This window comes from Neomonachus schauinslandi, chromosome 7, assembly GCF_002201575.2.
Source record: "Neomonachus schauinslandi chromosome 7, ASM220157v2, whole genome shotgun sequence".
NCBI lineage: Eukaryota > Metazoa > Chordata > Mammalia > Carnivora > Phocidae > Neomonachus > Neomonachus schauinslandi.
Window position 1 is genome coordinate 26,138,211 of NC_058409.1, and position 143,518 is coordinate 26,281,728.

General features: G+C 40.5%; 5 protein-coding genes across 11 annotated transcripts in view; all 5 read left to right on the forward strand.

Annotated features, from left to right (window-relative positions):
• Positions 1-653, forward strand: part of SEC24A (SEC24 homolog A, COPII coat complex component) — a 67,218-nt gene extending 66,565 nt beyond the window's left edge. Inside the window, exon 24 of the mRNA XM_044916759.1 lies at positions 1-653. This exon is cut by the window's left edge and continues 2,318 nt beyond it. The gene's annotated coding sequence lies outside the window, so the exon portion shown is untranslated.
• A 4,932-nt stretch (positions 654-5,585) lies between these two features.
• CAMLG (calcium modulating ligand) lies at positions 5,586-16,656 on the forward strand. Of its 2 annotated transcripts, none has more exons than XM_021701896.2 (4): positions 5,586-5,859; positions 7,735-8,195; positions 10,190-10,255; positions 16,038-16,656. In XM_021701896.2, the coding sequence occupies exons 1-4, from the start codon at positions 5,688-5,690 to the stop codon at positions 16,227-16,229; spliced, it is 891 nt and encodes a 296-aa protein (XP_021557571.1). In that variant the 5' UTR covers positions 5,586-5,687; the 3' UTR covers positions 16,230-16,656. The 2 variants fall into 2 exon arrangements, with proteins under 2 accessions (XP_021557571.1, XP_021557572.1); XM_021701897.2 differs by having other exon boundaries at positions 5,603-5,859; positions 7,738-8,195.
• A 5,073-nt stretch (positions 16,657-21,729) lies between these two features.
• DDX46 (DEAD-box helicase 46) lies at positions 21,730-99,420 on the forward strand. Of its 3 annotated transcripts, XM_044916742.1 has the most exons (24): positions 21,730-21,965; positions 25,555-25,743; positions 27,437-27,580; positions 32,917-33,013; positions 35,895-36,060; positions 39,057-39,208; positions 40,216-40,329; positions 41,416-41,581; positions 42,303-42,423; positions 43,000-43,175; positions 44,106-44,227; positions 45,250-45,328; positions 47,103-47,185; positions 60,294-60,458; positions 60,965-61,127; positions 78,552-78,745; positions 81,233-81,370; positions 81,903-82,052; positions 86,299-86,472; positions 86,533-86,535; positions 88,274-88,492; positions 88,809-88,953; positions 95,730-95,803; positions 97,615-99,420. In XM_044916742.1, the coding sequence occupies exons 1-24, from the start codon at positions 21,949-21,951 to the stop codon at positions 97,660-97,662; spliced, it is 3,099 nt and encodes a 1,032-aa protein (XP_044772677.1). In that variant the 5' UTR covers positions 21,730-21,948; the 3' UTR covers positions 97,663-99,420. The 3 variants fall into 3 exon arrangements, with proteins under 3 accessions (XP_044772677.1, XP_044772676.1, XP_021557458.1); XM_044916741.1 differs by lacking the exon at positions 86,533-86,535; XM_021701783.1 differs by lacking the exon at positions 86,533-86,535 and having other exon boundaries at positions 21,731-21,965; positions 86,299-86,475.
• Positions 99,421-105,494: 6,074 nt separating this feature from the next.
• Positions 105,495-116,040, forward strand: C7H5orf24 (chromosome 7 C5orf24 homolog). 4 transcript variants are annotated; one of them, XM_044916736.1, is made up of 3 exons: positions 105,524-105,764; positions 111,489-111,918; positions 114,512-116,040. In XM_044916736.1, exons 2-3 carry the CDS (start codon positions 111,492-111,494, stop codon positions 114,544-114,546), a joined length of 462 nt encoding a protein of 153 aa, XP_044772671.1. In that variant the 5' UTR covers positions 105,524-105,764; positions 111,489-111,491; the 3' UTR covers positions 114,547-116,040. The 4 variants fall into 4 exon arrangements, 3 of the variants coding, with proteins under 3 accessions (XP_021557474.1, XP_044772671.1, XP_044772672.1); XM_044916737.1 differs by having other exon boundaries at positions 113,610-115,956; XR_002480993.2 differs by having other exon boundaries at positions 111,489-114,832; positions 115,749-115,956.
• Positions 116,041-135,997: 19,957 nt separating this feature from the next.
• TXNDC15 (thioredoxin domain containing 15) overlaps positions 135,998-143,518 on the forward strand; it is a 15,926-nt gene continuing 8,405 nt past the window's right edge. The window contains exon 1 of the mRNA XM_021701764.2: positions 135,998-136,233. Within this exon, the coding sequence (XP_021557439.1) occupies positions 136,167-136,233 (67 nt within the window). The 5' untranslated portion in view covers positions 135,998-136,166. The remainder of the gene's footprint in view (positions 136,234-143,518) is intronic.

The following is a 143,518-nucleotide window of genomic DNA, read 5'->3' on the forward strand; positions in this document are numbered from 1 at the left end:
TTTTTATTGTAGTTGTAAATTATGAACGATCCTTGAATTTTCTACAGATCTACAACTACTAAAGTAACAGACAAGGGCAATCTTGGTATTTAAATCTGAGCATGGCAATTCTACCATAAAAAGTACTCTATTTTTCTAATTTCTAGGATTTTTAAAATAACATTTCTGTACGTCTGACATTAATATTCACTCAAGCTGTGTACCATTTTAGTTTGCATATACTTCATTGTTTTAATTTAATGTAATGTATTGAGTCTAACAGACTTTTACGATAATTAGAACAAAGGATTTATTTCTTCTAATCAAAGATGCATAACAGCTATTATCTAGGGGACCATCAAATGTGATTTCAAGATTTTGTTAACTACTTCAAATATAATCCTTACATAGAAATTTTAATTTTGTAAAGTAGTGTATAATATTGTAACATTAAATTCTTGTTTCAAATTCAAATATGTATTGATCTTCAATGTGCTGTGTTAAATCTTGCTTCTCTTAAATATTAGAGACAAGATTTGTCTTCCTTTTTACAGTTTGTAATTTTCACTGTTTTATTCCTGTAAAAAAAAAGTCATTTGTAACCCATGCAAATAATCGCTTGAACTGTGCTAACTTATCAATTTGGCTATTCAATAAAGTTATTGAAAGAGCTTACATATAGTGACCTGTTATTTAAAGGGGATAACCTGCCAGTCACTGAATTGTGCCATGTTGTACACCCAAGTTAAGTCAATGGAAGGCTTTGGCTGAAAGCACTTTGCATCTAAGCTGGTGTCTGGGAGGTCATAAACCGGATTCTTGATGCTCACTCCTCAAGGATTGCAGGATTTAAAATTCTAGATTGAAAGGTTTTTTTTTTTTTTAATTCTCGACGTGTTTAAGATAGTACTCCATTGTCTTCTGGACCCTTTGGTTATTGATAGGATGCCTACTGTCAATCTGAATGTTACTTTGAAGGTTATCTGTTAGCTTTCAAGATTTTTTTTTTTTTAAAGATTTTATTCATTTATTTGACAAGAGAGAGACACAGAGAGGGAACACAAGGGGAGTGGGAGAGGGAGAAGCAGGCTTCCCGCGGAGCAGGGAGCCCGATGCGGGGCTCGATCCCAGGACCCTGGGATCATGACCTGAGCCGAAGGCAGACGCTTAACGACTGAGCCACCCAGGCGCCTCTCAAGATTTTTTTTTTATCCAGGGCGCCTGGGTGGTTCAGTCGTTAAGCGTCTGCCTTCGGTTCAGGTCCTGATCAGCCCCCATTGGCCTCCCTGCTCAGTGGGGAGCCTGCTTCTCCCTCTCCCACTCCCCCCGCTTGTATTCCCTCTCCTGATGTGTTTCTGTCAAATACATAAAAATCTTAAAAAAAAAAATTTTTTTTTTAAATCCTTAATATGCTATAGTTTGGCTACTTTGAGTTTATAGTTTATCTTGCTTGTTTTTCAGAGCACATTTTAATCTCAAAATCCTCGTGTATCTTGAATTATGGAAAATTCTCAGCCATTTTCTTAAAGATTTTATTTATTTATTTGAGAGAGAGCATGGGGGTGGGGGAGAGGGTCAGAGGGAGAAGCAGACTCCCCTGGCCAAGCAGGGAGCCCGACGGGGGACTCAATACTGGGACTCCAGGACCATGACCTGAGCAGAAGGCAGTCGCCCAACCAACTGAGCCACCCAGGTGCCCGCCATTTATTTTTTTATTTTTATTATTTTTTTTAAGATTTTATTTATTTATTTGACAGAGAGCAAGCACAAGCAGGGGGAGATGCAGGCAGAGTGAGAGGGAGAAGCAAGCTCCCCGCTGAGCAGGGTGCCTGATGCGGGACTCGATTCCAGGACCCTGGGATCATGACCTGAGCTGAAGGCAGACACTTAACCAACTGAGCCACCCAGGCGCCCCTCTATGGGTTTTTAGTTGCATTTTCTAGCCCCTTCCCCAAAACTAGGGCTCATAGTGGTGTTTTAGGGTTCCCGTCCTGCAGTGATTTGGGGATATCACCATTTCAGTCACCAGCAGTGGGAAGACTAGTTTCTGCCTTCTTTTCTGCCTCCCAACTTAAAAGCTGAAGCCCAAGGCTATGTGGGTCAATAGCAAATGATAACTTGAATATTTTTGGAGGGAGGGAAAACCTCAAGCAGTAAGTTTAGCCTCTGTGTCCCTGTGTGTTGTGTGATGCCTTTTAGTGCTTTTTAGCCCATAGAATGTGCTATCATTACCTGCTTCTGGACCTGCAGCCCAATAGGCACCTGACTTTAGCTCTGCAGTGCTGTTTCTGATACTTTCTATCTGCTAAGATGTTTCTCTTGTTTTTGAGTCTTGCTATTTCTTTTCCTCCCTTCATATTTTTAGCTGTTGTTATTTCTGTGTTGAGTAAAGAGGGGTCCAAGCATCAACTTACTGCCTAAATTTAACCCCAGAAATTGAATTCTAGTTTCATCACTTACGGCTCAATCTTTTCAGCTTTGTAGCTACACTTTATCAATAAAGTATTATTACTAGCCTGCCTAAACAATGCTACATAAAAGTTAAAAAAAATAGGGGCACCTGGGTGGCTCAGTTAAGTGTCTGCCTTCGGCTCAGGTCATGATCTCCAGGTTCTGGGGATTGGCCCCACATCAGGCTCCCTGCTCAGCAGAGAGTCTGCTTCTCCCTCTCCCTGTGCCTCCCCCCTTGCTTGTGCGCTCTCTCCCTCTCACTTTGCTTCTCCCTCTCTCAAATGAATAAAATATATTTTTTAAAGATTTTATTTATTTGACAGAGAGAGACAGCGAGAGAGGGAACACAAGCAGGGGGAGTGGGATAAGGAGTAGCAGGCTTCCCGCTGAGCAGGGAGCCCGATGCGGGGCTCGATCCCTGGACCCTGGGATCATGACCTGAGCTGAAGGCAGACGCTTAACAACTGAGCCACCCAGGCGCCTCTAAATAATTTTTTAAAATTATACATGAGAATAATTGAAAATGCCATATTTTGACACCTCCTCTAAAAGAAAAATTTCTTTGGGGTGTCTGGCTCAGGCGGTTAAGCATCTGACTCTTGATTTCAGCTCAGGCCTTGATCTCAGGGTTGTGAGTTCAAGCCCTACCTTGGGTTCCAAGCTGGGTGTGGCGCCTACTTAATAAAACAAAAATTAAAACTAAAAGAGGGGCTCCTGGGTGGCTCAGTTGGTTAAGCGTTTGACTCTTGATTTTGGCTCAGGTCATGATCTCAGGGTCATGGAATCAAGCTCTGCATCTGGCTCTCCACTCAGCACGAGAGTCTGCTTGTCCCTCTCCCTCTGCTCTTCCCCCTGCTCATGATCTCTCTCTCTCTCTCTCTCAAATAAATAAATAAAATCTTTAAAAATATAATAAATAAAAGAAAAATTTCTGCAACTATTCACAAAAGTTTAATCTAGTGCTGTCAGTGCTAGGTTTGGGCAAAGTGGTAAATTTTATTTTATTTTAAAGATTTTTATTTATTCATTTGAGACACAGAGATAGAGAGAGAGAGAGAGAGCATGAGCAGGGAGAGAGGCAGAGGGAGAAGCAGGCTCCCTGCTGAGCCAGGAGCCTGACGTGGGGCTTGATCCCAGGACCCCGGGATCATGACCTGAGCCAAAGGCAGACGTTTAACCATCTGAGCCACCCAGGTGCCCCAAAGTGGTAAATTTTTAAAAAATGAGTGGGTTTGCCCTCGTAAAGTCCATAGTGAGGGAGATAGTAATTAATAATCTTAAGTATGCACATCATTTATCAAAGAATCACTTATTGAGAAGTACTAGGGAGTTTAATCAATAAACTACAGAAACCCACAGGGAAATGGTTCCCCAGAGATAAGTAAGCATATAACATGAAATCTTCACACTTTTAATTCTTACCAAACTAAAGGAGCTATCATGCACCTAAGCAGATAAAATTTAAATTTGGATTCTATAGGCTCTCTTAAATGAAAAAAATATTGTTTATCCTGGAATTGTATTTGGTTTTGGTTCACTGGAACTATACGTCATTAAGTTCTGCACATTTATTATACTTAACAATTATTTCAGTTTTAGAAGTGTTTTTTAAGACACAGCTATGTAGGTCTGTACACATAGGCAGGGCAACCTTTTCTAATGCTTTGTCATTAAGTAGGCATGTCCTTGGGATTTAGCTTTTACCCAATCAAGGGAGAAAATCCGTGTTTATACCTTTGCTCCTCTTGTTACTGAAGCCAAAAGATAAATTGTTTAGATTTTTTTACACTTTTCTCCTCAAATTCTTCTGTCTGTACAGGGTAAGGGGACTAACAGTTAAATACAGTATTTCGTTACCTTCTGTTTAGGCCGGTTTCACTTGCTCCCTGATTTTGAGCATGATTGTGTAGCAGGCTTCATTGGAGGAGACACACTAGATTGCTTCACCCTCTGCAGCCTCAGGTGTCAAGTGGTCACGGAGCCCTCTCACAAAGGGTTGACGGATGATTGAATTCCTTCATTCTTTTATTCATTCACTTCGTCTTTATGACGAATAGTTGCATAGCAAATGCAGGGCTGCCTTATGACTTTCATGTACCCTACGCACTTTGCTTTAGTGGGCCCCTTCCTCCAAAGAGGCTTTGTTTTTTTAAGTATGCTGCAGGCCCAGTGCCAGCCCAACCCCGAATTTGAACTCAGGACCCTGAGATCAAGACCTGAGCTGAGATCAAGGATCAGTGGCTTAACTGAGCCACCCAGGTGCCCCCATAATGGCATTCTTAAATTATATTTTATGACTGTTGGTATAAGGATAACTATAATCCACGCTGGATTCATTATTATGTTAATTATCATTACACGTTTCTTATGACTTTAAAAGAAATTAAAATTAGAACATTTCCTCGGGTCCCTAATACTATCATGGCTCTCAACACCGCCTTTTAAGGTCAGCCCCGCTGAGTGCTCACGCTGTTCCAGGAGTTGCAGTTGCAAACAAAAGACTCTTCCTGGAGCCTACCGTGTAGCTAGGGAGAAACAGACAATAAAATAAGTACATTTAGCTTGCGAGTCGGTTAAGAAAAATAAGACAGATAAGGAGAATATGGAGTCTTGAGAAGAGTGGCGATTTAGGTAGAATGGACAGGGAAATCTTCACTGGGAAAGTCGTGAACAAAGACATGAAGAAGGCCTGGAACATGCCAGGTGTATATTTGGGAGAAAAGCGACTGAGGAGAATGAAGAAATCAGCGTAAAGAACAAATGCTAAACGCAACTCTCCCTAAAGCGTCGCTCCCGAGTTACGTATATCCGGAGTTTACAGGCGAGGTCGCAGAAGGTCACTAGAAACAAGTGCCCGCCGCAGCAACCTCCATTTTGCTTTTGGGCACCTACCCAGGTGGGTTTACGCCTGGCCCACATTCTTTTCCCTCTCGTCAGCATGGAGGCCGGTTTTCTTCCCGTCCGAATGAACATCAGAAAAGCCCGGTGGCGGGGGTAGAGGAGCAGCGAGGGCCAGCCCAGGCAGAAGGAACTGGGGTTGTCCAGTCTGCCCTCATCCAAGATGGCGGCGCAAACCTCGCGCTTTGTCCGGTCGGCGGCGCACGTGCTTAGCCCGCCTCTCGGGCTTGGCGCTCGGGGGCGTGTCTACGGCGGGGCGGGGGGGTGGGCTTGCGCCCTGCGGCCTGGCCTTAAGTCGTCTGCGCCGCGGTTGCCACCTCTAGCGCCACTTTTAGCATTGCTTGGTTTTGGAGGGGAAGATGGAGCCGGTGACCGTCGCGCCTGACAGCGGCGACAGGCCGGGGGCTCCGGCGACCTCAGGCCTGTCGGCTTCCCAGCGTCGGGCCGAGCTGCGGCGGAGGAAGCTGCTTATGAACTCGGAACAGCGCATCAACCGCATCATGGGCTTTCACAGGCCCGGGAGTGGCGCGGGTGAGAGCCTCCCGTCTCCCCTCACTCTCCGGCCCACCGCTTTGAGTCTTCAGGATTATTCTTGCTTTCCCTCTAACGCCCCGCTGGCCTTTTGACAAAGCCCTGCTCTGTGACCTACCCTCTTGTCTCCGCTTCTTAGGTGATGCCACAAGTTCTCACTTATTAACCCCCGGACGTTTCTAGTCCCTCTCCTCAATTTTCCGTGGGCTTCGCTCCGAGATTGTCCCCATCTCTGCCCCAGGCTGCGAAGCCTTGGCTCCTGAGTCCCCACCTACGCCATGGTGCCCTCCACCCGGTTATGCTAGAGAGCCCCTTTTTCGTTCCCCACGCCCTCCCTTCTTGAAGGGCGCACCTTTTATCCCCTGTCACATTGCTCTATTGTACCCCTCAGGAAAATGGCTTTCCTTTATTTCTCTTCCAAATGCTTTCCCTTCCAGTGCCTTTCCTAGCGTCTCTCTTCCTTTTGCCTTTCGCTGTTATTCTGTCGGCCCTCCGGAGCTTGTGTTTACTGAACTGCTCCCTAGTCCTTCCTACGTGGAAATGGGACTCTTATGGTCCTATCCTGGTCTGTGTCAGTGCCCTCAACACTGTCATTTGCAGGCTTTCTACAACAGGAAAATAACACTGGGTGACCATTATTTGTACCCCCAACAAGTGGGACGTGCCCACCTAAAGGTCTTCTCTCCTAGTGTGCTGAGATTGATGTGATTGATGTCAGGAACCGCATTTCATTTTATTTAATTAATTTTTTTTTAAAGATTTTATTTATTTGACAGACACAGCGAGAGAGGGAACACAAGCAGGGGGAGTGGGAGAGGGAGAAGCAGGCTTCCCGCCGAGCAGGGAGCCCGATTTGGGGCTCGATTCCAGGACCCTGGGATCATGACCTGAGCCGAAGGCAGACGCCTAATGACTGAGCCACCCAGGCGCCCCAAGGAACCGCATTTTAAGCCTGAAGAGAGTTCCTCATTTCTCGCCCAGTGCGTGTACAATTCAATGAATATTCATGTGAATATTTATTGAGCACTTAGTAGGTGCTAGTGTTCTCTAAGTTTCCATTGATTGCCTTTAGTAATTGACCTTTATTGAGTGTTTGCAAGCTACTTAAAGCTTTGTGATTTCTGTGGGCTTTAGGTAGACAGCCCTGAACTTTTCAGATAGTTTACAAGTTACCAGGAAAGGTAAGAAGCACTATTTGAATTTCTTCTAAACAATAGTTAGAAGACACATTTCTCCTTTTAATGATTAACAGCAGGATATTTCTTCCAAAGGCATTTATTGTCCTTCTCAAGCTGTATTCTGTATTGTGTTCTTTTGCTTTGAAAATTCTGTCACTAAAGGTTTTGTTTTGCTTTTAAAGCAGAACAGCATCCTCAAACTGCTTAATTACCTACTAATGGCTCCCTCACTACGATAGGGAACAGTAGCTCTTCTGTAGGATATGCCACACCCTATGCTGACAGGACTCTGGATTCAGAAATGTAATATTAAAATACAGATTTTGAAAAGCTTTAATGATTTTATATTTTTAATCAAATAAGCTAGAGCAGGCAATCTAGTCATTCTTCTGGGATATATTATCCATGAAAACCTGGTCTTTATAGCTTGCTCCCTCCATGACCGTCTTTCCCAAGTTGTCTGCTAGTCTTATCTTCCTGCTCCCACAGTTTGGGTTGTATCCTCTGCAAGAATACCGTTTTGGGGTGATACATATTCTGAGGGTGTAGAGGAAGGAACCAGTTTATGTTTTACGCAGAATCAGTTTTTAGATTCAGAGACTGCAGAGTTCCAGCAGTAGCGGCATATTTTTTAATATTAACATGAAAGGTGTTTGCCAGTATGTACTACATAAGGCTTCTAAATTTCTTTTCTCAGAAGAAGAAGGTCAAACAAAATCAAAGCAGCAGGACAGTGACAAACTGAACCCCCTCACCATTCCTTCAGTTTCAAAGCGAGTAGTGCTAGGGGATTCGGTCAGTACAGGAACAACTGACCAGCAAAGCGGTGTGGACGAGGTAAAGGGGACTCAGCTGGGAGACAAACTGGACTCTTTCATTAAACCACCGGAGTGCAATAATGATGTAAACCTTGAGCTCCGGCAGCGGAATAGAGGGGACCTGACAGCAGACACTGTCCAGAGGGGTTCTCGCCATGGCCTTGAACAGTACCTCTCCAGATTTGAAGAAGCAATGAAGCTACGGAAACAGCTGATTAGTGAAAAACCCAATCAAGAAGATGGAAATACAACAGAAGAATTTGACTCTTTTCGAATATTTAGATTGGTGGGATGTGCTCTTCTTGCTTTTGGAGTCAGAGCTTTTGTTTGCAAATACTTGGTAAGAAACATAATGGAAATTGCAAATTGGCTATAGAATGAGTGCTTTAAATCCATGGAATTGATTGCCAGTATTAATATTTACCAGATTCATGTGGCTGCTTGGAGATATAAACTGCTGTTCACCTTAGATATAGATGAAATGTTCTGGTTAAATACAGAGCCCAATAATAATTGCTTAACTCTTTCTGTATTCTAGGTAGCATTCTGATGCTTTACATGTATTAATTTATTGAATCTCATCCTTCTGACTTTGTGTTTTATAGATGAGGGAATGTAGACCCAGAGGTTAAATCATTTGCCCAAGGTCACATAGTTACTAAGTGACAGCTGGGCTTTAACACAGTCAATTTCTTTCCAAAACCAAAGGGTAAAGTATCTACATGTACTATATATTAATTACCACTTTTTAAAAAGATTTATTTATTTACTTGACAGAGAGAGACAGCGAGAGAGGGAACACAAGCGGGGGAGTGGGAGAGGGAGAAGCAGGCTCCCCACTGAGCAGGGGGCCAACACAGGGCTCAATCCCAGGACCCTGGGACCATGACCTGAGCCGAAGGCATACGCTTAAGGACTGAGCCACCCCAGGCGCCCCAATTACCACTTTTCAAGTAATTTGAAACCTTAAAATACAGTTCCTGTGGTCCTGAACATGATGTAATTCTTTTTGTGATTCAGCAAGCACTTCAGCATTTTATAATGTAGTATCATCATAATGGCAGTCCGTCTTCTTTGTGCCTTCACGTGCCAGGAGAAATGAAGAAAAGCATAACTCATAGTTCAGTGTCTTGCTCTTAGAAGTATTTCCATTCACTAGACATTTTAAGAATACCTACCAAGTACCGGGCATATAGCACATTTTTCAGATAATTAAAGTTTATATTATTCAGCAGGAAAGTTTTTTTAAATCTATTTTATGCACATTTTTTTTTTAAAGAGAATCTGTTGTACAGATCTGACATTAACAAACTATAGAAATGATCCCTGAAAGTATAGTCTTCAGATCTGACATTAAATTGTCATAGCTTTTCAGCATTTAGTGAAATGTGTAGCTGCTTTTTTTTTTAAGGGTTCTGTGCTTTTAGGATTTTAAAGTTATGTCCTATTTATGTGTGAGGTTTTTTTGTTTTTTTAGTTTTTTTGCTATCAGATTTTCAGATGTTATTTCTCACTGCTTTCACTATATGTCCATCTGGTAATGTTTGCTCTTTCTCTCCCTTCATAATATTTTTAATTTTAGGAATAAATCTAAATCAATTAATTTTTTTAAAAATTTTATTTACTTATTTGACAGAGAGAGACACAGCGAGAGAGGGAACACAAGCAGGGGGAGTGGGAGAGGGAGAAGCAGGCTTCCCGCCGAGCAGGGAGCCCGATGTGGGGCTCAATCTCAGGACCCTGGGACCACAACCTGAGCCGAAGGCAGAAGCTCAACGACTGAGCCACCCAGGCGCCCCCTAAATCAATTATTGTTTGGGTCTTTTCGATTTTCTTGTGCAAGAAGCAAGACAACCACACCATTTTATCTATAGTAAGAATAGCTTGTCCTTTGGATGCCAGCAGTATAGCTAATGAGATAATTTCTTGTCCCAATGTCTGGGAATGTATGGCATCCAGTAAATACTGGGCCTTTTCTGTGTGCTTGGAAATTGTTGGTTGATTACGTCTAGATGAGAGAGATGTTACTGCATGATGTATTATACATCTATTGCCACTGAATACTCTAAATCATTTAATGAATAAGTTTTTGTGAGAGTAGACATTTTGGGGAACATCGAAAGAATGTGACTTGACTTGAGAAACATGTTTTATGATAAGGAGATCCAGTCCCTTTATTTTTTTCACCCTTGTGCAGAAACAAGACTGCTTTCAGCCACTAAAATTAAACATGTGTATTTTTTTGCTTGGAATTTTATAGCTGCTGTTAGTTTGATTTGTTGTGATTTGAATGATGATGTTGGAAATACATAATTTTATCTTCTATCTTCACAGTCCATATTTGCTCCGTTTCTTACTTTACAACTTGCATACATGGGACTATACAAATATTTTCCCAAGGTAAATTAAAACTTTTTCTAAATTATTGATGATGTATTTAGACTGATTGATGACTAGATAATTTTAAGAACTTAAAAAAAATTAGTCATACTCATGTTCTGAATCAGTGCTACTAGAAGTGTCGTTGGCCCACCATTGCTGATCTTAAAAACTATTTATTTCTGTTTGTAACAAGTTCAGAACGTGAGTGATTAGAATCTTTTTGGCAATTTGACATTGCCATAACATTTTTTTCATATTTTACAAAAATGTTGGTCCATCATGGACTGGGGGGAAAACTTAACCACAGAGTTTTAATAATACTTTTCTGAGAAAATGTTCAGTTTAATTACTTAGTGAATTTATTAATACATTTTATCTGTAATAAAGGAAATTAATTTTAAAATGCATTCATTTATCTTACTATGCTCCTTACTGGATGCCTAATAACAACGCACTGTATCTTTAATGTCCAAGGGCCTGGTATTTCCAAGAATTATTTGGCCCAAGTTGCAGAACAGAATCATGGAGAGTGTCAGTGTTTACCTAGTCTGCTTAACTACAAATGTACACACAGTTTTATGGGACTTGGCTGGCATAAAAAGTAACCTCACTGATATAATTGAGTTTTGTGTGAGGGTTTTGTTGTTTTTTTTTAAAGATTTTACTTAAGTTATTTGAGATAGAGGGAGAGCGAGAGAGCATGATCGGGGGGGAGGGGCAGAGAGAGGAGGAGAAGCAGGGTCTCCACTGAGCAGGGACCCCGATGCGGGGCACAATTCCAGGAACCTGGGATCATGACCTGAGCTGAAGGTGTTAACTGAGCCACCCAGGCACCCCTTGTGAGTTTTTTACTGAAAAACAGCTACTTGGTCATTTGCTTAGTCGTTTATAATGCACTGATAGATCTCATGTGTGTCTTCAATGGGTTTGAAACATATTTATGAAGAGTCAAATAGGTTATATATACAAAGTAAAAGAATACAAAAAGAAATGTAATTTTCTTTTATTTGTAAATTTAATTGAATTTTTTTGGATGATACAGATGTATATTTATTGAAAGATTGATAGTTTTGCAATAGCAAAGTTTTTTGTTTTTGTTTTTTTAAAGATTTTATTTATTTATTTGACAGAGAGGGAGACATTGAGAGAGGGAACATAAGCAGGGGGAGTGGGAGAGGGAGAAGCAGGCTTCCCGCTGAGCAGGGAGCCTGAAGCGGGGCTCGATCCCAGGACTCCAGGATCATAACCTGAGCCGAAGGCAGACGCTTAACCAACTGAGTCACCCAGGCGCCCCGCAATAGCAAAGTTCAGAAACAGCAAAGATGTCTACTAATAAATGACTCATTAAATTATGGCATATCCATTCAGAATGATGAAGCTCTGATATATGGATAATGGTAAGCTTGCCAAGAAATATTAAGAGAAGAAAACAAAATGCAGAGTAGGAGCTATAGTATGCTACTTTTTTCATAAAAAGGAGGAAAATAGGGGTGCCTGGGTGGCACAGTTAAGCATCTGACTCTTGGTTTCAGCTCAGGTCATGACCTCAGGGTCCTAGGATCGAGCCCTCTGTCAGGCTGCACGCTCAGCATGGAGTCGGCTTAAGATTCTCTCTCTCCCTTTCCCCCTCCTGCTCGTGCTGTCTCTCTCTCTCTCTCTCAAATAAATGGATAAAATCTTTAAAAAAAAAAAAAGGAAAATAATACATATTTGATTTTCTTGTATATGTATGAAGAAACTTTGGAAGATTTTTTAAGATTTTTTTTTAATTTATTAGAGAGCACATGTGGAAGTTGGGGGTGGGGGAGAGGGAGAAGCGGACTCCCTGCTGAGCAGGGAGCCTGATACACGGCTCAGTCCCAGTACCCTGAGATCTTACCCTGAGCCAAAGGCAGCTGCTTAACCAACTGAGCCACACAGGCACCCCTCAGCTCAGGTCTTGATCTCATGGTTGTGAGTTTGAGCCCCATGTTGGGCTCCACACTGGGCATGTAGCCTACTTTAAAAAGAAAGAAAGAAAAGAAAAAAAAAAATCTTTACAACCCTGAGATCAAGAGTCGCACACTCCATTGACTGAGCCAGCCAGATGCCCCATACACTCTGGAAGAATATTACATGAAATTATTAACAATGGTTATTTGTGCTAGGAATGTGTATGTGTTACTAGGTAAATGGGGGAGAGAAAAGGAAGGGAGACTACTGCATACTTTTAACAAAACATTTTGTTGTAACTTTTTTTTTTTAAGATTTGCTTAAACTTTATTTATTTTAAAGATTTTATTTATTTATTTGACAGAGAGAGAGCACAAGTAGGCAAAGCGGCAGGCAGAGGGAGAGGGAGAAGCAGGATATCCGCTGAGCAGAGAGCCCAATGTGAGGCTCGATCCCAGGACTCCGGGATCATGATCTGAGCCAAAGGCAGACGCTTAACTGACTGAGCCACCCAGGCACCCCTTATTTTTTATTTTTTAAGATTTATTTTATTTATATCAGAGAGAGCAAGAGTGCATGTAGGGGGTGGGGAGGGAAGGGTAGAGGGAGAGAGAGAATCCCAGGCCAACTTCCCACTGAGCACAGAGCCCATCGTGGGGCTCGATCCCAGGACCATGAGATCACAACCTGATCCGAAATCAAAAGTCAGGTGCTGAAATGACTGAGCCACTCAGGTGCCCCAGGATTTTTTTCTTTTTTTAAGTTATCTCCACATTCAACATGGGGCTCAAACTCAGAACCCTGAGATCAGGGGCGCCTGGGTGGCTCAGTCGTTAAGCGTCTGCCTTTGGCTCAGGTCATGGGATCGAGCCCCGCATCGGGCTCCCTGCTCCGTGGGAAGCCTGCTTCTCCCTGTCCTAATCCTCCCGCTTGTGTTCCCTCTCTCACTGTGTCTCTCTCTGTCAAATAAATAAATAAAATCTTTAAAAAAAAACCTGAGATCAAGAGTTGCATGTTCCACCAATGGAGCCAGCTAGGTCCCCCTTATGACAGTTTTTAAACTCACAGAAATGTTTAAAGAATTGTGCAGTGAACTCCCGTTTATACTTATTACCTAAATCTGTAATTAACATTTTGTTATATTATCATGCATCTATCCAATTTATCCATTTTCAATCCATCTTTTTTTTTTTTTGATGTATTTCAAAATATGTTGTAGATGTAGACATCAGTATATTTTACCCCTACACATTTTGGCCTACGTATCATTAACTACAATTTAATAGTGATCTGTGGTTCTTTTTCCTTTTTTTAAGGTAAAATTCTCATACAGTGAAATGCTCAAGCTGTTAGTGTACCATTTAATGAGTTTTGACAACCTGTAAAACCCAGATCCTTTCAAGGTTTAGAACGTGACTGTCAGGACATTCCACCATGCCCCTTTCCAGTCAGCTTCAGCCCCTACAACCTGAGGATCTGGTTTCCTTCTTCTTTTTTTTTTTAAGATTTTATTTATTCATTTGAGACACAGAGATACAGAGAGAGCACACGTAGGGGGAGAGGCAGAGGGAGAGGGAGAAGCAGGCTTCCTGCAGAGCAGGGAGCCCGATGCGTGGCTCGATCCCAGGACCCTGGGATCATGACCTGAGCTGAAGGCAGACGCTTAAGCATCTGAGCCACCCAGGTGCCCCAGATCTGGCTTCCTTTTTCCCACTGTAGATTAGTTATTGCCTCTTTTAAGATTTTTTTTTTTTTTTTTTATTTGACAGAGAGAGACATAGCGAGAGAGGGAACACAAGCAGGGGGAGTAGGAGAGGGAGAAGCAGGCTTCCCCGCGGTGCAGGGAGCCCGATGTGGGGCTCGATCCCAGGACCCTGGGATCACGACCTGAGCCGAAGGCAGACGCTTAACGACTGAGCCACCCAGGCGCCCCCTTAGTTATTGCCTCTTTTAGTACTTCACTTTTTTTTAAGATTTTAAGTAATCTCTATACCCAACGTGGGGCTTGAACTCACAACCCTGAGATCAAGAGTTGCTCCACTGACTAAAGCAGCTGCCCCCGTTTTAGTATTTCATATATATGGGATCATTCCTATACATACTTTCTTGTACAAGGATTATTTTATTCTGCATAATTTTGAGATTCATCCATGTTGTTGAGTGTATTGGGCCATCCCCCACTTTGTTTTTTCTGAGTAATATTCCATTGTATGAATGTATCCATTTGTTGATCTGATTTCCTTTCCAGAGACATTTTGGTTGTTTCCAGTTTTTAGTTATGTCTAAAGCAGCTGAGAATTTGTATGAATCTTTTTCTGTATATAAGCTTTGATTTCTCTTGGGTAACAGCTTTTTATATTTAAAAAGTTTCTTGGGTGCCAGAGTAGCTCAGTCGGTTAAGTGGCTGCCCTTGGCTTAGGTCATGACCCCAGGGTCCTGGGATTGAGCCCTGTGTTGTGCTCCCTGCTCAGTGGGTAGTCTGCTTCTCCCTCTCCCTCTGCCTCTCCTCCTTGCTCGTACTCTCTCAAAAAATAAGTAAAATTGGGCGCCTGGGTGGCTCAGTTGGTTAAGCGACTGCCTTCGGCTCAGGTCATGATCCTGGAGTCCCTGGATCGAGTCCCGCATCGGGCTCCCTGCTCGGCAGGGAGCCTGCTTCTCCCTCTGACCCTCCCCCCTCTCATGTGCTCTCTCTCTCATTCTCTCTGTCTCAAATAAATAAATAAAATCTTTAAAAAAAAAAAAAATAAGTAAAATTAAAAAAAAATCTTTAAATAGGTTTTTTAATCATGTGACTGGATCTGGTGATACCAGATCAACTAAGTAAATGAAAATTCAGCCTTAAATGCCTTTAAAAATTAGACAAGGGTGCCTGGGTGGCTCAGATGGTTAAGCGTCTGCCTTCGGCTCAGGTCATGATCCCGGGATCCTGGGATCGAGTCCCACATCAGGGAGCCTGTTTCTCCCTCTCCCTCTGACTGCTGCTCCCCACTGCTTGTACACACTCTCTCTCTCTCTGTCAAAAATAAATAAAATCTTAAAAAATAAAAATAAATAAAAAATAAAAATTAGACAAGAAAATTTCATCAGGAAATAGGTGTTCAGTGATACCCTACTGCATGTGTAACAAGTATGAATTCCTTTGCATGACCGCTAGAGCTCTACAGAATGTTCCTATGATTCTGTCACAAATAGCTCTGTATTTTAGTATGGCTATCACTCTTCGGACTTTTGTTGTCTAAGACTTACCTCCAATAAGATTTCTCCTCTCATTTTTGTCCATCTAAATCTTGCTCATTTTTTTTTTTAAAGATTTTATTTATTTCACAGAGAGACACACACAGAGAGAGGGAACACAAGCAGGGGGAGTGGGAGAGGGAGAAGCAGGCTTCCCGCCGAGCAGGGAGCCCGATGTGGGGCTCGATCCCAGGACCCTGGGTTCATGACCTGAGCCGAAGGCAGATGCTTAATGACTGAGCCACCCAGGCACCCCTAATTTCTACCTTCTTTGAGCCACTATGCCATATATTATTCATGTCCTTCATTTAGCAGTTATGTCCCCTGTAGTAATGTTTTTCCTCTTTTTGTCTTGTGCTGTTGTATATATCTTAAATAGTTATTTGTTTTGCCTTTCAAGATAAGACTTTTTTTCACTTTTGATAACATGAATGGTGTCTTTCCCCTAATGCCTAGCAGTTTGCTGCTTTACATATTATATGCTTAGTAAATGTTTGTTGATATATTACTGATTGATGTTTTGAAACTTCATTAACGGCTTTGAATCAGGCAAAAATAGCAGCACTGATAATTGTATAGAGCTTAAGTAGTCTTCTGAAAGCTGTAAGATTTATTGAAGTCTTTCTGTGTACAGGGTGAAAAGAAGATAAAGACAACCGTACTAACAGCTGCCCTTCTATTATCTGGAATTCCTGCTGAAGTGATAAATCGATCAATGGATACCTATAGCAAAATGGGCGAAGTTTTCACAGATCTCTGTGTCTACTTTTTCACGTTTATCTTTTGTCATGAACTCCTTAATTACTGGGGCTCTGAAGTACCATGAAGCTTGCAGCACTCAGCAGGAGAAGCTTACCAAAAAGCACCTTCTCTTCTACAGTGCAGTGTCTCTAAAGGAGGCAAATGGGTTTACACCTTTATGTAATTCTTGTACTTGATAGGGGTTGTAAAATCATTTGATTAGGAATGGAATGGCAGGTTCCCTGATTTAAAAGCGTTGAGTTTGTATTAATACTGATGTGAAGAATAGACTTCCATTGTCATTAATTGACTTTTCTTTGTTTAATTAGAATCCCTAGTCTCCACGTTTCTCTAACTTCTAAGATTTGTAATTCCTCTTTTGGGAGCTGAGCTGCTGCTTTTGGAGAGCAGATGAACATGGTCTCAGCCAGCCCCAAGGGCTGCAACTTGTATTTGTGTTGTTCTGTCCTGAAAAATGGAGCCATCTTAAAAATAAAATGAAAGAAACTGAATGGTCTAATGTTAAGTCTGCACGTGTTAACTTATAAAGACTAAATAAGGTAGCCAATTTTATCTTTTCTTGTCGAGTATTTTAATTTTTACTCCAGTGCAAAAAAGGAGTAATGAAAGAAATTATTAACATTCATACATGTGAAATTAGAAAGCATTTATGAAGGTATTTATTTTAATTTTTATTTATGGAAAATTATTTTTAAATTTTTTAAAGATTTTATTTATTTATTTGACAGAGAGAGCACAGGTAGGCAGAGAAGCAGCAGAGGGAGAGTGAGAAGCAGGCTCCCCGCTGAGCAGGGAGCCCGATGCGGGACTCATTCCCAGGACCCTGGGATCATGACCTGAGCTGAAGGCAGACGCTTAACTGAGCCACCCAGGTGCCCCTATAAAAATTATTTTATTATCAAGCTCATAATTGGGAATTTTCACTTTTGAGTGTTCAGTTTCTAGAAGTAAGATTTTTAATTTATTTTTATTTACTTTTTTTTTTTTAAGATTTTATTTATTTGACAGAGAGAGACACAGCGAGAGAGGGAACAGAAGCAGGGGGAGTGGGAGAGTGAGAAGCAGGCTTCCTGCAGAGCAGGGAGCCCGATGCGGGGCTCGATCCCAGGACCCTGGGACCATGACCTGAGCCGAAGGCAGACACCTAACGACTGAGTCACCCAGGCGCCCCAGGAGTAAGGTTTTTAAGCAAACTAGAATAGTATGATTAGTACGTATAAAAATTGGATTTGAAAATTGACTGGGGTGTGCAACCCAGTATCATAAATACCCTTTTAAATAACTTGGTAACACTATCATATTTGGAAGGTTATAAAACATTAAGCATTATATTGCTTAATATTACATTTCCTTAAAATTTTTGTATGGCCTATTTGATTAATCCTTGTGAAATTATAAATATATGTACCTTTTTCTTTATTATTCCCGAAGTCTTTATTTTTTTTTAAACATTTTATTTATTTGACAGAACACAAGCAGGGGGAGCACCAGAGGGAGAGAGAAGCAGACTCCTTGCCAAGGAGGGACCCCGATGTGGGGCTCCATCCCAGGACCCTGGGATCATGACCTGAGTCGAAGGCAGACGCTTAACCCACTGAGCCACCCAGGTGCCCCCAAAGCCTTTATTTTTGTCGTTTTACTTTGACCCAAAATAATAGAATATAACTATAATTAAGTGTATTCCTCTGACTTAGGATAAGACTACAAACACAGGTTCTTCCTGATTCCCTAATGAATCTAGTATCTAGAGGAGAATTAGAAAGCACCCTTGGATTTGTCATTTCCCCTCCCAGTCCCTGGGAAGACACTAGTGGTCTTCAATTGCACATATTTACTTTTGTTTCTTACTTTATTTTTTTTGTTCTTTTGTTTCTTAAAAAAAAAAAAAAAGGCCTCATTTAGCCAGTTGACAAATGCGAAGCTTTAGTACTTACAGATCATTATCGAATCTTTTCAGAGAGAAGAGCTAGCTATAATATATCTGTCTGTTGGTGCCATTTTTCTTTATTCAGCCAATTGGCATCTTCCTAATAATTTAAGAATGTTTAATAATACTGCACGGAAATGGCAGTTTCTTAGTGTTGGGAATAATTTTTTAGTTAAAAATTTCAAGGACTTGAAATGTCTATAGGTTAAAACTAGATTGAAAAGTGACATCTTCAACCAGTAGCTTTCTAGTCTGATTAGCTGTGTAAATGAATGTATGTGCATCACCATTGGTACTAAAAACAGCAAGAGGGTTATGAGACAGAACTGGGTTAATTAGATCAAAATCTGCTTTGGAAGTCAGGGCATTTTGTTAAAAGTTATGTATTGGAGACATACTGGACTATAATTACTTCTTTTACCCACCCTAATAGTTAAAAACAGCTTTTTCTGGGACATAGAATTGCTGTGAACTTTACATAAACATCTTGTGAATATAAAAAGCCTTTCAGGATTGTCACATGAATGGGTTCTCTTAAAGAGGAGTTATAGGGGCACCTGGGTGGCTCAGTTGGTTAGGTGTCTGGACTCTTGTTTTCTACTCAGGTCCTGATCTCAGGGTTATGAGATCCAGCCCCAGGTAGGGTTCCATGATCAGTGGGGAGTCTGCTTGAGATTTTCTCCCTCTCCCTCTGTTCCTCCCCCTATTTGCACCCTGTCTCTCTCCCTCTGTTTCAAGTAAATCTTTTTTTTTTAAAGAGGGAGTTAGAAATGATGTATCTTGAAAACAGGTCTGGCCTGGGTATCAGATGCGTGGGTTACTGGTTCCAGTTTAGATTCCGAAAAGATTAGTGACCTAGGATTAAGTTTGTTTTTGTTTCCAGAGTCTCAGTTTTCTCAATTAAAATAACGAAATTCAAGTATGTGATTTTAAAAAATCTGTTCCAGCTGTAACATTCAGTTTTGCTTGGCCTCATCCAGTTTTATGGCTTCAAATACTGCATTCTTTTTTTTTTAAGATTTTATTTATTTGCATTCTTAAACTTTTTTTTTTTAAGATTTTATTTATTTATTTGACAGAGAGAGATAGGGAGAGTAGGAATACAAGCAGGGGGTAGTGGGAGAGGGAGAACCAGGCTTCCTGCCGAGCAGGGAGCCTGACATGGGGCTCGATCCCAGGACACTGGGATCATGACCTGAGCCGAAGGCAGATGCTTAATGACTGAGCCACACAGGCGCCCCCCACATTCTTCAACATTCTATAAAATGCTTATGACCCCTGTGTCTCAGATAAGTTCTTTTTTTTTTTTTTAAGATTTTATTTATTTATTTGAGAGAGAGAGAATGAGTTAGGGAAAAAGAACACGAATGGGAAGGAAAGGGAGAAGCAGGCTCCCCACAAACTGGGAGCCTGATGCAGGGCTCGATCCCAGGACCCCAGGATCATGACCTGAGCTGAAGGCAGATGCTCAACTGACCGAGCCACCCAGGCACCCCTCTCAGACAAGTTCTATTTCTCCCTTGGACTCCAGACTCCTGTATCTCCTATGTGGCCATTATCCCCTGGATATCCAGCAGGCAGCTCAAACATCCCATCACTCTACCAGATCCACTGATTTTTCTCTCCATCCCCTGCCAAAGTTGCTGCTTCCATGTCTTTCTCCAAAATATCACCAAAACCCACAGTAGCTCTGTTCAAAGCCCCAGAGTCATCTTTATGCCTCCCTTTCCCTCACAGTTCACATTCAATTTACCAGTTAGTGTTTAGAGAGCTGCCTCTGGAATACATCCAGAATCTGACCACTTCTCAGTGTCACCATGTTTAAGTCACTAGTGGTTTCCTATTTCTCTTAGATTGAAACCCATACTTGTTACCTTTAGCCCACATAGAAGCAATGTAGAGTGGCTCTGATACTTGCTGTCCATTCTGTCAGGTATCAGCCCAAGCCTCTTTTATCCTGGGCACGGATGCTTCTGCTGCCACAGATGGGCAGGAAGGCAGAGAAGAAGAGCAGAAGCTCATCGTGGAGTCTTAACTCCGTTTCTTCTTTTTTTTTAAATCAAATTTATTGAGGTGAAATTTACATGCAGTAAAATGTACCAATTTAAAGTTCACAGTTCATTGAGTTTTCAACCACCACAATCACAATCTAGAACTTTTCTTTCTTAGGTATAAGAATGTAAAATAGTACAGAGGCATGTAAACTATGAGAGCCTCTTTCTTCACTGCGTTACAGCTTTGCGTCAAAACAACTCTTAACATTTCAGTATGTTCTACTAGGTGAGTCGTTCTCAACCTTAAGTGTACTTCAAAATCACCTAAGAAGCTTAAAAATTCCCAGTGCACAGGCAGCACTCCAGACCAAGTAAATCAATATCCATATGGAACACATGCATCCATGTATACATATATTTTTAAGATTTTATTTTTAGGTAATCTCTATACCCAACCTGGGGGTGAGTTCAAGAGCTGCATGTCCTATAGACTGAGCCAACCAGATACTGCATCATGTATTTTTTTTTAAGACTATTTGAGAGAGAGGGGCACCTGGATGGCTCAGTTGTTAAGCGTCTGCCTTCGGCTCGGGTCATGGTCCCAGGGTCCTGGGATCGAGCCCCATGTCGGGCTCCCTGCTCAGCGGGAAACCTGCTTCTCCCTCTGCCACTCCCCCTGCTTGTGTTCCCTCTCTCGCTGTCTCTGTCAAAATAAATAAGTAGGGCGCCTGGGTGGCTCAGTTGGTTAAGTGACTGCCTTCGGCTCAGGTCATGATCCTGGAGTCCCGGGATCGAGTCCCGCATCGGGCTCCCTGCTCGGCAGGGAGTCTGCTTCTCCCTCTGACCGTCCCCCCTCTCGTGCTCTATCTCATTCTCTCTCTCAAATGAATAAATAAAATCTTTAAAAAAAAAAAAAAAAAAAAAAAGACTATTTGAGAGAGAGAGAGTGAGTGAGAGAGCATGAGAGGGGGTAGGGTCAGAGGAAGAAGCGGACTGCCAGTGAGGGGGGAGCCGAAGGGGCTCCATCCCAGGACCGTGGGATCATGACCTGAACCGAAGGCAGACGCTTAACCAACTGAGCCACCCAGGAGCCCCCCATCATGTATTTTTTTAGAGCTTCCAAGCTCAGGCAATGTTGAGAACCATTATAATCTTAGGAATATATATTTGGCTCTTCCTCTTCTCCACCAACTTAACTCTGACTCAGTCTTCACATGTCACCTCAAAGGTGACATCCTCAGGTAACCCTTTCTGAACTCCTCTCCTATGCCGCAATCTCTTTTTTGTATTACGTTTGCTTGTGTTTTTAGTTATGTCTATATCCCCCACTAACTTGTAAGCTCCCTGGATGTTAAGACTTGCCCCACACATAACAATACATATAAATGAATGAATGTATAAATGAGAGTGAATGGAGATGTTGGTAGCACCACTCAGCTCAGGTTAAGGGGGACGGAATGCATATGGCGCCTCGGTGGCCCTTGCAGGAAAGACCTTTTTAGGGCCTGCAAAGCCAAGGCGCCTTTCTCCACCGCACCAAAGGGCACAAACTTTCAAGGCACTGCAGGGAAAACGCCGCCAAAGTCGCGTCTTTCGGCGCGGCCGGCGCTGGGCGGCCTCCAGCCGAGAGGGGGCGCTGTGGCGAGATAGCAGCTTCCGGCCCGCTTTTTCCTTCCCTTTGCCACGGGCACCAGCACGTCCTGTTTTCGTTGGCTGTTTTCGGATGGCCGCCGCCGCTGTAGCAGCTGTTTCCCCGTAGTGCTGCTTCTCGTCCGGCTAGCCGAGGGCTGCGCGGCCTCCTCCTTTGTCCGGTTCTTCTGCGCGTTGTCCCAAAGGGCGCCGCTTTTCCCTCGGCGGGCAGCATGGGCCGGGAATCACGGTGAGGCGGCGCGCCTAGCGGGCGAGCGGGCGGGCGGCTTCCTCGGGCTGGGGGAAAGAGGCGGGAGTTGAGGTGGCAGCGGGACCAGGCCTGAACCGGTGCGGCCCCACGTGCGGCCGGCGCTGCCCGCGGCCACCGGAGAGGCAGGGAGACCTCGGCCGAGGAAGTGACTGTACTTGGGCCGGTGACGCTCACAGGGTTCCCTGCACTGCCGTCGCCTGTTGCAGTCCCTGGAACGGGACCACTCCTCCAGGGGGTCAGTGATTGGGCACCACATCCCGCCTTTTCCACGAAGCCCACCGTGATCCCTCAGTAGTGATCCCAGTTGAATTTCTTACCAGTTCGGGTTTGCCAAGTTTCCTTGGCGCCTGTTGCTGTCTATTTTAGTTCTTTGTGCGTGTGTGGTATTTTCCCAAGTCAGTTGAAAGGAGCTGGAGGCTCAATATTTTTACATCACCTACAACATTGAACAATGATTAGGCTTTTAGTGGGCTACAATAAATACTTGTTGCATGGAGATTTATTTCGCAGATAGGTATATTTCTTTGTTATGTGTTTTCTGTCCTTCTAAAACTGTGGATTAGGAGGTCTTACTAGAATTCTGATACCTCTTGGGGCGCCTGGGTGGCTCAGTCGTTAAACGTATGCCTTCGGCTCAGGTCATGATCCTAGGGTACTGGGATAGAGCCCCGCATCGGGCTCTCCGCTCAGCGGGAGGCCTGCTTCTCCCTCCCCCACTCCTACTTGTGTTCCCTCTCTCTCTGTGTCTCTCTCTGTCAAATGAATAAATAAAATCTTAAAAAAAAAAATTCTGATATCTCTTCAAAACCCTAGATTGTTATGTGGTTTGGGACCTTGAGGTTTTTATCTTAAAGATGAGTATTTGCTTTATATTTAGCAGTGAATGAAAGATCTTTTTTATCTGGGTTATAAATAATAAGTAATAGTTTATTGAGATACAATTAATGTTCAGGGAAATGGATAAAACTTAAGGGTAGAGCTAGATGAAATTTAGCAAATCCATAAACTGAGTAACCATCACCTGGATAAAGATAAAGAGTAGTTGAATATTTACAGAGGATTCCTGTGCAGGTCTTTTAAATCTCCTTGAAGGCATTGCTATTCCCGGCTACTCAGACCAGAAACTTGGAAGCGATAGTTTATTTGATTAATTTTTCTCTCAAACTGTCTAAACCCAGTAAGATTCTACACCCTGTCTCCATTTCTGCTCTCCCTGACTTAATCCAGGACCTAATCATTTAGTGCTCAGACTGCTGCACTTGCCTCAAGTTGATTATCTTCCTGTGATCTTGCTCTCCTAATAGATTCCTCACACTGCAGCTAGAGTAACATTTCTGAAATAAAGATTATGTCATTCCTTTCTTTTCATCCCTGTTGGTTCTTACTGCTTCCAAGATAAAGTCAGACTCTTAAGCACAGCCTTCAGGGCCCTTCACAAGGAAGCCTCTTCCAGCTCTTTAGCCTTCTCCCCTGTCTGCATGGTTTGTGCTCTAGGTTAGTTCAGGAACTTATGAAAGGCTCAGAGATGAGATGGAGCAAGGTGTTCCAGAAATAAGAGCCCAGTTTGCGTACGTATGTAGGTGTCATGAAGGGTTGAAGAAAAGTGGTAGGAGGTAGATTCTAAAAGGAAGTTGGGTCCAGAATGTGGGTGGATTGTAGATTTAGTTTTTTTTATTTATTTTTTTTATTTTTTAAAAGATTTTATTTATTTAACAGAGAGAGAGAGACAGTGAGAGAGGGAACACAAGGAGGGGGAGAGGGAGAAGCAGGCTTCCCGCTGAGCAAGGAGCCCGACTCGGGGCTCGATCCCAGGACCCTGGGATCGAACCGCATATCGGGCTCCCTGCTCAGTGGAGAGCCTGCTTTTCCCTCTTCCTCTGCTGCTCCCCCTGCTTCTACTTTTTCTCTCTTTCTCTGTCAAATAAAATCTTGAAGGTAAGAATTTGAGAGGCTTTGAAGATTTTGAGAAGAAATGTGTGGGTATGTTTATATAATGTGGTCAGCACTCTGCTTTATGAAGATTACCATTGCAGCAATGAGTAAAACAGATTTCAGGGAAAAGGGAATAGAAGCGAGAAGACCAGGGGTCTTCTAAAATACCGTAACTACATAGTTCTGATGTGGAGTAGTGACAGTGGGAACTCTGAGGAGGTGATATAACGTGAAGAGAATTACAGAGGTGCAATTGGTGATACTTGGTGTTTTACTGATTGTGTAGAATGAGAAAAATATTGAAGATAACATATTTTGAGACTACTGACTGGTAGTTGGGTTGATAAATGGTTTGGGGAGGCAAAGGTAGTAAGTTTGGGTTTCTACACATCGAATTTCAGGTGCTTGAGGGATAATGAGGTGCATTCATTCCCAAGCCATCTTATCCATATTTATTGCTTTAAGTAGCCTTTGTACACTGATGACTCCCTTCGTGAACTCTAGACTCATATTTCAACTATCTACTGTACATCTCCATGTGAGTGCCTACTATCATGATCCCCCCCCCCGCCAATATGTGATCCTTCCTCAGGCTTCCCATCTTAGTAAATAGCAACTTCATCTTTCTACTTGGTCCAGCCAAGTATGTCAGAGACACCCACAACTTCTCCCTTGCTGTCACACTTGGCATTGAATTAATACTTAAATCAGTCAGTTCTAGTTTCAAAATATCTAGATTTTGACACTTCCTAGAAACTCTACTCCTGACATTCTCATCCAACCCACCACTCTCTTACTTGGATGGTTGCTGTAGCTTCCCACCTCTTTTCCCTGCTTCTGCACTTGGCCTTCCTTCAGTTTGTTCTCCCCCAGCAGCCAGACTAATGCTTTAAAAATATTAGTGCGGTAACATTACTCCTCTACTTAGAATCTTCCAATAACTTCTCAACTTACTCAGAGTGAAAGAAGAAGTCCTTAGAATGACCCATGAGACTCGGCAGAGCCCTCCCTGTTTGGCCACCCTGCTGTATTTCTGACCTCATCTCGTGGCACTTTTCTTGGTCATTCAGCTCCAGTCACGTCTGCCTTCCTTGCTGTTCCTTGGACACACCAGCCAAGCTTCCTCCTCAGCGACTTTGTACTTGTGATGCCTTTTGCCTGAAAAGTTTCTCCCCCTTGTATCTACGCGGTTCCTTTTATTTTCTTCAAACCTCTGAAATGTCTGTTTATTAGCAAGTTTTTCTCTTAACACCTGGTATAAAATAGCAAACCTCCTACCTCCCATCCTTTCTCTTTCATTTACTCTGATGTGTTTCTCTCCATAGTACCACGTGACATACTATGTTTTTATTTTTTTACTTGTCTGTCATCTCTTCCTTTACCAGAATGCAAGTTGCTTGGGGCTCAAAGGCAGGAGTTTGGTCTGTTCTTTTTACTGTCCTTGCTTCCCTTTCAGGATAGTTTTCCCCTGTCTACATGGACTGTAGTTGCAGGGGTCATTACCTTCCCGTAATTTTAAGAGTTGATGAATAAAAGTCCTGTCATTGTTTGTCTGCTGAGATCTTTTGGGAAAATGTGATTAAAATATAATAGAAGCTACTCCTTGTGTTTGCTAAACTTAAACTTAACCTTTTAGCCACTATCGGAAGCGATCAGCATCAAGGGGGCGCTCTGGAAGTCGTTCTAGAAGTCGCTCACCCTCAGACAAAAGAAGTAAACGTGGAGATGACAGACGGTCTAGAAGCAGAGATAGAGATAGAAGGAGAGAGAGGTCTCGTAGCAGGGATAAAAGAAGATCTCGGTCAAGAGACCGGAAGCGCCTGAGGTAAGACATTAGTCTCCTAAAGACTCATGATAAATTGGGCCTTCTCAGCTAAGTCGGGCTTGTTCAAAAGTATGACTTGGACTGGAATTTAGTGGCCCTTTTGTGGGTACTCTGCTTTGACCCCAGCTCGTGTGATTAGGTCCAGAGGTGCTTTGCCTGGAGCAAAGACTCTCAGAGGTAATATGTCATCAAGGCGGTTCTGTTCTAATTCTGTCCCAAGAGAGCTGACCACTGTGTTCAGAGCAGCCACTAAAGCCAACAGGAGAAGGAAAAGCCCTGCTTGCTGTTTGACATTAAAAAAAAAGGTATTTTTTAAAGCTTTTTATTTTTAAGTAATCTCTATCCAACGTGGGGCTCAAACTTAAAACCTGAGATCAAGAGTTGCATGCTCCCCCCCATTTTTTAATTTCTAAAAAAGATTCTATTTAGTTTAAAGATTTTATTTTTAAGTAATCTCTGCACATAATGTGGGACTTGAACTTACAACCTCAAGATCAAGAGTTATGTACTCTACCAACTGAGCCAGTCAGGTGTCCCTGTTTGACACTTTTTAAAAAAAAAAAACTTTTTTTTTTAAAGATTTTATTTATTTATTTGACACAGAGAGACATAGCGAGAGAGGGAATACAAGCAGGGGGAGCAGGAGAGGGAGAAGCAGGCTTCCCGCCGAGCAGGGAGCCCGATGTGGGGCTCAATCCCAGGACCCTGGGATCACGACCTGAGCCGAAGGCAGATGCTTAATGACTAAGCCACCCAGGCGCCCTTAAAAAAAAAACTGTTTTAAACAAAAGGACCTCCTAATTTTTATTTTGCTTTTACTTGCTTACATATTCCTTGGCACGAGTCAAGCAGCCGTAACCTTTCTAGAGGTGGAGAACATTGTCTGTAAATAAAAATAATCTTCCCCACACCAAAAGATTATTTGCTAAGTTTCTTACTATAATAGGAAAGAAGACAAGGTTGTATAGGTGCTGTGAGCTGATGACAGAAAAAACTCTTGCAAACATTGGAAGGAGAAATTGCAAAGGTATTACATGGTACTCAGGGAAAATACTCATTTATGAAAATGTGGATAGTGCTTAGTTTCATATTATGTGGTCCCAGGAACAGTTTCATATAATTCAGTCAAGTACGTGTTAAGTGAAATTGATTTTTTTAAGATTTGGTCTTTGACTTTCAGGAGTGAAAGTAGAATTACAAGGTTTTAGAACAAGAAGGATTTTGAGATTATCTAAGTGGAGTCTCCATATTATATAGATGAGAAAACTGTGACCCAGAGAGTTGATCTGCCCTATGTGTCATGTCACTATCAGCTCTAGAATAGAAATTGTCTCCTAGTCTTCATATGTGATCTTTCCATAGCCCCATTGTACCCATCCTTATACTTAGGTTTTGGCTGACTTTGAAATTTAGATTTTCTACTGTAGACCGTAGATTTCAAAAAGACAGATTTATTTCACAGATTTGCTATGTTTTTCAACAAATAATCATTTTGGAATTAGTATCCTCATTTTTTTCATTAACCACTTCTAAGAATTGGCTTTACTTGTTCCCTTTTTTACCTGATTTGATGGTTAATTGAAATCTCAGCCTTTAATAATGGTAAAGAAGCTTCTTTCAACAGGGGACAGAACGATTATCTGAAAGAAACTCTACTTGGTCATAGAATGAATGAAAAGTGTCCTCCTTTCAGGCGTTCCAGAAGTAGAGAGAGAGACAGAAGTCGAGAGCGAAGAAGATCTCGAAGTCGAGACAGGAGACGCTCAAGGAGTAGAAGCCGAGGCCGGCGATCCAGATCCTCTAGTCCTGGCAATAAAAGCAAGAAAGCTGAGAATAGGTAATGTTATTGTTGGACTATATCTCTCATGCAGTTTGGGAACTGACTCTTCCCTATTCCTTCCTTTTTTTAAAAAAAATCTTTTATAAATAATTACTAACTTTGGCTCCTACCATCAACTGTTGGTTGAGTTTTAATAGATTATAAAGCTTGTAATTCAATGGGAAAATACTAGATTCAGTTACTTTTAACGTTCGTAATACATTGTTCTCTTATTTATTTAATACCTACTGTTAATGGTTAGGAATATATTGTATAAACATCTTTTTAGGAACTCTGTTTTTCCTTTGAAATGATGTTCTTAGCATTTCTGACAACTTTTTTACTCATGATAATGCATTGCTGAATTGCTCTTCAGGATAGATGTGAATTTTGCTTGTGTTAAGTTAAATGTACATGTTTCCTTAGAATGCCAGTACCATTCAATTTCAAGATATTATTTATATCTATTAGAGCATGTTTATGCTTTATATTTCTCTTTTCAATGGTTTGTTTTTTGCCTGTTTCTAAAGTGGTGACAGGATAGTTGATATATGAATTTGTATCTGTTTTCTGTATATTCTTCATATTAATCATGAGTGTTTTTATCATGTCATTAATTTTATTTTATAAATTTTATTTTACCAATGTCAGTGTAATAATGCCTATTGGGATTATTATTATTTTTAAAGATTTTATGTATTTATTTGACAGAGAGAGAGACAGCGAGAGAGGGAACAGAAGCAGGGGGAGTGGGAGGGGGAGAAGCAGGCTTCTTGCGGAGCAGGGAGCGCAATGCGGGGCTCTATCCCAGGACTCTGGGATCATGACCTGAGCCGAAGGCAGACGCTCAACGACTGAGCCAACCAGGCGCCCCGCTTAATTATTATTATTTTTTTAAATTTATTTATTTGAGGGAGGGAGTGCGCGCAAGTCACGCGAGCAGGGCCAGGGGCAGAGGGAGAGACAATCTCCAGTAGACTCCCTGCTGAGTGTGGAGCCCAACAAACCTGAGATTGTGACCTGAGCTGAAATCAGGAGTCGCTTGCTCAACTGACTGAGCCATCCAGCCACCCCAGCATAGCTTCACTTTTATTGAATAATCCCAAATGCTTTCTAAAGGGGGTATACTAATTGTATTCCAGTGAGCAGTATAATTCTGTTGCTCCATACCCTTCCCAGTATTTGGTATTGTCAGTCCCATTAATTTTTTTTTTTCTTCAAGATTTTATTTATTTATTTGAGAGAGAGAGAATGAGAGATAGAGAGCATGAGAGGGAGGAAGGTCAGAGGGAGAAGCAGACTCCCTGCCGAGCAGGGAGCCCGATGCGGGACTCGATCCCAGACTCCAGGATCATGACCTGAGCCGAAGGCAGTCGCTTAACCAACTGAGCCACCCAGGCGCCCCCCATTAATTTTTTTAATTGGTTAGAAATAGTATTATTGTGGTTTTAATTTGTATTTCTTTGATGACAAGTGAGGTTGAACATCTCTTCATATGTTTATTGGTCATTTGTATTTCTTCTTTTCTGAAGTATGTTAAAATCTTTTGCTTATTTTCCTGTTGAGTTGTTTCTTTAAAAATTGACTTGGAGGGGTGCCTGGGTGGCTCAGTCGGTTAAGCGTCTGCCTTCAGCTCAGGTCATGATCTGTGTCCTGGGATCGAGTCCCACATCGGGCTCCCTGCTCGGCGAGGAGCCTGCTTCTCCCTCTCCCTCTGCTGCTCCCCCTGCTTGTGCTTGCTCTTTCGCTGTCAAATAAATAAATAAAATCTTCCAAAAAAAAAATTGACTTGGAGGAGGTTTTTGTTGTTGTTTTTAAATACTCTGGATGGTTGTTGATTGTCATTTATATGAATAGCACATATATTCTTTTACTCTGTGGTTTGTCTTTTTGCTCTGTAATGATACTTTTGATGAACAGAGACTTAAAGAAGAAACATCAATTCATGTTATGTATTGAGGAGAACCCTAGATATTAAAACCTGAGAAGGGCAGTATGAGAAAAGACAATTATAGGCTATATTTAACCTAAACATAAAGGTTATTACACCAAATCAAAAAATATATAAAGAAAATAATTATGAACTATTTGGATTTATTCCAGGAATGGAAGGTTGGTTTGACATTAGAAAAATCAGTCAGTCCAGGGGCTCCTGGGTGGCTCAGTCCATTAAGTGTCTGCCTTCGGCTCAACTCATGATCCTGGGGTCCTGGGATTTGAACCCTGTGGTGGGCTCCCTGCTCAGCGGAGTATCTGCTTCTCTCTCCCTCTGCCCCTCCCCGTGCTTGTGCTCTCTCAAATGAATAAATAAAATCTTCTTCAAAAAAGAGAGTGAAAATCAATCAGTGTAATTATTTATATTAATAAGATTCAAGGAGAAAAGTCATGCTTGTCTAAGTAGATTTAGGAAAAGCATTTTATTAATTTCAAAACATATTCATGTTTGGGGCACCTGGGTGGCTCAGTCATTGAGCGTCAGCCTTCGGCTCAGGTCATGATCCCAGGGTCCTGGGATCGAGCCCCGCATCGGGCTCCCTGCTCTGCGGGAAGCCTGCTTCTCCCTCTCCCACTCTCCCTGCTCGTGTTCCCTCTCTCGCTGTGTCTCTCTCTGTCAAATAAATAAATAAAATCTTTAAAAAAAAAACAAAAAACCAAACCATATTCATGTTTAAAAGTTCTTAGCAGGGCGCCTGGGTGGCTCAGTTGGTTGAGCGACTGCCTTCGGCTCAGGTCATGATCCCGGAGTCCCGGGATCGAGTCCCGCATCGGGCTCCCTGCTCGGCAGGGAGTCTGCTTCTCCCTCTCCCACTCCCCGTTTGTGTTCCCTCTCTCGCTGTGTCTCTGTCAAATAAATAAATAAAATCTTTAAAAAAAAAAAAAAAGTTTTAAAAGTTCTTAGCATACGTGAAAAGTATTTCACAAACTGATTATAAAATTAGAAATGCAAGGGCGTAAACAATCTTGAAGAACAAGATAGGAGGGCTTGCTCTGCCAGATACTAAAATTTGTCATAAAGTTGTCAAATTAAATGTGATTTTTGTGTAGAGATAGACAAATAGATCATTGGAACCACATAAAGAGCCCAGAAACAGATCCCCACATATATGGTCATTTAATAAATGACAGTGGTGACAGTGTAATTAGTGGGAAAAAGTTCTTTAAGTAAGTAGTACTTGGGGTACAGGGGGAGTGCCTGGGTGGCTCATTTGGTTAAGCATCAGACTCTTGATATCAACTTAGGTCTTGATCTCAGGGTTGTGAGTTCACGCTCAGTGTGGAGCCTACTTTAAAAAAAGTGCTACTAGGGACATTTGCTACAATATAATGAAATAGGACCACCTACCTCATTCTGTACATAAAAGCAGATTAAAGACCAAATTCGATGGCATAATTGTAAACTTTTTAAAAAAGTTTATACTAGAGAATATCTTCTTTACCTCTGGATATCTTCATGAAATCTGGAAGGTTTAAAAAGCACCAATTTTTTTTTTTTTTTAAAGATTTGTTTATTTGAGAGAGCGAGAATGAGAGAGAGTACGAGAGGGGGGAGGGTCAGAGGGAGAAGCAGGCTCCTCGCTGAGGAGGGAGCACGATGCGGGACTCGATCCCGGGACTCCAGGATCATGACCTGAGCTGAAGGCAGTTGCTTAACCAACTGAGCCACCCAGGCGCCCAAGCACCAATTTTTTTAAAGGGGGGGAAAGAAGACTGAATTGATTGCATTTATAATTTTTTTTTTAAATTTTTATTTATTTATTCATGAGAGAGAGAGAGAGAGAGGCAGAGGGAGAAGCAGGCTCCCAAGGAGCAGAGAGCCCGATCCGGGACTTGATCCCAGGACCCTGGGATCATGACCTGAGCCGAAGGCAGACGCTTAACCATCTGAGCCACCCAGGCGCCCTGAATTGATTGCATTTAAATTAAGAAATTTCTTTCTTTTTTTTTTTAAGATTTTATTTACTTATTTTAGAGAGAGCGCATCAGCAAGGGGGAGGGGCAGAGGGAGAGGAAGAAGCAGACTCCTCACTGAGCAGGGAGCCTGACACAGGACTCAGTCCCAGGACCCTGAGATCATGGCCTGAGCCGAAGGCAGATGCTTAACCAACTGAGCCACCCAGGCGCCCCAAGAAATTCTTTTTTACTTACAAGATACCAAACATGGGGGTGAAATGCAAGGCCTCTTGGGGTTTTAAACATTATTAAGATTTTAGGGTGCCTGCGTGGCTCAGTTGGGTAAGTGACTGCCTTTGGCTCAGGTCATGATCCTGGAGTCCCTGGATCAAGTCCCGCTTTGGGCTCCCTGCTCGGCAGGGAGTCTGCTTCGCCCTCTGACCCTCCTCCCTCTCATGTGCTCTCTCTCTCATTCTGTCTCTCTCAAATAAATAAATAAATAAATCTTTAAAAAAAAATTAAGATTTTATTTATTTGATGGGGAGAAAGAGTATATAAGGAGAGTGAGAGGGAGAAGCAGACGTCCTGCTGAGCAAGGAGCCTGATGTGGGATTCGATCCCCGGACCCTGAGATCATGACCCGAGCCAAAGGCAAATGCTTAACCAACTGAGCAACCCAGGCACTCTAAACTTTATTAATTTTTAAATGAATTAAAAATTATCTTGGAGAATGCTAATGTTTTGGTAAATTTCGCTGTATGTTAAATTTTACCTCTTCTATTTAAATTTTGTCATTTTTTTTTAAAGATATTATTTATGTATTTGCGAGAGAGAATGAGCTAGAGAGAGAGAGAGCATGAGAGGGGGGAGGGTCAGAGGGAGAAGCAGACTCCCCGCTGAGCAGGGAGCCCGATGCGGGACTCGATCCAGGGACTCCAGGATCATGACCTGAGCCGAAGGCAGTCGCTTAACCCACTGAGCCACCCAGGCGCCCTAAATTTTGTCATTTTTATATGATAGGTCTACTTTTTCTTGGCCAAATTGCCAAATATTTAATAATATTTGTAACTAATGTTATAGGATTTAATTTTCATTATATTTCCAAGGTGTTTATTAGTATAAAAGTAAAGTTGACTTTTGGAAGTTTCTTACCTAAAAAGTAAAATGCAAGTCTTTAAATGTATTTTATTTTATTTATTTTGTTTTTGAGAGAGAGTGAGTGCGCGCGCATGTAAGTGGGGTGCAGGGAGGGGCAGAGGGAGAGAATCTTAATTAGACTCCATGCTCAGCACAGAGCTGGACGTGGGGCTTGATCCCCATGATTCTGAGATCACAACCTGAGCTGAAATCAATAGTTGGACACTTAACTGACTGAGTCACTCAGGCGCCCCCTTTAAATGTATTTTAAATGTGAATGTTTCCAAGCATAAATAGATGATGTTTCTTTCTCTCTTTTTTGGTAGGTCTAGGTCCAAAGAAAAAACAGATAGTGGGGAAAGTTCTAAAGAGAAGAAAAAAGACAAAGATGACAAGGAGGATGAAAAAGAAAAAGATGCTGGCGTATGTTTACTAACTAAATAATTGTATAATATCAGATTTTTGTGTCTGTGATCACAAACTGTCAGGGTTTTTTATTGCTATATAGTTTATTTTGGTTTTTTTTTTTTTAAAGATTTTATTTATTTATTCATGAGAGAGAGAGAGAGAGAAGCAGAGGGAGAAGCAGGCTCCCAAGGAGCAGGGAGCCCGATCGGGACTCGATCTCAGGACCCTGGGATCATGACCTGAGCCGAAGGCAGACGCTTAACCGTCTGAGCCACCCAGGCGCCCCTATTTTGTTTTTTTTTTAAGTAGGATCCACATCCAACCTGGGGCTTGAGCTCACGACCCTGAGATCAAGAGCCCCATGCTCTACCGACTGAGCCAGCTAGGTGCCCCTAAATATTTTTATTTTTATTTTATTTATTTATTTTTAAAGATTTTATTTATTTATTTGAGAAAGAGTGAGAGAGCACAAGCAGGGGGAGCAGCAGAGAGAGAGGGAGAGGGAGAAGCAGACTCCCTGCTGAACAAAGATCCTGACATGGGCTTGATCCCAGAACCCTGGGATTATGACCTGAGCTGAAGGCAGATGCTTAACCAACTGAGCCACCCAGGCATCCCTATTTTTTTTTTTTTTAAAGATTTTATTTATTTATTTGAGAGAGAGAGAATGAGAGACAGAGAGCACGAGAGGGAAGAGGGCAGAGGGAGAAGCAGACCCCCTGCTGAGCAGGGAGCCCGATGTGGGACTCGATCCCGGGACTCCAGGATCATGACCTGAGCCGAAGGCAGTCGCTTAACCAACTGAGCCAGCCAGGCGCCCCCAGGCATCCCTATTTTTATTTTGAGATAAATGATAGTATGTAAAATAAAAAAGTGAAAGCTGTCCCTATTAGAACATTTTTTTCTCAAAAGTATTGCATATCTATATATGTTACTGTTTTTACTTAACAAAATATGATGATACTATATGTACTATTCTGTACCTTGCTTTTGTTCCTTATTTATTTATTTATTTTTTATTAAGTAATCTCTACTCCCATTGTGGGGCTCAAACTCAACCCCCAGATCAGGAGTTGCAAGCTCCACTGACTGAGCTTGCCAGGGGACCTGCTTTTGTTCATTTTTAAATTATGCATTATTTTATCAATATATATGGTCTGAGGAAGAATACACAGTGGTATACCCACCATCCAACTTAAATAGAGTACCTTGTTTTCATTTGTTATATATTGGAGATCTTCTGTAACTGCATATATAGATATAGCTCATTGTTTTTAATGCCTGCATAGTGTTCTGTTGAAACAAGGTAAAGAAATCACCTTTAATGGACATTTAGGTTATTTCCAGTCTCATTATGAACAGTGGTACATGAATCCTTTTATTTTTTATTTATTTATTTATTTTTTAAAGATTTATTTATTTATTTATTTGAGAGAGCGAGAATGAGAGAGAGAGTACATGAGAGGGGGGAGGTCAGAGGGCGAAGCAGGCTCCTCGCTGAGCAGGGAGCCCAATGCGGGACTCGATCCCGGGACTCCAGGATCATGACCTGAGCCGAAGGCAGTTGCTTAACCAACTGAGCCACCCAGGCGCCCCTACATGAATCCTTTTAGACATGTCTTTTGTAAATATAGAATAGGGTAAATTACAATCAGTGAAATGGTTTTGTCAGTGGGTATATGCATTTAACATTTTGATAAATGGTATCAAAGTACCCTCCAAAAAAGTTGTATACCTTTTTTTTTTTTAAGTTGATTTATTTAAGTAATCTCCTCACCCAATGTGGGTCTATACCCATTTCACGACCCTAAGATTAAGAGTCGCGTGTCCTTCTGACTGAGCCAGCCAGGTGACCTAAATTTTTTTTTTTTAATTAAGTTTTTAATTTTAATTCCAGGGTAGTTAACATCCAGTGTTACATTAGTTTCAAGTCAGCATTAAAATTTTGTGGTATTTTCTTTGACTGTTTTTTGATGTATGTATTTCCGTATCTATAATGATAGCATATGTAAATTTAAAAAAAAAAATCTTTTTTATTTGAGAGAGAGACAGAGCATGAGCTGAGGCAGGGGCAGATGGAGAGGGACAAGCAGACTCTCTGCTGAGCAGGGAGCCCAAAGCAGGGCTCGATCCCAGTACCCCGAGATTATGACCTGAGCCGAAGTCAGACTCTTAGCATACTGACCCACCCAGGCACCCCAGCATATGTCAATTTTTTATTTCTATGATGTTTAGTCATTGAGTTCCTGCTTATGCCTGTGAAAATGGTTTGCTTTCTCCTTTTCAGAGAATTATTAATCATCTTGATAAAGTCTTTGGAATGGCTGTTTCTAGGAAACTTAGACTTAAAGACTTAAAGAACGTAACTTTTTAATCATGTTGATAAATAGCTTTCACTTACTAATTTGTAATAGAAAATTTGTTTTTTATGGAGGCAATCTTTGAGGAGTTTAGAGGATTTAAAGTTGAGAATAACTAATAACTGGGGAATTTTCCTTGTTAATTCATTTAGTTTCTAGTTTGAGGAAGAAAGTGGATTCATGTTAGCATCTTGCCTGAAATTAAAATGAGATTAGTTTATCATGTTTGAAGTCTGTCTGCTTTCTTAGTTGAAGATGCTTTTCATTGTGATTTCATTTTGCTGGTATATTCGTGGGTATATTTAAAAGATGTGTCCCAGCAATTGTTTCAATTTGGGAGCTATTATAAATAAAGCTACTATAAACACTCAAAAAAAAAAAAAGGATGTGTGATCTAAATCTGGTCTAAATTGAGGAGTTTGTAAATACAGCTGTTTTTCCTTTTCCTTTTTTATAATTTGGAGAATTTTTTTGGAATGTCTCTGGAATAAAGTTGTTAATCTTTGTTTCCCTCTGTATCTCTCATTTTCCCCAAGAACTTTGATCAGAATAAGCTGGAAGAAGAAATGAGAAAGCGAAAAGAAAGAGTAGAAAAATGGCGAGAAGAGCAACGTAAAAAGGCCATGGAAAACATAGGGGAACTGAAAAAGGAAATTGAAGAGATGAAACAAGGGAAAAAATGGAGTTTAGAAGATGATGATGGTATATTCATTTGTTAGACTAATAGCCTATATAACAATTCATGTAGCATATTCTAGAAATATGAGTAATATTTCATGCTGGGAATTTTTAGGCTATTTTTTACTGTGGAAAATATACATAACATCTTAACCTTTTTTTTTTTTCCCTAAGATTTTATTAGCGAGAGAGAGAGCATGAGCGGGGGGAGGAGCAGAGGGGAGAGAGAGAAGCAGACTCCCCACTGAGCAGGGAGCCCAACATGGGGCTCGATCCCAGGGTCCCAGGATCGTGACCTGAGCCGAAGGTAGCTCAGGTGGCTCAGGAGCCCGTGCCTTAACCGACTGAGTCACCCAGGCACTCCAACCATTTTTTTTTAATATATTTTTTAAAGATTTATTTATTTATTTATTTGAGAGAGAGCATGAGTGTGCATGCGTAGGGGGAGGAACAGAGAGAAGGAGAGAGAATCTGACGCAGACTTAGCATGAAGCCGGACTCAGAGCTCAATCCCACAACTGCAAGATCATGATCTGAGCCAAAATCAAGAGTCAGTCACTTAACTGATAGAGGCACCCAGGTGCCCTAATATTTTTTTTTTTTTTAAGATTTTATTTATTTATTTGACAGAGAGAGACAGCAAGAGAGGGAACACAAGCAGAGGGAGTGGGAGAGGGAGAAGCAGGCTTCCCGTGGAGCAGGGAGCCCGATGCGGGGCTCGATCCCAGGGTCCTGGGATCACAGCCCGAGCCGAAGGCAGACGCTTTAACGACTGAGCCACCCAGGTGCCCCCCCAATATATTTTTTAAAGATCTATCCATGTGAATGAGAGAGAGAGAGAGAGCGAGAGTGAGTGATCAGAGGGAGTGGCAGAGGGAGAGAGAAACCTCAAGTAGACTCCCCGCCGAGTGAGGAGCCTGACACAGGGCTGGATCCCAGGACCCTGAGATCATGACCTGAGCTGAAATCAAGAGTCAGGCGCTCAAGCGACCTAGCCACCCAGGAGCCCACATTTTAACCATTTTTAAGTGTACAGTTCTTTGGCATTACATACATTCATGGTGTTGTTCATCATCCGTCAGCACTATCCATTTCTAGAATTTTTTCATCATTCCACACAGAAACTGTACACAATATAGATTTTTTTTTTTTAATATTTATTTGTCAGAGAGAGGGAGAGCATGTGCGCACAAGCACGGGAAGCCGCAGGCAGAGGGAGAAGCAGGTTCCCCATTGAGCAAGGAGCCCAATGTGGGACTCGATCCCAGGACCCTGGGATCATGACCTGAGCCAAAGGTAGCCACTTAACCGACTGAGCCACCAGGCATCCCCAGATTTCTTTTTTTTCTCTATTTTCTTTTTCTTTTTTTTTTTTTTTTTAAGATTTTTAAAAACTTAAGTAATTGCTATACCCAATGTAAGGCTTGAACCCACAACCCTGAGATCAAGAGTTGCATGGTCTACTGACTGATCCAACTAGGTGCCCCCTGTACCCAATAAAGATTACTCCCCATCCTGTCCTACTCTTCACCCCCTTATCCCTGGTAATTCTGTCAGTTTGCCTATTCCAGGTACCTTATATATGTGCAATCATATCGTCTTTGTCCTTTTGCATCTGGGCTTATTTCACTCAGTATAATGTCCTCAGGGTTCTTCCATGTTGTGGCATGTATCACAATTTCATTCCTTTTTTATGGCTGAGTCCATTTTGTGTTTACCTGTTTCTCTGTTGGCTATGTGGATTGTTTTACCCTTTGGCTGTTGTGAAAAATGCTGCTATGAATAATGTGCAAATATCTCTTTGAATACCTGCTTTTGGTTCTTTTGAATATATATCTAGAAGTGGAATTGCTGGATTCGTATTGAGATATTCAATCTCTTGTAAATATATATGTTAATATGTAAATTGTAAGGTACCGTTCAATAAGGATTACTGATTTTACCTTAGACTGGTTAGTTGGGTTCTTATGGGCATAGTCAGTAAATAGCTCTTTAATTATTAAACTACAAATATTGTTAGTAATGAAGGTAAATTAAAAGCATGTTTTCAGGTCCCTCCTGATTTTTCATAACTCAGAACTATTTCCCTGCCATATGTGATTTTGACTTGAGGTTATAGTGAAGTAGATGAGTGTGAAATTTTATAGGAAACTGGAATTTTTTTCCATTTTTCTGTGAAAATTCGGTGAATTTTTCGGTTTTTGTGAAAGTTTCACAGAGTAGTTTAAATAGATGAAGGGATTGTATCTTTAAGGGGAAATGATGTCTTAGTTATATGAAAAAAAGTTAGATTGTCTTGAATTTAAAATATGAGTTTTTCCTCTGATTTTAAAAAAAGGTTGTTCTGGGACATGTGGGTGGCTCAGTTGGTTAAGTGTCTGCCTTCAACTCAGGTCATGATCCAAGGTCCTGGGATGGAGCCCCAAATTGGGCTCCCTGCTCAGAGCCTGTGTCTCCTTCTCCCTGCTGCTCCCCCTCCTCAGCTCTTTCTCTTTGTCAAATAAATAAATAAATAAGATCTTTAAAACAATAAAAAACAAATAAAAAGTAATTGAAAGAAAAGAAACCTTATCATTTAGGAGTTTTTTAGTCCTAGCTCTTTTCAATTTACCTTATAATTTATCATTATTACTATTTAAAACTGATAACATGCTTGATTAAGAAACTCATAAGTGTGAGTATTTGCACTGGGTTGATTGGAAGGGAGGGCATTTGGGCAGGGAGAGAACGGGTAGTGGTGGGCTGCGATCTGATTATGAAGTATTTCTTTTTTTTTTTTTTTAAAGATTTTATTTATTTGACAGAGACACAGTGAGAGAGGGAACACAAGCAAGGGGAGTGGGAGAGGGAGAAGCAGGCTCCTGGCTGAGCGGGGAGCCTGATGTGGGGCTCGATCCCAGGACCCTGGGATCATGACCTGAGCCGAAGGCAGACGCTTAACGACCGAGCCACCCAGGCGCCCCTTTATGAAGTATTTCCTTTGGAAACGTGTGTACAGAAAAGTGTTTCTGCTATTTTAGATGATGAAGATGATCCTGCAGAGGCTGAAAAGGAAGGAAATGAAATGGAGGGTGAGGAGTTAGATCCATTAGATGCTTACATGGAAGAAGTAAAAGAGGAAGTAAAGAAGTTTAATATGAGAAGTGTGAAAGGTGGTGGGGGAAATGAAAAGGTATGCCATTTTCTCTTATTTTTAAGGGTTTATCCAGTATTCCTAATTGGGTAACTTAAATTACTGTCGCATTGACCTACTGCTGACTTGCCTGACTTTAGAAAGTTATTTCCTCCCCCATCTCAAAAATGCTAGTACTTTTTCTCAGTACTGTAGTTGCTTGGGAGTTTTAGCTGTAAGCCTTTGAGAAATCACTCTTATCACCACCATCTTTGTTTGATATCTTTGCTTATTGTTGACTTCTCAATAGGTCCTCTCCAGACTTCTTCCCCACTTTTTATCTTTCATGCTTGAGCCCCTTTCCCATAGTGTATGTTTCTTTTTTTTAATAATACTTGTTAGCTTTTGACAGAATATATAGTTTAGCTTTTTACTGTCTTTATTGTTTTTCCCTTCTTGTAAAATAAAAGCTCCCTAAGAGCCGTGACCTTTATCTGCTTTGTTTATTGATTTATTATAAGTTCCCTGAACAGTGTCTGGCTTGTCCAGTGAGTGAAAAGTACCATTTAGTAGTATATATTTTTAAAGATTTTATTTATTTGAGAGAGAGAGAGCATGAAGGGGGGAGGGTCAGAGGGAGAAGCAGACTCCCCGCCGAGCAGGGAGCCTGATGTGGGACTCGATCCCGGGACTCCAGGATCATGACCTGAGCCGCAGGCAATCACTTAACCAACTGAGCCACCCAGGTGCCCCATTTAGTAGTATTTTTAAAGTGAACTATATTAAAATATTAAATGTTATATAACTTTACATATTGTATAAAATGATATTAAACTACACAGTATTATATAAAATATACAGTAAAACTATATATTATATAATGCAGTTACGTTACATTTTTAAAATTTAAACAAATTCATAAGGAGAATTGTTTTTTGTCAATTAAGTTTTCAGTAGTAACTAAGTTAATTCGAATTATAAATTGTGACAGTTATTACTGTGTTTCATTTGCATACAATTTGTTTTTCACTTTTACAAATACTTTATATATCCCTCTTTTATTTTAGAAGTCTGGGCCAACGGTCACAAAAGTTGTCACTGTTGTGACAACCAAAAAAGCAGTGGTAGATTCTGATAAGAAGAAAGGTGAGCTGATGGAGAATGACCAGGATGCCATGGAGGTAATTCTTCATTAATTTTGACTTTGTTCATGATAGTATTCTAGAAGTATTTATTAGAAAGCGTTGGTAGAGTTGTGCTTTTCAATTATAGAAAGTAATCTTACAAGGAATTCTTGTTATTCTCAATAGTATTGTTGCTGCCTAGCCAGTGGATAGAACATTCTGGAATCTTTGACCTTTTTCTGTATGCGCACATTTTGCTTCCCCTCTGCCCCTCATCAGTTCACCTCAGACATATAAGGTGGGGGAAGAAATAAAGTGACAGAATGAATTGAATTTCTTGGTATCTTTTTTTTTTTTTTAAAGATTTTATTTATTTATTTGAGAGAGACAATGAGAGAGAGAGAGCATGAGAGGGAGGAGGGTCAGAGGGAGAAGCAGACCCCCCGCTGAGCAGGGAGCCGGATGCGGGACTCGATCCAGGGACTCCAGGATCATGACCTGAGCTGAAGGCAGTCGCTTAACCAACTGAGCCACCCAGGCGCCCGAATTTCTTCCTATTAACATGCCTTGTAAAGATTTGTGTGGAGAGAATTATATCAAAACTTCCTTAAAGCCATATTAGAATTATTTTTGTTATTTTAGCTTTATGTTGTCATTCGGATGTTCTGTGAGGGCCCAGAATAAAGAAACTAAGTTGAAGAATTTCAGAATGCAAAAAAATAAAGGCCAAAGAATATTTTCTAGGAGAGGAGGATTTTATCTATCTATCTATCTATCTATCTATCTATCTATCTATCTATTTATCTATCTCTATTTTTTTAAGAGAGGAGGATTTTATTTTATTTTTTTATTTAAATGTTTTTTAGAGATATTTTATTTATTTGAGAGAGAAAGAGAGCACAAGGGGTGGGGAGGGACAGAGGGAGAAGGAGAAACAGACTTCCCGCTAAGCAGGAAGCTGGACGTGGGACTAGATCCCAGGACTCTGGGATCATGACCTGAGCTGAAGGCAGACGCTTAACCAACTGAGCCAACCAGGTGCCCCAGGAGAGGAGGATTTTAAAAGCTAGGAATACTCCCTCCCGTAAGGAGAAAATAGTAATTGTTTTAGCTTTTTTTACATTTTTTTTTTTTTTTAAATAGTATTCTTCAGAGGAGGAAGAAGTTGATCTTCAGACAGCTCTTACAGGCTATCAGACAAAACAGAGAAAGCTTCTAGAACCAGTGGACCATGGAAAAATTGAATATGAACCATTCAGAAAAAACTTTTATGTTGAAGTTCCAGAATTAGCAAAAATGTCTCAAGAAGGTAAAATTCTTTCATTCATTTATTAGTTATTGTGGGAACAGAGGGGGTATGCTTTGCTTTGCTCAGGAGGAATATTGGATAGGTGTGTGAGTTGATGCTTGAGTAGGAGGAATTTGCATGGCTTACCTGAAGAAGTGAGAAAGGAAACTAGACTGTGAGAAGTCATTCTAGGGAGTTATGAACGTCATCTGCAAAGATTCAGACCTGTGAGAAATCAGTGTAGTTTTGGAAGTATTTTTAAAAATGAGCAAAAATTAGTTTGGCTCATGTAGTTGAGATTTTTAGGGTTGAGAGTACTCTTTATGTGAAGTTACCAAATTAAGTATTGTTAACCTTTTCCTTCTGGGATTTGAGGGTTAGGAACCAATGTGAATCTTGTAATACTGGTAGAATAAGGATAATCTGTACAACTCTTGCTTGGAGAAAAACTGTATTACCTGTCAATCATTGTTTTTTATTGATATTATAATATAAGACATAGTAAAAGCAAATTATAGAAATTGGAGTATTTCTTTTTGTCTCCAGTTAGTTGTGGCACTGATTGTATTAACTGTCTCCGTGAGCTGTTCAATATTTTGTCCTGTAGCTTTTCTGTGGCGCTATCTTTAGTAGCAATAAAAAAAAGATTTGAAGATTCTTAATCTTACCGGGCCTGACTGAAAAGTAGAAGGCATTAATGGAACAATATTTAACAGCTTTTAATCTGGATTTTGTTTTGTAGAGGTAAACGTATTTCGGTTGGAAATGGAGGGCATTACTGTCAAGGGAAAAGGTTGCCCCAAACCAATTAAATCTTGGGTCCAGTGTGGAATTTCCATGAAGATCTTAAATTCTCTCAAAAAGTAAGTGGTTAGCAATTATCTACATTTTTCAATGTCTTTCTATTCAGAATGGTTCTTTTATACAATTAACTCTGTTATACTTTTATTCTAATACGAAAACTTACTATTTTTTTCTTACACAGCTTTATTGAGGTAGCATTTACATGTCATAGAGTTTACTCTTTGAGTATACAGTTCAGTGATTTTTAGTATACTTAATGGAGTTAAACAGTGATCACCATAATCTAATTTTATAACATTTCATTATCCAGAGGAGGCCTGTATCCATTCATAGTCACGCTTCTCCCTTCTCCTCTCCTAAGCAGCCACGAATCTACTGTCTCTAGATTTGTCTGTTGTGGACATTTCCTATAAATGGGATTGTACTAATGTAGTCTTTTGTGACCAGCTTCTTTCACTTACCGTAACATTTTCAGTGTTCATCCATGATGTAGAATGCCTCAGTACTTCATTCCTTTTTGGCAAATATTATTTCACTGTACGGATATGCCACATTTTGGAAAACCTTATTATGGGACTTTGAGAGACCCAGAGATCTCACTTTTTACCTTGTCTTCCTTTGGTTTGCTTTTTAAGGCATGGCTATGAAAAGCCCACACCAATCCAAACCCAGGCGATTCCTGCTATAATGTCTGGACGAGATTTGATTGGTATTGCCAAGACAGGAAGCGGAAAGACCATTGCTTTTCTGTTACCCATGTTTAGACACATCATGGATCAGAGGTCATTAGAAGAAGGAGAGGGGCCAATAGGTACAATTCCTTTCATTAAAGTGTTTTTTCAGGTAACACCTTTGTTGTCAGTTAATCAGAAAGACCTGATACTTTATAATGTTCTATTATAACAATAAAGATGTCTTTATGTACATTTCCTTTATAAATTTGGCACTTTGGGGCTGATTTCCCCTTACCAGCAGGTGGAGTGAGAATCTTCAGAGCTCTGGAGTGACATCTCAGAAGTACAAAAACAGCCTCTCCTGGCACAGCTCAATTTTTAAACTCTGACTCGGCAGGTAGACTCCTCGTGCATCTATCTGTTTATTTATATTGAGGTTTGTGCTTAGCGAGTATCATGGATCAATAAACTCAACATGGAAGATTGTAGGGAAATATATTTCCTTTTTTTATTTTTGGCCTTAAAAGGCTGTATAGTGCCAGCATTTCCTTCAGGATTAGGTCTTCAGATTCATTTCTTGATTCATTTGGCAGAAATGTGTTTTGCACATTTGAGTAGGGTTTTGGAAATTTGTTCAGCTCCTCTCTTGGAAAAAGAGGGCACAATATATTCCTACTCTGTCTGCCCCTCAGACCAAGGTTGTTTCCCGGAGACCGAGGTATGGCTCTGCAGCACAGTGAGTCACTTGATTATCTTTGCTCTGTGATTTGCAGTTGAGAATGATTTGCATTCTTTGCAACCAAGTATTTTCCTGATGGTTGAGTGAGGCATTTAACTCTCATTTATCTTTCTATAGCATGTTCTTAAAATCTACTTAAAATTATCATATACCACAACGTCTGCTGTTATAAAGCTTTTGAAATAGGATTTTCCAAGGTCCATAAAACAAATGAAAACAAAAATTAGACTAAGAAATTTGAATGTTATTATAGAGGTTAAATTTAACACTTTAAAGCATAGCCTCCAGAATTTTGGTGGTTAGTCTTTTGACATATTTATCTTTTCAGCTGTCATCATGACTCCAACTCGAGAACTGGCTTTACAGATTACTAAAGAATGTAAGAAGTTTTCGAAGACCCTGGGACTTAGAGTGGTGTGTGTTTATGGAGGAACAGGAATCAGTGAGCAGGTAGGTACCCATCTCCAAGTGTCTTCTTTTTTTTTTTTTTTAAAGATTTTATTTATTTATTTGACAGAGAGAGACACAGCGAGAGCAGGAACACAAGCAGGGGGAGTGGGAGAGGGAAGAGCAGGTTTCCTGTGGAGCAGGGAGCCCGATGTGGGGCTGGATCCCAGGACCCTGGGATCATGACCTGAGCCGAAGGCAGACGCTTAACGACTGAGCCCCCCCACGCGCCCCTCCAAGTGTCTTCTAAAGAATGACAGTCATTAGATATTTTGCTTTAACTAGAAGGAGGAAAAAAAATGGGTTCTGTGATCAAATAAGTTTTGGAAATGTCACATTATACAATGTTAAAGTAGGGTTTTTTTTTCCTGCAGGACTTCTTAGTCTTTAATAACAAATATATCTTGTGATACTAGAAAAATGGGATAAATTAAGTGACATTTTCTGAACTTATTTAACCACAAAACCCTTTCTGAGGAATAGTTGCTATTACTAAACACTTTATGTTTTCTGAGCTTATCTTCCTCAGTTGTTTTGATGACAGTTTATTGTAAGAAATGATATTTACAAAAATAACTTGATATATGCATGAATATTATATAGAAGTCAAACAAAAGTTTTATGATCTCTAGTCCATTCTGTTTTTACCATTCTATTTCATTTTTAAAACACTGGTTGTGGAAACAACTCCTAACTTGAAATAATTGGTCTGTATAATTGCTTTAATTACTGCTCTCTCATGCTCCTCTCCTTGTTTTGAGGGATCATGTCAAATTAAATTGGTAAAATTCTCTGGTTTTCACTGAGTTCAAAGTTACAGCACCATGTGGTCATGTTGCCGCTTCCTCTTACTTTGGTTGTACACCAGCATTCCAAAGAATTAAGCAGGAAGCTTTGGAGGCTTCTAATTAGACCTCACTGTCTTTACCCTATGGAGCTGTGCAGGGACCCTGGGCAGTATTTTCAGATTTGTTTAAATAAGTAATAGTGTTAAATAGACTGTAAAATTTCATCTTTTTCATTAGATTGCTGAGCTGAAAAGAGGTGCTGAAATTATTGTTTGCACACCTGGTCGAATGATTGACATGTTAGCAGCTAACAGTGGTAAGTCAGGGTTATTTTTTTTTTGTTCTTGTTTCTCTTTTTTGAATTCTGTACATTTTTATTAAAGCAGATACAAGAAATCACTGAAATGTTTTTATATTTCTTCTTAAAGCTGTAATATCTTAAAATTTTGCGATAAGGTTATTGTTGCAAGCGTTCATAATATTATTGTAATTTAATTCACAACTTCTTTTCAGAACTAACTCCATCTGATCTTTTTAGCTCTTAACGTGGATTCTTAATCAAATTTTGGCCTAGCTTTGCTTTTAATGGGTTGGGGGGGGTGAACTATCCTTTTATTATTATTATTATTCTAAGCTTTAGACTTTTTCTACCACAGGAGCTAGTATTTTCTTACAGTACTGGATAAATTAAGGTATTGCAGCTTCAAGAAATTTTATCTTTTGTAAATATTGCATGTTTTTTAGCTCATATGTTGTGCTTGTTAAATTATTCCCTATCAAAACTGTTACTAAACTGTTGACATTATTTAACTTCTGTGGAGAAAGGCCCTTCAAGATTTATAGAACTGGGCTTCCGAGACGTAAGCCATCCAAGGTAGGTCATTTAATGCTGTTCCCAACTTTGCAGAACTAATGGGGGCTGCAGATGTTAGTATGGAATACTTAAATATTAGGAAGCATTTATTTTGGCTTCATTTCTTAGTTTTTTGAAGAAAATGCTTTCAAAGGTTTCCATTGCAATATTCAGTATATACATAGTAGAGTATTAAAAACTGTGAGTAATGCATGTTTCTCATAGCATTCTGCTTGAATTTCTGTATACATTTACTTCTAATTCTCCATGATGTTGGCGAAGTGACACTGAAGTTGTTTGATAAATCTCTGTGCCTGTACAGCATAAAAAGTTTTGGGTTGAATACTGATAAAATAATCCCTTGTTTTTTCTCAATGCTGCATTGATTAAGTCTCCTGAAATTCATCTTGATTAATTTTACCTTTTTCCTTTATCTGTCTTTTTGATTTATATTGAATAACTATTTTATACATGTTTTTGCCAGGTGATTGATTCATCAGTTGATAGAAATGCTTGTGTTAATCCTTTAGAAAGGCTTTCCTGTGTATGTATTTAGTTTCTGCTGGCTAAGAAACACCTTGCTACTATTTAAACCAGTGGGACCATTTAATAAAATTGAATTTATATCTTTGTATAGAAAAATGTATATATGCAGTACATTTGGTATTTGAAGTTTTTGTGTAGTACTTTAGTTACCTAATGATGTTGAACAGCTTCTCATTAATATCTTGACATGCCCATTAGAAGCTTCTAACTCTGTGGAAGTAGTTTATAAATTAATATAAAAAGGAGGTTTTCTGCATCTAAAATAGTTAGCACTGGAACTTGCTTTCCACACATGCGCTGTAATCTCTAATATGTTTTTTCCTAGGTGATGCTGTCAGATAATGGCTGATGTGGCTCGATGCTTCATCTCAGTCTTAGTTTTATGATGTGTTTTGGAGAGGGCTGTTTTCTGAATTTTACAGGTCCTTCAGGCCCTATGATGGTATGCAAGAGACGAGTTTGACAAAATAAAGGGCCTCATATACCCATTGTCAGAAAGTACTTGCCATTAGATTAAGATCTTGTAGACCAAAATTTCGTTTCACTGTTTAAACATACCTAACTTACCCCTCTGGTTAAGTCAGGCATTTTAGTTCCCTTTACAGTTTTTTAAAGTTCTTGGTAGTCATAAAATGAATTGTGACTGATTTTTAGTTTTCGTTTTGTCTTTATTTTTTTTCCCTCATCTTAGGTCGGGTCACAAATCTTCGAAGAGTGACATATGTTGTTTTAGATGAAGCAGACAGAATGTTTGACATGGGTTTTGAACCACAGGTAATCACTAAATGTCTTAGTGTTTTGAACTATAAAATAAACCTTGTAATTGCCGTGAGAATGAAATGTTCTTATGGGGTCTGAAATTCTCACACACATTTTTGTTGGCGCTGTAATATAGTAAGTTGAGGACATATGAAATTGAAATAGATATTTATGTTTTGAATTCCTCATAAAACTGGTTCAGAAGGTATTTGTGCAGGCTTTCTCTGTTGGTCTTTTAAAACCATCATTGGTAAAATTAGAATTGGAGTGCTGATAATAGAAGCTTAAGCTTTCATATTTTATAGTTTTCGTTGTCCCTTTTTTCTATACATTTTTAAGATTTTATTTATTTCAGAGAGAGAGCACGAGCAGGGGGGAGAGGGAGAGGGAGAAGCAGGCTCCCCGCTGAGCAAGGAGCCTGATGTGGGACTCGATCCCAGGACCCTGGGATCATGACCCAAGCCGAAGACAGGCGCTTAACTGACTGAACCACTCAGGCACCCTCATTGTCCTTTCAAATTCCTTTACTTCATGCTTTTAATTACCTCATGATCAATATAGCACATGCTGTTTATATTCTCCGAATGTAAAAACGAGGCCCAGAGCATTTGTCTGCTTTAGATTTTCATATTCCTCATACACACTCTTTGCTCAGATACAAAATTTCAGTGATAAAAACTTAGAGGGACACATGTTAAGAGGTGGTATTCTTATTGAGATAAACTATGCAAGTTATCAGTGTGCTGTGGATACCAAAAAAGATTTCTTTTCTTTTTTTTTTTTTTTTTAAAGATTTTATTTATTTATTTGAGAGAGAGAATGAGATAGAGAGCGTGAGAGGGGGGAGGGTCAGAGAGAGAGGCAGACTCCCTGCTGAGCAGGGAGCCCGACGTGGGACTCGATCCCGGGACTCTAGGATCATGACCTGAGCCGAAGGCTGTCGCTTAACCAACTGAGCCACCCAGGCGCCCAAGATTTATTTTCTATTGCAAACTGCATTAATTGAAATGGGGTATTAGAAAGGGACACAGTAAAAGTGGCCTTTAGTGTTTTCACGTAAGTCTCTAGAAATGTATTTCTTGTCATGTGCATGTGTTTAGATTTAGGGATCACAGTCTAAATAAGATATAGAAGATACAGAAGAGCACATAAGAGTAAACAGGACTATGATGATGCCTGAACCATGTGAGAAATAGTTAAAGAGGAATATTTAGCTTGGAATAGAGGACTTGATAGCATCCTTTAACCCTTTGAAAAAAAAGTCTGTCACATGAAGGAATCATTGAGGAGTAGACCTGGGACCCACTTGGGAAGTTATATGAAGCTGGATCTGAGCATAATGTGAGAAAGGACTGGATAAACATTATTTGGAGAGGCGCCTGGGTGGCTCAGTCGTTAAGCGTCTGCCTTCAGCTCAGGTCATGATCCCAGGGTCCTGGGATTGAGCCCTGCATCGGGCTCTCTGCTCAGCGGGAGGCCTGCTTCTCTCTCTCCCACTCCCCCTGCTTGTGTTCCCTCTCTCGCTGTGTGTCTCTCTGTTAAATAAATAAATAAAATCTTAAAAAAAAAAACAAAAAAACACATTATTTGGAGATGAAACAAGTTACGTTGTGGGAGGAGGGCAGATACTGAATATGCTTTTCATCCATGTGTTCGGGTAGAGGCAGGGTGGTCCATTTGTGGAAAGAGAGTAGAGGGAATTGATGAATCAGATGGAAGATGGAATTAGATCCTTTTTTTTTTTTTTTTAAACATATGCATTTTTTTTTTTAAAGATTTTTTTTTTTTTTGAGAGAGAGAATGAGAGAGAGAGAGAGCATGAGAGGGGGGAGGGTCAGAGGGAGAAGCAGACTCCCCGCTGAGCAGGGAGCCCGATGCGGGACTCGATCCGGGGACTCCAGGATCATGACCTGAGCCGAAGGCAGTTGCTTAACCAACTGAGCCACCCAGGCGCCCCATTTTTTTTAAAGATTTTTTTTTGAATTAGATCCTTTTAATGTCTTTCCTAATCCTGGGAAATCTTCGACTTTATGGTAGTGTTTAAGGTAGGTGTGGTGATTGGGCCTTTCTGGTTGATCCATTAAGCTTTGCCGTAAAGAGGTCAAACAACATTTCCCATTCATTGGTGTGCAGAGTGTGAATCATCCCTTGCCATTAGTGCTTACATCTCCGTCAGTACCTGAGGGAGAGATGCTGAGGAATAGTTTGTTGATCACTAAAACCTGTTGAAGAGAAGAAATTTTAGAGTAAATTAATGATTATTTTGTGAGCTGTAGTATAGAAAGTGCTGGGTTGGGGTCAATGTCACAGTGCACTGTTTGGGTGTAAAGCAAGTAAAGGCACTCGCATTTGAATCAAAGCTGGTATTAGTGAATGCACATCTGCACAATGGCTTCTATCTAGAGAAGAGTGGGCAGGCAGTACGCCTCCAGACATGATTCTGTACTGAAGAAAATAATGAAAATTGGGAACTAAATTAACTCATGGCCGCTGAATGTATATCTTTCTGAGTGTGAATGTACAGTAAGTGTACGTGTTTTGCAATAGCATGCGCAGAAGGTACAGGACTCTACTTTTCCACATTGAAGCTTGAACAGGCTGGCAGGTCGAAAGGTGCTCGGGAAAATCTTTGTGTATTGTTTAAACTTAACACTTTTAGCGCCCAAAGAAGAGTTTTTAGGGTGAAGGATAACAGAATTTCCTTTTCTTTTCTCTTCTCTCTCTTTTTTTAAGATTTTATTTATTTATTTGAGAGAGCATGAGAAGGAGGAGGGTCAGAGGGAGAAGCAGACTCCTCACTGAGCAGGGAGCCTGATGCAGGACTCGATCCTAGGACTCCAGGAGCATGACCGAGCTGAAGGCAGTCCCTTAACCAACTGAGCCGCCTAGGCGCCCCTCTTTTTTTTTTTTTTTTAAGATTTTATTTATTTATTTGAGAGAGAAATAGTGAGAAAGAGCATGAGCAGGGTGGAGAGGAAGAAGCAGGCTCCCTGCTGAGCAGGGAGCCCAACGTAGGGCTCGATCCCAGGACCCTAGGATCATAACCTGAGCGAAGGCAGGTGCTTAGCTGACTGAGCCACCCAGGCGCCCCAGATAACAGGATTTCTTAAAAAGACCAGTAGAAAAGTGTACCTCTTTCTTAAACCTTACTGATTTTTTTTTTTTTTAAAAACTTACTGAAGAAAAACTTGTACTTCTTAGTGGACATATTCCTAAGGGCTGCAACAGAATGTGAACTCCTTTTGGAACCAAAGGCAACAGAAGAGTAAATTAGGAATCCATTTGTTCCTTTACCGAAATTGAAATCTATTAAAAGTAGCATTTGACAGAATATTAAAAAGTGGTTTTCATGAGAAATTGGTCTATAGTTTCTAGGTTTGTTCTTTTTTAGTTTCGTAAAAATAAAGAGTAAGAGAAGAAATCAGTTAGATACAGAAATTAATCTTTAGCTTAAGTTAGCCACTTTGGAGCTGGACATACATACTTTGGTAAAAGTATGTAAATAATATTCCTCTTATTTAAAAAAATATTATTTATGTGTTCTCTTTTTATTAAGAAAGACAATGTTGTAATTGGCCTAAATTTATTCATGCCTATGTCTAATATAAAATGAATGAAGCTGAAGATTCTGAAGACATTTACTCCCAAGTTTTCACTTTCTTTCATTCTTTTTTTTTTTTTTTCTTTTTTAAGATTTATTTATTTGAGAGAGAGCAAGGGGAAGGGCAGAGGGAAAGAATCCCAAAGAGACCCCCCCTGCTGAGCGCGGAGCCCGACTCAGGGCTCTATCCCACGACCCTGAGATCCTGACCTGAGCTGAAACCAAGAGTCAGACGCCCAACCAGCCAAGCCACCCAGGCGCCCCACCGAGTTTTCACTTTCTTAAAAATACCAATCACATAGTAAAATGAGAGAGTAAATGTGCTTGTCAGTTGTACACTGTAAAGCACCAGGCTTGCATCAGTCATCTTAAGGAGCTCAGTATCTCATGTGAGATTACAGTACTTTGAAGACTGTCTTCAAATTCACATCAAAATTAGGTCACTAGATAGATGATTAGACACCTCAGCATCTCTGAGTCTCTCTCTTGAGGCCAGTGGTGAAGGGTTTGGTGCATAAGCAGTTACAGATGAATAACATGGCTACTACTTAAGGAAATTGAGGTACTGAAAAAAGACAGATTTTTGAAAACTTATTTTTTAAGTCTAATGTAATACTTTACATTAGAGGAGACAGATTCAGAGGTGTAATGACACTTGCCTTCCCCCTCCCCGCCCCGCCCCACGTTTTATTACTATTTCATACTATGATCTAGTCCAGGGTAATTTTTACCAACATAGATAGCAACATCTCAGGGACCCTATTGGTGATTTAAAAATTGGGATTGGGATATTTACATTGGTGAATAAATAAATCATTAACTTGGTAGCAAATTATTTTCTTGAGGGTGAAGAAAAGCATTGCACATCATCAAGAGAAATACAAGACAGAATGTGTTAATCTTTTAGAACGTCTCTAAAACGAGCATATGCCAGTGATCAGGAGTTGAATCAGCGACAAGTGGAAAAACTACTACCTTTGTAAACGTTAGTGACTGGCCTGATGAATTTAGTTTTAGCCTATGAGTGTGAAAGAAGTTTATGTACTTACTTGGCAGACCACAGCTGACTTGAAGTATCTGTGTAGTGTGAAAGAGGAAACATATTGAAAAATTTCAGGAACAGCTTTTAATCAGTAGCCCCCAGTCTGATAGCTTCCAGTCTGATAGCCAAGGCAGTTAAAACACAGACCAGTCATCATTGAAAAAGTATGTGATCATTAGGGTCATTCTGTAGGCATCTTCATGACTCTAAGCAGTAATAGATAATCATAGGGTAAATCTAAGCTCCCATGTGCAGTACACTGTTACAGGAAGCACAGGGTTTGTAGCTTATTCAGGAAGATTTCTCTGCACTATGACAAGAAAAGGAGTTAGGGGCACCTGGGTGGCTCAGTTGGTTAAGCAACTGCCTTCGGCTCAGGTCATGATCCCGGAGTCCTGGGATCGAGTCCCGCATCAGGCTCCCTGCTCAGCGGGGAGCCTGCTTCTCCCTCTGACCCTCTCCCCTCTCATGCTGTTTCTCTGTCTGTCTCTTTCTCGCAAATAAATAAATAAATAAATAAAATCTTTAAGAAAAGGAGTTAGGTCTGGTTCTCCAGAAAACTTTTATCCTTTGATATTGTCTTTCTGCATATGCTGAGAATGAAAGGTTATTTGTGAATAGTCTAGGAAGGCAGGATGTTTATTATTCTTTGAAGAGTTTCAAGGCCACAGTGGCACTTGAATGTGAATTGTCTGATCCTTGTTTATACATGTATAAAATGAGAAGTTGAGGCTCAACGAGCAGTCCTTTGACTTGTTTAAGATGATCAGCTTTGTATGTAATGTCTTTTTTTTTTTTTAAAGATTTTATTTATTTATTTCAGAGAGAGAGAATGAGAGAGAGCACATGAGAGGGGGGAGGGGCAGAGGGAGAAGCAGACTCCCTGCCGAGCAGGGAGCCCGAAGCGGGACTCGATCCTGGGACTCCAGGATCATGACCTGAGCCGAAGGCAGTCACTTAACCAACTGAGCCACCCAGGCGCCCTGTATGTAATGTCTTAAAAGATAGATACATTAATGTGAATTTGCAGTGATATTACTATCAAATTCATATTATCAAACCAAGTGTGATTAATGATTCCTAATTTTCAGTAATGTACTTCAGTCATTCCAAAAGGGATGTCATTTTATATAGGAAATTAAAGAAAAGCATTCCTGATAAAATGACATAGGAACTGGGACCTGAGTAAAGTGAGAGATTGAGTCATGGGGATATTTGGTAGAAAAGTGTTACAGGCAAAGAGCCAGTACAAATGTCCTGATGTGGGAGCTTGCTTGGCCAGTGTCCCTGGAGCAGAGTAAAGAATGGGGAATGTGATGGGAGAGAGTAGAAGATGAGGAGAGAAAGATGTACTGATGGTGTGGTGAACATGTAAGACCCTGTACAGCAGGGCTAGGAATTTGGATTTTGTTTTTTTTAAAGATTTTATTTATTTGACAGAGAGAGACACAGCAAGAGAGGGAACTCAAGCAGGGGGAGTGGGAGAGGGAGAAGCATGCTTCCCGCAGAGCAGGGAGCCCGATGCGGGGCTCGATCCCAGGACCCTGAGATCATGACCTGAGCCGACGGCAGATGCTTAATGACTGAGCCACCCAGCCACCCCTAGGAATTTGGGTTTTAATTTTAATGTGATGAGTTATATTGGGAGGCTTTTGGGGTTTTTTGTTTTTTGGCTTGAACTCACAACCCTGAGCTCAAGACCTGAGCTGAGATCAGGAGTTGGATGCTCAACTAACTAAGCCACCCAGGCACACCTATATTGGAGGGTTTTGAGCAGAGGAATACCTGATCTAATTTTTTACATTTTTAGTCTTAAATTAACGGTCACACGTGCACATAGGTTTAATGGTACCCCTCCTCTACTTTCTCTTTAGTCTCTTAGCTGATTATTTTGATACTCTATTTCTCAAAATAGAGTGCTTTTACTTCTCCTTTCTAATTTTCTGTTTTTGATACTACTTATTGACTTCCCATGGGGGAATGTAATTTCTCTGTTTTCCTTCCTCCTGTTACATTCTTGCATCATTTTCATCCTTTATTTTTTCAGATTTATGTTGCTGTTTTAATTGGATCAGAATATAACATTATGGCAATCTAAATGTTATTCAGAGCTGGGCAGTGTATTAAATTGATTATTATTATTATGTTTTTAAAGTAAGGTTTTTTTTTTAAGATTTTATTTATTTACTTGACAGAACAGGGAGAGCCGGAACACAAGCAGAGGGAGTGGGAGAGGGAGAAGCAGGCCTCTCGCTGAGTGGGGAGCCCGATGCGGGGCTCAATTCCAGGACCCTAGGATCATGACCCAAGCCGAAGGCAGACACTTAACGACTGAACCACCCAGGCGTCCCTAAACTGATGATTAATTTCCTCTATAACTTTTTGTTTTCTCTAGAGATAATTGTTTTTTTATGTTTGTTGGCTGGATTTCTGTATACTTTAATTAAATGCCAAACTCTATTAGTTATATAAATGTATCAAGTAGTTGAAACAGTCAAGTTTTCTGTTTGTTTCATCTTCCTTAAGGAGTTTTTTTCAGAGTCTTTTGACCTGTTCCAGTCATGGTTTGTTGTTCTCTCTGCTTGACATACAACTATTGTCCTGGGATCCATCATCCTGGGATCAACAGAGTCCCCTTTGTTTCTCACCTTATTAGGATCCCCAAAGTTCTGTAACCCAAGACTAAATCTTTTCTTAAATGATTTTTTTTTTTAATAGAACACTTTAGGAATTTCTATGTTAATGTTGCCTTAAGGGGCCGTACTAATCTCTGTATCATTCCAATTATTTTTAGTATATGTGTTGCTAAAGTGAGCACTTAAGTGATTCATTTTTACTTTTTTAAATTTATTGTTATTCAAGTATAATTAGCATACATTATTATATTAGTTTCAGGTGTACAATATTCAGTAAAATAGTACTCATCATAAGTGTACTGTTAATCGTCTTCACCTATTTCATCCATCCCCACATCTGCCTCCCCTCTAGTGACCACCAGTTTGTTCTCTGTATTTAAGAGTTTGCTTTTTTTTTTTGTTTGTCTCTTTTTATTCTTTGTTCTTTTGTTTGGTTTCTTAAATTCCACGTATAAGTGAAATCATACGGTATTTGTCTTTTTCTGACTTACTTCGTTTAGCATTATACCCTGTAGGTTCATCCATGTCGTTGCAAATGGCAAGATTTCATTTAAATGACTCATTTTTAAAGATTGCCTTCTACCTACATAGGATCTGTGTCCTCTGAGTTGATTTTCTATTTGCTTTGGTTTCTGCATTCTGTAGATGTCTGGGAATCTATAGTTATCTACTTGTGTTTAAGGGGTGGAGAAAGGGCAGCTTAAAATTCAAAGCTCTCTGTGCCAGAGCAGGACTTACTGACTTTGACTTTCAGTGTTGTGATCTGGTTGGGTCTTTCTTTTGGTTGGGGACTATCTTCTGCTTGTCTTCTTGCGCTGGGCAGACTGTGCCTGGAGAAATATTGGCAGTCTTCTGCCTCGAATATGAAGGTCTGTCTCCTGTTTTGGGTTGGGAAAGAGGCCTTGATGGAGAGGTGGGAGACTCAGCCTCGAGCATTATGCGTTTACTTAATGCTTTTCTTCTTAGGATTTTATCTTTGCTTCATCCATTCATGCTCTTGTTTTATTCTCTGCAGAAGCTAAACCTTTAGGTCTTTGGCTAGGATGAGAGAAAGGCCCATTGCCTGGCTGAGTAGCAGGTGGAGGTTGGGTGATTTGATTGCTTCTTAAGCAGACCTTGTATCAGTTCTCCTTATTCTGGCACCCCACCTTTCACGTTCATGTAGGGAGGACAGCTTTGTTCTCAACTTTTACTTACTGCTAGCTAGCATGGGATTCTGCTTCCTTGAGCTTGATTAATCTTTTACCATCTTAAAACATTTTATTGCTTTTTGTTTTGTTTTATTGACAAATAAAGGGGCATTTATATACTATAAAACTAATGCTTTTATTTTATTTTCTTTTTTTAAAGATTTTATTTATTTATTGGAGAGAGCGTGTGATTAGAGAGAATGTGCATGTGAGCGAGGAAAGGGGCAGAGGGAGAGGGAAAAAGTCTTAAGCGACTCCCTGCTGAGCTTGGAGCCAGGTGCAGGGCTCAGTCTCATGATCTCACCACCCTGACATCAGGACCTGAGCCAAAATCAAGTGTTGGACGCTTGACCAACTGAGCCACCCAGGCACTCCTCCCTTCTTGCTTTTATCTTTCTTTGTATGCCAGTACATTTGAAAGCTTTAAACAGACTCAGAAGTAAGAACACTGCAATAGTCTTACATTCATTAAAGAAATCAGCTTTTAATTTTCCCACACGGAAGCCACCAGTTTCTATTTGTTATTAGCAAGTTCTACCAGATATTCCAGGAATTGATAATTGTATTCCTAATCATATTTTATTTCAAAGTATAAAAAAGGGTAAATAACAATTCATAAGATCTTTGTAATCTTTTATTTTTAAAAGGGCTCTCAGTCCTCATTATATACCATAAAATTCACCTGTTTTAAACGTATAATACAATGATTTTTAGTGTACATACACATTTGTGCAGCTATCACCACAATCCAGTTTTATTTTTTTTCCACAGTCCAGTTTTAGAACATTTCCATCACAAGAAAGATGCCTCATGTCTATTTTTACTCATTTCCGGTTTTCACCCCAGCCGGAGGCAGCTGCTGATCTGTGTTCTGCCTTAATATGTTTGTCTTTTCTGGACATTTCATATAAAATTCATATATTCTACATCTAGCTTATTTTACTCAGCATAATGTATTTGAGCTTTGTCCATTTTTTTTTTTTTAAGATTTCTTATTTATTTATTTGACAGAGAGAGACACAGCGAGAGAGGGAACACAAGCAGGGGGAGTGGGAGAGGGAGAAGCAGGCTTCCTGCCGAGCAGAGAGCCCGATGGGGGGCTCGATCCCAGGACCGTGGGATTATTCCCTGAGCCGAAGGCAGACGCTTAATGACTGAGCCACCGAGGCGCCCGAGCTTTGTCCATGTTATAGCATATCTTTCATTCTTTTATTGCTGAGTGGTTAGTATTCTGTCATATGGATGTGTATCATGTTTTGTTTATCCATGAACTGTTTGATAAATATTTTGGATTATTTCCACTTTCTGGCTGTTATGAATGATGCTGCTGTGAACATTTGCATACAAGTTTTTGTGTGGGCATATGTCTTTATTTCTACCAAGGGGTAGGATTTCTAAATTGTGTGGTAATTTATATTTAACTGTTTAAGGAACTGTCAAACTTGCCATAGTGGCAATTTCATTTTATAGGCCAATATAATATTGGTATCTAAATCAAACAAGGTATAGTTTAATGTACAATGATGCAAAAACCCTAAAAATTGTATTAGGGAACCAAATATAGTAATGCTTAAAATAAATAATAAATCACATTGAAGTTAGTATTCTTTAGATGCAAAGGCTAGTTTAAAGTTAGAAAAATCAAGTAAGAGGCTCCTGGGTGGCTGTCGGTTAAGTGTCTGACTCTTGATTTTGGCTCAGGTTATGATATCATGGGTTCTGAGATCAAGTCCTGCGACGGGCTCTGTGCTCAGTGGGGAGTCTGCTTGAAAATTCTCTCCCTCTGCCCCTTCCCTCACTCACACACACTCTCTATCTCTAAAATAAAACCGGGGCGCCTGGATGGCTCAGTTGGCTAAGCGTCTGCCTTCCGCTCCGGTCATGGTCCCAGGGTCCTGGGATCGAGCCCCACGTCCATCGGGTTCCCTGCTCAGCGGGGAGTCTGCTTTTCTCTCTGCCCCTCCCCCTGCTCATGCTCGCTCCCTCATAAATAAATAAAATCTTTAAAAATAAAGGGGCGCCTGGGTGGCTCAGTCATTAAGCGTCTGCCTTAGGCTCAGGTCATGGTCCCGGGGTCCTGGGATCGAGCCCCACATCGGGCTCCCTGCTCAGTAGGAAGCCTGCTTCTCCCTCTCCCACTCCCTCTGCTTGTATTCCTTCTCTCACTCTTTCTGTCAAATAAATAAATAAATAAATCTTTTCTTAAAAAAAGAAAAAAGAAAAGTCAAAAAATACAATCTACCCTGTTACCAGAATAGAGGAAAAAACCATACTATTATCCAAAATGTGGAAAAGGCATTTGATAAAATTTCATTTATGATTTAAAAATTCAGCAGCGATGGGGCACTGGGTGGACCAGTGAGTTATGAGTCTGCATTTGGCTCAGGTCATGATCCCGGGGTCCTGGGATTGAGCCCCGCATTGGGCTCCCTGCTCAGCAGGGATCTGCTTGTCCCTCTCCCTCTGCCCCTCCCGCCCCCTGTGTGAGTTCTCTGTCTCTTTCTCTCTTTCAAATAATAAATAAAAAATCTTTAAAAAAATTCAGCAGAGACTAGTGGGGAATCTCCATATCCAATGAACAGTATCTACAAAAAAATCTGTAGTAAATGTTACACTTAGCGGTAGAACTTTTAAACTTTTAACATGAAAAGGTAAAGTAGTTAACATCCATTCAACATTTTACTAGAGGAGAAAGTGTATAATGTTTAGAAAGGAAGAAGCAAGTGTTCTTTGCAGATGTTAAGACTGTCTTTGTAGAAGACTCAAAATGATCTGCAGATAAATTTTTAAGAGGACCATAAAGTTTCTGGATACTAAGTCAGTAAACAGAAATCATTTACATTTCTTTTCTCAGTAAGTTAGAAAATGTACTTTAAAAATCATATAATTCGGGGCACCTGGGTGGCTCAGTCAGTTAAGCATCTGCCTTTGGATTAGGTCCTGATCTTGGGGTCCTGGGATTGAGCCCCGCATTGGGCTCCCTCCTCAACGGGGAGCCTACTTCTCCCTCTTCCTCTGCCCCTCGGTCCTGCTTGTGCTCCCTCTCTTGCTCTGTCTCAAATGAATAAAATCTTAAAAAAAACATAATTTACAAAAGCATGAAAAAATAAACCTGACAAAAGATGTATAAGATCTTTTGGAGAAAATTATGAAGCTTTAATGGAAAACATTACAGAGAACTTAAGTTGACTCTCAAAAGTTAGACATTGGGCAGTGAAGAATAACCCTTCTGTGGAGGAGGGACAGGTTAGGGTGCTTTTTGAAAATCTAGTTCATTCTCATTTTAGGATTATGTTTTCTTGGGTCTGGGTACCAACTTAATCAAAATGTTGCTATCATCTCCTGTTTTATTTTCTTACTGTCTTTGTTGGTTTGTGCAGTTTTTAAAGTTGGAAGAGAGATAGTTGGAATAATCCAGATGAGAGGTGGTTGAGGTTTAGGCCAGGAACCCAGGATTTCCAAGTGCCTTGGTTAGGACTGCCCCTTTCACAGATTTCACATCATGTTTGTTTGGAGTGAAAGTGTGGTCCTAGAATTCTGTATATTCCTAGCTAGACCTTCACCCATCCCAATTTCCAACCACTCACCACTGTCTACCTTGAAACTATCATTAATAATCTTATTCATTATTTTTATTTTTCTTGTTTATAGTAGTCATCACAAGAGTCCTAGGATTTCTCCAGGGCTCTATAGAGGTGCCCATATCCTATCCCCTCAACAGTATGTCTGCCTTCATTGTTCTCTTTGTTTCTGTTGCTCATATCAACCTTTGACACATAATGTATTTATTTGTCCATCTTCCTTCGAATACAAACTCCATGAAGACAGGGTTTTGTCTGTTTTTATTGCATATTGCAAGCACTTAGAGCAATGCCTTACACATATAGTTGCTCAACAAAAATGTGTTGAATAACGGATGGAAAACAGTGATACCAAAGGAGAATACTTGTATCCCAGATAAAGTTTTAAGATTGAGAATACTGAATTTGTTGGTGGATTAAGTGTGAGATCAGTGAGAGAGAGAGAGAGAGAGAGAGGTGACAGATGGCTCTTCCATCTTTGCCCTAAATAGGTGAATAACCATAGTTGCCATTCTTAGGAGGGGGAAACCGAACAAAGCAAATTATGGGGTAATATCAGTTATTTGAAGGTAACAAGTTTAAAAGTCACTGAATAGATGTTCTCAAAATTTCCTTCTTTTTTTGTGTGTGTGTGGGGTTGTTTTTATTTATTTATTTATTTTAAAGATTTTTCTATTTGAGATAGCATGCACCAGCGCGGGGAGCAGAGGGAGAGGGAGAAGCAGGCTCCCCACTGAGCAGGGAGCCAGATGTGGGACTTGATCCCAGGACCCCAGGACCATGACCTGAGCCCAAGGCAGACAACAACTGAGCCACTCAGGCGCCCCTTTTTCCTTTTTGTTATTTTTAAACATTTTATTTATTTGAGAGAGAGAGTACAGAGGGAGAGCCAGACTCCCCGCTGAACAGGGATTCTGATGCAGGGCTCAATCCCAGGACCCCAAGATCAGGACCTGAGCTGAAGGCAGATGCTTAACTAACTGAGCAGCCCAGGCACCCCTTTCTAGTTGGTTTTAACATCGTATGATTTTTGGAGCCTGTACTCACCATATTTATTTGCAATGTGTTCTCAGGTCATGCGCATTGTGGATAATGTCCGTCCTGATCGACAGACAGTTATGTTTTCAGCTACCTTTCCCAGAGCTATGGAGGCTTTGGCTCGCAGAATCTTGAGTAAACCCATTGAAGTGCAGGTTGGAGGCAGGAGTGTGGTTTGCTCAGATGTGGAACAACAAGTGGTGGGTACAATCTTTCGGAAATCCTCAATTCCCTGGATGTTTAGGCAGTGTGTGATCCTTTGGGGATCATTGTGATGAAGGCAGGTAATTATCTAATCTTAAATAGGATACAGCTCAGCCATTAATATTTTATCCGATAAACTCAAGCTATTCCTTGGAACTGCGTGTTTAAAATGCTCTTTTTAGTTCCTCCCACCAGAAGAGGTGGGACTGGTGGATGGAAATATCACATACCTATTTTATTTTTTAGTTAATAGGATGTGAGGTCAAGAGGCAGAGAGTACTAGATGATGGTTTGCTCACATTTGCAAGCCCCTTCTCTCAGTTAGAAATTTTTTTTTGGTCTTACTGGTTTATCAGTTAAAATCAACATTTTCCTACCGATTCCTAAAGATACAGCAAGATGTTGTCATTTAGCCATTTGCCACAAATAAAATGAATATTTTTGCTTAAGAGATATATTTGCATTTTTATTCCATTGACTTGGTGCAATTTGGTATTTTCAGATTGTTATTGAAGAAGAAAAGAAATTTTTGAAGTTACTTGAGCTTCTTGGCCATTATCAAGAATCGGGATCTGTCATTATATTTGTGGATAAGCAGGAACATGCTGATGGTCTTCTGAAAGATTTAATGAGAGCATCTTATCCTTGCATGTCTCTTCATGGAGGTAATGTTTAGTGAAGTATCTGTTGAATACTTAATTTGGCCAAGTGCTGCTGTCTTCTGAATGATATATACTGTGTACTGTGATTTAGAGCCAGATTTTGTATCATCTGTCTCAGTTTTTATTCACAACAACTCTATGAAGGGTAAGTATTATTATTGTTCCATCTTAGAGATAAAGAAAATAAGACAACAGTACATTGGTTTGACCAAACCCTATAGCCATTAATCAGATAAGGAGAAATTGAACTTAAAATTTTGTTTCACGTTAAATCCTTTCCATTGTGCCATGCTACTTAGATGTTTTCATGATTCGCATTAGACCTTTAATTGAAAGAAACATTTTAAGGGACGCCTGGGTGGCTCAGTCGGTTAAGCGTCTGCCTTCGGCTCAGGTCATGATCCCAGGGTCCTGGGATCGAGTCCCGCATCGGGCTCCCTGCTCCGCGGGGAGCCTGCTTCTCCCTCTGCCTCTGTCTCTCATGAATAAATAAATAAAATCTTAAAAAAAAAAAAAAGAAAGAAAGAAACATTTTAATTTTTAATTTTAATGTAACATCTCCATTGTCAAATGTATGTGGGACTTAGAACACTAAACATATGGAACAGAGACCGTTTGAATTATCGTCACTAAGTATTCTGGCAGTCTGTGACTTTGTAATGAACCATGCCAAAGTTTAGTGGCAAATGTCATTTATTTATAAATGTGCACTTTGGGTGGAGCTCAGCACATACTGTCTAGTTTCTGTTTCATGCTGTGTCTACTGGGGTGGCTTAGTTGGGACTGGGGATCCATTTCCAACTTGCCTTAACTTAGGTGGCTGGCATGTTGACACTGAACTCAGGCTATTGGCCTGGGGTGATGGCTCTTCCCTTTGCGGATCTCTCTGTGGGAGTACCTGGCTAGAAGGCAAGAACCGAAAGTTGACAAGGCTGGTTAAGGATGGTACTTTCATTTTCACAATATACTGTAGGTCAAAATAGTCCCAGGACTGGCTAAGACTAGAGGGGATGGAGGTGTAGACTCCCAATTCTTTTTTTTTTTTTTTTTTTTTTTTTTAAGATTTTATTTTATTTATTTGACAGAGAGAGACACAGCGAGAGCAGGAACACAAGCAGGGGGAGTGGGAGAGGGAGAAGCAGGCCTCCCGCCGAGCAGGGAGCCCGATGTGGGGCTTGATCCCAGGACCCTGGGATCATGACCTGAGCCGAAGGCAGACGCTTAACGACTGAGCCACCCAGGGGCCCCTAGACTCCCAATTCTTGATATGAGGGTCATTCCCTGTGCAGAAGAGTATGTAGAATAGGCCATGCTTTTGCTGTCGTCTTTGGAAAATACAGTCTACCATACCACGTGTCATTGTGGATGCAGTTAAAAGGGCTTTTAGGTACTTTGAGGGTGTGTATTTGGTTAACTTTTAATGTTTGAAAATGCCTCATATTTTCTCCTTTTTTTGTTATTGGGATAAAATATACATTATATAAAATTTACCGTTTTAACTATTTTTAAGTGTATAAATCAGTGACATTAAGTGCATTCACAGTGCTGTGTAATATCACTGTTATCTACTTCCAGAAGTTTTTTTCATCCCAAACAAAAACTCTCTACCTATTAAGTAATAACTTCATCTCCATCCCCACCCCTTAGCCCCTGGGAACCTGTATTCTAATTTTTCCATCTGTTAATTTCCCTGTTTTAGGTATTTCACACACGTGGAATCATACAGTATTTGTCTTTTTGTGCCTTTTTTTTTTTTTTTCACTTAGCGTAATTGTCTTTGAGACTTAGTAATGTTTTATCATGTATCAGAATTTCTTATTTTTTAATAAGTATTTTAATTCTAGTATAGTTAACATACAGTGCTATATTACTTTCAGTTGTACAATATAGTGATTTAACAGTTGTATACATCACTCAGTGCTTGTCATAAGTGTCCTCTTAATCCCATCACCTATTTCACCCATCCCCCCACCCACCTCTCCTCTGGTAACCCTCAGTTCGTGCTCTAGATAAGAGTCTGTTTCTTGGTATGTCTCTCTCTCTCTCTTTTTTTCCTTTGCTCATTTGTTTTGTTTCTTAAATTCCATGTATGAGTGGAACCGTATCATATCTGTCTTTCTCTGAGTTATTTCATTTAGCATTATACTTTCTGGCTTCATCCATGTTGTTGCAAATGGCAAGATATCATTCTTTTTATGGCTGAATAATATTGCATTCTCTATATATACCCCACATCGATATCCATTCATCTATTGATAGATACTTGGGCTCCTTCCTTATTTTAAATAATAGTGCTGTAAACCTAGGGGTGCACATGTCCTTTTGAATTAGTGTTTTTGTATTCTTTGGGTAAATACCTAGGAGTGCTATTACTGGATTGTAGGGTAGTTTTTTTTTTTTTTTATTAACATATAATGTATTATTTGTTTCAGAGGTACAGGTCTGTGATTCATCAGTCTTACACCATTCACCACACTCACCATTGCACATACCCTCCCCAGTGTCTACCACCCAGCCACCCCATCCCTCCTCTACTCCAGCAACCCTCAGTTTGTTTCCTGAGATTAAGAGTCTCTTATGGTTTGTCTCCCTCTTTGGTTTCATCTTGTTTCATTTTTTCTTCTCTTCCCCTATGATCCTCTACCTTGTTTCTCAAATTCCACGTATCAGTGAAATCATATGATAATTGTCTCTCTCTGATTGACTTATTTCACTTAGCATAATACCCTCTAGTTCCATCCACATTGTTCCAAATGGCAAGATTTCATTTTTTTGATGGATGCATAATATTCCAGTGTGTGTGTGTGTGTGTGTGTTACATCTTCTTTATCCATTCATCTGTCAGTGGACATCTAGGCTCTTTCCATAGTTTGGCTATTGTGGACATTGCTGCTATAAACATTGGGGTGAACGTGCCCCTTTGGATCACTACATTTGTATCTTTAGGGTAAATACCCAGTAGTGCAATTGCTGGATCATATGGTAGCTCTATTTTCAACTTTTTGAGGAACCTCCATACAGTTTTCCAGAGTGGCTGCACCAGCTTGCATTCCCACCCACAGTGTAGGAGGGTTCCCCTTTCTACGCATCCTCGTCAACATCTGTCTTTTCCTGACTTGTTAATTTTAGCCATTCTGACTGGTGTGAGGTGGTATCTTGTTGAGATTTTGATTTGTGTTTCCCTGATGCCGAGTGATGTTGAGCACTTTTTCACGTGTCGCCCATTTGGATGTCTTCTTTGCAGAAATGTCTGTTCATGTCTTCTGCCCATTTCTTGATTGGATTATTTGTTCTTTGGGTGTTGTCTTTATAGATTTTGTATACTAGGGGCACCTGGGCGGTTCAGTCGTTAAGTGTCTGCCTTTGGCTCAGGTCATGATCCTGGGGTCCTGGGATTGAGCCCTGCATCAGGCTCCCTACTCAGCAGGAAGCCTGCTTCTCCCTCTCCCACTCCCCCTGCTTGTGTACCCTCTTTCATTGTCCTTCTCTCTGTCAAATAAATAAAATCTTAAAAAAAAAAAAAAGATTTTGGATACTAGCCCTTTATCTGATATGTCTTTTGCAAATTTCTTCTCCCATTCTGTCAGTTGTCTTTTGGTTTTGTTGACTGTTTCCTTTGCTGTGCAAAAGCTTTTTTTCTTGATGAAGTCCCAATGGTTCATTTTTGCCCTTGCTTCCCTTGCCTTTGGCGATGTGTCTAGGAAGAAGTTGCTGCAGCTGAGGTCTAAGAGGTTGCTGCCTGTGTTCTTCTCAAGGATTTTGATGGATTTCTGTCTCACATTTAGGTCTTTCATTCATTTTGAGTCTATTTTTGTGTGTGGTGTAAGGAAATGGTGCAGTTTCATTCTTCTGCATGTGGCTGTCCAATTTTCCCACCACCATTTGTTGAAAAGACTGTCTTTTTTCCATTGGACGTTCTTTCCTGCTTTGTCGAAGATTAGTTGACCGTAGAGTTGAGGGTCCATTTCTGGGCTCTTTACAGGCCACTTTGCTGAATTCCTGAATGAGTTCTAGCAGTTTTGGGGTGGAGTCTTTTGGGTTTTCCACATAAAGTATCATATCATCGGCAAAGAGTGAGATTTTGACTTCTTCTTTGCCGATTCAGATGCCTTTTATTTCTTTTTGTTCTCTGATTGCTGAGGCTAAGACTTCTAGTACTATGATGAACAGCAGTGGTGATAGTGGACATCCCTGCCACGTTCCTAACGTTAGGGGGAAAGCTCTCAGTTTTTCCCCATTGAGAATGATATTCGCTGTGGGTTTTTCTTAGATGGCTTTTATGATATTGAGGTATATACCCTCTATCCCGACACTGTGAAGAGTTTTAATCAAGAAAGGATGCTGTACTTTGTCAAATGCTTTTTCTGCATCTATTGAGATTATCATATGGTTCTTGTTCTTTCTTTTATTAATGTAGTGTATCACATTGATTTGCAGATGTTTAACCAACCTTGTAGACCAGGAATAAATCCCCCTTGGTCGTGGTGAATAATCCTTTTAATGTACTGTTGGATCCTATTGGCTAATATTTTGGTGAGAATTTTTGCATCCATGTTCATCAGGGATATTGGTCTGTAGTTCTTTTTTTTTTTTTTTAAACATTTTATTTATTTATTTGACAGAGATAGCACAAGTAGACAGAGGGAGAGGGAGAAGCAGGCTCTCTGCCAAGCAGGGAGCCAGACGTGGGGCTCGATCCCAGGACCCTGGGATCATGACCTGAGCTGAAGGCAGCCACTTAACCAACTGAGCCACCCAGGCACCCCTGTAGTTCTCCTTTTTGATGAGGTCTTTGTCTGGTTTTGAGATCAAGGTAATTAATGCTGGCCTCATAAAATGAGTTTGGAAGTTTTCCTTCCATTTCTATTTTTTTGAACAGTTTCAGAAGAATAGGTATTAATTCTTCTTCAAATGTTTGGTAGAATTCCCCTGGGAAGCCTTCTGGCCTTGGGCTCTTGTTTTATTGGGATATTTTTGATTACTGCTTCGATTTCCTTTCTGTTTCTTCCTAGGTCAGTTTAGGTAGTTTATACTTCTCTAGGAATGCATCCATTTCTTCCAGATTGTCTAATTTGCTGGCATATAGTTTTGCTCATAATATGTTCGTATAATTATTTGTATTTCTTTGGTATTGGTTGTGATCTCTCCTCTTTCATTCATGATTTTATTTATTTGGGTCCTTTCTCTTTTCTTTTTGGTAAGTCTGGCCAGGGGTTTATCAGTCTTATTAATTCTTTGAAAAACCGGCTCCTAGTTTTGTTGATCTGTTCTACTGTTCTTTTGGTTTCTAGTTCATTGATTTCTGCTCTGATCTTTATTATTTCTCTTCTCCTGCTAGGTTTAGGCTTTATTTGCTGTTCTTTCTCCAGCTCCTTCAGGTATAGGGTTAGGTTGTGTATTTAAGACCTTTCTTTGAGAAAGGCTTTATTGCTATATACTTTCCTCTTAGGACCACCTGTGCTGCATCCCAAAGATTCTGAACAGTTGTGTTTTCATTTTCATTGGTTTCCATGAATTTTTCTAATTCTTCTTTAATTTCCTGGTTGACCCATTCATTCTTTTTTTTTTTTTTAAGATTTTATTTATTTATTTGACAGAGAGAGACAGCGAGAGAGGGAATACAAGCAGGGGGAGTGGGAGAGGAAGAAGTAGGCTTCCTGCTGAGCAGGGAGCCCGATGTGGGGCTCGATCCCGGGACCCTGGGATCATGACCTGAGCCGAAGGCAGATGCTTAATGACTGAGCCACCCATTCATTCTTTAGTAGGATGTTCTTTAGCCTCCAACTATTTGAGTTCTTTCCAACTTTCCTCATCTGATTGAGTTCGAATTTCAAAGCATTGTGGTCTGAAAATATGAAGGGAATGATCCCACTCTTTTGGTACCAGTTGAGACCTGATTTGTGACCCAGGATGTGATCTATTCTGGAGGGCGTTCCATGTGCACTCAAAAAGAATATGTGGTCTGTTGCTTTGGGATGGAATGTTCTGAATATATCTGTGAAGTCCATCTGGTCCAGTGTGCCATTTAAAGCCCTTATTTCCTTGTTGATTTTTTTTTTTAAGATTTTATTTATTTATTTGACAGAGAGAGACACAGCGAGAGAAGGAACACAAGCAGAGGGAGTGGGAGAGGGAGAAACAGGCTTTCCGCGGAGCAGGGAGCCCGATGCGGGGCTTGATCCTAGGACCCTGGGATCATGACCTGAGCGGAAGGCAGACGCTTAACGACTGAGCCACCCAGGAGCCCCTCCTTGTTGATCTTTTGCTTATATTATCTGTCCGTTTCAGTGAGGGCGGTGTTAAAGTCCCCTACTATTACTATATTTTTGTTGATGTGTTTCTTTGATCTTGTTATTAATTGGCTCATATAATTGGCAGCTCCCATGTTAAGGAGCATAAATATTTAAAATTGTTAGATCTTCTTGTTGAATAGACCCTTTTTAAGTATGTAGTGTCCTTCCTCATCTATTATTATAGTCTTTGGTTTAAAATCTAATTTGTCTGATACAAGGATTGCCACCCCAGCTTTCTTTTGATGTCCATTATTAGCATAGTAAATGGTTTTCCACTCCCTTGCTTTAAATCTGGAGGTGTCTTTGGGTCTAAAATGAGTCTCTTGCAGACAGCATATCCATGGGTCTTGTTTTTTTATCCAATCTTATACCCTGTGTCTTTTGATTGGGGCATTTAGCCTATTTACATTCAGGGTAACTATCGAAAGATATGAATTTAGTGCCATTGTATTGTCTGTAAGGTGACTGTTATTGTATATTGTCTGTGTTCCCTTCTGGTCTGTGTTACTTTTAGGCTCTCTCTTTGCTTAGAGGACCCCTTTCAATATTTCTTGTAGGAAAAAAAAAAAAAAAAATATTTCTTGTAGGGCTGGTTGGTGATCACAAATTCTTTTACTTTCTGTTTCTCCTGGAAGCTTTTTATCTCTCCTTCTATTTTCAATGACAGCCTAGCTGGGTATTGTATTCTTGGCTGCATATTTTTCTCGTTTAGTGCCCTGAATATGTCATGCCAGTCCTTTCTAGCTTGCCAGGTCTCTGTGGATAGGTCTGCTGCCAATCTAATGTTCCTACCGTTGTAAGTTACAGACCTCTTGTCCCAAGCTGCTTTCAGGATTTTCTCTTTGTCTCTGATATTTGTAAGTTTTACTATTAGATGTTGGGGTGTTGACCCATTTTTATTGATTTTTGTGGGGGGTTCTCTGTGCCTCCTAGATTTTGATGCCTGTTTCCTTCCCCAAATTAGGGAAGTTCTCTGATATAATTTCTTCAGTATACCTTCTGCCTGTTTCTCTCTTTCCTATTCTTTTGGGATCCCAATTATTCTAATATTGTTTCTCTTTATGGTATCATTTAGCTCTCGAATTCTCCCCTTGTGATCCAGTAGTTGTTTATCTCTCTTTTTCTCAGCTTCTTTATTCTCCATCATTTGGTCTTCTATATATCACTAAGTGTCTCTTCTGCATAATTTATCCTAGCAGTTAGAGCCTCCATTTTTGACTGCACCTCATTAATATTAGAGCCTCCATTTTTGACTGCACCTCATTAATAGCCTTTTTGTTTATGACTTGGTTAGATTTTATTTCTCCAGGAAGGGATTCTCTCATATCTTCTATGCTTTTTTAAAGCCCAGCTAGTATCTTTATAATTGTCATTCTGAACTCTAGTTCCAACATCTGAGTAATGTCCATGTTGATTAGGTCCCTGGCAGTCAATACTGCCCCTTGTTCTTTTTTTTTTGAGGTGAGTTTTTCCATTTTGTCATTTTGTCCAGAGAAGAATAGATGAATGAGAGAATGAAATGCTAAAAGGGTAAAAACGACCCCAGAAAAACATACACCAAACAAATCAGAAGAGACCCAAAACTGGGGGGAAGAGGGAAAAAAAAATGATCAGGCTGGTGAATAGAACAGAGCCACACACTAGATTTTGGGTGTATTTTGGTCTCTTAGAAGGAACTGCCTCCCAAAATTTTAAAGAAAGAAAAACATACATATATCCAAAAATAAGGGTAAATACAGTGAAGGGATGGAGTATGAGTATAAAAATGAAAATTAAAAAAGATTTTAAAAAGGAATTGATAAGTTCGTTGAAAAAGGAAAGGAGAAAAATTAAAAAAAAAAATAGAAAAAGAAAAAAATGAAGAAAATTTAAAAACTTAACTTTGAAAGACTAAAGAATCATGGGGGGAAAAGCCATGAATTCTGTGTGCTGTATACCCCTAGCGCTGGAGTTTTGCAGTTCTCATTGATCAGTAAACTTGGTCTTTGCTGGATGTTCTTGCTGATCTTCTGGGGGAGGGACCTGTTACAGTGATTCTCAAGTGTTTTTGCCCCAGGCAGAATTGAACTGCCCTTGCCAGGGGCCATGCTAGGTACTCAGCTCGGGTTTCCTCTGAAGGCTGTCTGTACAGCTTTCGAAGATGCGAAGGGGCGCCTAGGTGGCTCAGTTAAACGTCTGCCTTCGGCTTAGGTCGTGATCCCAGGGTGCTGGGATCGAGCCCTGCATCAGGCTCTCTGCTCAGGGGGAAGCCTGCTTCTCCCTCTCACATTCCCCCTGCTTATGTTCCCTCGCTTTCTGTCTCTCTTGGGGCCCCACTCCTTGGTGTGACCTTAGAGTAAAGCAGTCATTCCTGTCTCCCTGGTCTTTGGCCGCACTCTGTGCTCTCCTGGCCTGTGACCGAGCATCACACGGCCCCAATTGGAGTCTCCAAACCCAGCAGATTCCTACGGCATGCTCCCGTGCCGCTTGTCTCTGCGGGAGGAAGGGGAATCTCCCCAGTTCTGTTGCTTGTTGGGCCCCGGCTCAAAGAGCAGTGGCCCGACTGTGCTGGGGATCACAGTCGTGGCAACCCCAAGCTGAGAGCCCACTCGTGGGCTCACTGTTTGCAGCCGGCTTTGCCCCCTCTGATACCTGGGAGCTCTGCCACAGTCAGGCATCCTGTCTTCCTGTGACCCTGAGCGTCCTGAGACCACACTATCCCAGCGAGGGTTCCACCCCCCTGCTTAGCCACTGGAGCGACGTCCCTCACTGGAGCCGACTTCTAAAAGTTCCTATTTTGTGCACCGCTGCTCTATTACTTGCTGGTAGCCGACTGACGGAGGCTCCCTCCGCATATCCTACCTTCCAGAAAGTAGTCGCTTTACTGTTCATAGAGTTGCTGCTATTCTTTTCTTTGATCTCCTGTTGAGTTCATAGGTGTTCAGAATGGTTTGATAACTAGCTGAATTCCTGGGACCAGATGAAATTTAGGTCTACTCCTCTGCCATCTTGTTAGCCTTCTAGGGTAGTTCTGTTTTTAAGTTTTTGGGGAATCTGTCCGCCAACAGTGCTTGAGGGTTCCTTTTTCTCCACATCCTTACCAACACTTGTTTCTTGGGTTGTTGATTTTAGCCTTTCTGACAGGTGTGAAGTGATATCTCATTGTAGTTTTTGCTTGTTTGTTTTTTATTTTTAAGATTTTATTTATTATTTATTTGACACAGAGAGACACAGCGAGAGAAGGAACACAAGCAGGGGGAGTGGGAGAGGGAGAAGCAGGCTTCCCGCTGATCAGGGAGCCCGATGTGGGGCTCGATCCCAAGACCCTAGGATCATGACCAGAGCCGAAGGCAGAAACTTAATGACTGAGCCACCCAGGGGCCCCTCACTGTAGTTTTGATTTTCATTTCCCTGATAAGTGATGTTGAGCATCTTTTCAGTTGTTTATCGACCATGTGGATGTCTTCTGCGATTTTTAAAAAAATTTCAATTCAATTAACATATTATGTATTAATAGTTTTAGAGGAAAAAGTCAGTGACTCATCAGTCTTATATAATGCCCAGTGCTCATTACAGCACATGCCCTCCTTAATGTCTATCACCCAGGTACCCCATCCCCTCCACTCCCCTCCCCTCTAGTAACCCTCAGTTTGTTTCTTATAATTAAAAATCTCTTATAGTTTGTCCTCCCCCTCTGATTTCATCTTGTTTTATTTTTCCCTCCCTTCGCCTACGGTCCTCTGTTTTGTTTCTTAAATTCCACATATGAGTAAGATCATATGGTATTTGTCTTTCTCTTACTGACTTATTTCGCTTTTATTTCGCTTAGTGTAATACCCTCTAGTTTCGTCCACATTGTTGCAGATGGATTTCATTCTCTCTGATGACAGATGCTTAACGACTGAGCCACCCAGGCGTATTTAGGGTTTTTTAAGAATTAAAGGGTATAACCACAAAATTCCTAATCTCCACATGAAATTAATGTGCATTTTATACCTAATACGTAGTGTGATGCATAGTGAGAAGGAAGCTCAGAGATGGTCTGCATGCTTTGTGTTCTGTAGAGCTACCTGTAGTTCTTCAAGATTTCAGATCTAGTAGGGGAGGAGTGAAGGCCGGAGGTAGGGGAGCTTCCTGCTTAGCGTAGAGTCTGCTTCTGTCTCTTCCTCTGCCTCTCTCCCCCCGCTCGTTCGCTCTCTCACTGTCTCAAATTGGGGGCACCTGGGTGGCTCAGTTGTTAAGTATCTGCCTTCAGCTCAGATCATGATCCCAGGGTCCTGGGATTGAGCCCCGCATTGGGCTCTCTGCTGGGTGGGAAGCCTGCTTCTCTCTCCTACTCCCCCTGCTTTTGTTCCCTCTCTTGCTGTCTCTCTTTGTCAAATAAATAAAATCTTTAAAAAAATAATCTTAAAAAATAATGAAACCCATAATGCATCTAATAGAGTAAATAATGATGAAGTTAGAGCAACACACTGGTTTCTACTTCTGGGTAATTATGATATATGAGAACAGAGGCATTTTTTTATAGGGTAGAGTGCTTCATTGAGGCCTTGTACTTGTAGTATTAATACCAGTTAGTTTTTTATTTTTTCTGCAAATAACAGAAAAAACTCAGGGGGCGCCTGGGTAGCTCAGTTGGCTATGTGTCCGACTCTTGATTTCAGCTCAGGTCATGATCTCAGGATTGTGAGGTCGAGCCCCACAAGGGCCGTCTGCTGGGTGTGGAGCCTGTTTAAGATTCTCTCCCTCTGCCCCTCCCCCCCCCGCTTGTGCTTGCTCTCTCTCTCAAGAAAAAAACAAAACAAAACAAAACTAGCTCAGCTGCCTTAAAGCATGAGAAATTTTTATTATTTTACAAAACATGAAATCTGATGGCGAAGTAGACTCCATATTGTTTCCTTCAGTGGCTCACTGTCACTGTAGTTTCTGTACTGCCATTCTGAGTGTGTTAACTTAGTTGTTAAGCCAACTTTTTTCATGACTCCAAAAGGCTTCTGCAGTTTTAATCATCACTTTTGTATCCAGGCAACTTGCAGAGGAAGAAGACTTTTCCATATGTCTGTCTTTTTTCCCCTTATTTTTATAACCAAAATTTTTAAACACAAAATCTGACAAAATTATATAAGGAACACCCTTGAATTCCAATATTAGATTCTACAACCAACATTTTTTTGTATTCCTCTTTCATAGCTTTAGCCATCTGTTCTACCTACTCATCATGTTTCTTAGGTTTTTTTTTTTTTTTTTTTTAAGATTTTATTTATTTGACCGAGAGAGAGAGAGGGCAGAAGCAGGCGGAGCTGCAGGCAGAGGGAGAGGGAAAAGCAGGCTCCCCACTGAGCAGGAAGCCCAGTGCAGATGTGGGGTGGATCCCAGGACCCTGGGATCATGACCTGAGCTGAAGGCAGACATTTAACCGACTAAGCCACCCAGGCGCCCCTGTTTCTTAGTTTTTTGATAAGTTTGTAAGTAAGTTTAAGTTTTAGCATCAGTGCATTTCACTTCAATATGTAGATGGTTAACACAAGTTCATTTTATTTTTTTATTTTTTAAGTAAACTCTACCCCCAGTGTGGGGCTCAAATTCATGACCCTGAGATCAAGAATCATGCTCTCCCAACTGCGCCAGCCAGGTGCCCCCCACATTTTTTCTTTAATAAATTATCAGTAAACTGTAGTGAAATGTACATATCTTAAGCGTGCCATTTGATGAGTTTTGAAAAATGTATATAAGTTGTGAAATCCAAACCTCTATTCAGATATACCTTAGAACTTTTCCTCTATTAATTCCTGGTCTCACCCCCAGAGGCAACCATTTTGTATATTTTTTCCCAACATATATTTGTTGTATTTAGAATTTGAGATAAATGGAATCATATTTTCTGAACCTTTTTGTGTCATGTTATTTTTCAATCAGCATGTGTTTCTGAGTTCTTGCTTTTGTTGTTAATGCTCTTTTATATAAATCTACCCCAGTTTGCTTAGTTTATTGCTGTTGACACCTGGGCTGTTTCTCGGTTTTATTGCCGCTTTAGTCATCCCACAGGATACATCATAATCAGAATATGGAATGGTTCCATCACCCCCCAAGGTTCCCTTGTCCTGTACCTTTAAAAGTAACTAAAAAGTAATTTAAAAAATCCTGTTTATAACGCCTGGCAACCACTGATGTGTTCTTATAAGAATATATGTAAATATAGGACATACATTATGCACTTGGCTTTTTCACTCAGCATAATGACTTTGAGACCCACTGAATTTGTTCATTTCTTTTATCGCCCAGCATTGTTTATTGTGGATGTACCACTGTTTGTGTATCTCTTCATTCGCTGAAGAAATTGGGGTGTTCCCAGTTTTTTTTTAAATTTTATTTATTTATATTTTTAAAGATTTACTTATTTATTTGGGGGAGAGAGAGAGAGAGCGAGTATGGGCAGGGGAGGAGCAGCAGGAGATGGAGAGAGAGAATCCTGGAGCAGACTCCTTGCTGAGTGTGGAACTGGATATGGGGCTCAATCCCAGGACCCCAGGATCATGACCTGAGTCAAAGTCAAGAATTGGTCACCCAGCCGACAGCCACTATTCATATTCAAATATGAATAGAGCTGCTATTGAATGTTCAGCTGCAGATTTTTGTGTGAACAGTTTTCGTTGTTGTAGGGTAGATAACCAGGAATGGGATTGCTGGGTCATATGGTAAGTGTATGTACTTACTGTATTTAGTCTACTCGTGGTTCACTGAGCTTATAGAATCTGTAAATTTATTTCCTTGGGATATAGTTTGTGATACATTTGGGAAAATCTTGACTATTAGTTTTTCAGGTTTTTTTTCCTGCGCTATTTTTCTTCTCTTTTTGGGACTTCAATTATGTGTATGTTCAGTCCTTTAATACTGTCTCACATATCTTTGATCCTTGTTCACTTTGGGTTTTCAACCTTCTTCTCCCCTCCTTAATTAAGATTGGGTCATTTTTTTTTTAATAGATTTTATTTATTTATTTGACAGAGCCACAGCGAGAGAGGGAACACAATCAGGGGGAGTGGGAGAGGGAGAATCAGGCTCCCCGCTGAGCAGGGAGTGATGCGGGGCTTGATCCCAGGACCCTGGGATCATGACTTGAGCTGAAGGCAGAGGCTTAACGACTGAGCCACCCAGGCACCCCAGGATTGGGTCATTTCTTAACTCTATCTTCAAGAAGTTCACGGTTTCCTTTTTGCCATCTCTTACCAGCTGTTAAGTCCATCCAGTGAATTTTTATATTCAGATAATGCATTTTTTTAGTTCTGGAATTTACAACTGGCTCTCTTATATTTTCTTATTTCTCTAATTAGATTTCCTGGCCATCCATTATGCACATTTGAAAATTTTTCCTTGACCATAGTTAAGACAGTTGCTTTAAAATCTTTGACTATTAATCATAACATCTTGGTCATCTGAAGTCAGTTTCTATTGATTGTCTTTTCTTTTGATTTTGTTTTATATATTTAAAATTTTTTTGTCCAGTAGTTTTGGTTTGTGTACTGGGCTTTATGAATGATACATTATTCGGTCTGAATTCTCTTATATTTTCTTTAAGAGTGTTGTGTTTTGTTTTAATAAGGTGATAACTTGATTGAACCCTTATTTGAAACTCGTCTTTTTTTAATGGGCAACATCTGAAATCTCTGTTCATTTCTTTTAGCTATAGCTAGGCTGCTTGGATTGTCCCATGCATGCATAGTTTAGCGGCCACATATTGGAGCATGCCTACTCTGTTGTTCTTTCTTGGATTTAGCTCCTATTTTTCTGATCCTGAGTTTGTCTTGAACTCTTTCTTCTTTTTCTTCTTGTCAGTAAGCCTTACTGTTTAAGTTTGACTTCCCTCCTTGGCATCCCGGGGCCTTTCCCCAAGCAAGATCTTTAAAGTAAATAAATAAAATCCTTTAAACTCAGGGAGTGCCATTATATTATTCCATATGTCAGAAATTCCAGTTTTTGCTTGCTTTTAGTCACTGTCTTGTGCCTTCAAGTAGTTTTCTTTTTTTTTTTTTTTTTTTAACATTTTGGTTAGAATTCATAGTTGTTTTCTGCAGGAGGGTTGGTCCAATAAATAGCCTTTCCTTCACTGGGGCAAATGTATGTTTTTTCTTTTTCTTTTTTTTTCAGATGTTTATTGATTTGGGAGAGAGGGAGAGCAAGCACCAGTGGGGGGAGGGGTAGAGGGACAAGCAGACTCCCTGCTGTGCAGGGAGCCCAGTGCAGGACTCGATCGCAGGACCCCGAGATCATGACTTGAGCTGAAGGCAGACGCTTAACCCACTGAGCCACCCAAGCACCCCAGAAATGTGTTTTTTCTGTAAGGACATTTTCCCCCATAATCCCTTTTTCTGTACTTCTCTTATCTCTTTCATCAGAACTGCATCACATGCTTATGCCTAAATCATTTGTAAGCCAGGCGAATGACTAATGGTTCTTAAAGTATTGTACTGGGACCCCTGAGGGTCTCTGAGAATTTCAGGGGTTCATGAGATCACAAGTATTTGTGTAATAACCTCACCACGATCTTTGCCTTTTCCACTTTCATTCTTTTAGGAGTGTATATAGAGGAGTTTTCTAAAGGTTTTGTGGCATGTTATATTGCACCAGATTGGATGCAAAAGATATGACATGCCAACTCTCCTCTACTAAGCCAGACACTAAAGAGATTTACAAAGTTGTGAAGCATCTTAATAAATTATTTTACTATTTTGGAAGGGTTATTTTTCACAAAAAATTTTCAATTGTAATATGTAATTGCTTTATTTTTATTTTTAAGTAAGTTAATAAGTACTTTAAATTTTTTCTCTGTTCTTTTTTTTTTTTTTAAGGTTTTATTTATTTATTTGAGAGAGAGAGAATGAGATAGAGCATGAGAAGGGGGAGGGTCAGAGGGAGAAGCAGACTCCCCGCTGAGCAGGGAGCCCGATTCAGGACTCGATCCCGGGACTCCAGGATCATGACCTGAGCTGAAGGCAGTTGCTTAACCAACTGAGCCACCCAGGTGCCCTGTTCTGGTTTCTTTTTTTTAAGATTTTATTTATTTAAGAGAGACAGAGAGCATGAGTGGTAGGGGGGGCAGAGGGAGAGGGATAGGCAGACTCCCCCACTGAGAGTGGAGCCTGACACAGGGCTCGATCCCAGGACCCTGAGATCATGAACTGACCTGAAGCCAGACGCTTAACTGACTGAGCCACCCGGGTGCTCCAGTTCTAGTTTCCAATACATTAAATATTGATAGAGATGACTTACGTAAAGTAAACCTCTCTGGACTTTTTTTTTTTTTAAGATTTTATTTATTTGACAGAGAGAGACACAGCAAGAGAGGGAACACAAGCAGGGGGAGTGGGAGAGGGAGAAGCAGGCTTCCCGCTGAGCAGGGAGCCCGATGCAGGGCTCGATCCTAGGATTCTGGGACCATGATCTGAGCCGAAGGCAGACGCTTAACAACTGAGTCACCCAGGTGCCCCAACCTCTCTGGATTTAATCCTTATTATTTATTTATTTATTTTAAAAAATATTTTATTTATTTATTTGCCAGAAAGAGAGGGAGAGTACAGCAGGGGGAGTGACAGGCAGAGGGAAAAGCAGGCTCCCCGCTGAGCAAGGAGCCCGATGCGGGACTCGATCCCAGGACCCCGAGATCGTGACCTGAGCTGAAGGCAGATGCCTAACCATCTGAGCCACCCAGGCGCCCCTTAATCCTTATTGATTTTAAGACTATAAAGGCAGCCTTAGCACAGAACGTTTGAGAGGGGTTCATTTACCTCCTAAAACTGAGAATGAGGCTCATCTCTGATTTGATATACATGACTATGTGTTGGGTGGATATTTGAACAAACTTGAGGTATGTTTAAAAGGAAGAGGGTTAATTGCTGCTGGGCAGGTATTCCATATACTTCACTTAGCTCATGGAATAAGGTATGTGCCATTGAGTTAGGTAGTCAGGATACGTCAGTCTAAAGTAAAAGCTTTGGTACCTTTTAATTTTAAATTTATATTAATACTGATTCCATTAATTTTTTTACAAGACTTTTGGGTTCAATGTTAGATTCCACTTGTTTTCACATTAGATCCAAATACTTTCTTTTTTTTTTTTTTTTTTAAGATTTTATTTATTTATTTGACAGAGACACATCGAGAGAGGGAATACAAGTGAGGGAGAGGGAGAAGCAGGCTTCCCGCTGAGCAGGGAGCCCGAAGTGGGGCTCAATCCCAGGACCCTGAGATCATGACCTGAGCCGAAGGCAGACGCTTAACGACTGAGCCACCCAGGCGCCCCCCAAATACTTTTCTTTTATTCAGTCTTTGAATAGTACATTTAAATTTTAGGTAATAATATTAATTAACATTGATACATACTTAGATACTAAGTATTCTTTGTATTTTAAACTCAGATCATATGTGAAGCCTTAGAATATGTCCTGCTGCAGAATTGAATTTCACGGTTTGAGAATTTACCCCATTCCATTTTGTAATTACTAGAAATTTTCCATCATAAAATCAGTTTGTGGTCTGAGTATCTGTACTAGAACATTTTAGCATTTTATATTCTCCTTTATCAGTCATCTTTGGGTAACATTTAAGAGATACCCAATTGGGTGTATACTTTTTAACCATTGTATTTCAGACTTTAATAGGAATGTGTAATCACCTAAGGATCTTGTTAAAATACAGAATCTGATTCAGTAGTTATGGGTAGGACCTGAGATTTTGCATTTCTAACAGTGTCCCATTTGATTGATGCTTCTGCTGCTTGGGAAAAAAATGATCAAGGCTCTAATTAACTCATAGGAGAAGGAGAAAGATCTGAATCCTGTTAATGTAGGCTGAATGTACCTGCTTTTTCTTCTTTTATTTCCTAAACAGGTATAGGTCAATGAATCTGATGTGGGGCTTCTGCAAGAAAGGGTGCCAAACAAGGGCAGATTTGGAAGATTCATAAATGAGTTGATAGCAGTAGCCTTTGGTCTTGCCATTAAATTTCCTTAGTGTTTTATTTTTTATACCATTGTTGGTGGACGTGTGGTCAATGTACGTTGGATTTATTCTTTACTCTGCACTTATTTCTGTGCTGGAGGAAATGAAAAATTTAATTGCATTGTGTGGTTTTATAACTTTTTTTTTAATTTACTTGCAGGTATTGATCAATATGACAGAGATAGCATCATAAATGACTTTAAGAATGGGACCTGCAAACTTCTCGTAGCTACTTCTGTTGCTGCCCGAGGTCTAGATGTAAAACATCTGATTCTTGTAGTGAATTACAGCTGCCCCAACCATTATGAGGATTATGTGCACAGAGCAGGACGGACTGGAAGAGCAGGCAATAAAGTAAAAAGAATTTTTTAAAGTTGATTTCCATTATATTTAAAATATAGGGTTGTTTTTTTTTTTTAAGGATTTTAAGGAGTATATAATAGGAGTTACGGGGACATTTTGAAAATGATCAGTCCTCAGAGTATGGGGACTAGTTGATACTCATTTCTATATGTAGTAGTATTAAAATTATCAGATAACTAGCCATTGTATTTAGGCAGATAGTGTTAATTGTTTATATCCTCTTTTAGGGTTTTTTATTTTACCCTACCTAAAAATTTCTGTGTGTGTACATACATACATGCATATAGTTTGGGATCTTTCATTACTGTTTTTTTAGATTTTTAAAAATTTATTTATTTTATTCATTTGAGAGAGAGAGCACAAGCAGGGGGCAGGGTCAGAGGGAGAGGGAGAAGCAGACTCCTGCTGAGCCGGGATCCTCTGTCCTAGAGCCGGAGGCAGATGCTTAACCAGCTGAGCCACCCAGGCACCCGTTTCATTACTGTTTTTAAAATGTAGGATCATAAATATACTTCCCCAAAACTATCACCCTTTTTTCTCATTACTTCCCTGTCCCACTCCATATGCTATGTATATTACTTGCTTTTTAAACTCACCTGTAGTCTGGTAAGTATGTAGTCCAAGTCATTCTTTTTGAAGGTAGCAGAATATTCTGTTGTTGGAAGCATTGATGATGATATATTTGATATTCCAACCCTGGACATTTCTTTTTTTTTTTTTTAAGATTTTATTTATTTGACAGAGAGACAGTGAGAGAGGGAACACAAGCAGGGGGAGTGGGAGAGGGAGAAGCAGGCTTCCCGCCGAGCAGGGAGCCCGATGCGGGGCTCGATCCCAGGACCCTGGGGTCATGACCTGAGCCAAAGGCAGACGCTTAACGACTGAGCCACCCAGGCGCCCCTGGACATTTCTATATTGTGAAGCAATATTAATAATAATAGGATATATTTATGTAGTACTTACTGAGTTCCAGACGCTGTTTTCAGTGCTTTTCACATACATAGTCTTACTTTATCCTCACAGTTTCCCTTCAAGGTAAATAATATTATTCCAGTTAATAGATGAGAAAAGCTAAGGCACATGGAAGTTAAGTTAGTTGCCCACACCCAAGCTTGCATAGCTAATAAGTAGTGATGGCTTTTATTATTTTAACCTGAGTTATTCTGTGGATTTGGGAAAGTGTATAAAAGGAGCATGTAGTAAAAATTGTAGCCTTTTTGGTCCACATACAGTCTCTGTCATTTGGGTTTGTGTGTGTGTGTGTGTACACAAACCTTAAAAAAGAAGTGTTACCATTCTTAAAGAGTTCATGGGCAGTACAAAAGCAGGCCACGGGTCAATTGTGGTAGTTAGATATACCTGGAATACTATATTAAGGCATGTTTTAAAATTTGTCACATTTCTCCAGGAGCTTTTTGGTTCAAGCAAGAGAAAGGCTAAAGCTGGGAGTAGAGGAACAGTACACCACGATCAGAATGTCACCTCTACAACTACCCTGCCCCTACCAGAGAAATGTGAAACCTTAGGTTAACTTCATTTTTGTATATAAAAAATTTTTGTATATGTGTATGTATATATGTATGCATGTTGGGTATATGTGTATGTTGTGTATATATACACATGTGTGTATATATACATGTGTTGTACACACATATACATATATAAAAAGATGAAGTCAGCTACATCATCTCCCTGGGGTTTTCTAAAGCCTAGGGTTTCACATGTCTCCAGGAGCTTTTTGTTTTCCTTAAGATTTAATTTATTTGTCAGAGGGAGCAAGAGCACAAGCAGGGGGAGCGGCAGGCAGAGGGAGAAGCAGGCTCCCCGCTGAGCAAGGAGCCTGATGCGGGACTCAATCCCAGGACCCTGGGATTGTGACTTGAGCTGAAGACAGACGCTTAACCAACTGAGCCACCCAGGCGTCCCTCCAGGAGCTTTTTGGTTCAGGCAAGAGAAAGGGTAGAGTTGTACATACATGTATACATACACATACATATACATATATGCACACACACCATAAATTGTTTTTTTTTTATCTTTTACTGGTCTTAAAAAATTATGTAAGGGAAAAATTATATGGAAAGGTAAATCCTAGAAAGTTAATATAAGTTAGTTGGGGTAGAGTGGTGCAGTAGGTAGTGTAGGAAGGGAATGCAAAACAAAAGGGGGAAAGATAATGTGCTATATTAAAATCCATATATGTGACAGTGCATTTGTGCATTTATCTAAAATCATATATTTCTATTTATACATGAAGAAATTAGAAATTTTCTGGTTTTGCTTATTTTTAAATATTAAACATAGATATTTCACTTTGAAGCATTAAAGAATTTAGTAGGACTCTTCTGTTTTTTTAAATTCTTTAGTAATGAAGTTAGTCTTAAGAGGATTTATTAGGTGGGTCAGATTTTATCTTGTGATCTGAGTAAGAGTCTTATTGTTAGTGCCTAATAGTTCCACTTTTTCATCATTCATTAGGGTTATGCGTATACTTTTATCACAGAAGATCAAGCTCGCTATGCCGGTGACATAATTAAAGCTCTTGAATTGTCAGGAACTGCAGTGCCTCCTGATCTGGAGAAACTTTGGAGTGATTTCAAAGATCAGCAGAAAGCTGTGAGTTTTTTTTTGTTTTTTTTGTTTTTTTAAAGATTTTATTTATTTGAGAGAGAGAATGAGAGAGAGAGAGCACATGAGAGGGGGGAGGGTCAGAGGGAGAAGCAGACTCCCTGCTGAGCAAGGAACCCGATATGGGACTCGATCCCGGGACTCCAGGATCATGACCTGAGCCGAAGGCAGTCGCTTAACCGACTGAGCCACCCAGGCGCCCCACTGTGAGTTTTTTTTTTAACTCCCATTATTTTTATGCAGCTCATTATTGTGTTGTAAATCTTGAATATTTAATACTTGTAAACCTTGATAGGATTATTTTATCTCTTTAGAGAGGGGGGGAAAGGAGTGAAAACAAAATCCTTTCTTTTGCTTCAACCCAGTATTATGTAGAGTTCTTTTTTTGTTGTTCATGTGCTAGATGAAGTGTTTTTGTTACATTGGTATGCACTGCTTTGAAAAATACTTAATTACTCCTAAGTTCCTGAACACTAACGTTTTTTAGTATGAAATTAACTTTTTTGTTTTTCCTTGAAAGGAAGGGAAAATAATTAAAAAGAGTAGTGGGTTCTCTGGTAAGGGATTCAAGTTTGATGAAACAGAACAAGCTTTGGCTAATGAGAGGAAGAAGTTGCAAAAAGCGGCTCTTGGTCTGCAAGATTCAGATGATGAGGATGCTGCAGTTGACGTAAGTGTCCTTTTTCTAAGCCTCATTCGTGTCAGTTGAAGCATTGTTGCTTTCGTCCTGGAGGTCTTACCATTTGCTTGTTGAGGTAGCCAGTTATTGCAAACCTTTTTGATGTGTGCACTTCCCAAACCTTTCTCTCTCTCTCCCTCTCTCTGTCTCTCTGTATAGTCTCATAATGTCCTACCCATATATATGTATTTTCATAAAAATGAGGCCATACTGCTTTATAAACCTTTACAACAACAGTCTTAGGTTGAAATCTTCTCGTTTTAGTAAATTGATTCTTACATTCTTCTTTTAATGAATTTTTTAAAGATTTATTTATTTTGAGAGAGAGAGAACGTGCACGAGTGGAGGGAGGGGTAGGAGAGAATCTCCTGCAGACTCCCTGCTGAGCACAGAGCCCTACCAGGGCTTAATCCCATGACCTTGAGATCATGACCTGAGCCGAAATCAAGAGTAGGATGCTGAACTGACTGGGCCACCTAGGCACCCCTCATTCTTATATTATTCTTACTGGTTACATAATATTTCATTATATGGATATTCCACAGTTTAATCAAACCCTAATTTTGAATATGTGGGTTGTTTCTATATATTCATATTTGGAATATATTATCATAAATGGTATTTTACAGCTTATCCTTGTGCATTTAATTTTGCACATTCATCAGATTAAGTTTTGAGGTTGAGTAGCGTAAATAGAATTGCTAGACCAAAAGGGTTATCTAATTTGGTTCTGAAACATTGTCAGATTGTCCTCCTGCAAAGTGAATACTAGTCTGCATCCCCTGTAGTGGTATGAAGAGTACCTGGCTCCCCATGTCTTTAATAATATTAGTACTAGTATTTTTATTGCGTTAAACTTAATCATTACAGAATATCGTCATTAACAATAGTCAGCGGGGCACCTGGGTGGCTCAGTTGGTAGAGCATGCGACTCTTGATCTTGAGGTAGTGAGTGTAAGCTCCACCCACATTGGGTGTAGTAGAGTTTCCTTAAAAAACAAAAACAATAATAGCACTTTTGAGTGTTACTGAGTGCCATGCATTGTGTCAGATGTTTTACAGGGATTATTTCATTTACTTCTGCACATTATCCAGACAAGGTAGATACTCAAGAGTATTCCCATTTTATAATTGAAGAGACTGAGATTTAGAAGGAAATAATCTTTTCAGATTTACATAGCAATTAATGGGATGAACTGGGCCCTGTACCCATTCCATTCTTACTTCAGAGCTCATGGTCTTAGCTAATGGCATTATTTGTGACCCAGTGAAGAGGGACGCTGAGGACTCAGCAAATTCAGGGTTTCACAGAGTATCCTTTGGAACCCAAAGAAGCTTGAGCTTTAGAAGAGCATGTTTTCATTATAAAATAATTTTGGAAAGTATCCCTAGTGTATACTACTAGTAGTGGTATTAACGTATCAAAGGATGTGTAAAATCCTCCATTCAAGAAGCGTGTTTAACTTTAACTCAGAAATGCTCTAACACATTTGGTCATTGATTATAGAAGGTGTTTTTTTAATATATATATATATATATATAATATTGTACATTATACTGTATTAAACCTGAGCTTAGGACATAATTTTAGAATCAGGAATTCAATGTAATCTTGTCGTTTGAGGAATTTGAAGCCCAGAAAAAGTATTTGGCCCACAACCACATTGGCTGTTAAGCACAGACAGCACCAGACCCCAGATCTCTCATTAACCCTATACCATTTCTTTCTAATATACCATACTGGCTTAAAATTTAATTAAGTCAGTGTTTTAGTTATTGGTTATGGTGTAACAAATCAGTCAAAATGTTGTAGGTTAAAACAACAAACATTTATTATCTCACATTTCCTTTGGGGTAGGAAATCAGGAGCAGTTTAGCTTGTAGTTCTGTCTTAGGGTCTCATTGAGGTTGCAGTAAAGCTGTTGTCCCAAGGCATGGCCTTCTGAAGGCTTGACTGATACAGGATCATATTCTTTCGAGATGGCTCACTCACTGTGCTTTTGTCAGGATACCTCTTTTCTTTTTTTTTTTTTTTTTAAAGATTTTATTTATTTATTCATGAGGGGCAGAGGGAGAAGCAGGCTCCCAAGGAGCAGGGAGCCCGATGCGGGACTCGATCCCAGGACCCTGAGATCATGACCTGAGCCGAAGGCAAACGCTTAACCATCTGAGCCACCCAGGCGCCCAGGATACCTCTTTTCTTTTCTCTGCCTGTGTGTCCTTATAACATGGCAGTTGGCTTCTCCCAAAGTGAGTGAGCTGAAGGAGTGGGCAAAGAGGAAGCCTTAAGGCCTTTTATGACTAATGTCTAAAAACACACACTGGCACTACTACTTTATTCTGTTCTTAGAAATATGTCGTTAAGTCCAGCCCACACTCAAGGAGAGACTCCACATTTTGAAGGGGAAGACTATTAAAGAATTTATGGCCTTGCTTTGAAAACACCTCAGTTTTGTTTTCTCTTTAGGGGGATAGGGGCAGAGGGAGAGGGAGAGAGAGAATCTTAAGCAGGATACACACCCAGCGCCGAGCCCAACTGAGGGCTCGATCTTACAACCCTGAGATCATGACCTGAGGAGAAATCAAGAGTCATATGCTTTAGGGGAGCCTGGGTGGCCCAGTCAATTGGGCGGCTGCCTTTGGCTTAGGTCATGATCCTGGAGTCCGGGGATCGAGCCCCATGTCAGGCTCCCTGCTCAGTGGGGAGCCTGCCTCTCCCTCTCCCTCTTCCTGCCGCTCCCCCCTGCTCGTGCTCGATCTCTCTCTCTCTCATTCACTCTCTCTCTCAATAATAATTTTTTAAAAAAAGTCATATGCTTTAACCAACTGAGCCACCCAGGTCCCCCAAAAAACCACCTCAGTTTTTTTGTTACTTTGAACATTATTTTGAATCTCATTATATGAAATATATCGGTTCTTTCTCTGGTTAATTTTTTTTTTTTTAAGATTATTTATTTGAGACAGTGCGCATGAGTGGGGAGGAGGGCAGAAGGAGAGGGAGAGAGAGAATCTTAAACAGAATCAGCGCTGAGCGGAGCTCTATGCGGGGCTCGATCTCACAGCCCTGAGATCATGACCTGAGCTGAAATCAAGATTCAGACACTTTAACTGACTGAGCCACCGGGTGCCCCACCTAATTAATTTTTAAAACCCTACACAAGCTCTTCTCTGCATTTGAGTTTTAGCAGATAAGGCCTTATTAGCCTAATTTAAGTATATAAAGGGGTTTGTATCTCTTTAGTTGGCATTGTCAGTAGTCATTGTTGGGCAGAAGGCATCTTTAAAAGGAAATGCAAATAGCCTATGAGGTAAATGTTTCCAGCCTTAGAATGACACAGTTGCAGCTGGACTCATATGGCTCCTGGAAGAGCTGAGGTATTCACCCTTTGTTCTTGCTTTGATGGGGAAAACAGCCTTACTGTTTTTCCTTTTTTGGTTCAAAGGAATAAAACAATAAAGCCTTCTTTTCTGATTCTGTTACCCAATTTTTTTTTAAAGATTTTATTTATTTGGGAGAGAGAGAGAGAACATGAGTGGGGAGGGGCAGAGGAAGAGGGAGAAGCCCGACTCTCCACTAAGCAGGGAGCCCGTCGTGGGGCTCTATTCCAGGACCCCGGGATCATGACCTGAGCTAAAGGCAGACGCTTAACCAACTAAGCCACCCAGGTGCCCTTCTGTTACCCAGTTTTTAAGGCAAACCCATTTATACTTTAGAAGTTGGGAAGGATTTGGGGATTCCCATCTTAGAAACATGGACCATTCCCCATGAGAACTGTTGACTGTATTTTTAGTGGCCTACTGGCCTTGAGTTATACTGCCCTTTTTTCCAGCCTTTTTCATTGCAGTTTAATTTATCCGCAAGTCATACTTATATCTCAGCTGCATCATGTTGGGTGCTCTGTCTTGACAGCACATGTTCCTCAATTGCTAAACTGGGATGTATTTTCTGGACCACTTAGGAGTGTGCTCACTTGGTTCATGTGGCATTGTATCTGTTTTCTTTCTCTTTCTCTTTTTCTTTTCTTTCTTTTTCCTGCCATAGGTAACTGATTTTTAAAAATGTGCCACCCTCAACAAATAGCTGGTCTATTTTCCTCTTGATCTGTGTGGTTGAATTAACATATATAAGTGTCTAATTCTAGCCATTTGATAGAAATAGTCTTTATTAGTTTCTGTGGATATATCTAAATTGGTATTTTTAATCCAATTTTTATTAATCTTTCTTTTTCTTATTTAGATTGATGAACAAATTGAAAGTATGTTTAATTCAAAGAAGAGAGTTAAAGATATGGCTGCTCCTGGAACATCTAGTGTTCCTGCTCCAACTGCAGGAAATGCTGAGAAATTAGAAATTGCTAAGAGATTGGCTCTTAGAATCAATGCTCAGAAGAATTTGGGAATTGAGTCTCAGGTATTAAGTAATTTGTTCCAAGTTTTAGTCATTACTTTTTATGTCAGCACAAGGGAACAGGTTGTTCTAGACATTGAGTTAGTGGGAATTTAACATTAATCTGAATACAGAATTCTTCAATTACTGCATTTGGATAATTCCTCTTATATGGTTGACTGAAATCTTAATGCCTGTTTTGGAACTCCTAACTGAAGCATGTTAGCTGTTGATAGTTTTTTTTTTTTTTTTTTTTTAAGATTTTATTTATTTATTTGACAGAGAGATAGAGAGAGCACAAGTAGGCAGAGCGGCAGGCAGAGGCAGAGGGAGAAGCAGACTCCCCGCTGAGCAGGGAGCCCTGATGTGGGGCTCGATCCCAGGACCCTGGGATCATGACCTGAGCCGAAGGCAGACGCTTAACTGACTGAGCCACCCAGGCGCCCCTTAGCTGTTGATAGTTGTATAAAGTAATAATCTGATTGATCTTACCAAAATATTAAGGAAATAACTCCTTTTTGGTTTTTTTTTAAGATTTTATTTATTTATTTGAGAGAAGAGTGCACAAGTGGGGGGAGGGGCAGAGGGAGAAGGAGACTCCCCACTGAGCAGGGAGCCCGATGTGGGGCTCGATCCCAGGACCCTGGGATCACGACCTGAGCCGAAGGCAGACGCTTAATGCCTGAGCCACCCAGGCGGCCCCAGCTTTTTCTTTTTTGATCTGCTTTTATTAGGCACACAAGCAATTCCTTGGAAGTATAATACCTGGTTACATAACTCAAACTAACATGGGCTTAAACAGTGTAAAATGTGTTAAATATTTCACATGCCATCTTTCTCTTGAGAGCTCTTTTATTAACTTAATTTTTAAGAAATTATCAACTTAATTTTTAACTAAGAGTAAACTTTCATAGCATTCCCAAAGAATAGTTTGTTTATTTTAACAGTGTTTTGAGGATTTTGAGAGTTTGTGGATCTGTAGAGCCCTGTGCCCAGTAGATGGATAGCTTTAGGACTGTAACACCCAAGCTGGAAAGACCCAAGCCTGACACTAGTGCACTGACTCAGTGAGGCAGCCACAATCAAGGCTTAGAGGCTCAGGTTTCTGTTTTTGTTTAGCCAGTGAGGATCACTTCTCTGCTGCTTGGCTAAGATCAGGTGTTTAGCCAGTGAGTTACCATGAAGTGTCTGCTATACTCGGGCCTTACTTCCTCTGAAAACAGGGATTATAGGGCCTAATCTAATATTCTCTGGGATTATTATTGCTAATAACTCTTTACAAGTGAAATCAAATAGCCACGCCGTCTCATTGTTAGAAAAGCTTGAGGTTTGAGTTATGTATTAACTACAGAATTCTGTCCACATTAGGCACATAGTAAAATTAAGTTCAAATTAAAAAGGTTTAAGTACAAAATAAAGTAACAGGGTAAGTTAATTTACTGTACATTGGCTTGGGCTATGAGGGGAGGAGAGCTCAGTGGTGGTAGTGGACAAAGATTCTAATTTAGAGGAAATTCTTAGGAGCCACAAAGTTATATAAATGATTTTAGAAGTATTTCACTATGTTTGATATCAAGAGTTACCTAATTCTCTATGATCCAGTAGAATTTTTAATAATAGAGTTGAATGTTCTTTATTTTTCTCATCAAAGTAAGGGAGATAGATATATTAAACTATTAATATGTACTGCCAAATAGCACCTGAGTAGGACTCTGCATTAGAAAGATGCTTCTAGTTAGTGGCTTTGCAGAATAATTTGTGGTAGGATCCCTGATCCTGTCTCTGCCCTCATTTGAGATTTGACTGTAGGTCTTCTTAACTACAGGATGTGATGCAACAGGCCACCAATGCAATTCTCAGAGGTGGCACCATTCTGGCTCCCACCGTGTCTGCCAAAACCATTGCAGAGCAACTTGCTGAAAAGATCAATGCCAAGCTCAATTACGTGCCTTTGGAGAAACAAGAAGAAGAGAGACAGGATGGTGGACAGAATGAATCTTTTAAGAGATACGAGGAAGAATTAGAGATCAATGACTTCCCACAGGCAAGTAACAGTTTTAAACCTTTTTGAATCATGGAGTAAAAACTCTTGCTTCTTTAGGAGCAAAAATAATTTCTTTAAAACCCATGAACATTTTAATAGCTACCTCACTTTTTATTTAGATGAGGGAGACAGCAATAGAAATTTTATATTTATGAATATATTGTAGCTATATTAGGATCTAAATGATTTTATGTGAAGGTGTTAATTATATTCTTAGTATTGAACATAATATTATTTAACCAGCCTGTTCTTTGTCAGTATACCAGGTTCTTGTCCTGTTGTGAAGTGATTTTTCCCCCCACCCTTTCTTCCATAGACCGCTAGGTGGAAAGTTACCTCTAAGGAAGCTCTGCAGAGAATCAGTGAATATTCCGAAGCTGCAATTACCATCAGAGGAACATATTTCCCACCTGGCAAAGAACCTAAGGAAGGAGAGCGGAAAATTTACTTGGCAATTGAAAGTATGTATTGTTGGTTCTGTTGCAGTCTTGAGTTAGGTGAGTTGATAGAGATGTAACAGACATGGAGAGAATATAAGGTCAGTTCTAGAGAGGATAAAAATAAGGAACATGTATAAGAAAAAAATAGTTTCATATATCATTTAAGGTCTTTATTTAGAAATTCAGTACATATAGAAAGGTGAATGATCTGTTTATGGAACTCTTTTAGTCTTGACTATTCAGTCAAATTAGAAAATCACTCTAAAAGAAAACATGTATTTTAAGGACTGATGTGTAATAAGTAGAATATTCTGGCCAAAGGTTAGAAAGTAAATCAGTATATTAGTTCACTTAATGAATGTTTATCCAAGCAAGTATTCCCTGTGAAATTATGCCCATAAAAGTTCATGCATATCTTTAAAAAAAACTAGTAGAAGTGGACAGATAATACCATAACACAAAGTATGTAAGTAAGGTATAATATAGACTGATCAGATTTGGGTTTTTTTGTGTTTTGTTTTGTTTTTGGATTTTAATTTATTTGAGAGATTGTGTGTGTGTCTGTGTTTGTATGTGTGAGAGAGAGTGCACGGGAGCAGGGAGAGTGGCAGAGGGAGAGTATAAGGGAGAAAATCTCAAGCAGACTCCTTGCTGAGCGTGGACCCTGACGCAGGGTTAGATCTCATGACCCTGAGATCATGATCTGAACCTAAACTAAGAGTTGGACGCTGAACTGAGTGAGCCTCCCAGGCACCCCAGTCAGATTTGCTTTTTAACTTTATTTCACACATTCATGAATGAGTTCAAAAGAGTTTCCATTTTTATTTTTCCCCTAATGTATTATTCCACTGTAGAGTAGGACAACTTGCATCCCTTCATTTAAATTTAATCTGAATATCTTTGTAATAGACTTACAAGGGTAGACCAGCCAGATCCACTTCATCTATTTAATGAACTAAGTATTTGTTGCATACTGGTTTTGGAGCTGTGGAGAGGTTGATTCTGTGTGTTCTGTAAGCTCAGAGTCTACATACATAGTGCTTTAAATGGCTTTGATGGCTCCAGAGGAGCCTCTCTCACATCACGTATTATCTTGGGCACTAGCCTCCTTTGAGGCGCACACATCACTTCTGACAAAGAAGCCTTATTACCTCATCCCTCTTCACTCTGTAGCTTACCTGTTTTTCTTCACAGTACTCATCGCAGGAATTGTAATATATTTTTACTTGTCTGTGTCCCTCCCCTACTAGAGTTCTGTGGGTGTGGTGACTTTATCATCTGCTCTATTCTCAGAGCAGATGGTAAACACTTGATAAATTTTCTGAGTAATGCATCTGATTAAGCCCTATAGTCACTTGTCTTTAGGATACGAAGTATTACTTGACAGGCATGTCCTCTATTTGATCTCTTTTTTTTTTTTTTTTAAAGATTTTATTTATTTATTTGAGAGAGAGAATGAGATAGAGCATGAGAGGGGGGAGGGTCAGAGGGAGAAGCAGACTCCCTGCCAAGCAGGGAGCCCGATGCGGGACTCGATCCCGGGACTCCAGGATCATGACCTGAGCCGAAGGCAGTCGCTTAACCAACTGAGCCACCCAGGCGCCTTATTTGATCTCTTTAAAGCTGCACTGTCCAAGAGAACGCTCTGTGATGGCTGTGGAACGCTCAGAATATGGCCAGTGTGACTGACATTTGTAAATTTTATTTAATTTTTGTAAAGGAATTCATATTTGATTTTTTATTTTTTTTTTAAGTAATCTCTACACCCATTGTGGGGCTCAAACTCATGACAATGAGATCAAGAGTTGCATGCTCTACTGACTGAGCCAGTCAGGCGCCCCAATTTTTATTAATTTAAATTTAAATAGCCACATACATGGCTGGTGGCTACTGTAATGGTTAGCTTTTCTCTAAAGTTTATTGTTGGAAAGATCATTAGAAGGTATTTAGATCCATTGAAAGTATATTGTAAATGAGGTTTGTTGCTGTTAGTGACAGTGTTAGTGCTTGTTACATTTTGGCATTTCTTTGATTCTGTGAAGACTGTATAATTTTAGGCAAGTTCTTTACTGAATATAATCTACAGATGATTTGCTTACATACTAGGATTTGATTCTTTCCTGGCCAAAACAAGGAATCCCACAAACATGACTAAAAGTTAATTAGTGCTGTGCCTGTTTAGTCACTTTCCTTTGAATTGGTAACCTCAGTTGTTTTTGTGTGGCATCTTAGCATAAAGACAAAGAAGAGAAACACGTGTTGTGTGTATCCTGTCTACCCCTAAGTAGAAATCATTTCCTGGCTAAAAGTGCGAGATAGGGTCAGAGTAAGTTAAAGCACTGAAAAGTGCTGTTGCCAAGGTTATGCTGTTTTGTTTTGTTTTTTTCCCTTAGTAAGTATTTGCCTGGTGCTATAAACTTTTGATTAGTTTCCAGATTTCTGATACAGTTGATTTCAGATTTTTGCAGATTTATTCACTTTTTGTCCAAGGACAGGATTTTGGAGTTCCAGGCTCTGCCATTTTTACTGATGCACTGTCACTATTGGACTTTTTAAAGTTAATGATGAATTGTGGCAATGGGGAAACTGAAATGCAGCCTTTATATGTTCCATGTTATTGCCATTCTGCCATTATTTCATGCATATTTTAAAATGCATGCATGTTTAAGATTCATGCATGTTTTAAAATGGTGTACAAAGGATGTAGAGCTAGAACTAAACAAATTGCATGTGTTTTTTTTGTGTGTGTGTGATTGTGACTTTTATTAAGTCAGGTATTTAAATGCATCCTTTTATGTGTCCTGAAAGACTTTTGTTCTACCAGTGACTGTGTGTTTCTAAATCATGTGATACTCTTCCTTACTGTGTAGTAAAATGAGGATTGCTGGCACCTAGTTCTTCAAGGAGAGAAAATTACACTGACATCTTTCTGCACTTGGAACTGGACAGGTCTCCCCTACTCCAGTGTTCTTTAGGCCATACAGGATGGAGACACAGTGTCTTCCAGTGGAATCTGATGATAAAACCCTGGTATACATGTAATCAGCCTTTTATTTTCAGCTTGAATATCATGGGTGTCATTTAAGCAAAACCAATACTTTTAATTGCCTGCCTTATAAAGACATAAATCAGATACAATTGATTGCTTTGAGAAAGGATCCTCTATGTAATTCTTGAATTTAAAGGTACTTACATGTAGTATAGTATAATATATCAAGGTTCATCTTACATAGAACTTTATCAGAACATATCTCCTCTACTGCCAAGTGAAGTGAGAAGCCCACAGCTTCTGCTTGACTTTTCCATCCACTTAGAATGCTTCTGGTCATTTCTCTCCACTGTCAACTTGTACTTAGGAAATAACGTCTAGTTTTTATAATCTAAACCAGCTTTTTTCCTCCTATGTTGTAAGATAATCTTGTCAAAAATGAATCTTTAGAATTCTAGAGCCATAGTGATGGTTAAGAACTGGAGATTAGTAAAGTGATCCAGAGCTTTGAGATTTTCATAGATGATTAGTTTTTTAAAGGATTTTTTAGTTTTTGAAACGTCAACCAGATCAACTGAACTCTAATAGGATGAAAACAGGTGTTGGAAGGAGCCTATTGTCATCTGTTTCTAGTTCTGTAATTGGAGGGACCCTACTGCCTGGCTCCTTGGAGGCTCTCTGTGGCTCAGCAGTTTCAGGCCTCCCACCAGGCAGCGGGAAGGAGAACAGGAAGGACTTATGTGCCTAGCCATCCTATATAATTAATAGCCTGTTTTGTGACTCTCTCTTTTTACTAGTGGAGAATCCCTTAAAAACAGCCAGAGTTGTTTTAGGACCAGTGAAAGGAAATGCCTCTTTTCCATGGCAGCTTATAAACATATGTAACCTATTACCTAAAGAAGCTTTATAATATAGTCAAAACTTTAAACTGGTCCAAATGGTCAGGCTCTAACTAAAGTAGGAAAATTACTCTTCTACTTGGATTTAGGTGAGAGTGTCATTTTCTTTTTTTAAAAACAGCACAGGATATCAACAAGCTTCACACCAACTCATGCCAAGTAGTATATTTTTCTCCTGAATTTCATTTTGGTTGTAATTTTTAGTCTGGCTTCGCTCTTGATTCTACCCTTTTGTTTACTTTCATTAACCTCTCTTCTCTTCCAGCACCCACAGCTTTAAAATGTGTGGTTGCTGGCTGGTGGAGGTGTAGGATTTAAATTAGATATGTTGCTACTTCACAGCCATACTCCTATTGTTAAACTGTTTCTTCTTCCTCCTCCCCTTGCTCTTTCTCCTCTCTTCTTCCTTTTCCTTCATCTCCTTCCCTTCCTCCCCTCTTCCTTTCCTTTGCTCCTTCTGGAATCAGAAAAGGTTATTCATGTCTAATAAGGGGAATTCTTGTGGCTTGTTTTCCTCATTTCATTTTCTTACATAGAATGATAAATATATAGTTTTATATATTGCATCCCTGGTTCTCATATTGTTTAACATTTCACTCCTAGTCCTTAATTTCTAGTCTATTGGTCCAGCTCTTGCATTTTTATCAGTGCGCATTGTGCTACCTATCTACTTTTTTTAAAATTTTTATTTTATTGTTTGTTTATTTGGGGTTTTTTTGAGAAAGAGAAAGAGGGGAGTGGTGGGGCAGAGGGAGAGAGAGAATCTTTTTTTTTTTTTTTTTAAAGATTTTATTTATTTGACAGAGAGAGATACAGCGAGAGAGGGAACACAAGCAGTGGGAGTGGGAGAGGGAGAAGCAGGAGCCTGATGCGGGGCTCGATCCCAGGAGCCTGGGATCATGACCTGAGCCGAAGGCAGACGCTTAACGACTGAGCCACCCAGGCGCCCCGAGAGAGAGAATCTTAAGCAGGCTCCACGCCCAGTGCAGAACTCAACGTGGGGCTTGATCTCAAGACTGTCAGATCATGACCTGAGCCGAAATTAAGAGTCAGATGCTTAATCGACTGAGCCACCCAGCCGCCCCCCCCCCTTTTTAACTTTTATTTGTTTATTTTTATTATTCTTTTGGTGTATGCTACCTATCTAGACTTACCTGCTCCTAGCATTGTCCCTTGGCTTCAGATCCCTCCACACTACCCTTAATGGCTCTCTCATCTCCATGTCTCCTTTGCTTCTGGTCCATATTTCCATTGACTTTACTGACATTTCCAACTGGATGTCATATGAGCTCTTCAACTACAGCCATCTCAGAATTGAATTTCATCTACCATGATGACTGCTGATAATACCTGTTTTTCCTTAGTTTTTTTTGCTTCTCAACTCTTAGCCACTTAAATCTGCCTGGAGAACTGAGGGAGAGGTTTTTGTAAGGAATGGTATTTAGAAGTCATTTTGATAGACTACTTCCTACCTTCTCATTCTGTTGTAATATCTTTACAACTATATGAATGAATGTCTCTAGACTGCCTCATCCTCTAGGCTATCTTGCTGTGTTCTTTTACACTCTTTTCCAACCACACTCTACTTATCTTACTCTTCAGTAATCATGCCTTTTTTTCCCTTGTTTTTTTTCCCCTATATTATTTATTTAAGAGAGACAGCACCAGCAGGGAGGGAGAAAGAGAGGGAGAAGCAGGTTTCCCACTGAACAGGGAGCCTGGTGGGGGACTCGATCCCAGGATCCTGGGATCATGACCTGAGCCGAAGGCAGACACTTAACCAACTGAGCCACCCAGGCACCCCTAAGCATGCCTTTCTTAATCTGCACATGGGATTCCCTTCACAAAATTTTCCATGGCATCACTTCTTCAACTTGGGTAGTCCTCCACCTTAGGGAATATAAGTGTCCAATAAATATTTGTTAAATAAATGAACCAAGGAGTTTATATTTCTCTTCAACTTTTTCTTAGTCTCTTTTGGACAAAGTGCTAATCATCTTTTCTTTGCTCTTTTTAATCATACCAAGAACTCTATTTTTTTTTTTAGATTTATTTATTTATTTGAGAGAGAGAGCACAAGCAGGAGGGGCAGAGGGAGAGGGAGAGAGAATCTCAAACAGACTCCCTGCTGAGTGTGGAGCAGGACAAGGGGCTCGATCTCATGCCCCTGAAATTATGACCTGAATCGAAACAAGAGTTGGACACTTAACCAGCTGTGCCACCCAGGTGCCCCCCTACCAAAAACTTTTTTTTTTTTTTTTTTTAAGATTTTATTTATTTATTTGACAGAGACACAGCGAGAGAGGAAACACAAGCAGGGGGAGTTGGGGAGGGAGAAGCAGGCTTCTGCTGAGCAGGGAGCCTGATGTGGGGCTCGATCCCAGGGACCTGGGATCATGACCTGAGCCGAAGGCAGACGTTTAACGACTGAGCCACCCAGGCGCTCGCCTACCAAGAACTCTTTTTTTTTTTTTTAAAGATTTTATTTATTTGACAGAGACACAGCGAGAGAGGGAACATAAGCAGGGGGAGTGGGAGAGGGAGAAGCAGGCCTCCCGCAGAGCGGGGAGTCCGATGTGGGGCTTGATCCCAAGACCCTGGGATCATGACCTGAGCCGAAGGCAGACGCCCAACCGCTGAGCCACCCAGGCGCCCCCCTACCAAGAACTCTTATCGCTACATGTAATGTGATCTCATTGATTACATTTGAAGCTCTAAAAGTAACCAGAATAATAAGCAGCCATTATATAATGTGGATGATGTTCCACCAGGTTCTGAAACGCTATCTTGGCAGGCAGTACAGTGTTTCTAAAAGTCATCTACAGTATTTCCTACTGGATCTCCATGACATGGATAAACATCCAGTGTAATTCTAGTAATACGAATAATGTTTTCCTCTTACTCATCAGGTGCCAATGAACTGGCTGTGCAGAAAGCAAAGGCAGAAATCACCAGGCTTATAAAAGAAGAACTTATTCGGCTGGTGAGTGAAAACCTCAAAGACTTACTTAATTTGTTTTAGTAAATATTTTATTGAACTATAATAAAAATTCAGAAAAGTACACAAGTCATAAACATACAGCTTGGTGAATTTTCATGAAGGAAGCACACTGATGTCATCACTGCCCAGATCAAGAAACATAGTACAATACCAGCATTCCAGAAGCCCCCCGCGTGCCCCTCCTGTCACTATTCATCTCACCCAAATGTAACAGTATTCTGACTTTCAATATGGTAGATTAGTTGCACCTGTTTTTGAACTCCATATAAGTGGGATCGATTGCTATGTACTCTTTTGTATCTAATTTCTTTGACTCAACATTACTTGGAGGAAATCCATGTTGTTGCATGTAGCAGTAATTAATTATCTTTCGTGGCTGTGTAGTATTTAATTTGTGAATATACCCACAATCTATGTATTGGACTTTGGGACTGTTTTACTTTCTTTTTTATGAATAACACTTCTCTGAGCATTCTTTTTTTTTTTTTTTTAAGATTTTTTATTTCTTTATTTGAGAGACAGAGCATGAGGAGGGGGGAGGAGGCAGAGGGAGAGGGAGAAGCAGACTCCCCACTGAGCAGGGAGCCCTATGTGAGGCTCAATCCCAGGACCCTGAGATCATGACCTGAGCCAAAGGCAGACGTTTAACCGACTGAGCCACCCAGGTGCTCCTCTTTTTTTTTTTTTTCTTTTATTTGAGAGAGAGAGAGACAGTGCCAGGGGCAGGGGCAGAGGGAAAGGGAGAGACAGTCTTAAGCAGACTCCGCGCTGAGCTTGGAGCGATGTAGGGCTTAGATCTCACAACCCTGAGATCACGACCTGAGCCAAGACCAAGAGTCGGATGCTTAATGAACTGAGTCACCCAGGTGACCCTTCTCTGAGAATTCTTTCATGTCTCGTTTGTACATGCAGTATGCTTTTCTCTTGGGTGTATACCTTGGGGTGGAATTGCTAGTTATAGTGTAGACGTAGTTAGCTTTACATAAGTTTCGCTAAATAATTTTCCAAAGAGGTTATGCCATGGAAAAGGCATCTTTTTATAGACCACCTTCCCAAAGAAGGTGAACACATCCCTGTGTCTTTTTTTTTTTTTTTAAGATTTATTTACTTTAGAGAGTGCACACAAGGTGGGGGAGGGGCAGAGGAAGAGAAGCAAACTCCCAGCTGAATGTGAAGCTGGCGTTGTCGGGGCTCCATCCCGCAACCCTGAGATCATGTCCTGAGCTGAAATCAAGAGTCCAGATGCTTAACCAACTGAGCCACCCGGTTGCCCCCATCCCTGTGTCTTTAGTAACAGCTGAAGCTTGTAAACTCCCTATCATGTGTACACTTTGTCCTTTCTCTACAAATGTGTGTTTGAGGTCTTTCCTAAAATTCCCCTTACAGAACTTTCTTTGGGGGGATAAAAAGTTTAAAGAATAGAAGCTACACAAAACAGGAAGGAAGAAGAAAAACAACCTTTTCTTTTTCTTTCTTTCTTTCTTTTTTTTTAAACTTTAAATCAAGGGCTTTTAAGACTGTTTCACCAAGGAGTAATAGAGAAAGAACCTTGATGCCACCACCATTAGTTGGTTCAAAACTGTTGTCCAAGAGTAGTCACATGAACACAGACAGATGATTGGTTATTGAAGAGTTTATTCTTCCTCAGTATAATAATACTAACATTTTCTGTTCTAAATATCTGGTAATGCTATAAGTTTGGAAAGGAAATTTCTTTGACATGTATTTCTTTTTCTTTTTCTTATTTTTTCTTTACTTTTTCTGACTATGTATCTTTTTTTTTTCTCTTGTAGCAAAATTCATACCAACCAACAAATAAAGGAAGATACAAAGTCTTATAAAACATCTGGAGAAAACTTTTTACTTGTGCTGGTCTGTGACACATGTGGCAGTTGTCTTGTTTACAATGTATTGTAAATTAAGATTTTTAAAATTCTGTCTTGCTGATTTTTTTAAATATATGAAACCAGTATTTGCTAAAGAAATCTTCTTTCAGTAAGTACCACCAGAATTATCAAACTGTATTTAAAGCAGACCTGTTTTCAGCATATGATGTCCTTTAATGTAAACTTTAAATATCAATATTTTAAATATCTGGATAATATTCCAGAAGTTTAAAAAAAATGGAAATATTTGGACTTTCTATTGACAGTAATAAAGTATACAAGTCACTAAGGGGCTCTTTACCTTATCCTCTTGAAATGAAATTGTGATCATCTCCTCAAAAAAAGGTAAAATTCTCTAATTTTGTGTCCTCCCCCCACCCTCCTTGAGCTTAAATCTTACTTGACTCAGTGGAACAATATGAACTGGACTTAAGAATGTTATAATAGAATTTTTACAAAATGTTTCAGTTTTTGTTTCAATTTTTATCATCATAAATGGGCAATAGTTGGACTGCTTTTTGGTTTTGTAAAATTAAAGATTTGTAGTTTAAGAGTTTTTTGCATTTCTTTACACTGCAAAGAGTTTTAGTATTTATTCCTTTTAGGTTCCCCTCACAATCTCTAGCTCTGTGTCTAGATACTAAATCTTTTTTACTCTTCCTTAAAAGAAAGTGATTTGTAACCTGTAGATATTAATGTTTCCTTTTTCCCCTGAAAGTGTTTGTTTATACATCTGTACATAAAAACAGACTACTGATTTTAATCCACATTTTCTCGAGGATTATTGAGTAGGTTATGAATTTTCTTTCTTAAAAATCTCAAGCATAATGGTACCTGTGTTGTAGACTTAGATTTAAGCATCTCTCAGTGAAATTTAGCTCACAAGGAGTCATAAATTATATTTTTGACCCTTCAGATATAGTTCCTGAATATTCTAATTTAAATTGTTATGATTGGATCACCCAATATTCTTTTCAAGACTCCTGGTGTATTAGAACTTTGTATTGTTGTCACTTCTTGAAAAAAGAAAATTTCCAGGAATTAAATAGATATATTTCTTAAATTAAGAGACACAGAAGTTTCTGAATATTCTTGACTTAAGAGCTTTTTAAAAAGAAGAAAATAAAGCATACTAAAATCATATTAATAAGACGTTAAGTGGTTAAAATGACAAGGAGTGTCATTTCTTCAATATAGTTATTCTTACTGAAAAACTAAGATGGATATAACTGGGAAATATTCTTGGATCCTTTCCATATCTACCTTCTTTCTTGGAAGAAGAAAACAGACCAGACACATGTAACAGGAGAACCAAATAAACCATTTACTCTAAAATGCAGGCATCTTGGGCTCCTTTTCCTTTCCTTTTATTTATTTGCTTATTTTTATTATCTAGTGATAGTTTGTTTCTTTTGATAGAATATATGGCAGTCTCACACTGGTGACAATTGGTGCTCCCTTCAGCCTCCTGGATCACTTTGAGATTCAGAGTTTTACATCATTTTAGCATTACTACCTTTATGTTTGTATATCTAGATGTAATAAACCACTGATAGTATTTTGTCCTAAAGTGAAACACATTTCTCTGTTACAACATTTTTTAGTATCACACTGATTCTTTGATTTTTAAAATCAGAATGGTGTATAGACTAAATTGTTTTTTAATGCAATATCAATATTTGCTCATGTTTTCTAAATTCCTTATAAAATAAAGTTAATTCAACCTACACTTTCCTAAAATTATCTCTGCTGAAATGTTTTATGCTGTTGCTCTAATTTTGTTTACATTGGTAGGCATGTGAGAGAAGTATTGTACTCTTCTGTATCTTTATTAAAAATTTTAGCAACCCTACTACCCAGAATATATGGTTCTATCCAAAAATATCTTCCTGAAGAAGCCTCTTAGTCTTAGGTTGTGTTTGTATTTGGCATAAGACAGATAGGCGATAGGTGAAATAATAGTTCATGTGCCAGTTGGCATTTTGCCACAGTGCACTCGTTTTACAAAATGGGAGTATAGACTTTAACAGTGATGGCTAAGTTCTTTCCAAGTCATTGTAGACACTTTATTATTTGATATGTTTCATGTCTTCTCAGCCTCATTGGTGTACAGATGGTGGTCAGCTGCACCTGAGACTGCAGTCCTTCCTCTGAGCCGGGTAGCCACGACATGTGAAGTTGTTTGTTTGAGCAGAACCAGCTCTTGAGTACCTGGGATTTATAAATCTTATAAAGCCAGCTGTGGGATCTGTTTCTAAATAGCATATCAGCACTGTAAGGATCACAAGCTAGAAAGCAAAACCTCTAAAGTTGTAACTTAGTTTATTAAAATGTTCTGGTTTTGTGTTTTGTTGATGATGGATGCTAAGCTCTTACAGCGGGCAGGAGTTCTAAGTAGCTAGCCCAGTGTGATCCTTGAGATCAGATGCTTCCTCTTAGATTTGAGTCTGGAGCTACTAGTTCTTCACAGTTTGGTACATAGTTTTAAGAATTGGAATCTGCTGGCATTTTTTTATGCCTTCTGCTTCTGGCATAAAAAGCTGAAGTTAAGATGGGTGTGTAAATATAAAGACAGAGTGAATGAATATGTGTGGAGGGATGTCTTATCTTTTTATTCAGTTTAGGTGATATAATCATCAGAAAACAATAATAAAAATCTCACTTGAGTGGGCTCTTTGGCTTAGGAATATAATCATCATCTTACTGCTTAATGTTAGGCAAGTTCTCCAGAGCTAAAGATGGCTGCATTTCCCTCCCTAGTTAAAGATCGTTTCGTGTTTTAAATTGCAGGTATTTGAAGGTCTTTTTTTTTTTTACCCCTTCTCTATCAACTTATAATTTTCCTCAGGCAGGAATCCCAAGTAGAAATGTGAAGAAAAATTGTAAACAAACATTTTCTTTGCAAAATCTCCACCATATCAGTGATCTCACCTTTACAGTGCCTTCTTGCTTAGCTGGTATTTGTGCATTTGTAAGTACATACTATCAGATCACATGACTGGAGAGGAATTTATATTTTTGAAGTTTTTATTTTTAAATAATCTCTTCACCCAGTGTGGGGCTCGAATTCACAACCCCGAGATCAAGAGTTGTATACTCTATGGACTGAGCCAGCCAGGCGCCCCGAGGAATTTACTTTTGATTATTTTTCTTGACTTTATTCTTTTCCAGATATGGCTTCAGCTTATAGAAGTTCATGATTTTGAAGCTCTAGCCTTTCAAAAGAAATTCTGACTTTGCATTAACCTTGGGGAGGAAAAACAAGTATGAAATAAAAGTTTTAACGCTTTGGAAATCTGGAGCTCAGAGTTACCCTTTCAGATATTATTAGGATTACTGTAAAAGCTAGAGTTTCAGAATGAAAAAATTCCTACATCATTTTTAATATATGGAAATACCTGATAGTTCATGTTTTGAATATTAGACCCTTTTCACAGTTTAACCTATTATGGAATAAAGAATATGTGAGGATTCAGTATGAAAAATGGGCTTTTTGTCCACAGAAGAAGCATATCATTTTATTATTTTTTTAAGATTTTATTTATTTATTTGATAGAGACAGCAAGAGAGGGAACACAAGCAGGGGGAGTGGGAGAGGGAGAAGCAGGCTTCCCACCGAGCAGGGAGCCCGATGCGGGGCTCGATCCCAGGACCCTGAGATCATGACCTGAGCCGAAGGCAGAGGCCTAATGACTGAGCCACACAGGCGCCCAGAAGCATATCATTTTAACTTGGCACTTTGTAGTAGATGGATTTCTAGCAGCTTATCAACTCCAGGCACTTCTTAGCAGCCTCGGATTTAACATGTCTGTGGCCTTTATTTCTGAATTCTTAGTAGGCTCTCAGGTGCCTGGATCCTGCAGTTCAAGGATCCTTGAAGGCATTATTTTCTGTCTGTGCTTTTGCCTATGGAAGTCTTCTGAAAGCTGAGACCCCCAGAACTGTATTGTTGACTTTTGCAAAAAGAGTCCTTTTTATCTCCCAAGCCAGCCCAGGGCCCAAGTCACCGATTTGGAAAGCTTGATGGAAAGAGCAAGGGGGGTGAATGCCTGGGAGTTCCAAGGAGAATACAAGTTCCTCTAAAATTTTAGGGGTCTAGTGGTGCTATTTAAGTGTGTCTGGGGTGGTAATGATTCTGTGATACACTTCAGGTTTGAAAACTGATAATTTTCACTTTTTCTTTTGTTCTTGGATTTTGACTGCCTGTGATCTAACGTAGTGATCTTCAAAGTGGGGCACATGTATAGTAAGCCATTTGGAAAGCAGGAAGAAAATACTAGAGCTATTTGTGTTACTTTTTAAATCTCATCCTTTAAGGTTTTTTTTTTTTTTTAATTTAGAGAGTATGTGTGAGCTGGGGGTGGGGCAAAGAGAGAGGGGAGAATCCTCAAGCTGACTCCCCACTGAGCACAGAGCTGATCCCAAGAACCCGAGATCAAGAGCCAGATGCCCATCTGACTGAGCCACCCAGGCGCCCCATTCTTTAATTTTTTTTTTTTTTGGTAGCTTTTATAATATGTTGTTTCGTGACATGTGTTTAAATACAGTATTACAATATTGGTAAAACAGTTCATGTGTACATAATTATAATTAAATTTACTATATTGGGGGTACCTGAACAACCTTAGGCAGGTTGCTTAAATGCTTTAAAACATTTGCTTTTTCTTATGTAAATAGATGTGGTAATACCTATCTTCGGGTTGTTGTGAGGATGAGGTGAAATAGAACATTTAAAGCATATAAAGATAGTGCCTGGCATATGGTAAGCATCTAATAAGTATCAGTACTATTATCATTACAATGGGTGTAGGTTTTCTCATGCTCTATTTATATATTGCTATTATTTTCAGTATTGCTATAAGCTGTATACCTAGTGAGAACAGTCCATGGCTACTGATAAACTAAAATCTAGAAAGTGAGATTCATTTTTTCTTTGTGTATCTTTCAGTTCAAGTGAAAGTATTTAGGAACACTTGTTGCCGTAGTTCAAAGGTCTCTAAAGGCAGCCAGCTCCTGGCTCTAGACAAATATTCCTTTTATGGCCTTCCTTTTGCATGTGTACAACCACCATTTATCATTCAAAAAATCTTATTAGCTGGTCCTCTGTCTGATCTGGCCTGCCCAGAGCCAGGCTGAAGCTGTTGGAGAAGGAATGAAGAATGTTGGATCAGGTCCAAATTGTATTTCAAGGGTCTATACTTTGAAGAAGAAACTTTGGTTGATAAGTCAGAGTGTGACATTTAAAAGTGTGCTCTTGTTGCACATGAAGTGATGATAAATGGCTCTGCTCTTGAAAAAGCCTCTACATTCAGGACTAGTTACACGTTTTATCTGTGTGGCACCTCATTAAGGCCAACCTGAGATGATTCTCAGAAAACAGATTACTGCATTTAACACTGTATTCTGGTTATCAACTTGAGTTTTTGTCTACATCACCAGAATCTAAACTCCCTGAGGTCAGGGACCATGTTAGTCCCGTACCCCCAGGACTTTGCATTCAGTAAATATACGTTGAATTGACTAGTCACTTGTCCACAGTCATATAACTAGTAAGTGGTAGACCTAGATTTAAATCCACCTCTATCTTTACCCATTAGCTCATTTAATTTCTTATCCCTGCAAGGAGGACATTGTCTTCATTTCACACATATGGAAACTTCTGGAAAGAACAGTGACTTGCCCAAGGTACCATAGGAGACAAATGGCAGAGAGGCATTCAAACCCAGGAATGTCTGACTCCATGTCTTATTCTGGCTCTCTCTCCATTAGGCCTGCAAATCATTGGACCTTATTAAGACAAAAGTTTGTGTTTAAGTGGTTTTATGTACAAATGACATTTCAGAAAAAAAAATACAGAGTTACGGATCTCGGATAGTCATGGTCTGGGAGTGCTACAGTGCATTTTCAAATTCCACTTGAAGAATAAAAAAGGACTTGCGTGGAGAAATCCTCTTTTAACGTTTTTTGGAAGGGTACTTAATATGTCCTCAAATCTGTGTACATATTTTAGCTGTCTTCTACATTGGTATTTTCCTTTTATAAATGAACAGTACTGGTATAATCAGTCCTGTTCTGTAGTATTTTATAGAAATAATGAGTCAGAATATTTAGAATCTTGTTAGGGAACTACGCTTGATGGAAAATGAATAGGCTACCTTGTTTCATGTACTCCATTTGGTTTTCCTGTTGCTCCTGTGTTTGCTACTGGCAGCAGTGCCTGGGCAAATGCGCTCAAAGCAGAACTCAGTGCTAAGAATTACCTCCTGACACAGTCTTCACTGCATAGGCAAAAAGGAGAAACACCGCCCCTAGCCTCTTAGCACTACCTAATAAAGGGTCTTTTAGGCAACCTTCTTAATTCTGGATCCTTTCCTTTCTCACATATTCAAAGTCACAGCAGGAAAACTGGGGAAACCAATCCCTTCTGCTAAGTGGCTTGTATGGGGTGACTGATAACGCTGGAAAATTTTTTTTTTTTCAGATTTTTATTTATTTATTTGAGAGAGAATGAGAGACAGAGAGCAGGAGAGGGAGGAGGGTCAGAGGGAGAAGCAGACTCCCCACTGAGCAGGGAGCCCGATGCGGGACTCGATCCCGGGACTCCAGGATCATGACCTGAGCTGAAGGCAGTCGCTTAATCAACTGAGCCACCCAGGCGCCCATACGCTGGAAATTTTACAATAACTACATAAAGGGGGGGGATTTTGTAAGCAAACTACGTCTAGTCCCATCCCTTCTTGTGATGGTGTAATGAAGAATATGGCAATTTCTGAGGTCTTGAGTATAAAATCTTTTATTTTTTTTAAAGATTTTATTTATGGGGCGCCTGGGTGGCTCAGTTGGTTAAGCGACTGCCTTCAGCTCAGGTCATAATCCTGGAGTCCTGGGATCGAGTCCCGCATCGGGCTCCCTGCTCGGCGGGGAGCCTGCTTCTCCCTCTGACCCTCCCCTCTCTCATGTGCTCTCTCTCATTCTCTCTCTCTCAAATAAATAAAATCTTAAAAAAAAAAATTTTTTTTAAAAAGATTTTATTTATTTGACAGAGACACAGGGAGAGAGGGAACACAAGCAGGGGGAGTGGGAGAGGGAGAAGCAGGCTTCCCACAGAGCAGGGAGCCCGATGCGGGGCTCAGTCCCAGGACCCTAGGATCATGACCTGAGCCAAAGGCAGAGGCCTAACCTCTGAGCCACCCAGGCGCCTCCATGAGTATAAAATCTTTTAAAAATTATAGCATGTCCCACAAAATGCGGCTCTTCATTATCACATGAATCTAGCCTTGAGGGTCCAAACGCCTTATATTATCTGAATATTCCCCATTTTGTTAGCAGGTGGAGGTCTCATCCTACCTGTCCATAACCAGTAAAGGACAGAAGCTGAGCCCTTTCAATATGCTTTGGAAAGCATCTGGCACAATTAGGCATTAATCTTTACCAACAGCGATTAAAGGCACACTTTCTGGAACCAGATAGCTGGATTCAAATCCTGACTCCATCACATTAGTCCTGTAATCTGAGAAATGGGGTCAAGTAGGAGTTCCAACATCACAGAACCGGGGTGAAAATCAATCCTGTAACGAAGTTACTCCCCTTCCGGACGGTCTCTGCCCATCTGCAGCGTACGATCTGCACCACAGCCTGAGCTGCAAGGGCCTAAGCCCCGCCCCCTGCCCGTCCCCACCACGCGCAAGCGCAGCTTGGCTCCGCCGGGGACCCTGCCCAGGCTTGCGTGCTGGTCGTCGGCGGGAGACTGGGTCTCGCGATGTGCGTGTGCGTGTGCGTGCGCGATCCTTGCGAGCTCGCGCACGCCTCCCCTCGCAATACTGGGCTGTGGCGGCCTCTTCCTCTTGCGCTTGGGGCAGGACCCTGAGCGGTGGCCGCGGCGAGAGCTGAGCCCAGCGTCCGCTTCGCCGCCACCGCCCTCGCTGCCTGCCCGTCTGACTTGGGCTCTTCGCTTAGTGCCGAGGCGACAGGCTGGGAAGGGAGCGGCGCCGGCGTGAGGTTCCCAGCTGATGGGCAACCCCTGGGCGCGCTGAGGGGCCGGGCTACCAGCGGCTGAGGTAGGTGGGCGCGCGGGGGTTTGTCAGTCTGGCTCCGAGCAGAGTCGGGGCGGCGGGAGCTCGTGGAGAAGGCGAGGAGGCTGCGAGAAAGGGGGCCCAGCCTGCCGGTGCGAAGAGGTCTCCGACCCACGTCTGAGGAGGGGCTGTGGCCCAGCCCGCAGCGAGAGGAGGGGCCCCGGACGTAGCCTGCTCGTCCCTCGGCGTGGAGCCATTATTGGGGGGAAAATGCTTCCTGCGGCGGGGAGCGGGGGAAGGGGTCACCTTTTCTTTTCTTTGAGAGGTCAAAATTAGCAGTCCTCCCTGTCCCCCGTTAAATTAAAGCCTGCCGGCTTCGAGATGGACATCTAGATGGAGTGGTCTGTGGACTTCTGCAGCTTGCAGAACTCCCAAGTGCACGGATAGCGGGCTATGAATTTTGGTGGTTGGAGGGTATACGACTCTTTCTCTGGTGTGGGCGTGTATCTTCTGCAAACTTGTTATTGTTAATGCATTAATAATCGCTTTTGGTTACAACAGGTAATACATTTCCAAACGCCTCTTGTCAAATAAGGATTCTGGCACGGGGGAAACTGCGCCGTGGGGCACAATTAAGGGGTAGAAAGAAGACAAAGAAGGCCGTTATTTATGATCTGTCTTGGTATCAAAACTTTCCGTGGTGGGACAGGATGCATGGCTTTTGGCATTTGTTTTGGCCCTCGCTGAATAGACTGAGTGACGTGGGTCACAAATGGACTTTCATTTAGAATTATAAAAATATATATGATTCTGTATAATCGTTGCAACCCAAATGACCTAAAATAAATCTCTGAGAATTAGGTGATGTTTGATCTTCGGAAGAGAACAGAACTTGGGATTTCTTGAAAGAAAGATATTCTCCATGTTTAGAAAGCTTCAGGAATGCTTTGTGAAGTTACTAAAAATAGTTGTAGTTCTTTATGTTGGCAGTAATGAGTACCACATTCAAGAAAAGGGAAAATAATTATTTCATAAAGAACGGCTCATCCAGGGACTTTCGTGTTTAAATACAGTAAAACAGCTTCAGGGATAGCAAGTTTTAGTGTGTGCCTTTTTTTTTCCCTTAAAGATTCATTTATTTATTTTAGGGGGGCGGGGGGAGGGGCAGAGGGAGAGAATCCCAAGCGGACTCCCCTCTGAGTTTGGAGCCGGACGCGGGGGCTCAGTCCCACGACCCAAGCGGAAATCAACGGTCTCTCAACCGACTGAGCTTCCCAGGCGCCCCAGTGTGTGCTTTAAAAATTCTAATTTAGTCATAGTTAAAATACATAGAAGCTCCTAGTTGACTCCCGTATATTCAGTGAACCATTTTTAAAGGTAATTAACCTTTGATAGGTTACACATTGTGTTATGTAACTCTTGGCTTTCATTCAGTCCAAACTATAGAAATGTATTCATTCTCATTCTCTTTAAGAAGTGTGGCCTGCATACTTTCACTGAACTCTCTACTATATTATGGGAAGAGTCTTAACAAGAAAGAACAGTATGCTGTCAAGCCCTGAAGTAGGAGACACTATTAAGTGTAGGATTAATTAATGCTTGTATATATAAATACTGCTTACAAACATATATATCGTGTGTGTGTGTGTGTGTGTGTGTGTGTATGATAATGCACAAAAGGATCTAATGCTGTTGAGTCCCATCTTAAGAGGTTGAAATCCCAAAGTAGAAAGGATGGGTTTTAGCTCTTTCCTTTTTAGTTAACTACATCAGTAACTGTCATAGTAGATTAATTTCTTTTCCAACTTTTTTTTTTTTTAAGGAGAGAGCTCAGGCTGTGGATGAGCAGAGTGGGGAGAGGCAGAGGGAGAGAGAGAATCTTAAGCAGGCTCCACACCCAACTTGAAGCCCCACACGGGGCTCTATCTCACGACCCTAAGATCATGACCCTTTTGAAATCAAGAGTGGGACACTTAACCAACAGAGCCACCCAGGTGCCCCTCTTTTCTAGCTTCTTAATCAGTTATGGAGTAAGTAGAATACTGTATTGATTTTTTGACAGCAGGGAAGAAAAACATAGAACATATAGAAGACGTGACCTTAGAAATGTTCTTTAGGTCAGTGTCTCATTGTTTGTCCATTGGAATAAACAACTTTACTCCTGTTTTGTGTCCTAGTGCTTAGAACAGTGTTTTGCATGGACTTGGCTCTCAATAAATGTGAGCCGTGTCAGAAGTAAATTAACATAATACAAACCAAATCCCTAAATTCCTGGAGAAGATTAAAGGAATTGGTGAAAGGTGCCTTTCTTTCTTTCTTTTTTTTTTTTTAATTGCAGGTCTACTTTTTAAATAGTGTATTTTTTTTTTCAGTGTTTGTTGGTGTCTGAGTAGAAGATACTGGCCATCTTGCCTTTAAGAGCCTAACGTAATGTAAGCTGGCTCTGTATCCTGAGTGCTAATATATGGTGAATGTTCTGATAAATTAAGAGGAAGTAAAGTTAAGGGAAGTAAGGTCCAGAGGAAAGGTTTTGGTAAATTAATGATAGGAACTTAAAAGGCATGAAATGTAAAGCACTGAAATAGACTGTAGGAAGAAACATTTTCTTCCTTTACCGTCAGTGCTGGTTGTGGAAGGAAACTTGTACCTTTCTACCTCATTTTACTAGAGCTTTCCTTGCAGCAGGGTGATTTCTGAATGATAAAATTGAAAAGGGGGTAACTTTTTCTCTTAAAATCTTCTCAGAGGTCTGTGTTTCTCTTTGTTTTTGCATGTGGTCTCTAGTCCAACTTTATTGGCAATAAACTAGTATTTTGATTCCTGTCTAATTCCTGTTTATATGTCTCAATTAGTTTATAACTTGAAGGGGAAAGGAATGTGGTTAGTCCCTTCACAGATTCCAACGTTAGCTTTTCTTCAATTTGGAAAACAAATCTGTTTGACTTTGTAGGTATTATCAACAGAAAGATTTTGTGGATATTTGGAGAGGTATGAGCAAAAGAGGTGAATAAAAAACAGGAATATTTTAAAGTGGGTCTTATGTTTTCATTTTAGTATAGCTGGGTCATTCTCATAGTAGGGGGTGAGTTTTGCCCCACCCCCCCCCCCGCCCCCCTGCCCCCCGCCCGGGAATATTTGGCAATGTATGGGGAAACTTTAGGTTGTCAAATTGGGAGGGAGAAGAGAGTGTGGTTACTGACATCTAGTGGGTAGAGGCTAGGGATGCTCCTAAGCATCTTAAAATACACAGGACACCCTCTCCCCCCAAAGAATTATCTGATTTAAATGACAGTGCTATTATTGAGAAACCCTGATGTAGTTGTGTATTATGCTGAAATTGTTGGTTCTGATGTCAGATTACCTGAATTCCTATTTGGCTTTACCATTTCCTAATGTGTGACCTTGCAAATTGGTAAAAATCCCTCCTTTCTGTAAAATATGGCTAATAATAGTATGTTCCTCAGAGTTGTGTGGATTAAATCAGATAATGTGCAGAGTGCCAAACTTATTACCTGGCACATAGAAAATGTTAAAAAACTGTTAACTTTCAGCTAATATTACTACATTTGGAACACATCTTGATCTGTCTTTATTTCTGAGCTGAAATTAGAATTTGAGCTGGTGAAGTGATAATAACATTTCTTATTATATCCTTGGGGATTGAGCAAAGAATTACTCTTTTTAATATTTGTGTTAACTCATTTAAATTGTTTTATGTTCTCAAGTCTGTAAGGCTTCTGCCATAAACAAATAGCTTATCATTGTAGATATTCTTCTTTATAGTTAAGACTTTAAGCCAGCTGTATCTGTTGATTTACAGGAAATATTTAGTAATTTAACAAATTCAATTCTGTGACTTGACTCCCATTTCCTTTTGCCTTTATAACTGAGGTTTTGGTGCAATTTTACATGTATGGTGTGTGTAGGCAAACATTAACAGCTTAGGGGCTAGATCTTACTATATACCTGTGACTCTTTTTCTAAATCTGAATTGGAACTCATATCTTTATTTTTCTTACCTTATTGGAATATAATACTTTAGTTTCACTACACTCATTTTCTGGGGCACCTGGAGGGCTCAGTCAGTTAAACATCTGCCTTTGGCTTGGGCATTGATCCCGGGGTCCTGGAATTGAACCCAGCATCGGGCTCCCTGCTCAGCCGGGAGTCTACCTCTCCCTCCTCCTTCTGCCTTTCCTCCAGCTCATGCTCTCTCTCACACTCTCTCTCTAATAAATAAATAAAATCTTTACAAAAAAATAAACTCATTTTCTGTGTGTCTAAATGATATGGCTGTTCAGTGCTGACCTGTTATGGTAGTGGTTGTAATATATACTTTATAAAGAAAAAAAAATCACGGGGATGTTTTCACAGAACAGAGACTGGACTCTTTGTTAGTCAGTCACAGGGCTCTTTTAAGGGAAGAATATTCACACATATTTATGATCAGGAAGAAATTGCACATTCAGCTTTTTGTCTTGATAATCATACCTTCAAAATAGAAATATTTTATTATGATTGTTACCTATATTTTTGTAGTGTAATTCTCAATTGTGTAAGTGTTGGTTCATTTTAGCTAATGGAAACCTTTGTTCACCCTTTATGAGTACTTCCTCCTGTTTGGATAGTTTGGATTAAAAGTTTTTGTTTTTTGGGGTTTTTTATAGATTAGTTAATTTAAAGGGGTTCAGTATCTTGAGAGATTGTGTTCTTAGCTTGGCACATTCCATGTTTTGTAAAGTGTAGCATACACTGAGGATCCTTTTTTTTTTTTTCCTTTTTTTTAAAGATTTGTTTATTTTAGCAAGCCAGCGAGATCGAGAGCACATGCGCGAGTGGGGGAAGGGGCAGAGGGAAAGAATCTTCAAGCAGACTCCCTGCTGAGCGCGGTGCTTGAAGCAGGGCTCTATCTCACGACCCTTGAGATCATGTCCTGACCCTTGAGATCATGTCCTGAGGCGAAACTAAGAGTCGGATGCTTAACTGAGGGAGCCACCCAGGTGCCCCAACACTGAGGATTCTATATCAATAATAAGTTATAATAAGGAAGTGTCCACCTTGTGGCAACTATGGCCAGATCATATGTGTATATGTGAGAAATAAAAGGCCAAAAGAAGGCATTCTAAGAATGTTAGGCAAATGGAAAAAAAAAAAAAAAAGAATAATGTTAATAGAGTTCTTGTGTTTGTTGTTATCCTTTTAGGGTTTCATAATCTAGAAGAAAAGAACCTATAAAATGTAACAGATTTAGGGGCGCCTGGGTGGCTTGGCTCAGTCGTTAAGCCTCTGCCTTCGGAAGCTCAGGTCATGATCTCAGGGTCCTGGGATCGAGTCCCACATCGGGCTTCCTGCTCGGCGGGGAGCCTGCTTCTCCCTCTCCCGCTCCCCCTGCTTATGTTCCCTCTCTCGCTGTGTCTCTCTGTCAAATAAATAAATAAAATCTTTTTTAACAAATGTAATAGATTTATTCTCTAATTATCCACTTTTCCTTTTCCTAAGCAGTGAACATTATGGCTACTAATGCAGTATTATAGTTGAGTTATCCTGTGTGACTTATGTCCATACCCTTGGTTAAGTTGAGGAAAACAAGTATCTTTGAATCTGCTGATGTGTGTTTGTTTATAAGTGGTCTGGAGTCCTGCCTGTCGGCCTAATTTTAGGTAGCCTGCATAGTTTTTGGAAGACAGACTATTTTCCCACTGAATACTGTCATACAGGTGTATATTTGTATATGTGTATTTATGCATATTTGTCATTTATTTTTGGTAGAAAATGATGCATCCTGTTGCCAGCAGTAATCCGGCTTTCTGTGGGCCTGGCAAGCCTTCCTGCCTCAATGAAGATGCCATGAGAGCTGCTGATCAGTTTGACATATATTCCTCCCAGCAAAGCAAATATAGCCACACAGTCAGCCACAAACCAATGGCTTGTCAGAGGCAAGACCCATTAAATGAAACACACTTGCAGACTACAAGTGGCAGAAGTCTAGAGATAAAAGATGAACTAAAGAAAAAGAAGAATCTCAACCGATCCGGTAAACGTGGCCGACCTTCAGGAACCACCAAATCCGCAGGATACCGTACCAGCACAGGCCGACCCCTGGGAACCACCAAAGCAGCTGGATTTAAGACAAGTCCAGGCAGACCTTTGGGTACAACCAAAGCTGCGGGATACAAAGTCAGTCCAGGGAGACCTCCAGGTAGCATTAAAGCTCTATCCCGTCTTGCCGATCTTGGTTATGGCTGTGGCACCGCTGCTTTTCCTTACCCTATGATGCATGGCAGAGCAGTTCATGGGGTAGAGGAAACCAGCAGTGAAGTCAAGCCACCCAATGAGTGAGTGAGGCAGGAAAGGAGGGCCAGGATTAGAAGGAATATTGTGAATAATCCCAAAGCTTCTGGTTTTACTTTGACATACATGATACTATGGCCTGGGCTTTCCAAATTTGTTTTCCCGTTTGATTTGTTTTCCTGCCTTTGCTTAGAAACTGCCATATGCTGACAGATGCACTCAGGGCATGAGCAGTGGCATTGTATTTGTATATAGGTTCAAGTGTAATACCTAACTAAATCATTTTTGCTTTTTCTTTAGAGTTCTGGTTGTGTCTCATATTTCATTACTCCTTTTGGGCCATTTTAAATAGATGCTTTATGTGCTAAACAACTGAAACCATTATACCTGTTAGTTTGTGAAGTAAGCCTACAATATAATAAAGATAATATCCAAGGTATTTTTAACTGATGGAACAAAGCAAACTAATGATTCAGGATTACTTGAGGTAATGGCTGTGAGTTTTTGTAACATTTATTTTCATGAGACAGGACACAGATATTTGTATGCTTTGGCATTTACATAGACTTCAGATGTTAAAAATCTTTTAATGTTCTAGGTTTAAGCAGCAGAAGCTTATTTATTTTATTTCATTGATCTACATGGTATTAATTGATTTAACCATCATTCCTAAAAGAATTCTTTAGTGTTTGCCTTTCAACAATGATACGTTGTGTATTTTTTAATTGCCTAAGAGCATATATACCAAACACTACAAACAATTCATATTTACACAAAAATTAAACTTTTTAATGAACACTGCACATTACATTTCTGGTGAAATATGCATTCTGAGAATAGCATACATAATGTAATAGAAAAAGAAACATTCTTAAGGTCTGCATGTAGCTGTAGTCACTGTATTTTGCCTTTCATATATTTAGTTTTAAAGCATTATACTTAAAACATTTATTAATGTTGTTCATTTATTCAAAATTTTATTAGTTTTTTTCCTGAGAAATTGTCCCATTGCATTAGCACTTACGGTGGTTTCAGGTTTATATCTACCAAAGGACACAAATTGAATGGTAGAGTCTAAAACTGGTATAAACAAAATGCAATTGTCTGTCAGAACCCAAATATTAAGAAATATATAGGAATCCATCTATGCATGAATCATATAAAAATATGTTGATTAGTTTAATTAAACATCTAATTGTGGCTCCAGTGAGACCACTTCATCCAAAAGAAAATTTTTTCCAACAGTGTTTGCTTTAGAAGCAAGATAGAAAAAAAGTATTGGGTAGATGTGTATGGTAGGGACAGAGAGAAATCACTCTTCTCCCCTTTCTGAAAGGAATAGTCTTCGTTAATATACATTTTATTTATTCTGAGTTCTAAATAAAATAAACTATTACAAACTTTGGATTTGAAAAAATTCCACTCAAATTGTGGAATTTTAAATGCCTTTGAGATTATAGTGTAGATCTGCAGGACCCAAAAACTTTTAAAATAATTAGAATTTTAAAAGGGAGCACATTGTGTTATTTGGGCTTGCCCTCAGTTAATGCAAACTCTCGTTATTGCAAATGGATGTCATGTTTCGTACCTTTTCATCAGGAAAAAAGCAGCAAGCCTTCAGGCGTTCCAGTGATGCCTGACACAATGAGCTGGACTTAATGCTGCTCTTTATAGTAGGAGGTGTTGCATTGTATGTGGGGACTGTGTGTGCACTGGCATCTAAGACAGTGAATGACCTCAGCAATTTCAGCTTTGCACAAACCATAGAGAACAATATTGGATGACTATATAATAAGTTGTAACATTCTGGCAGCTAAATTGTTACAAGAGCTTCTCCTTGCAGAAGCTTAAGATATAAAACTTTGAATAATTTACTCAGAACAGTATAACTTCTGACACACACAAATGCTTACATCTTTATTCATATGTTTATCCAGTTTTGATATGTATCTGTCATTTAGCTGTTTCTCAAGGTGATGTTCAGCAGTTGGCTACTTAAAAATCCTCTTTTGAGTTCCTGAAAATAGCTGTTTAATTAAATGTTCTACCGTAGGATAATGTATATCACCGTTAAGGATTTGGTTGCCTCTTGTTTTATACTGTGTCCATTTGACAATTCCCTTTAAGTTTATTTTCATTCCTGATTTTGTTGTACATACCCTTCCCTTTCTCTCTTGCCTTTGCTTCATTCATTCATTGCCCTGCCTCTTTCCCATCCTTCAGCACATCTACTCAGTGGTGCTGTGCTGTGTGTCAGAAGATAAAGGAGGTGTATTATTGTATAATGAATTTTGTATACATGTTAATGAAATGGTGAAATCAACTAAAGGAATTCTGTTCATAACAGTGTTTATTAATATCAGGAGGCAAATGGCTACAGTTGTGAATGGTTAACATTGTTTAGAAAGCTGAATTTTCTGTTCATGTAAGCATTTACCTGGAGTAATTAGATCCGTATGGTGGTGAGCATCTCCTGATTCCACTTTTCTCCTTGTGAACAGTTTATTGGTGCCATGCTGAAGAGAAAGACATCTAAGTGATAACATGAAGTCTTAAAATATAAAATATTTTTACTTCTCTATAAAGACTACATTGTGCATCTTTTGTAACACTGTCTCTTGTCATGATAAACACTGAAATAGCATGTTAAACAATTGCCTATACTTAATATAATCAGTTGGGGAAAACTGGCCTTTTCCTCCAACTGTGTGATTGTTCCTTGAAAGGTAAATTGCTAATTTTATATTGTATAATTCTGTTCTTCATAAAATAGGTTTCACTATTCTATATTAAAACTGTTGGTCAGAAAATGATCTATTCAAGTAAGTTGGCTTTACTTTTTTTCTTTGAAAACTATTTTAACATGCCTTATTTATTATCATATTAACAAATAAGCAGCTAATACAGATGAAATTTTCATTTTTTGACAGATATAACCTTGCATAACTAATCTTTAGTATGGGATGATTTTGATACTATCTTTGGAGTTTTGCACTGGATATTAAAAAAATACTGGCATAATGTATTGGAAGAAAATAAGTATCTGATTAATTTTTAATATTTGGGGACATTTTTAAAAATCAGTGTTCAATTAGACTAAAATATTCTTTATATTTTTTATTTACTTTTTAAAGAAAACATCTGTTAAAGTAATAAAAGTAATCTTCATTCCAAACTGATGTTTGTGTGAATTTACATGTATATTTTCATGATGTAATAGAGTTTCTTTGAGTTAAGGAGGAAAAAACAATTATCTGGATCCATTTATTAGGTTAAAGGTGATCCAGCCAGTGTAAGAAAAACCAGTGTATGGGCTAAAGAAAAAAAAACCTTCTCCTTTATATTCTAAGAAGCTTTAAAAAAATAATTCAGGGGATGTTGGCGATACCTGCTGCTCTTGTCGGTCATTGTCTCTGATATGCAGTGAAATTTTATGATCCCTTTATGATATAAAAATTCACAACAGTTAAAAACATTTTTTTCCTTGGACATAAAATATTTAGATGCTATTATATTTTTGTTTTTATTATGGCTTACCTATATGCTATTAAACTCTAGGATGTATCTAAATCTTTCCTTTGCTTTTCCCTCCCCCTCCTCCAAAGTAGGTAAATCTGTACTCTCACATACAATGTATTTAATTTTTGGAAATTTTAATGCTATAGTAAATCAAGTGTGTGATTTATAGTAATCAGACCACTTTGATTCTTTAAGTTTCACGGTTTCCTTTTTCCACAGATAATTACAGAGAAAATAATTACCAATTAACTGATACAAGCACGCTGTCCTCTGCTGTAAAAAGTCTGAATAGATACTGTGTATGTTTTTATGTCCATGAACTTGAGCTACTCGTGTGCAATTATGTGTATGGGAATGGAGTAGTGTTCATGATTTGTATCTACATCATCATATGGATGTATATTTATTAATAAAGTCATTACTTTAAAACCAACTATGTTTACTGCTTTATTTTCTTAGCACAGTATTTGTGAATTAGAGGAATGGTAAGTAGTAAATCTTTATCATGACTGGATCTCGTATTTTCCTGGCTGTGCTTTCTGAAATCTGCCCCTCTGTACTTTTGTTTTTCTCAAAATAGTAATATTTGTATATCTGTAATTTAAAATCCTAACTTTTTAAAAAAGATTTTATTTATTTATTTGACAAAGAGAGACAGCGAGAGAGGGAGCACAAGCAGGGAGAGTGGGAGAAGGAGAAGCAGGCTTCCCGCCAAGCAGAGAGCCCGATGCAGGGCTTGATCCCAGGACCCTGGGACCATGACCTGAGCTGAAGGCAGATGCTTAACAACTGAGCCACCCAGGTGCCCCATCTGTGGCTGCTTTTGTAATACAGTGGCAGAGCTGAGAAGTTTTGACATAAGACCAGCAAGACATAAATTATTTACTAATTATTCCTTTATGGGAAAGTTTGCTGACCCCTCATTTAGAAGGATAAATTGGAGTAGGAAACAAATGAAATTTGAAGTTGAATTTCAAAACCTGAATGAATGATGGCTTTTTTTTTTTTTTGCTTTTGAATTGTTTTAAATATTTTTCAAATTATACTTTTTTTTTTTTTTAAGATTTTATTTATTTTTTGACAGAGCGAGAGAGGGAACACAAGCAGGGGGAGTGGGAGAAGGAGAAGCAGGCTTCCCGCCGAGCAGGGAGCCCGATGTGGGGCTCGATCTCAGGATCCTGGGATCATGACCTGAGCCAAAGGCAGACGCTTAACGACTGAGCCACCCAGGTGCCCCTCTTCAAAATATACTTAAAAGCATTTTTATGTGTGCTTTTCCTCAAATTGTTGAAGTACTTGGACTTCTACATGAGAATGTGCCGTTGGTTAGGTGTACTGTTCCTAATCTGGGAAGAGATCTACACCATCATAGTACTGGATCATTCACTATGGCTCGAAGGATTACTTAGTTATTCACAATGTTTATACCACATTTTCTGTAGGTCTTTTTTAATAAGAGTTTTATAGTAAAAACGTATTTGTTCATTGTAATTATACTTGCCAAAATTCTCATTCTTTGGCGGTTGTCAGAGAGCAAATCAGTGTCCTGTTGGTTGAAAAGCCAGCCAACTGAAGATTTGTAGTTGAAGAGAAGGCAGTCTCCATTTACCACATAGAATTTATGCCTTGAATATAATTAACACTTGTGATTTTGATCCCATTAGTCTCCAGTGGTGTGTGACAATCACAAACAACCTTTGGGAAGATGTAAATCAATTGGCATTTGATAGTTTTATAACAACATAGAAGCATGAATTTTGGAACAAATGCATAGAATATTACACTTTTGCTAAGAATGTCCTACTAGAATGAAAGTAGGTCTGCTGCCACCATACCTTTTCCTTTCTTAGCACCCAAATTTCTTTGTTCTGAGTTTATAAGGATTTCATCATTAACACCAGTCAGTCCTGTTTCAAGATGTGCGTCACAAGTATCTCGTGAAGTACATGGGAATTTTAATACCTGATTTCTGTAAGGACATTAGAGTAGTAGAGGTGAAGAGACAGAGGTGAAGTGGGGTAAACTGTTGGCAAGCAGAATACAACGTGGCCTTTTTGGTGATAGCATTGTAAAAAGTCACCCTTAAAGGAACTTCTAGTTGCTTCAAAATTAATGCCAAACTTAAATCCTTTCTAAAAATCAAAGCACGAAACCCCCATTGGAGTGGAAGTATAACAGGGTACAGTGGTAATGGTTTTAGTATAGTACTTGGCATAAATAATAAACACTTTACATGCTTTCATTAAATCACTGCAGTTTTATTGAATGGTGTCAAAGGAATTGGAACACCCCGGTTACTGGTAAGAAAACTTGAATACCATGGAAGTTAAATAATTCACCCAGAATTATACACCCAGTAAGTAGTCAGCTGGGGCTCTTAACCACGATCTTCTACTCACCATTGGAAAATTTTTTAAATGGTATTTTAAACAGATCTGCCTCTAATCTCTCTCTAGTAGTAGGGATTTTTGTACTGGCCTGAGATAAATAAACGTTGCTTTGGAAAACTAATATATTCATTATGTCTTCATGCCAGTAGCTCTTCTGAGAACCTAGGGGCTCTGAAGTAGCTTCTTAACAAGGAGAGTGACAGAAAAAGTTAGACTTTTCTTTTTCTCGAATTTGTCTTTTACTTTCTTTTTTTAAGATTTTATTTATTTGACAGCACAAGCAGGGGGAGCGGCAGGCAGAAGGAGAGGGAGCAGCTGGATCCCCGAGAAGCAAGAAGCCCGAAGCGGGACTCGATTCCTGGTCCCTGGGATCATGACCTGAGCTGAAGGCAGTCACTTAATCAACTGAGCCACCCAGGCGCCCTACTAATTTATCTTTTTCATTACTCTTAAAATCTTTAGTCCTTTTTGTTAGGTGTTTATTGTCATATGAACTAGGCATGTTTTTGTGTACAATCTGCCCATTTTGTCTTTGAGCTGCCTGGTACTAGTTAGTGACCGCTAAGAAGTTGGTATGTGATATAATGTCTATCAGCTGTCCCTTTATCTTTGGGCTAGCCCTCACAACAGACACAAGTCTTTCTCGTTGTCATTTTTGTATTGATCTTACTTGCTAATTTTGTTAATTTGCCTCAACCTATCAGTCTCATCAAGGAAAATAGTTTTAATTAGTTTTGGAAAATCCTAGTTTCTATGTTTACATGACCCTTGGTTCATAATAATACTGTTTTTGATACTGGAAATTTTAATCTTCATTAGGCTAATGTATTTCTGAATATCTGAAGTTTCCCATTTCATCTACCTATCTCTATTCTGTGTGTCAGGGTTTACAGTAATGATAGGGTTTTTTTTTTTTTTTTTTTAAAGATTTTATTTATTTGACAGAGACAGCGAGAGAGGGAACACAAGCAGGGGGAGCGGAGGAGGGAGAAGCAGGCTTCCCGCCGAGCAGGGAGCTCGATGCGGGGCTGGATCCCAGGACCCCAGGATCATGACCTGGGCCGAAGGCAAAGGCTTAATGACTCAGCCACCCAGGCGCCCCTAAAGATTTTTTTTTTTTAAGATTTTATTTATTTATTTGAGAGAGAGAATGAGATAGAGAGAGCATGAGAGGAGGGAGGGTCAGAGGGAGAAGCAGACCCCCTGCCGAGCAGGGAGCCTGATGCGGGACTCGATCCAGGGACTCCAGGATCATGACCTGAGCCGAAGGCAGTCGCTTAACCGACTGAGCCACCCAGGTGCCCCCTAAAGATGTTTTTTTTTAAGCAAGCTCTGTACCCATCCTAGGGCTCGAACTCACAACCCCAAGATCAGGAGTTGCATGTTCTTCCCTCTGAGCCAGCCAAGTGCCCATACAGTAATGATAGTTGTAACAGAGGCCCCGAAATGCAATGGCTCTGATAAAGGTAGCCTATTTCTCACCACATAAATGTCTTGTGTAGTCTTTCAAAGACTTGGTCTCCAAGTGACTTTTGCCATGTTCAAAACATGGTTTCCAAGATTACTCCATTTTTATTTTAGTTGGCCTAAAGGAAGGGGCTTTGGAGGTCCAGGCCCTTTAAGTAAGTTGTGTCACTTCTCACATTTCTTTGACTAAAGGTTGGTCACATGATTGCCTATGGCTGCAAGAGGCACTGGGAAGTCTAGTTCATTCTTGGGCAGCCACGATCAGTTATGGAAGGAGAGAATGGATTTTAGTGGCAATCTTTACCACATCCCTGTAGATAGGGGTTGTGGGCCAAACTTGGAGTAGAATGAAGAAGCAAAATCCTACAGATTACCTGAAACCAAACTGTTGTTTTTGAAGCTAATTTAAATCATTACTAGGTGTCATATTTTTTTTGAACAACTTAAAGATTTGAGTGCTGTCTTTGGGCCAAACACTGTTATGAGTGCACTAGACAACTGGTTTGTAGTCTAATGAAAGGTTCAGCGAAGTAAACAGACAATTATACAGTATAATTAATGCTATTTCCGGAGTAAATGGGGGAGGAGGCTAAAAATACGCAAAATGAAATGACATTTAAGCTAAGCACTGAAAGATGAGACGGATTGATATGTGGAAGAGGGGAGAGTATTGGAGTCAGAAGGAAGAAAACACACAAAAGCCTGGAGAGCATGATATTCTTCAACAATGAATAATTGTAGGGTGAGTGGTAGTGGTGAACAAGGGTTGAGAAGGGGAGATGAAATGGACCTAATTATAGAAGGGCCCAGAAAATCAATTTAAAGAGTTTCTATTTTGAGGACAATGGTGAGCCATTGGAAGGTTTTAAGTAAGGGAATGACTTATATTTGTAGTTTAGGTTGGCTTGGAGGAGGAGAGATTAGAGGCAGGCACAGTGGTAAAGTCTCATTTGGGTGAGATACTAAGATTAGGATTGGGCAGTGGGGAAGAGAGAGGGGAGAGATTGTGATCTGAGACACGTAGTTAATAAAACCTGATGTCAGTATTGAGGGGAAAAGAGAAATCAAAGATAATGAGTGGGGCGGGGGGGCTCCTGGTCGGCTCAGGCAGTGGATCATGCAACTCTTGATCTCAGGCTTGCAAGTTCAAACCCCATGCTGGGTGTAGAGATTACTTAAAACTAAAATCTTAAAAAAAAAAAAAAAAAAAAAGGGAAATGAGTGGTGACATAGTATTGACTAGGGAACGTGTGAGTGTGTGCATGGTGGGGGAGGTGGTTAGATGGAGCATATCCAAGCCAAGTATGATGGTTAAGATGGCCCCTGCCTACATCAAAGGGTTGTTTTTTCTAGAATAGCCCAAGATCTACCCCTTTGTGGATGAAAGTAAATACTGGTTTTATAGCTGATGGAGGGTACAAGGCAAAAAGGAACTACTTTTTTTCTTTTCTTTTTGAATTGAGGTAGAATTGACATACATTATATTAGTTTCAGGTGCACAACATGATTTAATATTTGTATATATTGCAAAATGATCTCTACAATAAGTTTAGTTAACATCTGTCACCATACATAGTTGCACGATTTTTCTTATGGTGAAAACTTTTTTTTAAGATTTTATTTATTTATCTGACAGAGAGAGAGAGAGCACAACAAGCAGGGGGAGCGGCAAAGGGAGAAGCAGACTCCCTGCTGAGCAGGGAGCCCAACACGGGGCTTAATCCCAGGGTTCTGGCATCATGACCTGAGTTGAAGGCAGACGCTTAACCAACTGAGCCACCCAGGTGCCCCGTGTGGTGAGAACTTTTAAGATCTCTCTTAGCAAGTTTCAAATATGCAATATAGTATTAACTATAGTGGTCATGTTGTACATTACATGCCTGTGATTTATTTATTTTGTAGGTGGTCTTTTTCACCCATTTTGCCCACCTCCTGCCTGCCTCTGGCAACCAACAATCTAGTCTCTGTATCTGTGGGTTTGTTTTGGTTTTTTGTTTTAGATTCCATATGGAAGTGAAATCATACAGTATTTGTATTCCCCTATCTGACTTGTTTCATGTCACCCCCAAGGTCCATCCATCTTGTCACAAATGGCAAGATTTTTTATGACTGAATAATATTGCTCTGTGTGTGTATGCGTGGGTGTGCATGCACACACACACAGACACACACACCACATTTTCTTAATCTGTTCATCCACTGATGGACACTTGGGTTACTTCCATATTTCTACTTTTATAAATAATGCAGTGAACATGGGGGTGCATATATCTTTCTGTATTAGTGTCATTTTCTTTTGATAATTACCCAGAAGTAGAATTTTTGGATCATATAATGGTTCTAATTTTAATTTTTTGAGGAACCCCTGTACTATTTTCCATAGTGTCTGCACCAATTTACATACTCACCAACAGTGCACAAGGGTTCCCTTTTCTCCACATCTTCACCAACACTTGTTATTTCTTATCTTTCTGATAATAGCCATTCTAACAGTTGTGGGAACTAGAACATAGAGAATTTGCTAATATTTTAAGTAAAACAAAATTTTTATTAGTGATTTTCTGAGGCTTTCAACTGGTTTAATAAATTCAATAAATCTCAGTAACTATTGAGCATCTGCCCTCCAGTGTGGTAGCTCACATACTGAATAAGACAGAAGTCCCTACCCTCAAGGAACTCATAGTAGAAAACATATGCCTTAATTTGTAGAACTTAATTATTTTTTAAAAGATTTTATTTATTTATTTGACATAGAGATAGCAAGAGCAGGAACAGAAGCAGGGGAAGTGGGAGAGGGAGAAGCAGGCTTCCCGCTGAGCAGGGAGCCCGATGCGGGGCTCGATCCCAGGACCCTGGGGTCATGACCTAAGACCTAAGGCAGACGCATAACGACTGAGCCACCCAGGCGCCCCTGTAGAACTTAATTAAACCATGTGATGCCGATTTTTATTCATTCCAAACTGATATTTTAACATGCTTTATCTCTCACGTTAGCTAATTGACTTTAGTACAGAGCCAGTGAAATTACAGCCCATTTGCCTAGTCCTAAGCTTCAGGCTAGTTTCTAGATGAATTTCACCAAAAGAAAACTGAGGGGGTGTCTGGCTGACTCAGTCTGTAGAGCATGTGACTCTTGATCTTGGGGTCATGCGTTTCAGCCCCATATTGGGAGTAGGGATTACTTTAAAAAATAAAATCTTAGGGGTGCCTGGGTGGCTCAGTCGGGTAAATGTTGGACTCTTGATTTCGCCTCAGGTCATGATCGTGGGTTGTGAGATCGAGCCCTGCATTGGGCTCTGTGCTGGGCATGGAAACCTGCTTAAGATTCTCTCTCTCTGGGGCACCTGGGTGGCTCAGTGGGTTAAGCGTCTGCCTTCAGCTCAGGTCATGATCCCAAGGTCCTGGGATCAAGTGCTGCATTGGGCTCCCTGCTCAGCAGGGAGCCTGCTTCTCCCTCTCACTCTACCTGCAGCTCACCCTGCTTGAGCCCTCTCTGTCAAATAAATAAAATCTTAAAAAAAAAGGGGGGGGGCGCCTGGGTGGCTCAGATGGTTAAGTGTCAGCCTTCGGCTCAGGTCACGATCCCAACATCCTGGGATCAAGCCCCGCATCGGGCTCCCTGCTCGGCGGGGAGCCTTCTTCTCCCTCTCCCTCTAACGTTCCCCCTGCTTGTGCTCTCTCACCCTCTCTGTCAAATAAATAAATAAAATCTTTAAAAAAAAAAATTCTCTCTCCCTCTTCATCTGTTCCCCCCAGGCCCGCGCTCTATCTCTCAAAATAATAAATGAATGAATAAAATAAATCTTTTTTTTTTTTTTAATATTTTATTTATTTATTTGAGAGAGAGAGAGCACATGAGAGGGGGGAGGGTCAGAGGGAGAAGCAGACTCCCTGCTGAGCAGGGAGCCCGATGCGGGACTCGATCCAGGGACTCCAGGATCATGACCTGAGCCGAAGGCAGTCACTTAACCAACTGAGCCACCCAGGCGCCCCTAAAATAAATCTTTAAAAAAAAAAAAACTGTTTATAAACTCGTGATGATGTTGGCTTGTATATAATGTTGGGAGCTACTTATATGGTTGTTGTGCTCCCTCTGTCACACAAACAAGTAAGAACTACAAAGTGTTATGCATCCTCAGTAAGCCAGGTACAGAATGGCTGATGACTGAAACTGATTATGATGTTTTGGGATAACCAACTGTAGGACCATCACAAAAACACCAAAAAAAAAAGTCATTGTAAAAATTTTGTGTAAAACTTTTTATTTTGGTAATTTCAAATATATACAAAATTTAGTAAAAAGGGAGTATACAGACCCTCAGTGTGACCATCATCAAGTTTTTTTTTTTTTTTAAAGATTTTATTTATTTATTTGACAGAGAGAGACACAGCGAGAGAGGGAACACAAGCAGGGGGAGTGGGAGAGGGAGAAGCAGGCTACCCGCAGAGCAGGGAGCCCGACGCGGGACATCAAGTTTTAATAATTAAAAATTAAAGACCCAGGGCACCTGAGTGGCTCAATTGATTCAGTGTCCAACTCGGTTTCAGCTCAGGTCATGATCTTAGAGTTGTGAGACTGAGCCTCACACTGGGCTCCAAACTTGGCGGCAGAGTCTGCTTCAGATACTCTGCCTCACCTTCTCCCTCTGCCTGCCCCCCCCCACTTGCTTTCTCTCTCTCCGTCTGTCTCTCAAATAAATAAATAAAATATTTTTAAAAAATGATCTATAGATAAAATTTAATCCCTAACAAAATCATAGGGATTTGTAGAAATTGACAAACTTATCCTAAAACCTATGTGGAAACATGAAAGCCAAAATATACAAAACAATTTTGAGGAAGAAAAACGAAATAAGAAAAACAACTTGGCTGGGTCAGTTGGTAGAACATGTGATTTTTGATCTCAGGGTCCTGAGTTCAAGCCCCATGTTGGGTGTAGAGCTTACTTAGAAAAAAAGAAAAGAAAAGGTAAGAAGACTTACACTACTTGATTTGAAAACTTACTATAAAACTAAAGAAATCCAAACCGAGGGGCGCCTGGATGGCACAGTTGGTTAAGTGTTTGACTGTTTTCAGCTCATGTCGTGGTCTTGGGGTAGTGGATCGAGCCCCTCGGTGAACCCCGCACTCAGTTGGAGTCTGCTTCAGATTCTCTCTTCCTCTGCTTAACCAACTGAGCCACCTGGGCACCCCTGTATCTGTAGATCAATTTGGAGAGATGTGCAATCATAACAATATTTTAACCCAGGAACATGGTATATTTGTTTTCCTTGATTTCTCTCAGCTGTTTTATAGTTTTCAGTGTACAGAACTTAAAATACTTTTGTGGAATTTATTCCTGGCTATGTTATTTTTTTTTTAAGATTTTATTTATTCATGAGAGACAGAGAGAGAGAGAGGGAGGGAGGCAGAGGCAGAGGGAGAAGCAGGCTCCCGGCAGAGCAGGGATCAAGATGTGGGGCTCCATCCCAGGACCCTGAGATCATGACCCCAGCTGAAGGCAGACACCTAACCGTCTGAGCCACCCAGGCGCCCCTGTTGTTGTGTTTTTAAAAAATATTTATTTGAGAGAGAGAGAGTGAGCACAAGCAGGAGGAAGGGGCGGAGGGAGAGGAAGAAGCAGACTCCCCACTGAGCAGGGAGCTCTACTCGGGGCTTGATCCCAGGACTTGGAGATCATGACGCTCAATTGACTGAGCCAACCAGGCGCCCCTATGTTATTGTTTTTGACAATATTGTAGATGGTATTACTTTCTTTATTTCACTTTAGTATTGTTTGTTGCTAGTATATAGAAATACAGTCCATTTTTGTATATTGATCTTGTAACCTTGCTAAACTCACTTAATTCTGGTAGTTTTTTGGGTAGCTTCCATAGGATTTTTTGCATATGAGATCACATTATCTATGAAAAAAGACAGTTGTTCTTTTCTTTAAACTATACACCTTGAATTTCTTTTTATTGCTGGCTGCACTGGCTAGAACCTTCAATATTTACTATTTACTAGTAAATTATTTACTAAATATTATTTATTTAGTATTAATTATTTAATTAATACTAAATTAATATATTATTACTAAACTAATTACTAATTACTATTACTAAATTAATTATTTACTAAACAGAAATAGTCTGAATGGACATTATTGCCTTGTTCCTGATGTTGGGGGGAAAACATTCAGTCTTCATCATTAAGTATGATGTCAGCTGTATGTTTATGGAACATAAAACATATGGCCTTTTCAGATTGAGGAAGTTCCCTTTTGTTCTTAGTTTTTTGAGAATTAAAAAAAATGAATGGGCATTGGATTTTGTAAAATGCTTTTTCTGCATTTATTGATCATGATTTATTCTCCATTATCCTATAAATGGTTTATTCTACTTTGTTCTACAAATATGGTGTATTGCATTAATAGATTTTTGAATGTTAAACCAGTCTTTCATTTCTGAGATAAACCCCAGTTGGTCATGGTGTATAATTCCCTTTATATATTGCTGGATTTGGTTTGCTAATATTTCCTTAAGAATTTTTGTCACATAAATCTTTTAAAAAGATTTTATTAATTTATTTGAGAGAGAGACACAGAGAAAGCACATAAGGGGGGCAGGGGTAAAGGGAGAGGGAGAAGCAGGCTCCTCACTGAGCAGGGAACCAGATGCGGGGCTCGATCCCAGGACCCTGGGATCATGACCTGAGCTAAAGGCAGATGCTTAACCAACTGAGCCACCCAGGTGCCCCCACATAAATGTTTGAATCAACATCAAAACAAGGCCCCCAATTGCATTCAATTGATATGTCTCTTAAACTTTGGATTCCACTTCTCTTTTTTCCCCCTTGTAATTTATTTGTTGAAGCTAGGTCATTTTCCCCTAACTTTTGGTTGTTGTTGATTGTATCCACATGGTATTATTTTAAATTCTTTAACCTCCGTATTTTCTGTAAACTGGAGGTCTAGAGGTGTGATGAGATTCCATTTTGATGTTTTGGTCAGTTTAGGTGGTGTTTCGTATTTCCTATTGCATCATATTAGTTTGCCCATAATAACTAGTTGTCTCTTACTGTGGTATTAAAGTTGGTCTGAGTTCAGGTGTTCTTTGCCTGATTCATCCATTTTAAAATTCCTCTTCAGCTTTTCACTTAATGAATGGTTGTGGTAGCTGTATTGGTCAAGGTTCTCCAGAGAAATAGCACCAATAGAAAGATAGATGATAGATAGATAGATAGATGATAGATAGATAGAGAGAGAGATAGAGAGATTTATTATAGGAATGGCTCATGAGATTAAGGAGGCCTAGAAATCCCATGATCTGCCATCTGCAAGCCAGAGAACTAGGAAAGTTGGTGATATAATTCAGTCTGAGTCCAAAAGCCTGAGAACTGGGGGAGCAGATGATGTAAGTCCCAGTTGAAAGGCCCAAGAATTGGAGGGCCAATGATTTAAGTCCCAGTTCAAATCTGAAGGTCTGAGAACTAAAAGCACCAAAGTCTGAGGGCAAGAGAAGATGGATGTCCTACCTTGAGCAAAAAAGCAGACTTGCCCTACCTACACATTTTTGTTTTATTAAGACCCTCAACAGATTGGATGATGCCCACTTGCTTTGGTGAGGGCAGTCTTCTTTACTCTGTCTGCTGATTCCCATGCTAATCTCTTCCAGAAACACCCTTACAGACACGCCCAGAAATAATGTTTACTAGCTCTCTGGGCATCCTTTAGTCCAGTCAAGGTGACACATAAAATTAACCATCACATTAACCTACACATTAGTTGCTGATCTTAGTCTAGCTTCATTACTTCATTAAGGGCTGCAAAATGGCAATTTTTAATTCTCTTGTTTCTTTATCAATTAGCTCATATATTTCTATACAGAAAAGCTTTCCTTCATCAAATAATCGGTGACCCTGATATAAACTTTGTGCAGGAAAGGCACATAAATGCCCGATTCTTTCCATTTCCTACCAGTTTTCAGAATGCGTTGGTTCTCTAGCATCTTTCAAAGGTAATTAATTAGTTAAAAATTTTTTAATGTATATGATATATCTCTCTCTATTGAAATTACTCAATTTTAACATATGTGATGTATCTCTATCTATTGAACTCATTCAATTTCATGCTCAAACTGTTCCATCTTTGGCTGGTGGAAGCCAGTTTGGCTCCTCATTCATTTTGACATAACCCTAGTGTTCTTTGTCAGCTTCCTTGTGTTTTGGTATGACAGGATGTCCCAGACTCACCAAAAGCTCTTTTGATTTAGCAAGGCACTTGAGGGAAGACCTGTGCTCTGCCTTGAATTTTAGGGTGTATGGGTTTTAGGAGAATTTGCTTCATTTTCTGGAATTGCTATTTTACAAAATATCTAGCTGCTTGAAAGAATCCTTACAATGACTCTATTATGTTAATTTTTTTTTTTTTTGGCAACAAAGAATATTTAAAGAAAGATGGGATAAAGAAAGCAAAGGACACAAAAAAGCACTAGTTTGAAGTGCTATATCCGGCCTGAGATTTGTCCCTAGTAAACTTCTGATTCCAGGGTATCCCTTTGAGCAGACTTCACAAGTGTGAGATACTGCCAAACGTATTCCTTTTCAAATTACAGTCCTTCTGCACACAGCCGTCTTACGTGTAACCACTTTCCTGCCTGATAAAGCATCCTCTAAACTTTTTTCTCTCTCCTCCTTGCCCTTGCCTAGGCAGCCCACAGCAGCTTTGTAGCTTTCCAATGAGAGCAGAAGCATTTGGATCAAGATTGGTTCTTTTCTTGGCATTTGACAAAGTAGTATTTTTGTTACGTTGTGCTTCCATGAAGCTAGATATTGTTGATTCAGCCTTTGTGACATGTTTGAACCCTGATTTCCTATAGTTCTATTGGGTCCTGGTCAAGTGTCCAGGGCACTCACTGCCTATTTCAGTTGTCTGTTTGGTTCCTCTTCTTAATTTGGTGTTTATAATACATGCTATTTTTCTATGTTTGTAGCAAGACATGTGGGATTTAGAGAGGGACCTGCACAATCCCTCACTGCTGTCCGACCTCTGTCAAGTTGTTGCTTCATCTTTCCAAGCCTCAGAAATGAGGCTGTCATGAGAAGTAAATGAGAATAATGCATCTGGGCAATTTGACAGACTGACAGAGTCTGGCTTGGGGTTCAAATTCAAGCTCTGCCATTTAATGTGGGACCTTAGGCAAATTATTTATTCTTATTTTCTTCATTCAAAAAACGTGTATAATATCTATGCCAGGAATATTACATGAATTAGATGGGATATCTAACTAAACTAAAATACTTAATCCAGAATTTGGCATATTTTATTATTTATTTGTTTATTTAATCTGTTTGTTTAAATTTTTAAATTAAACTCTATGCCCAATATGGGCTCAAACTCACAACCCTGAGATCGAGAGTCTCATGCTCCTCCAACTGAGCCAGCAAGGCACCCCAGCACTTGGCATATTTTAGTATAATAATTTTAATTTTGTTTTTGTACATCCAAAAACATCTTTTAAATGCAAAGTTCTTAATAAAATGGTAGATGCTGAATTTTTAAAAAAGATTTTATTTATTTACTTGAGAGAGAGAGAGCATGGGGGGTAGGGGCAGAGGGAGAGGGAGAAGCAGACTACCCACTGATCAGGGGGTGGGGCGGTGGCACATGGGCTCGATCCTAAGACCCTGAGATCACCACCTAAGCCAAAGGCAGACACTTAACCAACTGAGCCACTCAGGAGCCCCTAGATGCTGAATATTTTGATTTGCAAAATTTGCCCATTCCTTTGGGCATATGGGTATCTGTATCAGCAGAACACCAAACAACAATATCACAAGATATTCCTTTCAACTTCAAATTATTTGAAGGTTATCTGGATTGGGGATGGAGCAGAGAAAGAAGAGGAACATCAGTTGCACAGTTATTTTTACTTGGGAGGCTTGGCTATAAAGGTATTGCCAAACCTTAAATGATTTTATCTTTCTTCTCAAGAGTTGCAGGGGTGCCTGGCTGGCTCATTTGGTAAAGCATGCTACTCTTGATCCCCAGGTTGTGAGTTTGAGCCCCACACTGGGTGTAGAGATTACTTAAAAAAAAAAAAAAAAAAAAGAATAGCCTGTGCTCTTTTTATTTAATTTTATTTCTTGTTTTTTATTTTTATTAATTTGCATGGGCTGCTTTTTTAAAAAGATTTTATTTTTATTTTTTTCATTTTTATTTTTTATTTATTTGACAGAGACAGTGAGAGAGGGAACAGAAGCAGAGGTTGCTGGAGACAGAGAAGCAGGCTCTCCACTGAGCAGGGAGCCCGATGCGGGGCTTGATCCCAGGACCCTGGGATCATGACCTGAGCCAAAGGCAGATTCTTAACAACTGAGCCACCCAGGCACCCCTTATTTTTATGTTAGAGAGAGAGAGTATGAGCAGGGGAAGAGCAGAGGGAGATAATCTCCAGTAGACTCCACAGTGAACACAGAGCCTGACGTGGAGCTTGATCCCAGCTGAGATCATGACCTAAGCCAAAACCAAGAGTTGGTCACTGAACTGACTGAGTCACTCAGGCGCCCCTGCATGGGCTGCTTTTAAAACAAAAGATAGGGACACCTGAGTGGCTCAGTCGTTAAGCGTCTGCCTTCGGCTCAGGTCATGATCCCAGGGTCCTGGGATCGAGCCCCGCACTGGGCTCCTTGCTCTGCGGGAAGCCTCTTCTCCCTCTCTCACTCCCCCTGCTTGTGTTCCCTCTCTCGCTGTGTCTCTCTCTGTCAAATAAATAAATAAATCTTTTAAATAAATAAATGAATGAATAAGACAAAAGATATATGGCCTATTGGCCTTTCTTTTTATAGTAATCATTTTGATGCCAGTTTTAATATTATGAAGGCAGGATTAGTCAATCAGTTTCTCCAAATACTACTTAGGATACACTATAAAACATAGTAAGGTGAATCACAATTTAAGGATTTCTTTATTGCTTGAGGATTTGGTATTTCCTAAATAGAACTTCACAAATCTGTTGTAAGGTCAAGTACTTCTCAAAATCAGATTCAATGAATTGAAAAGAGAAGGAGGAACATATTAGATAAGTAGGTAATTGACCATTAGGTAATGGCTTGGATAGGTATTTTTTATGTTATTTTCATATTATTTATAACACAGCATTTTTTTTCAGTTATTTTTTTAAAAGTTTTTATTAACACAGGATTATTTATAACATCTTTAGTGTTAATACTATAGGAATCCATGTACTATTACTCACTTGTGGTAAGCCAGCCTCCAATATGGCTCCTAATGATCCTCACCTCCTGGTATTTATGTCCTTGTATAGTCTACTCCTACATTATACGTGGTGACATGTGTAACTAATGGGGTATTGCAGAAACGATGGTGTGTGATTTCTGAGGCTAGGACATAAAAGACATTGCAGCTTTAGGGCTGCTCTCTTATGTCACTTGGTCTGAGGAAAGCCATCTGTCATGTCATGAGAACATACAAACAGTCCTATAGAGAGACCCACGTGGTTAAGAACTGAGCCCTCCTGCCATCAGTCACCATCAACTTGCCATCTGGGAAGCTTATCTTCCATTCCCAGTCAAGTATTCAAATGACTGTAGCACTAGCCATGCTATTGAATGTAACCTCATGAGAGATTCTCAGCCACCGCTACCCAACTAAGCCAGGGATATTGCAATGCCCGGTTTGCTAACCCATATAAATGGTGTGAGATAATAAATGATTATTACTGTTTTAAGAACCCAGTTTTATGTAATTTGTTATGTAGCAATAGATAACTAATACAGTGATTATAAATAATTACGAGGTTGTATGAAGTACTCTTCTACCTAAGGAATGGCCAACTCATGAAAGTTCCATTTCAAGATAATGTTAAGACTCAACTATGCTCATGAATCACTGTACTGTACACCTGAAACTAATAGAACACTGTAAGTTAACTATACTGGAATTAAAAAAAAAACAGTAAAAATTTAAAAAACCGGTAAAAACAAGACTCAACTAGGCTCATAAAGATATTAGCAACTATCATTATCTTCGGTTAACTTGCCCCTGGTCTATACATCACTCAAGCGTGGCAAAACACTAACTCCGGGCTAATTTTGGCTACCATTTACTCCTGGGCTGCTAAATGCTAAATGGAGAAAAACACCTGGGCCATTTGCCACTATAAATTCTTGCTTTCCAACCACAGCTTGATCCCCAATGCTACCAGGAAGTTCTTTTGTATCCTTAGTCAGCTCTCATGGCACTCCTCATTTAGGTATTTCAGATTTCCATTCTCTGCTCTTAAGATACTTAGATACCACCACAGGCTCTCTCTCAGCCTACCACCTTCCTGACAGAGAAGATAGCTTATCTGCCTTCACCCTTTCCTCCTATTACAAAGGAGGCAGTATTCCTCTTACTGTTTCAGGTTTATCCCTCTCCAGATCCCCTTCTCTATTTCCTTCTCAGAATTTTTCCTCTCTCCTAGATCTTCAACCTCTCCCAACAGGAGCCTTCTCATTAGTTGCATATAATCAATTTATTTAAATCTCGTATTTATTTACAAGAGCCATTACAGAAGTATTGATTAACAGTGTGCTAGCATTTGAAATGAGTTACTGATTGTATACCAGAGTATAAAATGTCTTGAATTCAGATTGGTATTCTAGCCTTAGCTCTGTCAGAAACTCCCTCTGTGATACCAAACCATTTTTTTTTTTTCTGAGCTTTAGTTTTCAAATTGGAATGATATCTTTGGGAGAAAACCATCTGAGTGAAAACATAAATGCCAAGGGCTTATTACTCAGATTAGAAATGCAGAGCTCTCCTATTATGATTGAGGTTCATACTTACGAGTATATGAGGTAGCACCTCATATATATCAAACGAAAGCATGATTTCAATTAGGAATGAAATTTAGGATACATGCCCTGAGTAGGTAAAGTTGGGAAAGAGCCTGTGGATTTTTGTTACGGTTTTCTTAACTACTATACATTACTCTGATCTGCCCTGTGAGGACGGAACTCTCTCTTGGGAGGAAACTGAATTATTAAAGGAGCTCAGTTTAATCAGTCTGTTATAACTGCACAGAATATTCAGTATTGATTAAATAATAATGAGTGCAGTGGGTCAACTTAAGTCCATCAAAATATAACATTAAAATCATAAAGATGAGAAAGAAACTTGGCAGAATAAGTATATGGATATATGCCCAAAGTACTGATTTATTAAATTAATTCACAGTCTCTTCAGATTAAAAGTTATTTTTTTTCAGATTAAAAGTTATTAAATTACAAAATAAAATGATCCAGTCATCTATTCTAAAATAAAATTACCCTAAACTTAATGACTTATAATAACAATAATTTTTAAGTCTCTGTATTCGTGGATCAGGGCATTTGTGGCTGTGGTCTCTCAGGCAGGAGTAGTCCAGTGATAGTCGAAGGCGAAACAGAGTGGGACTGGATCAGTGAGTGATGGTGGGCACTTCTCTTCAGGTAGTGTCTGGGCTTCTCTCAGCAAGCTGCTTTGAACTTCCTCAGAACATGGCAACTTTAGACAGTCCAACTACTTACTTTGTGGCTCAGAGCTCCAGGGAAAATCTTCCAGCGCAGAAAGGTAAGGCTGTGTAGCCTCAGAAATTATACAGGATGGCTTCATGCAGTATTACATTCTGTTGGTTGCTTGTGAATCACAGGCCCACCCAGATTCAAGGGAAGGGGAATTTGATTCTACCTATTGATGGGGCAGGGGCAAAATTACTTTGTAGAACAGCATGTGGGAGGAGGGATATGATTGTGGCAGTCTTTGGAAAATATACTTAGCTACAGTGATCTAAAAGAATGTAAATACTTATTTTTTCATGAGAGAGAGAGACAGAGAAACACCATGAAAGAAAAGCTCTCATGATTCATCAGATTAAAAACAAATTAGGCAAACCGATCAAGAGGGACAAACTAAACACCTGCCAAGCAGTGTGTAGTTATGCATAACAGTTCCAATTATTATCAAATTATTATCATTCATACAAATGAACGATCCCAGGCCAAATGGTGTTGGTACACAGAGTTCATTTCAGCCAAAAGAAGATGATATCAACATTACTCCCTCAGAAACGAAAGTAAAATAGAAGTTTCAAGACAAACCTGAAGGCAATTTTCTTGCTGAAAATAAGTGCAGGTGCCACCTGGTGGTGAGACAGTCAAATGTGCATTCTGTCCTGTTGACAGCATTTCCTGAGTTGTCATTGGAGAGTGTATACACAGTATTTAAGGAAAGACAACAATTCTAACATCTGCGAGAGTATTTGTCCAAACAAACAGCCAAAGCACAAACACAGCGAGGGAAAGGACTTAATAAAAAGGAAGTAGTAAGGGGCGCCTGAGTGGCTCAGTTGGTTAAGCGACTGCCTTCGGCTCAGGTCGTGATCCTGGAGTCCCGGGATCGAGTCCCACATCGGGCTCCCTGCTCAGCAGGGAGTCTGCTTCTCCCTCTGACCCTCCTCACTCTCATGCTCTCTCTCATTCTCTCTCTCGCAAATAAATAAAATCTTAAAAAAAAAAAAAAAAGGAAGTAGTAAGAAGGGAATCCACTTCGGAGTGTCCGGACAAATCAAATCACTCTCCTTTTTATAAATCCTAAACCCTCTTAATTCTCTGTCCTTTTGGCTTTTATACACCTTCAAATTAGGTATGAAGGGTGTGGGAGAGAATAAGTTAAAGAAGATAAGGTTTGGGGCGCCTGGCTTGCTCAGTTGGTAGAGCATGCTGCTCAATTTCGGGGTGGTGAGTTTTACTTAAAAAAAAGGAAATAAAGAAAAAAAAAAAAAGAAAGGTTTGCTATTACTGGGTAGGGGGCAAGGGAGGTAGTTCAGCAAAATGATGATTGTAGTGATCCGCTCTAGAAATGTGGGCTGTTTCCTCCATGTTGTTCATTGTCTCCTGGACCCACGGGCACTTGAGAACTTACCATAGCAAAACCCTGGCGGTTTATTTAGAAGAGAAGAATAATCAGTGAGGTCAGATTGATGATACATCTTTCTGGTTTAACAGTCTTTGATGGGCACCAGGGGACTATGGTTACTCCACTAGAATTGTATGATCCAAATAATAATGGCTAACACTCTGATGTGCTTACTGTGCATTATGCACTGTGCTCATCACTTTACATCTCATTTAATCCACGTAACTCTGTATAAATTCATCCCACTTTACAGATGAAAAAACTGAACTTGGGGCGCCTGGGTGGCTTAGTCGGTTAAGAGTCTGCCTTTGGCTCAGGTCATGATCCTGGAGTCCCAGGATCTGAATCGAACCTCGGGGGAGAGGGGACGCGGGGGGGGGGGTGTGGGGGGGCGGGGGGGGGGGCTACTCAGCGGGGAGCCTGCTTCTCCCTCTGCCTCACATCCTGCTCTCCTGCTCTCTCTCTCAAAAAGAAAAAAAAAAGGGGCGCCTGGGTGGCTCAGTCGTTAAGCGCCTGCCTTCGGCTCAGGTCATGATTCCAGGGTCCTGGGATCGAGCCCCGCATCGGGCTCCCTGCTCGGCGGGAAGCCTGCTTCTCCCTCTCCCACTCCCCCTGCTTGTGTTCCCTCTCTCGCTGTGTCTCTCTCTGTCAAATAAATAAATAAAAAATCTTTAAAAAAAAAAAAAAACAACTTAAGAGAAGTTAACATAATTTGCTGACCGACCATACATTCCTATAAATGTTGGATTTGGGATTCACCACATGGCCAAAAAAAGCCTAGGTTCCTCTTTACGTTGCTGTAACTACCAATGATTTGATGTAAAGATCTTTGAACTCCATTTCTGTGTTTCCAACCTCTTAAAGTTTGACAGCAGCACTGTCTGCACTGATGTAGCCCGGGCCCCCGCTCGAAACTCGCTTTATTGATTTTAGGAGGCCCTTCCTCTTAACTGCAGACCTGAGTCCTTCTTTCGACCTCTGAGCATTGTCTCTTAGGTCCCTCCTCCGCCCTCCCCCGCCCCCGCCCAGCTCCGGAATGCAGAGCCCCGCCCTGCCGCATACCTCCCCTCCCCATCCAGGCCTTCCTGCTTCCAGGTCCTTCCCGAGCTGTTCGCGGGCGGTGGCCCAGCCTCCTCCAGGCCCGGGTCTTGGGCGGTGGATCAGGGAGCGGGAGATTGCCCTGCAAATCCACCAACCACCATCCCCAAACTGCCCGCCCTGAGTGCACAGGAGGTAGGGTTAGGGTGACCAGACGCAGCAAATACAATTACAGGACAAAGTTACGTTGGAAAATTCGTCTGTTTCTTGGAGTGGAAAAAAACTATTCGTGGTTTCTGTGAAAGGCAGATTTAACTGGGCACCCTGTATTTCACCTGGCAACCGTAGGTAGGGGGACAGGGGTAAGGCAGGAGATTCGGGGCGCTCGAAGGAGGAGGCTTCCGGGCCGTTTGGGCCCCGGAATGAAGCGCCACACAGGCGCAGTGTGTGCTGCCAGCAGCCAGACCGGCTGGCGCGCGAAGAAAGAGGGCCGCTGGCTTCTGTTGGAACTCCGTCAAGGGGTTGGCGGTCAGGAAAGTTCGAGGCGACCCCAGGTGTCTGGCTCTCGGCTCCTGAACGGCCGCGAATCCCAAGCACCGGAAGCCAAAGGCCAGAGGCAGGCCGCCCGATTCCAAGATGGCGCCCGCGGCCGCTGCCAGCTGCCAAGATGGCGGCACGGGATCGCGCTCGCGGCTCCCCTCCCCCCGAGGCCTCCGGGAGGCCGGGAGCGCGACGCGCGTCGCCGTGCGCCGGTTGCCCTGCGGCCTGGGTGGTGGTCCCGGCCACTTCTAGCCCCGCGCCATGCGGCTCCTCGGCTGGTGGCAGGTCCTGCTGTGGGTGCTGGGGCCTCCCGCCCGCGGCCTGGAGGGTGAGTGCGGGCTGGGGCTGGGGCCGTGGCCCGGGGCGGCAGGCGGCGGCGAGTGAAATGGCAGGGAGCAGTGGGGGTGCGCTCGGGCGGCGCTTTCACCTGCGCGGGGGCCCGCGGCGCGCCCCTCGGCTTTTCCTGGCACCTGCCGCGCGTCGTCCCGACCTCTTTCCGCCTGGGTGGCCCCGAGTGGTGGTCCGCGGTGGCGGGGAGCCCGTCCAGGCCCCCGCAGCAGGCGTCAGTCCGGCGGGAGTGACAGTGTCTTAGCGCCTACTGAGGCATACCCTTTATTATGAATGATAAAAATCATCACGAATAGCCGACATTTCCGGTGCCCTTACGCGGAGGCAGGAACTGTGCCTTATCTCAGTTAGCCCTCGCACCCACCGTAGGAGAGAGGCTGCAAGACTATCTCCACGTTACAGGTGGAGGCGCGGAGCTCAGAGAGCCTGAGTTTGCCCTTCAGGTCATGGCAGAGCCTGTCTTTCTGCCTGCAGAGCCCACGCTTTATTTGGTACCTCGATGGGTCACTTTTTAAAGAAGGCCGCTCTTGCTCAGGTTGCCTGCACGAAGGACAGATGAGAAAACTGACGAGACTCCCCGAGTAACCGCTGCTTGCCGTGGCATGCTCTTGGGGCATCCTCAGGTGGGGAGGCAGCCACCCTGGAGGCAGGGCTTGGGCCGGGAGTGGGGCCTTATCCTCAGTGCTGCGTCACCCCACTCCTCACAGTTTGTTAAAGTCTAGACCTTTCGGCCTTGCTTGTCATTCACTACAGGGGCAGGCAGGTCTTTGCTTTGCGTGAGGTGTCCTGGAAGGAGGCAGGGCAGCTGGGTGGCTGAGCAGGAGGAAGGGGGAAGAATAGTAACACAATTATCGTTGATGAGAGGACTGGTTATGTGCCAGGTCCTGTGCTTTGTGCTTTATGAGCATCATCTTATTTAATCTTCAAATGTTTATGAAGTAGCTGTTGCTCTGGTTCCTGTTTTACAGATGAGTAAACCGAGACTCAGTGTCAGTAAGTGTTCTGCCAAGGTCTCCAATAGCCAGAAGTTGAGGAGCCATGATTCAAGCTCATGCCTGCCTACTTCACGGTCAAACCTCTGTACTACATTTCTGTCACTGTGCTTAACCACCAGCTTCAGAGAGGGGCCGGCATGTGCTGGATAGCTTTTGTTTGTTCCCCAGATCGTTCTCTAGCCTTGCCTACCCTGCGCTGTGCCCCGAGTGGCTGTCCTGTATGGCGTGACAACTGGCCGTCTTGCCTTCTGGCTTCCTGTGGGTTGGAATGAAGGGAGCGTGAGGTCAGGATATTGATCCTCTCAGCTTCCTCCCTTAGGGGTTATCATGGGTTGGCTTTGTCCTTCCAGTCACAGCTTCTAGAAGGGTGAGCGCACTGTTCCAAGGTTCTGTGACTGTTGCTGCTTCTGAACTCTTAAGGTCTTTGAGTGGTAGCTGGCTCGCTCTCGGCCGTTACTGGCCCTGAAGTTCCTTACCATTGCTTTTGGTTTCTCTGACATCCAGCACACATGTCGGGGGCCTCTTTACGCATCTTTCCTCACATTGCCCATGTTGAGTGTGCTGTTTCCAGGCAGAATCTTGTTGATTCAGGGCACTGACTTATTGTTGTAGTCAGTGTGATGGGAGCCCCCCTAGCAGTCTGGGCCATGTGCACGCAGACCTGAGGATAACACCAGCCATCGGTGGGCCATTGGTCATCATGGCGAGGCCATGATGGGGTGAGGACAGAGGGACTTTCACCACCTGGGTCCTTTTTAGGGTGGCTGAAAATCCAAGGCTTTTTGGTCTGTAGTGGACCCCACTGGCAGATGCGCAACTGGATGTAGCAGTGCTATCCAGGTGTCAAGGCACAGGAACCCCCTCCTGGCTTCAGCACCCCCATGCCTGTCTTCACTAGGCAGTCAACTAGCAGATTTTTGCTTAGCACCCATCACATGTCACATGCTCTGCTGGGCACTTGAGGTACAGTGGTGAGCCAGATAGAGAAACAGGCCCACCCTCCTATCTGCTGGGGAGGACAGGCATTAAATGACTACAAATAATTAAGTAAATTCCAACAGTGGAAAATGCTTCAAGGAGAGTCCCAGGGTATTACTGCATGCTGTTATGGGAGACCCCTCTGGTCTGAGGTACCTCAGACAGGGTGAAGTTCACCTTACAGAGGTGAAGTTTAGGGTAAGATCTGAACGTTGAGTCAGATTAGGCAGCAAGGGAGCCAGTGGAGGGCTTCCCTGGCAGAGAAACAGCCCTCAGGACAACACTGAGGTAGATGGAGGAGATCGCGAGTGTTCAGGGACCGAGATGTCTGGTGGAACTCGTTCAGAGTGTGGACAGCGGCCACACCATGTGGGGCCTGGCAGAAGCCATTGTGAAAAACCTGCGGCTGGTAGAGAACCTTCTGAGCAAAACTGGAAGGGTGTGAAGGATCTGACCTAGGCCAGGGCTCCCTGGCAGCGATCTCCAGATATCTTCCTTGCTGCCAGTGATGCAGTGATTGTCATTTTTGCGTGGCTCACACTGTAGTCAGCGTGTTGAGGTTAAGAAGCAGTCTCTTTAAAGGCACGTGACGCTGCAAGGGTTCAGCGACTCTCACACAGTACGTCATTTCTGTCTTGGTGTGGGATACTTCACAGTTTCCTCTCTCCCCAATACTTGAGTGAAAACACTGGTACCTGAGGGCATAAGAATGTTTTGGTTCCTAATGTGTACTGTCTACTTAACTCTTTCACAGGAGGGAAAAATAACCCTCCTGAACTGAAAATACCAGCTCTGTGCTTCACTCAGACTCCCTTTTGATTTTTTGCAGGGGACATCTATCCATTTTTATGAGGGTGATCAGAGAGAGCCAGGTTCTCATTTCTGCCCTGATTTTTTTTCTCCTGAGGTTCTTTCGGGATCTTGGCATTTTCTATGTACTTGTGAGACCTAAGATGCTGGTTAGATTCTGAGAGAGCAGATGTCTGTGGAGCTGGGGCATTTTGGGAGGAGGGTTGGCCCCCATACCCGGCATCCTTTGTTCTCCAGATGTGTAGCCTCTGGCTGCCCTGTCTAACCTCTGTTGTTCTCGTGCCCTTCTCGCCCACGTTCCCATCAACTTGACATATCCTTAAACTTCTCCTCTGTCTTAAAAGCCGAAACAGAAACCTCCTTTGGCCCCCTATCACCTACCCTGGCTTTCTTGTCCCCTTCATAGCTACACTTTCAGAAAGATTGTGTATATTTATCAGTGTACTTACTGTTTCTTGTGCTCTCCATTCTTCTGTGTTGATCCATATTTCCATCCGGTATCATTTTTCTTCGGCCTGAAGGAGTTCCTTTAAAATTCTTGTTCTGGGTGTTTGTTGGTGATGAATTGTTTTAGCTTTTAATATTTCTGAAAAGGTATTTATTTTGCGTTCTTTTTTTCTTTTTTAAAAAAGATTTTATTTATTTGAGAGAGAGACAGAGCATGAGCCAGGGGGTAGGGGTAGAGGGAGAGGGAGAAGCCGACTCCCTGCTGAGCAGGGAGTCTGATGTGAGACATGACGATCCCAGGACACTGAGGTCATAACCTGAGCCGAAGGCAGACGCTTAACCGTCTGAGCCACGCAGGCACTCCTTCCCTTCATTTTTGAAAGATATTTTCCTGGGTATAGAATTTTAGGTTTATAGTTTTTTCCTTTCAGTACTTTAATGTTGCTACTCATCTTGCTTGCATTGTTCCCAACAAGGAATCTGCTGTCATCTTTATCTTTCTTCCTCTGTACGTAGCATGTCTTTTTTCTCTGGCTGCTTTTAAGATTTTTGTCTTTGTCACTGGTTTTGAGCAATTTGATTATGATAATATCTTGGTGTAGTTCATTGAGCTTGGGGTTTGCTGAACTTCTTAGATCTGTGCATTTATGATTTTCATCAAGTTTGTGCAGTTTTTGGTTATTATTTAAATACTTTTTCTGTCCACACGCCCCCCCCCCCTCCCCTTTCTGGGTATTCTCATGATCTGTACGTTAGGCCACTTGAAACTGTCCCATAGCTCACTGATTCTCTTTGTTTCTTTGGATTCTTGTTTTCATTGTATGTTTGATTTTGGATAGGTTCTGTTGCTGTGCTTTCAGATTCACTAGTCTTTTTTTCTGCAATGCCTAATTTGCTGTTAATCCCACCCAGTGCAGTTTTCATTTCAGATGTTGTAGTTTTCGTTGCCAGAGTACAATTTGGGCCTTTTAAAAAAAATTATAGGGCGCCTGGGTGGCTCAGTTGGTTAAGCGACTGCCTTCAGCTCAGGTCATGATCCTGGAGTCCCTGGATCGAGTCCCGCATTGGGCTCCCTGCTCAGTGGGGAGTCTGCTTCTCCCTCTGACCCTCCTCCCTCTCATGCTCTCTCTTTCTCATTCTCTCTCTCAAATAAATAAATAAAATCTTTAAAAAAAAATTATAAAAAATTATAATTAACATAAACATTATGTTAGTTGCAGGTGTACAACATAATGATTTAATCTTTGTGTATAATTGCAAAATGATCACCATAGTAAGTCTAGTTAACATCTGACACCATGCCTAGTTAAATTTTTTTTCTCATGGTGAGAACTTTTAGTTTACTTTCAGCAACTTTCAAATATGCAAGGCAGTATTATTTTTTTTTTTTTTTTTTTTTTTAAAAGATTTTATTTATTTATTTGACAGAGAGAGACACAGCGAGAGAGGGAACACAAGCAGGGGGAATGGGAGAGGGAGAAGCAGGCTCCCCGCAGAGCAGGGAGCCCGATGCGGGACTCGATCCCAGGACCCCGGGATCATGACCTGAGCTGAAGGCAGTCGCTTAACCAACTGAGCCACCCAGGCGCCTGCAAGGCAGTATTATTAACTAGAGTCACCATACAGTACCTTACATTCCCATGAATTATTTTGTAACTGGAAATTTGTACTTTCTGACCATTTCACCCATTTCATCCCCTCCCCCCACCATCACCTCTGGCAACCATCAGTCTGTTCTCTGCATCTATAAGCTATTTATTTATTTATTTATTTATTTTTAAAGATTCCACATGTAAGTGAGAGCATATGGTATTTGTCTTTCTGAGATTTATCGCATGTAGCGTAATGGTCCATCCATGTTGTTGCAAATAGCAAGGTTTCCTCTTTTTGTGACTGAATAATAATAATAATATTGTGTGATTCTATGTTCTTTTCCATTCATCCTTTGGTAGACACTTAGGTTGCTTCCATGGCTTTTGTAAATAAGGCTGCAGTGAACATGGGGTGCATATATTTTTTCAAATTAGTGTTTTTGTTCCACCCAGAAATGGAATTGCTGGATCATATGGTAATTACAGTTTTAATTTTTTGAGGAACCTCCATACTGTTTTCCACAATAGCTGTAGTAATTTACATTCCTTCCAAGAGTGCACAAGGGTTTCCTTTTCTTTCCACATCCTCACCAGCACTCGTTATTTGTCTTTTTGATAATAGCTAATCTGACAGGTGTGAGGTAAGATCTGTGTGGTTTTGATTTGCATTTTGATGCAGGTCTTTTATATCTTATGTCCCTTTATCTGCTTAACTTTCTGAACATATGTAATGGAATTATAATTACTGTTTTAATATCCTTATCTCCTAGTTCTGACATCTGCAAGCTGGGGGTCAGTTTTAATTAGTTAATTACTGTTCTCATTATTGATCATATTTTCCTGCTTTTTCGCATGCCTGGTAACTTTTGATTGGATGCCAGACATAAATTTGACCTTGTTGAGTGCTGGATATTTTAGTATTCCTCTAAATATTCATGAGTTTGTTCTAGGGTACAGTTAAGTTAGCTGAGCATGGTTTGATCCTGGCTTTTAAGGTTTGTTAGACGAGAGCAGAGCTGTATTTACTGTAGGATTAATTTTGCCCCACTACTTTTGTGTACTCTCCCCAGTGCTCTGTGAATTGTGAGGTTTTCCAGTCTAGCGGGTGGGAACAGGTACGCTTCCCAGCTCTGTGTGAGGGTTGGGTACTGTTGTCTCTGATCCTTTTGGGCGGTTCTTTGCCTAGCTTTGGGAACTTACTCACATGTAAATGCTGACCAGTGTACTCGATGGGGGTTACTCGATGGGGGTTACTCGGCAGGTCTCTGGAGTCCTCTCACTGCAGCTTGCCCATCTGTACTATTCTGTCCCACAGACTCTAGCTTTCTTGGTCTCTCTGTACCCTTAGTACCGTCTCCTCAACTTGAGGAGTGCTGGACTCTGCCTGCTTCCTTCCGCCTCCCTGAGCCCCAGGGCAGGCATTCCCTCAGGTGGTAAGCTGGAGCATTTGTAACGCTCTCCTGTTTATTTCTCTTCCTGTTTCTCAGGGATCCCTATCCTTTGTTGCCTGCTAACTAGTCTCCTGAAACTGGTTCACATTTTTGGCCGTTTTTGGGTTGTTTCACTAGGGAGGGTAAATCTGGTCCCTCTTACTCCAGCTTAGCCAGAAGCAGAATTCTCAGAGAAGGTTTTTGAATTGCTGAATGAATCTGTGTATCTCTTTGGGGATATTCTTTGAGACCTTATACAAAGGTGCATACCTTAGGAAGCTCCCAGACCCCTCCCCAACTTGAAAGCCAGTTGGTTTTTCACACTTCGGTGACATGCTGTTGGCATGGCTGAGGGTTTTCCAGCCACATGGCGAGCTTGTCTGAGTACAGTTGGGCTCATTGGTTCTCCCTGGTCAGTGCCTGGCACTGAGTCTGGCTACTCTGGTTGAGTTAATGGGAGTTGGAGGCAGGAGTCACTGTTACAGAGGTGACTGGAGATTCCTCCCTGGATGTATGAGACTTCCCCAGAGTCTTCCCTTCTCAGAGCATTTTGCCCAAGCCCTATCTAGTGGCTCCAGAGTGGGAGGAACGTCCTCTTTTGCCCTGCTGCTGCCCCGGCCCTGTGGGGTGCACCTCCTGGCACTCCCAAGGGCTGCAGGCAGGAGAGGCCACCTCAGGCTGGATATGCTGTATGGGTGGGCCAGTGTTCTCAGGCCAGGAGGCACAGCAACCCCTGAGGTATCATGGGGAGGGTAAGGCCCCATCTGAGTAGCAGCCAGAAGACTTCACTCAGAGACCTGGCTCTGCTGCTTACTAGCTTGTGTGCTGTTGGGCATTCCACTGCCTCTCTGTGCCTCAGCTTGGTCCTCAGTTAAGAGGGGATGGTAACCTTTGTCCTGCTGGGCTCACAGGGCTGTTATAATGTGTGCAAGGATGCTTTGCTATAGTAGAGTCTTCTATAAAAGCATCATTATTTTGTTGGATATTCTCATCAAACAAATGAAATTGTTAAG

Bases quoted from the DNA above. Each gene is read 5' to 3' on its own strand.
- CAMLG (XM_021701896.2), top strand. From the start codon at position 5,688: ATGGAGCCGGTGACCGTCGCGCCTGACAGCGGCGACAGGCCGGGGGCT. The intron at 5,860-7,734 runs GTGAGAGCCTCC...TTCTTTTCTCAG, and splicing joins CAGGCCCGGGAGTGGCGCGG to AAGAAGAAGGTCAAACAAAA. The intron at 10,256-16,037 runs GTAAATTAAAAC...TTCTGTGTACAG, and splicing joins TATACAAATATTTTCCCAAG to GGTGAAAAGAAGATAAAGAC.
- DDX46 (XM_044916742.1), top strand. The intron at 33,014-35,894 runs GTATGTTTACTA...ATTTTCCCCAAG, and splicing joins AAAAAGAAAAAGATGCTGGC to AACTTTGATCAGAATAAGCT. The intron at 41,582-42,302 runs GTAAAATTCTTT...TTTGTTTTGTAG, and splicing joins AGCAAAAATGTCTCAAGAAG to AGGTAAACGTATTTCGGTTG.
- C7H5orf24 (XM_021701799.1), top strand. From the start codon at position 111,492: ATGATGCATCCTGTTGCCAGCAGTAATCCGGCTTTCTGTGGGCCTGGC.